This window comes from Notamacropus eugenii, chromosome 2 (assembly GCF_028372415.1).
Source record: "Notamacropus eugenii isolate mMacEug1 chromosome 2, mMacEug1.pri_v2, whole genome shotgun sequence".
NCBI classification, from domain to species: domain Eukaryota; kingdom Metazoa; phylum Chordata; class Mammalia; order Diprotodontia; family Macropodidae; genus Notamacropus; species Notamacropus eugenii.
Genome location: NC_092873.1, coordinates 436204420 through 436348598, shown reverse-complemented (window position 1 = coordinate 436348598; position 144179 = coordinate 436204420). Strand labels below are relative to the sequence as shown.

The following is a 144179-nucleotide window of genomic DNA, read 5'->3' as shown; positions in this document are numbered from 1 at the left end:
TAAATACCTAGGTCTTCCTGACTCCAAGTCCATTGCTCTAAACATTGCGCCATGCCTCCTCTGCCAACTCTCCTCTGCTGCTGTCCCTCAGGTGCCTTATTTCAGTCCTTCACACTCATGTTAGTTACGGCATCCCTTTCTCAGGTATATCCCTACTTTCTCCAGTTGAAATTTCAACCCTCTACCACCACCTTCTATTCTGAGGCTTGAAGTAAGGGTAAACTAGAAAAAGAATCTACTAAAGGATGGATCATGTCTAAAGGATTGTTAAGTTAAGTCTGACTCTTCATGGCCCCATTTGAAGTTTGCTTGGCAGATATACTGGAGTGGTTTACCATTTCTAGCTCGGATTACAGATAAGGAAACTGAGGCAAACAGGGTTAAGTGACTTGCCCAGGGTCAGCCGGTAAGTATCTGAGGCTAGATTTGAACTCATGAAGGTATTTCTGATTCCAAGCCCTGTATTCTATCCAATGCACCACCTAGCTGCTCTTAAGAAGGGCTTAAGTCTTGGTTAATTTTAGGACAATACTGGCCACATTTTCCACATTTTATAGAAGGGAAAATTGAGACTCAGGTTAAATGATTTGCTCAGGGACACAAATGCTAGCATCAGAAACTAGACTTCAACCACAGATTTCTGATATCTGGTCCTGGACTCTTTCTGCTACAGTCTGCATTCACAGACAAAGCAGAAGCATGCAGAAAATCTCTGCAGTGGTTTAATTTTTCTAGTCCATGATAAGGTCTCATACGATCACAAAATGTCAGAGTTGGCAGGGACCTCAGTGACTCTAACACAATCCATAGCTGAGAGAGAAACTCCTGGACATCTTGACAATATCCAAGGACCAGCAGCTCACTCTCTCCTGAGGCTGCCCATTCTACTTTGGGAGAGCTCTAATTGCTAAATTTTTCCTTCCATCAATTTTCTGCAACTTTTACCCAGTGCCCCTAATTCTGCCCTCTGGGCCCAAACAAAACAAATCTAATCTGTTTTTTAGGTGACAGGTTGTTGTGGTGGTTTGTCCTTCATTCTCAAAGAGGACTATGGCATCAGGAAAATGATGACATGATTTGTTGTTGACTTTGATTTGAATGAGGAAGGGCTGTGCAAGGTCACCAACCTCACTTTCTCCTCCAGAGCCATCTGGGTTCAGAGGCCAGATATTCATCAGGATGACTGGAGATGGCCCAGGATGCAATGGGAGACCCTGGCCATTTAAGGCTAAGATCTTTTCAGGTTCTCACTTTAAGTGTGAGATACACCTATTCAGTGAATAGGCCTCTTTAAGTGGACAGCTCTTTAATGAAAATTTAAAAAAAAATAAATAAAGCTGGGAGGGGAAGACCTTCAGGGCTCCTGGCTGAATGAGGAACAATTGTCATTTGGTATTTACATTCACTCTGTGCTAGGAGGGCAGGGACCTATAGCCCAATCTATGACCTCCAGAGTGAATTGGGCTTAAGGACTGGTCTTTGAGTAAGAAATCTAGCCAGTAAATCCAAAGGAAAAAAGGCAGCTTTGGGCCATAGGTAACAGGTAATATCCCTTCAAATCCTCAAAGACAGTTCTCAAGTCCTCTTCCTCCTTCCTTTCCCTCTACCCTTCCCCTGCCCTTGCCTCAGTCATCTTTTCTCTAAGTTAAAAATGCCTACTTCCTTCAACCCATCCTCACTTAAATCCGGTTCACATGCAAAACAAGACATCACCCTTGTAATGTAATTGATCTTCTTCAAGAAGGAAGAGCAAACAAATAGCCACAGCTACTGAAGACCCAGAAAAAAAAATTCTTGCCAACAAGAGTTCTTGTCAAATGATTTAACATCAAAATCTGACAGTATTTTAGCTGTGGCAATGACATGAGAGGAGAGGCAGTACCATTCCTTTGCTTCCATGCCCTACATACCAGAGGAATCTACCATCTGACTTGCAGCTGAACCCTTCTTCATGTGCTATCTCCCCCATCTGAATGTGAATTTCTTGAGAATTGTCTTCCTTTCGTATCCCCAGGCCTTACACAGTAAGTGTTTTACATGCAGTAAGTGCTTAATAAATGCTTTGTTTTCATTCATTCATATGACAGGGATTCAAGATGCTTATTTAGATACTCTCTGGCTTTTCAATGATCTCCTTAAAATGGGCCACCTAGAACTTCACACTCAGTGCTGAAGATGATTTTATATCTGACCAGGGCAGAGTAGGAGACCATTTCTTCCTTCCTTCTGGACATGATGCCTCTTTTATTGAAGCTTTCTTGGCTCCTAGATCATACTGTTGACACATTGAGTTTGTTGTCCACCGAAACCCTCAGTTTGATTTTTTTAGACACAAAACTGTCTAACCATGCCATTGCCCTCTTGAATTTGTGAAGCTGGTTTTTGTTTTTGTTTTTTTTAGCTCAAGTGTGATACTTTAGCTATACCTAAGACCAAGGTATAGATTGGGGCAGATGGGTGGTACAATGGACCAGCATCAGAAAGACGTGAGTTCAAATTCAGCTTTAGACACTTACTATCTGAGTGGCACTAGCAAATGAGTTAACCCTGTTTGCCTCAGTTTCTTCATCTATAAAATGAACTGGAGAAGGACATTTCCAGTGTCTTTGCCAAGAAAACCCCAGATGGGGTCATGAAGAATTGGACATGACTGAAAACAACTAAATGGTGACAACAAGGCTTAGGCTGAGACACACCTGGAGATTAGTCCTGAACAGCTGCCTGGAACAGCTGCCCATTCAGTGGGGCCCTATGGGACAGTTATTCCATAACCATTGTTCTACACATGAAATCTAGCAAGTTGGTTATTGCCTGGTTATTATCCTATGAAGATGATCTCATGTTGACTGAGCAAGGACAATTACTACCAGCAGTTAAAACCCCAACTGTGATTACAGGTGATTGCTGTTCGGGCATTTAAGTTGTGTCTGACTCTTTGTGATCCTATTTCAGGTTTTCCTGACAGAGATACTGAAGTGGTTTGCCATTTCTTTGAGTTAAGTGACTTGCCCAGCATCACACAGCTAGTAAGTGTCTGAGGCTGGATTTGAACTCAGAAAGATAAGTCTTCCTGACTCCAGGCCTAGCACTCTATGCACTGGACCACCTTGTTGCCTTTACAGGTGATTACAATGCAAACATTATGGCCTCCTTGAAGGGAATGATCCCCATTGTCCTGGAACCCAGTGGTCTAATGGGAATGAGAGGAAAGGGCTGTATTTTCCCATTCTGTATCCACTTAAAGAAATTCACTCTATGGGTATGGAGACTTGCCTTATCCACTAGAAAAACATAGGTTCAAGTGGGATAAAACTTTGGATCTGGAGTCAGAGAGGATCTAAATTTGAATCCCAGTTATACCTATGTGATTTTGATCTCTCTGGGCCTCAATTTCCTCATCTGTAAAATGAGAAGGTTGAAATAGTCTCTGTGGTCATCTTCTAGCTCTAAAATCCCACCACTGGAAAGATTGGAAGATTCAAGAAGTTCTGGAATTTCCTTTGAGGATTTCTAGATGAGAAGGACACTGACCTTATTCTCTAGGTTCCAGCAAGTTCATTGTCTTCTACAGCAGGGCAAAAGATAAGATAAGTATCTGGGAAAGGTGACTGACCTGGGAGGCAGGAGGCCTGGGAAAGAAGCTGTGTGGTGTGCTCCAAAGAGGGGTGGGTTTAGCATCAGAAGACCTGATTTTGATCCCAGATTTATCACCTACTGTGTGATCTTGCCTAAGACCTCCCTAAGCCTCCATTTGTTTCTTTCTCTGTAAAATGAAGTATTTGGCAAATGATGATCTATAGGGTTCCTTTTAATTTTGAATCTTTGGATCCCAGCACAGAGCCTTAAAGCAGGGAAGGAACTCTAAAGAACTAATTCCAACTTTCTCATTTTACATAAGAGGAAACGAGTCCCATAGAGGAAACAGAATTGGAATTCAAAGGGGGAGAAGATTTCTAATTCTTAGACTGGTGAACTTTCTCTGATACCAAGCTCTGGAGGTCCCTATCTGCCTGAGGCAGAATCTGGTCTGAAGTTTCCAGCGTATCACAAGGTTTGGGGAGAGCAGGGCTTGTGACCTGAGAAAGCCTGGGGCAGCTGCTCTTATCTGACATCAAAAGGGTCCATTGGTTTCTAGATCTGAGGTTTGGCTTTCTTCCACTTCAATTTAGTTTTTGCCTGGGGGGAGCCATATGTCCTAAGAAGTCAGAGAATCTTGCAGCCCCACCTCTTTGAGGAACTGGAGGAGAGGGGTTTCAGCCAACTGGATTTACAGTAGCATTGGGCGTGGAGCTTAGAGATGAGGAGACATTTCAACATTGCCCCATCAGTCTGGAAGTCCATGCTGGCTTTGAGAAAAAGAAGCTGTTACGTGAATAATTGGGACTGTTCAGATGGCAGCACTAGAGGTATATGAAATTTAGATCTGAAAGGAATTCTAAAAATTATATAATTCCGGAGTTAGATGTCAGGGGGTCCATGAATTTGCATAGGAAAAAAATTATGTATTTTCACTACATTCTTTTTTTATTATTTTCAGTTTCAAGTTCTCTAGCCTCTCCCTCACTCCAGGTAATAGGATATCCATTGTACATGTTTCACTAACTGCTAATTAACATCTAGTATTTCTTTCAATTAGGAATTTAAAAAATATTATTCTGAGACAGTCTCAAAGCTTCGGCAACCTGCCAAAGGAGTCATGATATGAAAGGCTAAGAATCTCTGGTTCAATCCATCTCCCTCATTTTATAAATAAGGACCAAAGGATCACAGATTTAGAGCTAAGAGAACTTAGAGGTTATCAGGTCCAAGAGATGATGATGATGATGGTGATGGTGATGGTGATGGTGATGGTGATGATAGCTAGCATTTATACAGCACTTTAACCATTTGCAAAGAACTTTACAAATGTTGTGAAGTGTCTTGAACAACAAACTGAGTCTGTTCATGAAAATCATAATACCTTGCACAAAGTAAAGTAGGAAACATGGGAAGACTAGTGTGGTGGAAAGAGCTTTAGACTTAAAAGGTCTTTGTGTAAGCACAAAACCAGTGGCTTCCCCACTTATCTTAACTGTGTGATCAACCCCTGAGCAAGTTAGTTCACCTTTCTCAGAGCTAAGCTTCCTCACCTATCAAATGAAAGACTTAGATCACATGATTTCTAAGTTTTCTTTTAGCTCTGACATTCTGCAATTCTAGTAAGAGTTTAATTCACATTTACTGAATTCAATAAAAATAATGGTTGTTCAAAGCAACCATTTGTAGGAGCAAAGAACTGGAAATGAGTGATTAGAAGAAATCTAAACAAGTTCTTGTGCTTGATTGTAATGGAACATTACCCAATGGGCTGAAAGAAACGATGAATATGAAAAATATAGAGAACTGTGGGAAGAGATAGGAACTGATGCAGGATGAAGTAAGTAGAACCAGGAAAAATGACAGACCCAGCAATGTAAATGAAAAGAACAATTTAAAAAACAGTTGCAATTGAATCCTGACATTATAATTACCAGGCTTGGACCTAGAGAAGAAACATGAAAAGGCATCTCATTTTTAGGGAGATTGGTAAAACCATAGGTGTGGAACACTATATGTAATGTTTGGCTTGATTGATGTGACAGGAAGCTAAGTGTTGGGCTAGGGTGCCTGACCTGGAGTCAGAAAGACCTAAGTTCAAATCCAGCCTCAGATACTTATTACCTGTGTGACCCTGGACAAGGCACTTAACCTTTCTTTGCCTCCGTTTCCTCATGTGTAGAATAGGGATCATTATAGCATCTACCTCCCAGGGTTGTTGTGAGAACACAATGAGATAGTTTTTGTAAGGTGATTAGCACAGTTGGCCCATACTAGGTGCTATGCAACTTTTAGGTATTATTATGTGTTAATAAGTTTTACTAAACTGTTTCCCCCCCCCCCCCACCTTTTTTCATTCTTTAGCATAAGAGGTAGAGGGGAAAAGGATATATTGAGAAAAATAGATGGGGTAAAATCAAGAGATCAATTTATATCAATTATATAAATATCATTTAAAAATCATTATTTGAATGCCTCTCCTTTCACTTTCACTATGCAGTAAAAAGAAGGTTACATTTGGAGGCAGGAGATCTGGGTTCAAATCCTCATTCTGCTACTAACTTTATGGATTTGGGCTAAGCCATTTAGCTTTTCTGGGCTCCCTATTTCTTATCAGTAAAATGGGCATCATAATACCTCAGACAGCTATCATGAGGAGTTATGTAAATGTAAATGCACTGCTCTGAGAAGATAGAAGATAGTCCATTGGTTTTTTCCTCTGTCCAATGTACCCACCATCATCATTTCTCCCACCATCCCTACTTCAAGCACAAAGCAATGGAAGGAACCAACGTCCAGTGCCTTCCGAAATAGCACAAGGCAAAGTCAAGGATAAAGCAATGACTGCAGTCTGAATCTGCAATAAGAGAATCTGGGTTTGGATTCCCACTGTGCTACTCACTCACCGTGGGACCAAAGGAAAATTCATTCCCAAGCTTTTAACTTCATCAGTTATAAAAGTAAAGGAGAACATGACATGCTGTCATATTTTTTTTAATACTTCATATCACTAATCCTTAAAGAAATATAAATTAAAGCATCTTTGGGGCTTCATCTCATCCCTATCAAAGCAGCAAAGATGATAAGAGATAGAAATAATCAATGTTGGAGGGCCTGTGGGAAGACAGGCACACTAAAATATGTGGTAGAATCGTAAATTGGTCCAAGCACTCTGGAAAACTCTGGAATTATATGAGGAAAATCACTAAACTGGTTGACCCAATAATTCTGTTACTGGGTATATACCACAAGTAAGTCAAAGACAGAAAGGAACCCTACATCTCACATGAATATGGCTGTATTTGTGGAAACATATATTTATAGCAGTGCTTTGTGTGGTAACCAAAAAATTGAAAAACTGGAAACAAAACAGGTGCTCATTGACTGGGGAACAGATTGTGGTGTATGAATGTAATGGGATATTACTGCTCTGTGAGAAACAACAAATGTGAGGAAGTCGGAAAAATATAGGAACACTTGTATAAACTGATACAGAGGAAGTACAACCAGATCAATCTAAAAAAATGACTTTGTTGTTCAATTGTGTCCAATTCTTCTTGACCCCATTTGGGGTTTTCTTGGCAAATACGCAGTCATGGTTTGCCATTTTCTTCTTCAGATCATTTTACAGATGAGGAAACTGAGACAAACAGCGTGAAGTGACTTGCCCAGGGTCACAGAGCTAGTAAGACCCCTCAGGAAGAGGGGTCTTCCTGACTCCAGGCCAGGTACCCTATCTATCATGCCACCTGGCTGCCCATTTAATGAAAAAAGGAAAGGAAAAAGGAAAGGAAAGGAAACCTTGAGTAATGCAAACTAAACAAATCAACTAACTGGCAGCTGAACTCAGATAAATGATAATGAACCATCCTCAGTCCCAGAGACCAGATGATGAAACACACCTTCCTCCAATTGGTGGAGAGATTTCCAGCTGGGAAATGTTACACATTCTGAGTCAGTGTGGTTTTGATTGCTCTGTGTAACTGTACTTTGTTTCAAGGGAAGATAGAATGGGGTTGGAGCAGATCAAAGCCAGCTGGGATCCATTGTTAAATTTTTAGTGTGAGCATTTTTACCTTGGAAATCTGTACATATTACAAACCAGGGCTTTATTAATTGTTTTGTTGATTTTCTAGACTTAAGAAAGTAATGGGAAAAATATTCATAATATAAAGTATACTTCAAAGTATATTATGAGAGCTGATTGCTAAATATTTACCAGCACAATCCTGAAAGAGGAGTATATTGGGGCAGCTAGGTGGCGCAGTGAATAGACTAGTGGCCCTGGAGTCAGAAGAACCTGAGTTCAAATCCAGCCTCAGATACTTGACACTTATTAGCTGTGCAACCTTGGGCAAGTTGCTTAACTCCAATTGCCTTGCCTTTCCCCCTCAAAAAAAAAAAAAAAGGTATATATATTGACAGATGGCTAATATCAAAGTATAGGCACCCATTTTTATTGTACTAGAATGGTTTGCTATATTTCCTTCTCTAGTTCATTTTATGGATGAGAACCCCAGGCAAACAGGGTGAAGTGAATTGGCCAGGGTCACACAGATAGTAAGTGTCTGAGACAGGATTTGAACTCAGGTCCTCCTGACTCCAGGACTAGCACTCTGTCCATTGCTCCACCTAGTTTCCCTGAAGTCAGGAAGACCAATCTGGCCTTAGACACTTAGTAACTGAGATCCTAAGCAAGTCATTTAGCTTCTGTTTGCCTCAGTTTTCTTATCTGTAAGATGGAGATGATAATAGCACCTGCCATAACAACAGGGTTGTTATGAAGACCAAATGAGATAATAATTATAAGTGGTTACCACATTACCTGAAACATAGTAAGCACTGTATAAATGTTAATTACTACTATTATTCCTTAAACAGAAGAAACAAGTCACTAAGCTAAGGAATCTAGGAAAAAAGGATGGAAGAAGGTTGGGGGAGGCAGCCTAGCAGGTTGCACTTGAAATTAAAAAGACCTGGGTGTAAAGCCTGCCTCTCACGCTTACTTGCCTTGTAATCATGAGCAAATCAGTTCATCTGTCTAAGCCTCAGTTTTCTCATCTGTAGAATGGAGATAATAGTACCTATGACACCTACCTATCTTGAAGATTGTTGTGAAGCTTTGCCAACTGTAAAGCCAAATGTGAATCTGAATTGTTGTCATTATGGAGATGGTCAACATTTTCTGACCAGTTACCTTCACCCATGTCATTTCCCTTCCTTCAGTGTCCCCTTTCCTCCACCTCTCTTTCACTTCACGTTCACTGGGAGCACAAAGGGTGGGGAGAAGCCAGCGAAGTTACTTAAGTTTAATTTTTGCTGTTAGCATTCAGACAAAAAGTGGGCAGAGCCAAGAAATGAGGGAAACACCTTTACTATAGGCCCTGTAACCAAGCTTTGGTCAGAAATTGTAGTGAGAGGTTTTATGCTTAGACAGGTTCCATTTCGAAGAGGCAAGAAAGACAGGAATATGTTCCTCAAAAATGCTACAGTCTCCTTTGGAGATATTCGAGAAAATGGCTCTTTGCACTGCTGCTTGGAAGTAGGTGGCTGGATGTTGAGAGAGACTATGACCCACTGACCTTGATTGCGTGGAGAGCAGATTGTTCATGAAGTTATAAATTCTCAGGGTTGGGTAAGATCTTAGAAACCTTCATTTTACAGATGAAGAAACCAGGTCCCAGAGAAGTTAAATGGTTTGCCTAGGGTCACACAGGTAGTTGACTAGAACCCTTACTTCCTAACTCCCAGTCCTTTATCTCAGGGATCTAAACTTGGCCTTGTGCTATTTAACATTTTTATCAATGGCTGTAAAAAAAAAATAAGTCAATGACGAGGGATGGTGATAACCTCCCTGAACTCACTTGACAATGATTAATACCCCATCATACTTTCCTCATGTTTTATTTCCCAGTTGCCATTCTTCAAACACCCTTCTCTGTTCTCTGTCCCCAGTGACGGATCTTTCATTCCCATCTTCCTCCACCACCTCCCACACCAGACCTACCCACCCTTCTAGTATGCTCTCTGGAACACCTGCTTTATGTCAACAGGATTGCTTTCATCTTAAACCTTTTCCTTTCCTGCTCCATCTTCTCATTCTCACAAAGACCTGAATCATTCCTGATGATACAATTTCCCCAGTCATCCTTTCCATTGGTAATCGAACTTTGACAAATATCCTCTCCCCTCCCCTAGTCTGAGAAGGAGAGTTGGAATACTGCATTCTGGACACATCCAGACTCTCCTTCTATCATGTGTACCCGGTAACCTCTCCTCTACTAAATCCATATTTATGAAGCAAGTTTCTGGTAGGTCTTAGATTGTCCTCACTTCCAAGACAACCTCCTTCCTCAGTGAGTTTAGTGCCTGGTTTGTAGTCTCCCTTCCTTCAACTCTTACTCTCATACTAGGGGACCTTAACATATATATATTGATATTGCCTGGAACATCACAACCTCCCAGACCGAGTTCCCCAACTTTCTTGTTTTCCATGACCTACTTCTCCACCCCACCACAGCTACACACAGAAATGTCCATACCCTGATCTTACTATCACCCACAAATGCTCAACTTTCATGTTTACAAACTGAAAATTCCATATCTGATAACGATCTGTTGTCATTCCACCTCTCCCTCTGCATTGCAACCCCAGAATCTGTTCTTTATCCTCACCATAACCACTAATCCTTAGACTCCTTACTTTTTTGGGTAGGGGTGAGCGTCATCACCTTTTCATGAGTACAAGACAGGCAAAGCATGGTTATATAAACATCTGGGGGTCAACATTGTAACATGGCAACTAAATTAGCTAAGGCAGCCTGGGCTACATTAAGAGGGGCTATCACTTCTGAGAATAAAACAATAGAGGTAATAGCCCCTCTATCCTCTGCTCAAGTTAGAACTCATCTGGAGTGTTGTGTTCAGTTCAAGTGGAAGAGTTTGGGAGGCAGGATGGCATAGTGGAAAAAGCATTCACCTAGGAGTCCAAATCCCACCTCTAATCCTTATTATCTATGTGACCTTGACTTTCCTGGGCCCCAGGTTTCTCATCTTTAAAATGGGACGATTGGACTAAGTGGTCTCTAAAGTCCCTTCCATCTCTAGGTCCTATGATCCTAGAGTAAGGAAATGATAAGGTATAAAGTGTCTGAAGGAAGGCAACCGAGATGGTAAAGAGTCCCAAATTCCTGCCATATATGAGTCCATGGAAGGAACTGGAAATGGTCAATCTGGAGATGAAAAGTCTCAGGAGGATGCAGGACAACTGTCTTTATGTATCTGAGGGTTGTCACATGAAATCTGGAATAGCCTTATTTTCCTTTATCCCAACCAATTGAACGCTGTGATGCTGTCCTTTGTCAATATCATACTGTTTCCCAATACATTGGCTTTGATCCAACTCAAACTGGTTCACTAGGAGGTTGAAACAACAACAGCGATTTTGTTTACAGTTCAGCTTTAAAAAATTATAACAGTATTTGGCTCCCATTCCAGTGAGCTCAGTTTCCTTCTGATCATGGTGCCCTTTGGTTGATGAGAGCTTGGGAACTAAAAAGAAAATGAAGTTGTCAGTCAATCAGCTAATCAATCAAATAATCAATGCATCCATTTATTTGGTACCTACCAAGTCTTAAGCACTGTGGGATAGTGCAACCTGGGGATACCAAGACTGAATTCAAATGATGTATCTGCCCTTAAGGAATTTATTGGGGGGATGTGGGGAGATGGATCCAGAAAAGCCTTATGTAGATCAAGTGATAATTTTTTAAAATTAGTTTTGTTCATATTCTACACATACTAATAGTTTGTCAAATGAAATGAAATGAAAAGGAAATCCAATATATGTAATCCTTTCATTTTCTGCTCCATTCTTCCATACATAAACACAAATACAGGATCACAGAGTTTAGGGCTAGGTGTATGGGTTCTTAATTGTAAAAGGACTGGGGACATCATCTGAGGCTAAGATTTGCTTAGTTTTTAGAGGTATTTTTTAATTTCAGTCCATCTTTAACCTGAAGTTTATGAATAGGTTTCAGTGAGTCTGTGAACTTAGAAAGAGAGAGAGGAATTACGTTTTCATTGTGACTAAACTCTAACTGAAATTTTGCATTTTCTTCAATAATTTAAGAACATGATTTGGGGAAGGGGTCTCTAGACTTCACTAGACTACCAGAAGAATCCAGGTCACAAAAAATAGTTAAAATCCCCTACTCTAGTAAAACTGTCTCATTTCACAAGTGAGAAAATTAAAGATCAGAAAGGCTTTGCTCCAGCATTAAGGAGGTGGGAAATAGAGCTGAACTCAAGCCACCTGACCAACTTTTGAAGATTGTGGAACCCCAGGAAGCTTAAAAAAAGAATGCCATGTCTAGAACAGGCCAATGTGGGTGGCAAAGCCTGACACTTTTCCAAGAAATAGATACCAGTTATTCCGGTTCTCAGGCTGTCTGACACCAGGGTCCAAATTCCTTAACTGCCCCATCTCCCCACCCTTCTAACTAGGGAAAATTCACAGGTAGGCCTTGTAAAAACCCTAGATGGCAGTAATGTGGAGTGCACTTGACTGGGGAGGACCCAAGTCATCTCTTCTCCAACCCAGCCCACCAAGCTGCCTCTCTCATTGCTTCAGTAGCTTCCCAAGTCCCATCTCTGTCATACAACGTACATAAATTTGTCATGTCCATGACAAAATCAGTTGGGTTTTAAGGGAAACTCAACTAGGCTACAGGACCCCATGTTGGCTGCTGGTACATGTCTGTCTGTCACTGCTTTCCCTGAGCATCCCCTTTAAAAGACTTAGTATGAATGCCTGGGCTTGGCAGGGGTATGACATGGTCAAGACACAGAGGACAGTTTGTCCCAGTTGGGTGCAGAAGTACCAGGAGAGAGAGCAGCCATGTCTCAGAGAATTTGACCCATGTATAGGTCAAGCAGCCTTATGGCCCCTGAACTTCAACTCTACCCTTGAGAGGAGGCAAAGGTAATAGAAAACAGCTGCCAGGAGGCACAGCAATGGAAGAAGGGAGACCCAAGGTGGGGGGCACAGATGTGCAATACCAGCAGGACCCCAGGCATGATAACCCTGGACCTAATGAGGGAGAAGATGTGGTCATACTGTGTCTTCCAGGCCACCAGAGACTTTGGAGTCATGAAGACAGTGGACTAAAAGGGCAGCTCCTCCCCTTCATCAATGTGGGAACCATGCCCTGGCCACCCCACTACCCTAGTAATGTCTTTGCTGAGGTCTTCCCCACTCTACTGCTCCTGACCTATGTGTGATAGAAATCAATTAGTATTTTACTCAATTTTAGTTTGGCATTTGGATAGCAGTTGGGGAACTGAAGTGTTCTTTCAATTATCCCAAGCTGTTCTCTGAAATAAAACCAATTTTCCATTTTTTCAACACCAATATTCTAGTGACATTGTATGGATTGATGGAGTCTTGCAATTTCCAAAAGATTGATGTTGAAGCCTACTCACAGGGCCCTGGAGAGACACAAAGAGGGCCTGAGCAGGTAAGGAATTATCAAGGAGGTAATCAGGGAGATGTATAACTAGGGGGGAAAATGACGAACTGTTCACATAGTGAGAGTGAGGGAATAACCAATGGACAGACCATGCATTCCATTGGTATACAAGCAATATCCAGAAGGCTTAAGAGAAAGGCCAAGAGCCTAGTAAATAGACTCTGGCTGGTGGATCTAAAGAAGGACAATGGCCATGAGTTACACAGAATGGACGAGTATGGATGAAGTGTGTGATCTGTATCATTGCAGGAAACGCCCACCTTAGTAAGATCACAGATACACTGGCTTATTGATTATTTGGGTAGCTGGATTCCAGATAGGCCTTCCTTACTTAAAAAAAAAAATTCTTCTATTAATAAAACACTAGATTTTAACAGAAAGGACACAGTAAGTAGAACCAATAGAATGATGGACCAAATTTAATAAGATGACATTAGATAGAGAGTAATGTAAAGCACTAAGATCCTATTCTTATGCACTGGGAGACTGGTACCTGTGCAGAACCCTTCTGATGCAAACTCTGCCTCTGGGATGGCCATGATACCATGGAACAAAAGTGCCTTGAAGAACCATTCATCTCTCTCTCTCTCTCTCTCTCTCTCTCTCTCTCTCTCTCTCTCTCTCTCTCTCTCTGTCTCTCCCTCTCTCACCTCGAATCTCTGATGGCTTCTAATGAGACATAATGCCATAAGCGGGGGAGGCCTTAGGCCTTCCACCCTCCAACAGAGATATGCAGCCCCTATTTGCTCACCTTCACTGTTTATTCTTTCAGTTTGGTCAAAGGAGATTAATCTGGAGGTTTTAACCTTGTGAACTTCAGAAGATCAGGAGAGCAAAAATATCATTTATTTACTGCTTTAAAGTTTACAAAATGCTTTTCAAATACCTCATTTGATCCTCAAAACAATCCTGGGAAGTAGGTATTATTATTATCCCCATTTTATGGATGAGGAAAGTGAGGTAAATAATGGTTAAGTGACTTGGTCCTGGGTTACCCAGCTAGTAAGTTTGTGAAGAAAGATTTGAGGTCAGGTTTTCCACTCTATCTATTCTATCCACTGTGCTACCTAGATGCCCAAACCTGGGTCCTTGCCTAGCATCAATACCCTGAGGACCAAGGAGTGACTGTGGGGTTCAGTCCAGAGGTAGCTAAGATAAAGATGGAAGGAGGCTAGAGTAAGCTAGATACACATCCCTGTCAGAGTGTTAGGGAGACCAGAGGGATTGGGGTAGTGCCAATGAGGCCAAAGCATACTTGATACACTTGAACTTAAAAAAAAAAAACAACTATGCAAGTATATGATGGGCGGGGGAGAGTAGACAACAGTTCACTTGAAAAAGATATAGGTTTTTTTGGTGGACTCAGGTCAATATGAGTCACCATGTGACACGGTAGCTAAAGCTAATATGATCTCAGGTTTGCTTTTAGCTAGAGTGAAGGAGGCCTTTGTGCTACATACTGGTCTGCCCACATTCAGAGTATCATGTTCAGTTCTGGGCCTGCATTTTAGGAAAGATATTGATAAGCTGGTGAGCATCCAGAAAAAAGCAATCAGGTTGGTGGAGAGCTTTGCATTCATGCCAAATGTGGATCTGTTGAAGAAACTGAGGGTGTTTGGCCTGGATAGGAAAAGGGTCAGGGTGGGGGAGGGGGCATAATAGGCACGTTCAAGTGTTTAAAGGACTGTCATAGGGAGGAGGCATTAGAAGGTTGGTCCCAGACGTAGGAACTAGGAGTAATGATGGAAATTTTGGTGCCAGATTTTGATTCAATGTACAGATAAACTACCTAAAAGAGGTTTCCACAAGTGGGATGGGCTTCCTAGGGACATAGTGGACTCCCCATCGTTGCAAGTGTTCAAGCAAGGAGTGAACATTTATCTGTCTACGTATTTATTCTTTCATTCATTCATTCTTTCATGATGTTGAAGACCCCTCTTCAGATGAATACTGGCCTACATGACTTGGGAAGTCTCCCTCTTCTGTGACTCGGTGACTTGCCTGCTACATTCAGTCTTTGCCTTTTTCCACTGCAAACTTTTAGAAGACAGAGAAGGAATCTGTAATTCTTTGTGTTAGGTACCCAGATCAGTTGTTTTTCAGTTGTGCCTGACTCTTTGCGACTCCATTCGGGGTTTTCTTGGCAGAGATACTGGAGCGGTTTGCCATTTTCTTCCCAAGTTTGTTTTACAGATGAGGAAACTGAGGCAAACAGGGTGAAGTGACTTGCCCAGGGTCATACAGCTAGAAAGTGTCTGAGGTCAGATTTGAACTCATGAAGATGATGAATCTTTCTGACTCCAGGCCTGGCACCACCTAGCTGCACCAAGATGCCCAGAACAAGAAAGGTAATAAAGGAAGAAGAAGGATGTCAAAGACTGTCTTCCTTTTAATGTGGAAAGTAGAAAAGCCCTCTAAAAGGAAATGGAAGGAAGTACTTGGAGGATGAGCAATTACCCTGAAAAGATTACAAGATTAGCAGCACTAGACTTGGGTTTAGTCCCATCTTGGCCAGCATAAGCTCATGGACAAATCACTTTACCACTTGACCTGTAAAATGGGGACAAAGATACCTGATTTGGCTATTTCATAGATGTTGTGGGGATAGGAATAAATGAAATAGTGAATGTGAAAGCACTTCAGACTGCAGAGTGCTCCACAAATGATTATTATGGTATCATGAAGGTGAATAGTGTGAGTCCTCCTAAGAGAAGATGTGTATTATCGTGACAGACTGTGGACTGACAGCCTCGAGACCTGGGCGTAGTAAATCCTGGCTCAGTCACAGGACATTGGTCTGATTTGGCTCAGGTCTCCGCATTTCTCTGAGCCTATTTCCTCCTCTATAAAATGAAGAGGTTAAAAGAAAAAAAGGAAAAAATAACAAAAAGACATCAATGAATCATTATAAAAATAAACCAATGAGAGCAGGAGGAAATCCAGAAGGGGGCACAGAAAAACAGGGAAGTTCTGGAGCTGTCATATCAAATGTGGATTATTTAAAAATAAAAAAACAGACACACAAGTTGTAAAGAAGGTAAACTGTTTATAACAGAAGTTTCTGACTGTTATTCTTTACATACTAAAATGTTCATGTTTTATAATATTTAAGTTCAAAAGGGAAATTTGTGTAACAAAATCAATCATCAATAAATATTTATTAACTGTCTACTTGGTGCCTGGCACTGTAGTAAGTACTAGGGATACAAATGTGAAAAGAGAAAGACAGTCCCTGCCTCTAAGGAACTTATAGTCTGAGGGGGGAAGAAAAACACAAAATGAAGCTGGAAAGTGGGTTAGGGGGCAGGGGAGAAGGCACCTAACTTGGGGCAGAGTGGAAAAGTTAGTAGAAATCCCATAGTACAGCCAGGTGAGAGATGAGTTGTCTGAGCAGAGTGCTCTCATTAAATGGAATACTGGATTCATGGCCAGAGTAGTGATAAGGCAGAGGTTCCCAGCAGATGAGAGCTTACAAGGTTTTCCCAATAATGATGGAGGGCATGATGGAGAAGTCTCAAACTAGTACAGCCTGGTAAGAAATGAGGAGTAAGAAGAACAATGGGTCTCTAAGCTCCCCTCCAACTCTAAAATTGGAGGACTTAAGTTTTCTCCTTCGCATTGCCTTCTGAGCCTCCCTTTTCATGGCCACTGTCCCTTCTTGGCTCTCTCTCATACGCGGTCAATAACTTGCTGTGTGAATAAGATGTCCACTAAAGTCCTTTCCCACTTCCTTGTGGTAAGGAGGTGACCCTGAATTCCAGAAGAGCTTCTAAATCAATTTGGAAGGGATGTAAGAACCTATCTAGTTCATGCCAATGGAGCACATTTGTGCACTAAGTGCAGTGCCCAGCACATAATAGGCATTAATAAATGTTTAATGACTGACAAGTTCCACTAAGATAAACTGGTTTTGAGTACTGCTCACTTCAGTCTCTAGTCTGTCCTCCAAGGACCAGCCTAGCCATGGTCCAGACTGTGGCTGGTCAACAGAAGTCTGTCTATTAGGTGTTGAGCTACTTTAGCCACAGCAACTCATGAAGACAGAGACACAGAAGAATTGGGATTGGCATCAATGGGAGAATAACCACACTGTGAGAATTACGGATCTTGGATGACTCCATTGAGGTTGTAGTAAATGGTGTTAAAGTCAAAAAGAAAGAGATCCTTGTGGGGGGTACCTTGATTTAGAACACCACAAATTAACATGATCTATTCTTAATTGTAATTTTTTATTTTATTAAACATTTTCCAATTATATTTTAATCTGGTTCATCTCAGGGCATTAGACTTGAGATATGAGTTCAGATTCTGACTCAGATCCTTATTAGTCATGTGACCTTGGGCAAATCACTGAAGCCTCAGTTTCTTCATCTATAAAATTGGTAAAATAACAGCACCAGCTTCTCAAGGCTGTTGTGGGGAATCAAGGGAGATAATATATGCAAAATGCTTTGCAAACCTTCCAGTTCTATGTAAATGTAAGCAATTATTATTATGTATGGAAATATTGAACCAGAACATCAAAACATTCCTTAGACTAAACTAGAATTTGGCAGGATCAGATATTTGAAACTGTAAGAGAGGGATCTCTGATCCAGCCACCTCATTTGCAGATAAGAAAACTGAAGCCCAAAGGGCAGAAATGATTTGCCTAAGATCACATAAATAATAACTGTCAGTCAGTCAACTAGCATTTATTGATGAGTGTCTACTAGGTGCCAGACACCACCCTAAATGATAGGAATAAAAAGTAAGGACCCCAAAAAAAGACAAAATCAGAACGTGAACCCTTGACTCTAAATCCAGCCTCCCTTCCCCTTTGAAGTCTCCTTCCTCTTTTCTCCACACTTTGTTTGGTTTCAGTCTATTGATCCAAATAATAATCAAAATAATAGCGAATATTTATAAAAATTATGTCATTTTATCCTTACAACAAACTTGGGAAGTAGATGCTATTATTATTCTCATTTTACAAATGAGGAAACAGAGGCAGAGAGAATTTAAGTGACTTGTTGAAAGCCTTATAGCTAATAAGGAAATAGGCCGGATTGGAACTCAGGTATTCCCAACTCCGGGCCCTGTGCCACCCAGCTGCTTCAATAGGAAAGAGCTGAGACTTAGAGAGATAAAGTGACTTAATTATGGTCACTCAGGGAATTGGAGGCAAAGCTAAGAATAGAATGCTAGTCTTTGAATTCCCTTTCACTATACTATGAAGACTGGTGCCCTGATGCTGATTCTGTATACAGTATTTGCAAACTATCTTCACATGACTTTCCCCTCCTCTCTCTACTCCTCCCTGTCCCCTCCTTCCCTGTGAAAGCCTGTCTTCCATAGGTAGAAATGAAGCTGTACTCTAGGCATCCCCAGGAAACGGACCTTCAAGCCAGGACCAGCCTACCAAGGCACCAGGGCAAAAAAATCAGCAGAGACCCAGCAAATGAGTCCATCTATGAAGGATGTAGTAAGCAACCTGTCTAGGCAGCTTTTAGAGGTCAGCTCTATGCCTGCAGAGAGAGTGTATCCTTTTAATTATTTAATTAATTAACTCTGAATTCCTGTAGTGAGGATTGAGACACAGCTCCTGACCACTTAGGCCATCCTCCTCCATTAAAACACCAGAAAATGGAATACATTAAATTATCACTTGTCCAGCACTCCGAAAGGAACGAACTCTGATGTAGACCTCCCCTGATGTCCATTGGATGCCCTGGCATGGGCCGTTAGGCACCAGAGAAATTGGCTTAACTTTTGCAGCTTCTGCAGTTGTTGTTCGTTCCAGTGCCAGTGGGGATTGGGTGTGGTATAATACGCTATTTGTCTATCCACAAAATAGAGTCAGTCACCATTCTTCTGAGAATTGGGAACCAAAGAGGGAGATAAGTTTGGGAGGGAATCCAAGCCCCGACCCATTTCACCTTCTTCACCATCTGCTCTAGCCCACCTTTCACTTCCCCTTCTCTGAACTGAAACACAGCTACCTATATTACCCATTTTACGGGGCTACTTAATATAGTCTACTTCATATTGTTTACCTATTTAATGTATACCATTTATGTCTCTATAACTAAAAACTAGGCAACTTGAGAACAGAGTCCATATCCTTCATTTCTCTTGAATGTCTCACAACTCTAGCACTGGGCTAGGCACTGTTTTGAGCACTGACTCAGTAACTGATAGGTGGAATGGATGAATGAATTTCAGTAGAATGGGTAGTAAAGCAATAGAAACAGAACCACTTACTGGTGCAGAGTCGGGGAAGGGCTGAGAGTAAGGCAACGGATGGAGTAGGAGGTACCTTCCATCTCTAAATTTCTATGAGCCTATGATGGTTTAGAGCAGGGGCAGGGAACCTGTGGCCTCAATGCTGCAGGTTCCCCACCAGTAGTTTAGAGAAAACAAGTTGGGGTAATGAGACATTAACCCCCAGGGTGCGGGTTGTAATAACAACATACATTTTAAATGATAAGATGACAAAAACATTTTATATAACTTGTCATAACTGATAGATCACTAGATTTGAAGTCAGGAAGACCTGAGATTTCAAACTCAGACACTTACTAGCTGTGTGACCTCAGGAAGTCACTTAACCTCTGTTCACCTCAGTTTTCTTAACCGTAAAAGGGGGATAATAATGGCACTTCACTTACCTCCCGGGGTTGTTGTGAGGATTGAATGAGATAACATGTGTAAAACATTGCAAGTTATTATTAGGAAGGAAAGAATAATGAGATAATTTTTATAAAGTGTTTCTGGTTATTATTAGGAAGGAAGGAATAAGAATTTATTAAATATCTATTTTATGCCAGGCCCTGTGCTAAGCACATTATAAATATCATTAAAAAAGTTATGACCTGACTATAAAAACCATACAGCTATCGAATAGCAGAGTCAAGATTCGAACTCACATCTTCTGATTCTAAGTCTAATCTATTCCATGCTGTGGACACTGCATTGTTCATACTTTTTCAGGAGAAAAGGAGATCAGTGGCCTGAGCCCCTGGACACTACCCAGTGCCCTGGTCTCCTGGGGATGGTCCCAACCCTCTTTACCTGATCTGTAAAATGAAGGGAATTGGCTGGGTGATGTCAAAGGTCCTATTCAACTCTAAGTCCTTAGATCATATTCTAGTCTTAGGATCCCTCACTTTGACAAGGGGGTAAATGAGAGAGGAAATCGGGTCACAAAGAAACTGGAATTCAAACTAGACCCTCTCATGCTATAATCCAATATCCAATCTGATGATCTACTTGGGGGAAATAAAATGAGAGAGAATTGTTTGGGGAGTAAGGAAAAAGGACAAGCAGCAGTGAGTGGGTATTCTGAGGATAAGACTGAGGGGAAAGTAGCCTGGTTAGCTTATGACCTTCCAGCTGCCTGAAGGCAGTGCCCCTCCCTGCTGCCACAGGGGGCAACTCGACTTTCCCACATTCAGCTGCTATTTTTATGGGTGAATTTATTTTTACCCATCCTTCCCCGCCAACACGTCAGCCCTCAGACCTGCGTGCGGAAACCAGGCATCCAGGCAGCTCGGGTCACTGAAGAGCATGGAATGCAGATACATGACCCTCAAGTCTGGAGGTGACAGGGTCCACCTGGCCCCTTTACACCCCTTGCCTGATGAGGCTTCTTGAATCCCCTACACTCATCCAGTCTAGAGCATATCAAATTGATAGAAGTCCTGGACACCAGGCAGTCAGGCCAACCTCAGCTATCACTGGTAGGTTCCTTCAAATCAGCAACATGTATTAAGTAGATAACCTGGGCAAGATCCCTTGATACCAAGGCAAAAAATGAAATAATTATGACCCTCAAGGAACTAATATTCTCCTAGGAGGACTGTTCCTATTTGTACACGTATAAGGACTTAAACGATAATTTGAGGAGAAGAATCCTATCAAGCATGGCAGACGGGAATAGGGAAAGGTGAATGAGTTAGGAAATGATAACTCAACTAAGCTGTGAAGGAAAGAAGGATTGTGATAGGCCTTCAAGAGTCATTCATTTAACAAGATTTAACAAGCACCTACTGTACACCATGCACTGGGAGATACAAAGACAAAACAGAGATATGGATGGAGTGCAGGGTATGACTTTTACAAATGGAGTCAAGAGAAGGAATGTTGAGTTCAGAGTCTAGTGAACATCCAGTTCAACTGGAAAGTAGCCTGTGAAAAGGAGTAAAATGAAATAAGATTGTAAAAGGCCCTAAATACCAGGCTGAAGAGTTTATGTTTTAGGATCAGAGCTCTAGAGTTAAAAGGCATTCCAGAAGCCATCTACTCCGACCATCTCATTTTATAGATGAAGAAACTGAGGCCTATAGAAGTTAAGTGACTTACCCAAGGTCACACAGCTGGTAAGTGATATCTGAGTCAGCTTCTCTGACTCCAGAACTAGTGCCTGTTCTACTATACCACTAATCTAATAATTATTAATAGGTACATTATTATCATAGATCTCATTTTATCTTCATAACAACCCTGGAAGGTAGATGCTTTATGTTCCCCACTTTATAATGAAGAAACTTGGGCACACAGCATTTAAATGACTTGCTCCACATAGCTAGTGAGTGTCTAAGGATTTGAACTCAGGTCTGGCGGACTCAGAGGAGAGCCATGTCCCTCCCTGAGACCTAAGGAGACCATCATGACAGCTATGTGGTGGATTGAATGGAGGTCAAATGAAAGCTATAGAAGTCCTGGTGAGGGGTGATGTGGAGAGACGGGGTTATTCAAGGGAGTTTGTGTAGAGGAACTCTGTCTGTAATAAAATAAATCTAAATATAAAAATCTAAATAACATATAAATACAATTAATGTCGATATTAAAAATAAAATAAAAGCAAGGCCAAGTATACATCAGCCAGTACATTGCCCTCCCCCATTCTTTCCCAAAATCCCACATCTCGGAGAGGGATGCAGCAGGTAGGCAAAGGAATGGGCTGAGTCTTTGGAAGGACCCCACACCTGGCTTCAGTCATGACACTGTGCCCTTCTAGCACCAGGGTATGGAAGACTCAGGCAATGACGCCATGACAAGTCACTATAGACAAGATTTGAAAACATTTGGATACATTTAAAGAGGACCTCATTGGGTATTTTAGGGTCTGTTTCCAATGACAACAAGACCACTGACACTCCCCGTGCAAAAAGAAAATTAAATTGTCATGATCTACCTGGGAATCTGAAAATAGGTAAAATACAGGATTCTCTTAAACAGTTCTTTTCGTTCAGATATTCTTCATGCCTTGGCCATCATCCTGATTCTCTTCTCTTCCCTCCCAGGGCTGACGATCATGCTCAGGCCCTGGTCATCACTCAGGTCATCACCTGGATTATGGTAATAAATTCCCGAAGCAACCTTCCCCTTGAGCTTGTGTTTGATTTGAAGGCCACTGGTCATCTCTGTTGTAATGGAAAGGATATTGGAGTTGTAGAAAGACAACAATTCTCAAGATTGGGGAGTTTGTATCACTGTTCTATCCCATTAATCTCCCACATCACTTCCTCCATCCTAGAGCTCCACTGGGGGAGGAGGGGAGGCTTGGCCTCAGGTACCCAAACATCAACTTCATCTCCACCCAGACTTGAGCTAGCCTTCAGTGGCGGAGGCTGATGTTTAAAACCTGGCCATTTAGGGCCTCATAGTGAGGCAAGACTAGAAGATTTGCAAAGAGATTTGGGGACTGATAAAAGAAACAATTTCCTAAAAATTAGAGCTATCCCAAAGCAGAATGGTCTGCTTGGGAAGTAGTCGGTTTCCATCATTGGAGGTATTCAAGAAAGCCACAGGAAATCATTTCTCAGAATTATTATAGAAGGAATTCCTGTGTAAGTATTGGTATGACTAGCATGATCTCTAAGCTCCATTTCTAGCTCTGATATTCTATGACTTGAGTTTTACAAAAGTACTTTCAATCATCACAACCCTGTGATGCATGTAGCTCAAGTGTTATTATCTTCATTTTATAGAAAGAGAAACTGAGGTTCAGAAGGGCTCAGTAAATAACCCAAGGTCACACAGCCAGTTAAGTGGTAGAGCCAAGAAGTAAAAGCAGATTTTTCTGTCTCCAAGTCTAGTGCTCTTTTCATTAAGCCACACTGTTTAGTTTGTGGTGGTGGTGATGGTGGTGGTGGTGGTGGGGGTGGGGGTGATGATGAGAAAAATGATCATTAATAACTGACAATTTGGGGAGATAAAATCTATAACGTTCATTTCAGAGTTCAGCTCTGAAGACTGAGCTTTCTCCTCTATCAGAACATACCCACCAATCAAGGTAGGGTGGAAATAGATCCTTTGTCTAGATTGCCCAAGGCTGGGGTGGTCTGGGTATAGGGATAGTTTGTGACCTGATGTCACTTTTAGCCCCTCATTGTAATATTCATTCTTTCATTAATTGTTAACCAATCAAAGTTGATTGCCACCCTGTGGAACACCCCTCTTCCAAGAGCATATAAGTCTTAAGCCTGTGGCATGAGGGTCTTTGGCATTAGGAAGTGCCACTGACCTCTTTTTATTAAAATTCTGGCATAATTAACAAAATGACTACCCAGAAATTATGTTTCTCAAACTGTTTAAATGTCACAATGGGCAAGTCATCTCACTTTTCTAAGCCTTGATTTCTCCATATGTAAAATAGGAATGACAGTTACTGTTGGGAGCTGTTGAGAGAGAGACAAAGAGAGAGAGTGAGACAGAGAAAGAGAGAAGATGGCTCAGATATATAAATAGATACATAGACACACACATAGCATTTATTAAGTGCTTATTATGTCCGAAACACTGTGTTAAATACTAGGGATACACACAAAGGTAAACAAGATGGTCCCTGCCCTTGAACCTTATATTCTAATAAAGGAAGACCACATAAGGAGATCAGAGTTCAAATGCTACAGGATAGATCCAGCTAAAACTAGTTGCTCCAACTCTGTTGAAATGAATATCTATATGGGCAAGAAACAGGGGTGCTTACTTAGGGGAAGCAGAAGTGATAGCGTAAGTAGCAAAAAGCCAGGTGGGAAGAAATAACAGTTTCTGCTTCCTCCGGGAGACTAAAGAGGATGAACATGAAAAAATCAGGAAGAAAAGATTTCTTAGAAGATAATACATGGATTGTGTCCATGGACACTGCACTAGCAAACTTTTAGGGATTCCCCTTCCCCCTTCTCTCTTCCATAAATTATACTGTATTTGGGATGGGAGAAATAAGCGCAGGGGACTATTTTGGATATTCCCAGGACAGATGAAGTCAAGAGTACTTGGGATCCAAAATGAGGGACTTCAAGTTCTAAGACTGACAACAACTAAAAACAAGTCCCTTCTATCTCTCTTGTTTCACTTTTCCCAGCTTCAAAATGGCACATGTATGACAAGAACTTAGAGCTAGAAGCGATGTTAAAGATGATCTAATCCAATCTCATTTTCATTTTTTACAGATGAGAAAACATATCCAGAGGTGAAGTGACTTGCCCAAAGTCGTGCATCAAATTGGTGGCAAAGCAGGAAATAAAACTTAAGTATCAATTCTTTCCATTGCTTATTCCATTAAAATGTTAACCAGGGCCCCTCAGCTATGGGGGCACACACACAAGAGAGAAGTCTAATTTAATTATACATAGACAGATGCTTAACTATACATTGCCTTTTAGAAATCATTGAGAAAAGCAGACTCAGCTTCCTTTTATTATCTCACAAAATATACCCCCTAGAAATAAAAGAAAATTGGAAAAGAAAGAAAACCCCAGTGGGTCATCATGGATCGATACTAATTGAGAACTCCCCTTTCCCAGATCTGCAGGTTGATAAGGCCAAATATCTCTGGACTTGGTCTTCTGTTTGTGAAGTTTGCTAGGTCCTTCTAGTATGGGCAAATTCCCTGATGTGGCAGGTGAGACCTTTGGGGATTGAATGAGTGGAAAGAAAGAGGACATGGAGATTAGGTGAGTAGAGGCCATTCTGATGGGCCACTTAGACTCAGTTTATGAGTAATACAGGCTTTTCTTGAAACTGGGTCATTGTCACATATTTTACTTTTCTTTCCTTCAACAAGAATATAGTAAGCAGGCCCTGCTTGATGATGATGATAACGATGATATTGATAAACATATGTGCTAGGCGCTTGGGATGTAGAGACAAAAATAAATGAAATAATTCATGCCCTCTGAGAACTTAAAATCTGTTAGGAACATGGTAGCCACTAGAAATGACAGCAGCTGTGTGGCAAAGTGAATAGAGATCCCTGCCTCAATCTGAGTTCCAATCCAGCCTCAGATATTTACTAGCTTTGTGACCCTGGGCAAGTCCCTTAAACCCTGCTTACCTCAGTTTCCTCATCAGTAAAATGGGCTGAAGAAGGAAATGGCAAACCACTCTAGTATCTTTGCCAAGAAAACCTCAAATGGGGTCACTAAGAGTGGGGGCCCAACACAACAAAAAAGAAATGAGAGGGTAGGATGGCAGAACTAACATTGGCTTTGTGACCACAGACAAGTCACTTTCGGGGGCACAGTTTCCCCTTCTATAAAATGAGAGGATTGAATTAGGTGATTATAAAGGGCCTTTTCAGCTCTATTATTCTAAGGTTCTATGGTTAGGAAGGGAAAGTGATGGGTCACTGTTTCCATGGCATAAATAGCCTGAGGGTCAAGGCTGTCTTTTGTCAGCATGTAAAGATGTATATGAATTAATGGAGAGTGTGTATGAATTTATCAGGGAGTGAATATGTGCAAGCAACTGTAAATAAATAGTGGGTGTCTCTGGGAAAGCATGTGGAGGAAACTAGTAAAATGATAAGAGCAATTGATCTGTGGGTGCAAATGTGTTGTGATCAAGTGTATATGAAGGTATCTGTGTGTGTGGTGGAAGGTAGTTTTGTGTGGTTGTGCATCTGCGTGTGTGTGTGTCGGTCCATACGTGGTGATGTGTGCAGTACTGTATGTACATGATGGTAGGGAGGAGGCTGTAGATGGGAGCCACATGTGTGTATGAAATCTCACTGAGGATGAACGTGCATGTGTGTACATCTGAGTAAACCCACAGGGCTAGCTACAAGCTGTTAGCATCATCAGGGAGTTTTTGAAGTCCACACTGAATGTTTCCAAGTCCAGAGAGTGAAAGAGCTGGGAAAGAAGGGACAGAAAGCTAGAAAGCTCACAACCTTTTGACACCCCCCCCTTTTTTCCCTCCTTTCCAAAGCTCCAACAGCTGGACCTCTCTTCACCCCCACCCCCTGCCATTTCTCTCGTCCCCACCATTTTTCTCCCTCCCCCACAAGGTTCTCCAGGCTGATCACGGTAAGGGCGGGGAGCACACCAGAAAGCCCAGAAAAGATTCCTCCTCTTTCTTTCCCCTCATTCCCCCTTAAAAAGATGCCAGCAGGCAGCCAAGGAATCAGACCACCTTAATAGGAGAGTAATCGCTGGGCTGGCAGCCTAGTCCCACCTCTCCTTCTCCCTGTGCTCCTCCTCCTCTCCCTGAGCTGGGAGACAGTGAGAAAGAGAGAGCCAGAGAGAGTCTGGCAGGGGTTGGCAGGAGCTGTTGCCATGACAAGCATTTTCTGAAGAGAGATCCTCCGTTAAGACCGTCCAGAGCTGGGAGGGGGGCGGGGGGGCACTAACTTCCCAGGACTAACCCTCTGGAAAAAGTAAGGGCCAACGAAACCCACCCATTCCAGCCTCTCCTCCAGACGTTTTCTCCCGGGGCTCCCGAGGATCTTCTCCCTTGGAGGGCGAGAGTAGGAGACCCAGCCCACTCTGAGACCCAAACGGGGAAGGCGAGTGAGCAAATAAGCATCTTTAGCAATTATTACTATATTAGGAGGGCCGGTGGGTGGTCCTCCCCACCCCACCCCTCCACTCTATGGAAGCCTGCAGGGAGATTCCCGCTTGGAGAAGTCTGGATTATTGCTAGGAGGAGAGGTAGGCTTGTGGAGAATGAATTGACTTGGGCTTTTCAAACTTTGCCAGCTTCTTTCTTCTTCCCATCCCTCCAGACACTCCCCGGACTCTCCCTTCTTATCATGCTTTGGGTGGGTCGGGGTTTGTGGGATTGTTTTGTTGGGGGTTGGGGGGGTAGCCGTTGGATTTGGGGTGCAAACATTTCTCCAGGCTTCTTTTCCCAGGCTCAGTTCGGAGGCACCAAATGATTGGTTTGTTTTTCTTCTTTCAGTTTTGGTCAGGGTTGGGCTAAAGGGAGAGGAGGAGGGTCGGGGTGAGATTGAGGGGCTGGGGTAAAAGTCTCAGTTCTTGCAGTCCCGAGCTGGTGGGGGGCAAGAGGGGGGGTAGGAAAGCTCTTTGGAAAATGCATATATTCCCCCCCCCCCCCTTTCCCCTTTGGCTCTGGAGTGAGACGCAGAATGGAAAACTGTTGCAAAAATATTTTCCGCGTCTGTTCCTTTTCTTGAAAGCCCCAAAGAGAGAGATGGAAAAAAATAACCCGGTGAGAAATCTTCAGCAGGGAGGAGGAGCCGCAGTGGGGACTGGAAAGGGGGTGCGGAGGGGGGTGGGGATGGGAAGAGCAACTGGGAGGGAGTTAGGGGGTCGGAGGGGGAATTGCAAATTGAATTTCTTTGGCTTTGCCTAGAAACCTCAGCAGTTTTCTCTCTGCTTCTTGCAAAACAGTGTCAGAGCGCTGCAGACTTTCAAGTCTATAATTAGCTGTGGAAAAAGCAGGGAGTTCCCTTGTACCGTTGTGTGTGCGTGTGTGTGTGCGTGTGTGTGTGTGTGTGCGTGCGAGACTGTATTGTGGAAAACCAACTGTAGGAGTGTATTCGAAGGGTGCAGCCCCGCAGTTCTGCTCCCGAATGGGAAGGTGAATTGTACGCGTATTCTGTGGAAGTTAGAAAGTTTGCGGTTTTTCAGGGCTAGACACCGAGGTGGACGCGGAGTGAATCTGAGCACTATTGTCCGTTCGGTTTTGCCTACCATGATTTCTGAGTAGAGCCCCCGAAGGGCGAGGACCAGCCTCGGGGGCTACCGTGTTTTCTAAGTCAGACTTTCTCAGGAGCTCAAATTTAAGACTTTTACATGCCCCCCACCTCCACCCCACCCTCAGACCCCCTTTTTCTCTCTGGAGGAGGAATCGTTTTGGTAGTCCCTCTGTAGAATTCCCCCAGCTCTTCCAGAGGTTCTGATAGGAAGTGAATAGGGCGGACGAGGGTGTAGACCACTGTCACGGAGAGTGAAAAGCGTACTGGGCAAGGTTGAAGTGTCTCCCTCCCGCCCATAAAGGCAGGATCTACCTTAACTTGCAGGCGTGATGCTGGTGGAGAGGGAGTGGGGGTGGGAAGGAGGGAAGAGGGGCCAGTTATCAGATGGTGGGATAGGCAGGCTTCCAAATAGACACAGGAAGGGAGTCCAAAGAGGGAATATAAAATCCCATTCAGTTACGCATCATCTAGTGGGTAGAAGAAGGGTCTGCAAGAAATACCGATCCTTAACCCCTCCCCAATACCCTTCTCTTGCGCCTCTTCTACGCCAGTCCGGGACCCCTCCCTCTCCCCCTCCTACTTCGCTTACCAGATTCTCCCATTTTTGTGTGGCGAGAGAGAAGCTAGTGGGTTGTCTAAGATGGGCTGAAGAGTCTGGTGTGGGGAGGGGCATTTGGACCTGAGATGTTGGTTAGGAAGGGCATTGAGCACTGGATGACAGAAGGGAGTCTGTGGTGGGAAAAGCGTGAGAGAATGTGCTTGCAGAGAAGGGATAATGCGATAGAGCTGATTGTGAGGTGCAGGGTGCCATGGCTGTGGGAAAGCTGAAGGGAAGGCTGGACATGCAGGTTTGCAGGGTGGAGTTCAGTTCTGATTGATGAGGGGAGGGCACTAGGCACGGATTGAATAAGGATGTCATAGGTGTGTGTGTGTGTGTGTGTGTGTGTGTGTGTGTGTGTGTGTGTGTGTGTGTGTGTGTGTGTGTGTGTGCATTCAAGAGAGATGAGCTACTGAATAAGGGACAGGTGAGTATGGGCAGAGGCGATCAGGTGCCTCTACCGACGAGGTTTCTGCCGCAAGCTTGGAGGAGGGCGACTGAAAAAGTTGCCCCTCCTACTTCTGGTGAAGCTTGGTTTATGAGAGGCACTCTGGTCCTAGCTGCTGTGAGGTAGCTGAGGACATGAGGGTGGGGGACACATTAATATGCCATTGAGGAGAATCCTCAGGATGGATAAAGGGAGCTGGAATGTGTATGGGAAGGCGCTTGAGGATCTGATTCCCTGGAAGGGCAGAGGGTGGAAAAGAACCTTCATGTTTCCTTATATATAGTGGAAAGAGTGTACCTCCTTGGGAGGTTTTAGGTTTGAATCCTACCTTTGCTATTCTGTGACCTTGGGCAAACCTATGTTTTCTTTCTCTAGCCTCAGTTTCCTCATCTGTAAAATTAGGACATTGGACTAGATGATGCTAAATAAAGACCCCTTCTGCTCCAGTGATACTTTACTTCAAGAAGGGGAGGGTAATTTCATTGTTAGATAACTCCCCTGCATTTGATCTCTGTAGGAAGGAGCTAAGGGTTAAGGGAGAGTGGGATGAAAGATAGCACACGTTTGGTATATTTTGTTATTCAGTCTTTCAGTCGTGTCTGACTCTTCATGACCCCATTTGGGGATTTCTTGGCAAAGATAGTGGAGTGGTTTGCCATTTCCTTCTCCAGCTCATTTTATAGATGAGGAAACTGAGGCAAAGTTGTCCTGGGTCCCACACAACTAATAAGTGTTTGAGGCAGAATTTGAACTCAGGTTTTCCTGACTCCTGGCCTACCCCTTCTTGGCTTAATAAATGCTCTGTCTCTCTCTCTGTCTCTGTCTCTCTCTCTCCCCCCCCCCCCCATCTCTCTCTATCTAAAGAAAAAATCATCTTCCTTCTGAGAGTAACTGGGGAAACACTGTGTTGAGGTTTTTATTTTTTGTTTTTCTCACGTGATCATCCAGTGGCCCCAGCTGAAGCATTAGGGCCATCCCTCAGGAGCTCTGTCATCACCTGGAAGAACTGAGGGGTAATAGCTAATCCTGGGAGGAAGACCAGTCTTTCATACTAGTAATGTGAGAGGTAACATGCAAGCTCTACCTAAATAAACAAAACAAAACACCTTTTCCTCCTTCTGTGATAGATGCCTAAAATTTCACCTTTAAAGCCTCAGAGGAATTTCTGTCTTCAGTACCTTAGGGGAGTTGTGACATCTGACTGGGAGTAAGACCCTCCCAGAATAGGAAAAAACATCTGAAGGAAGAGGCAGGGATGTAGGAGGGTAGACCTACAAGTCCCTGAGTTTGGATCCAGCTGACTGGCATCCAATCTTTGTCCTTGGCTTTAAGAGAAGAGAAAAAAGACAATCCCCCCTAGAGAGGTTTGAGGGGCAGGGGATAAATTCTTGGATAAGAGGAGTATCTTGAGGAATTTTTGAGTTCCTTGACAAGTGACTTCTTGGTTAGAGCTGAGCTGGGCTAAGCCAAGCTGACGAAAGGGTAGAGAGAAGCCTAGGGATAGTCCAAGTAAGAGGGATGGTAGTGGTACAGGCAGAGCCTTCATAATTAGTGTCATGGAAGGATCATAGGCATATCCACCATGTCCTGGGAGATAGGTTTGGGGCAGGGGCAGGGTGATCAGGAATCTTCCTAATGCCCATTCACTTCAGCCCACGTTCCCCTCATTCTGAGGCCTAAACTGGGAAAGTTGAGAGACAGCAGTCAAGCTGACTGACCTTTCTAGCCTAATAGCTTTTCCTTCCCCATTGTCTTTGCTCCTCCTGTACCTTTAATCTAAGTGCTGGCAAAGGAGATGTGGAAGTTGGAGGATAGATGCTCTGGCTACCTTCCGTTCCTCTATGCCATGAGCCCGGCTGGTTTCCTAAGTTCTTGGCAACTTGGACTGGTAGAGCTTCATGTATTTCCTTTGTGCTTTCCCATCCCTAATCTTGGTTAAATCGCAGGGTGCAAGATTCCGAGACCCTAATGAAATGTACTATAGTAAAAGCAGAGTTGGAAAGTAGAGCTTAATCATTTTTTAGTCTTGTCCATCTCTTCGGGACCCTATTTGGGGTTTTCTTAGCAAAGATACTAGAGTGGTTTGTCATTTACTTCTCCAGATCACTTTACAGATGAGGAAAGTGAGGCAAACAATGTTAAGGAACTTGCCCAGAGTTGCACAGCTAATAAGTGTCTAAGGCTGGATTTGAACTCAGGAAGGGGAGTCTTCCTGACTCCAGACCCAGAACTCTATCTACTGTGCCACATACTACTTAGGATCAAATCCTAATTTGGCTTTTTATTAACTGTGTGACCTTAAGCAAGTGACTTAGATTTTCTGGGCCTCAGCGTCCTCACCTGCAAAATGAGGGGGGTTGGATTGGATCACCTTTAAGACCTCTTCCAGCTAAACCAGCTAATCCAAAGATAAATTCAGTGGGTAAATATCCCTTACTTTTTGGAGGAAGACTAATTCTAGAATACTTCTGAGCCTCATCTTTCATCTTCTGCAAAATAGGAGTGTCAATGCCTTCCTAGCAACAATGGGAAGGGCTGGTTGAGTCAGACAGCAGTGATCTTTGATCTTAGGAAAAAATCATAAGGAAATCTGATGGGGACAGGGATTAAAAAGCTAGATTTTATTTGCCAAGGTGGAAGTTGAAAAAGTGAGGCACTAAGCTAGATCATACTAAATCTGGTAGGTGTGGGGAGGTGACTAGAATTAGAATTTTCTAGCTAGAAAGTCCATTAGAGATCACCTAAATTAAGCATCATCAGCCTCCATTTTCCAGACGAGGACCCTAAAATCCAGAGAGGGGAATCCATATGCAAAAAGTCAAACATGAACTTAATAACAGAACTGAATTAGAATGCGAGTCTCAACCCTCAATCCATTACTCTTTCCATTAAACCACATGATCTCCCTGAGATCCCTGAGAAAAGGAGGTTGAATTTCCTCCATCCCCCTCCCTGCTGTCTAGGGATGGGAGGAAGGAGGGGGAGGTTGTCTTTGTCCATTTGCTCAACTTGGCTCAGCTCAGGTCAGCTCAATTCTAAAAAGCTTCCTTGGATCTAAATAACACTGAGCTAGGTGGGCTGGACTGACCTGCCCATGGGAATTAGAGGGGAAGCTAGAGACTCAGGAGACAAGAACCTACCAGAGGAATGTGGGGGCAGGCTATAAATTCTGGGATAAGAGGAGTATCCTGTGGAATCCTTAAAGTTCCCTGACAGGTGGCTCCCTGGTGAGAACCTTAAAAATGGGTTCACAATGGCAGAATAGGGCCTTGGGGCTGATGGCCAAAAAAACCTGGACGAGGAGACCTCTGTTGTCCTTTCCAGCCCTGAGACTGGGATAGTCTATGAATGTTTCCCATTCAGTTTCCTCTCCCCTTTGTCTCCTCTTTCCTTTTTCCTTCCTGTGAACCATTCTTGTTCCACTGACTTATTTCCTCTGCATGTGTTGAAGCAGAAATCGCAGGGACTTCCTCCCCATCTGCCTCACTTCAGACCAGCCTAGAGAGCCCACTAGCTTGTATAAAGGCCCATTCAGAACAGGGCTGGGAATAAGAAGAAACAGGTGGGGAGAATGTCTGTTTGGGCCAGCACTGAATTGGCCCCGGGGAATCCTGAGGCTCCTCTTGGGTTCTGCCACAGTTTGGGGGAGGAACAATTGAGATGTCCCCTACACCTCTTTATTCCCTTTTTTCTCTCTGGCCCAGGTCCCCTGTCTCTCACCACTTCTTTACTCTAGTTTCCTGTGTTCAGGACACAACCCTGGGAGTGTTTGGAGAAGGCCGTCAGGGCTGGGCTCAAAAAGACCCCCAGCATCCTTTGCTCTCTCTCCCGGGTCACCATGGGAGCTCAGAGCGAGTGACAAAAAAGGGGGATTACATATGGGAAAGTTGGACCCTCCAGAGGGAGACCCCCAAACAGAAGGAAGGTGACTTTCAGCTAAACTGAGACACAATAATATTTGCTTTATTTTAATATAGCACGGTGCCTGCCACTTAATAGATGCTTAATAATGTTCCCTTCTTGTCCCTTCCCTTCTACCCCAGTCTTCAGAGAAATGCCAAGTAGGGAATTTTTAATCTTCTGGGTAGTAGTGGTATTGGAAAGACCAATAAAGATCAGTCCTCTAGCCCATTCCTCTTTGTCTGAGTGGTATTCTTCCTAAGGCAGAACAGGCAGATTCTGAAACCTTACTGGGAGAAAAGTTCCACCACTTCCCTTGGCCATTCTCCCACTCTCTCCAAAAGTCTTAGAGCTCAGCTCCCAAATGTTTGATGGGGGAGGGGGAAAACAAACCTTCCTATCCTACTGACTTTCTTCCAGAGAGCCCTTCCTCCCCACCCCCATTGCCATTCATTCTTTGAGAGCAGTGAACAGCAAGAGTTGTTCATGGGCATCACACTGTGGGGTGGAGGACAGCTGATGAGATGGGGGCACTGGCAGAGGAGTAGGAAGAGACTGGCTCTGCCTAAGGGTGTTCAAAACCACTAAACCCTAGGATTCTTCTTAAGGTAGAAATGCAGTCTGTTGGAGAGAAGCCAGGCAGCCAGACAGATTCCTGGTCTCAGAGATGAGGATGAGTGCCCACAATGCTGTCTTGACCAACCCTGTGCTGGAAGCTAAAAATGGTATCCCAGATACTTTCTTGGCAGTGCCAGCATACATACATTGCCTGCCTGTGACTCAAATCAAATTGCCAACTTGTTCTCCCTCCCTCCCAGGGAGTTTCCCTGGTGCAAGCCTTCCTGAGATTGTTCACTTCAGATTAAGTTCCTAGGTTGCTTTCTTTAATCTCTTTTATTTTCGGTCTCAGAAAATACACTAGACCCAACTTGATGCAAGGTTCTTTTTGTTATGAACATTGCTGTTGATCGCTTAGTCAATGCCCCAAATGTTTTCTTGGGGAGGCTAAACAGAGAGGGAGCCGTGAGAGAGGGAACTGAGTCCCTCTAATTTGGGAGGAGGTAGAGGGGATTTTAGAGGTGGGGGTCAAATGAAGTCTGACCAGAGAAACATTGGAACAGAAATGCTGGGAATGCACCCTTGACTTGCTGTATGATTTTAGACAAGAGACAATCTCCTTAGACCTCTATCCTACTATAAAACAGATTGGGTAGATTCTACTCTGTGCCCCACTTCCTTCCCTTTCTTTCCTACCCCACTAGACCCCCTCCCACCCTCAACACAGAGGGTTTATAATTTATACAAAGCTCTAAGTATCACAAAGCTAGGTCTTCACAGCAACCCTCTGAGATAGACTTTGATAGTAAATTATGGCCATTTTACTGATGAGGAAAGTGAGGCTCAGAGAAATTACAAGACTTGCTCAGGGTAAAGCCTGATTTTGGGTCCTGTTCTCCTAACTCCAAACCCAGTCTCTTCTCTGCCTCTCAAACCTCAATTTCCTCCTCAAGCCAGAACTATTTTCATCTCACAGGGAGCTAGGAGCACTCATTGCACAGACCCAAGTATTCAGTCAAGGGTAGATTTGGCTGTGATAGTTAGATTATCAAGCTGGCATCAGTCACTACCCATCAGCGGTGCCACCCCTGACTATGATACCAGTCAGGGGTGAGATTGCATCAGGTTGACTTGACAGCTGGCAAGAAAGGAAAAGGTAGGTACTGGAAAGTTGGTTTGGACTCTGAATTTTGAGTATGCCTGTCCCAACTTGTCAGGGACAATTGTTTTAAAATAATAAGATCATAGAATTTAGAGCTAAAGGGACATTTGAAATCACTAGTCTGTCCCCTTCATTTTTCAGATGGGGAAGATAAGGCTCAAAGAGACCAAGACTTGTTCGAGGTCACAGAGGCAATAAGTAACAGGTTTTTGAACCCATTTCTTCTGACCCTAAAATCATCAGTCTTGTTTCCACAAGACTATTTTGTACCTATTACTGCAACACCCTCTACTAGGCACAGTGTGGGAGTGGGGGGGCGGAGGAAAGGAAGGTGTAGAGGTGAGGGGAACAAAGAGATAAGATCCAATATTGGGTCACTAATCTTAGAGACCTTACAACTTAAGTAAGCAGAGAAGATAGGTCCATGTTGAGGTAACAAACAATATAAGGCGTGTATGATGAATGCCTAATGAAGTGAGCAGCCCAGGTGGTAGAGGTCTCCCTCTGAGGAGGGAGGCATTTGATTTCACTTCCAGTTTGAGATGGCTCACTTATATGGCTCACCCTTGTACACATTCATAGTCGGGTCCCTCTCCTTTCCCATGGCATTTTTCTCAGGTAGTAAGCCCACTGGATGGACTCCCTCCTCCTCAAGTTATTTTTGCTTATATTTTTATATGGTAATATACGTGTTGTTTCTCCTGATAGAATGAATATTTCATTTTTGTCTTCCTTGTGTTCCTAGCACCTAGCACAATGGCTGGAATTGAGTCAGTGTTTAATAAATGCTGGTTGATGGACTGGCCCATGTCATTGTCCTGGTTAGGGATCCATCCCAAACCTCCTTAGGACGAGTCAAAATAACTCATTATTGGCTCTACTATTTTATGATTCTAACTCAGTCTGGGCTTCACTTTTTCCATCTGCACCATGGGGGTAATCCTTTCTTCTTTCAGGAGTGGAAAAAATTTCAAATGGGATCTAGTTCCCAAGAGTACTTATGTCACCTTGCTGTCCTCAAGTACTGAGGGTATCCTGTGTACAGAGCCTCATGGCAGCTGAGAGTGGGAGACATTGATGAAGAAATAGATAGAGATCCTGCTCTCAAGGAACTTCAGATCTATTGGGATGAAAAGGCATTCATGAAAATACACCAACATCTAGCAACACTGAGGAGCAGAAGGGACCAGACAGGAGGTGGACTTCGATTTGTGTCCCAATCTGGTCACTCACTTTGGGACACTCAGTTATCTCTTAACCTCAGTATGTTAGATCATTTTATTTGTGCCTCCCTGCCCCCACTGGAGGGGGGTGGAGGGGTGTGAGGATCAAATGAGATCACAGAGCTAGAAGAGAGTCAGTCCAGCCTGTATCTGAGCTAGGATTTCCTCTACAGGAATCCCCTCTCTCCTCCCCTCCCCACCATGTAAGCTTCTTAGGGGCAGTGACTGTTCTGTCTTTTATCTTTGCCTTCCCAATAAATCTTTGTTAAACTTAATTGAATTGGCATCCACCACAGTGGTCAGCTTCCTCCTGAAGACTTCCAGTCATGAGGGGAAAGACACTGGACAGTTAGCTCCATTTGGTAGGGAATCTTCCCTTATATCCAGTCTAAATATATCTCTCTACAATGTCTCTTGCTCCTAATTCTGCCCTCAAGAGGCAAGTAGAACAAACGTAATCCATGAGTGTTGAGCAGGGAAGGAAGGGACAGGGTTCAGCTGGAAAGAATGTAGAGCCCTACCCAGATAAAGGGATTTGGAACAGGTAGAGATGCTCTCTATTCACACTCACTGGAAAGTCTCCAGCTTTTGCCTGAGTTGGTGTCTTGGGATTGAGCTCATGATAGCATCTCCTCCTGGCCGTACCCCTTCCTTTCACCCCCGCGGCCCATTCCTTGTCCATCAGCCCTAGTGACTGCCCTGTGTCTGCTCCCTGGCATTCACAGATCTTTCAGTGATCTTTTGGTGTTTGTCTTCTGTTGTCTGGACTGTCAAGGCTGTCTGCTCTTTGAGGATATTAACAGAGCACCCATTAAGATGCCAGCCCAGGTCCAGCTGTCACCAAAGCATCAATAAATTTTCTAACTTTAGCCCAGGGGAGACCACATTAGTTTGGTGGAAGTAGGGAATGAGGGGGGCCCCAACCACGTGTAAGATGAGTTTGGACATTTTGGGAATCATAGTTCATCATAATGCAAAGACCAAGGAGGGATTTTTAACATAGTCAATCAGGTGCACTGGCAATTGGAAATAACCTAAGAGATCATTTAGTTCATGCCTTAATTTTACAGATGAGGCAACTGAGACCAGGGAGGACAAGTGATTGGCACCAAATCACCCAGCTAGATTGTGGAAGCATCAGTATCAAAGTCTGGGTCTTCTGACTTTCCAACCTCCACTCCTTCCATCACGTCATACTGCATCATGTCTGAGGCTCAGTCTGGTACCTGAGGAATGGGATTAAATGACCTCCAAAGGGCCAGCTGAGTAATTCCCCCAGATGCTAAGTCACTGGACAGTGTCTGATTTCTCATTCTGTGGCTGAATCTATTCTTTTTCTCTAAAAGAACATGTTACTCTCACAGGCCACCAGGTTGGATAATTATAATCATAATTGTTAACTACTTACCTTGCCCAATCTTTAAGGTTTATAAAATGTTTTCCCTACTACAAGGAGATGGGTGAAGGTCACATGATTTGGGGTCAGAGGACCTAGGTTTGCATGCTTGCCTTGCTTTCTATACTTAACTTCTCCGAGACTCAATTTTCCCACCCGTGAAATAGGGTGAAATAATGCTTGCATTCCCTACCTCACAAGGCAATTGTGAGGAAAATGCTTCAGAAACCCTGAATCCTTGAAGAAATAGGAACTAGTTAATAAGACCCTGAAGCAAGGACAGGCTTGAGGAAACCCACCTCAGAGGACTCTGAGCCTGAGAAAGCCATGTAGTGCCAGGCAAAGAACAATACACATGGAGTCAGAACTTGTGATAAAGTTTCAGCCTAGCTCTGCTGTCTGCTTGATGGGAGACCAAGTCAATCTTCCCTGTGCCTCAGTTTCCTCATCTATAAAGTGGAAGGAGTGATACTTCAAAAATCTTTATTGATACTTTTTGGTTTTACATTGCCCTTCCTCCTCCCCAACATAGAGAGTTATTCCTTATAACGGATAGCTAAATGGTAGGGCCATAAAGGACATTGGAGTCAGGAAGACATGAGTTCAAATTCCACTTCAGACCCTTATTAACAGTGTGATTTTGGCCAACTCAATTAATTTCTCTGCTACAGTTCCCTCATCTGAAAAACAAGGATAGTAACAGTACTGACCTCTCAGGACTGTTGTAAGGATAAAGTAGTGTAATATTTCTAAAGTGCTTTGTACTATATAAATACTAGCTATCAGGTTATATCATATTATATCTTACGTTATATTTTATGTGTTATATAATATTCCAAGAATATTCAACTCATATTATGTATGGTTGAGGTTGCCCTCATTCCCTACTTTTACCAAATGGATTATATTATTGTTATTAGCTTAAATTTTTTTTCTTTTACAAATAATGGAAAAAGAGGAAGAAGGTTCATCAAAACTAACACATACTCCCCCGCCACCTCCAAGTCTTTCTTTGAGGCCAAGCTCTGTCGTAATTGGATTGCATTTGATTCAGTTGTTTTTCACTTATGCAGTCATAGGAGAGTTTATTGTTTTTCTGGTTCTACTTACTTTACTTTGCATCAGTTCATTCAGGTCTTCCTGGATTTCTCTATATTCTTCATATCCATCATTTCTTATGGCATAATAATATGCAATAATGACCCTTCTACACCCTGTCACCTCAAGCTTGTTGTAAAAAGACACATTTTGTAAAGTGCTCTGTAAACCTTAAAGAACTATACAGGTATGCAAGGAGAAGAGGTATCAGCTTATTAATCTCTTAACCACAGCTGCCCCACGGCAGCCTGAAGTCCCAGTTTTTGAGTTTGGGTTGGTCTCATTTGCCATCCCAGACTACTTGGTCAATGGTGCTAACCAATCTTGAGCATATTCTGTCTGACATTCCAGCTTTCTAAAACACCAGCTTCCCATCTCCTGATTGCTATATATTCCCAAATCCAAGTATATTTTTATGTATAGATTTGTTTACAAGAAAAAAAAAGATCCGTATAATACAAATGGGTACAAGGAACCACAGTGCAGAAAAAATGTCTGACCGCTGCTCCAGCTCATGAGATATGCCCTGATTATAATAGCTATATAGTCTTTTAACATTTGCAAAGCATTTACATTATCTTATTTGATCATCATGGTAATCCAGCCTCAGATATTTACTAGTTGTATGACCCTAGACAAGTCACTTAACCCTATTACCTAGTTTCTTCATCTGTAAAATGAGCTGGAGGAGGAAATGGCAAATCACTCCACTATTTCTTCCAAGAAAAGTCCAATTGGGGTCAAAGTTGGACGACTAAACAACAACACATTGTAAGTGTTCTTCCTAGCTGGACCAGGCCTTCTTAGACCCAGCTCTGATACCTAGAGGTAAGAGCCCAGTTGGAGCTGGCACAATAGACCAGAGGAAGGGTTCTTTTCCTTCTTAAGCAAGTGGGTGTTCAGCAGACTGGATCTGTGCCAAGTTGGGAATTTGAATCACACTTGCCTCTTAACATTTCCTAGCTGTGTGACTATGGACACAGCATTTAATTTCTCTGAGCCTCAGTTTATTTATTTGTAGAATAGGGATAAGATGCCTATAGTACCCGCTTTGTAGGGTTGAGGCATAAATCTCAAAGAAGATAATGTTTGAAAAGCACTCAACGAAAGCATTATGTAATTGTCACTTAGTATTTTGGGGGGGACCTGGTAAATAAGGGCCAGGGAGAACTGGGTGCCCACGACTGCCATCACCGCCATCCTCCTACCTCCTCCTTGGGCAAGGAGTGGCTAAGTAAATCAGACTCCTTGTGGGTACCTCACATGTAGTAGCTGTTGAATAAATGCTTGTTGAATAGACTTGGGCAATGGTGCCTATGGTGCCCTAAGCCTGGCAGAAGATGGGACTCGTAGAATCTAAGAGCTGGAAGGAGACCTTGGCATTTTGAATGGGAAGGGATCTTCCAGAGCATTCAGTCTATTCCCCCCCCACCTCGTCATTATTGCAGGGGAAACTGAGGCCCAGAGAGGGGAAATCAAGCCTTTCTTAAATGACTACCACAGGTCCAGGCGCAGCACTAGATGATGAGGATACAAAGACAAAAATGAAACAATTCCTGCCTTCAAGGAGCTCCTCACTCAGAGGAAAAAAAAATGTGCACAAAATGACTTGTCTGAACTCATTTTGCAGGGTCAGGGTTCACACCCAGATCTCTTGACTCCCAGTTTGGTGCTTTTATTCATTGTACTTCGCTATGCATGGCATGAGTACTTTGGCACCAAATAATTGGAACCTCAAATATTGGTCCTAGTAGCACAAGCAAACTAGAAAATAAGCATTTATATATACTATGCTGAGCACTTTACAAATACTTATAAACATTACCAATATTTATCTCATTTGAGTCCTACTGGGAAGTAGGTGCTATTATTATCCTCATTTTACAGATGAGGAAACTGAGGCAGGCAGACGTTGTGAGTTGCCCAGCTAATGAGAATTCAAACCCAATTCTTCACTCTATCCACTGAGCCACCTAACTACCTCCTATTTGTGGGGTGCTCCTGGCTTTCATTTTTTTTTTTTTTTGTGGAGTAGGCAGGGTTCCTACTGGCTCATTGTCTGAAGTATTCAAGATAGGTCTTAAAACTAATAAAGAATTCCTTCCCCATGTCAGTCAGCCAATAAAAGCACCTACTACATACCAGAAGTTGTGCTAAGCAATGGGGTTACAAGTAAAGGCAAATGACAATCCCTGTTCTCCAGAAACTCACAATCCAGTGTAGGAGACAATATGCAAATGATTGATCAATATTTGTTAAGTGCCTACTATGTGCTAGGCACTGTGCTAAACTCTGGGGATACAAAAAGAGGCAAAAGATAATCCCTACTCTCAAGATGTTTACAATCTAATGTGGGAGTGTCTATGCAAATAACAACATAGAAGAAAGCTATATATAGGCTAAACTGGAAATAATCAACAGAGGGAAGGCACCAGAATTAAGGAGGACTGGGAGAGAATTCTTGCAGAAGGTGGGATTTGAATGAATCCAGGGAAGCCAGGAGGAGTCCAAGATTAGGCTTTTCTTGCCTAAGGGACAGTCAGTAAAAACATCTTACTCTGTACTGGCTAGTTATTACTTCCTGTTCTGGTTCTTAGTCCCCATTTTAATCTCTCTCTCACACTCCCCATTCCTTTTCATTGGTCTTTTTGCTTCCAGTCTCTCAGATCTTTTAATGCATCTGAAACATCCACTGAAATTATATTTCTAATGATGCACAGAACCGACCACATCACTCTTCTGCTCAAATATGCTCACTGGCTCCTTCTTGCCTAGAGGACAAAATACAAAGTATGGCCCTCCACGGTCTGACTCTAACATGACTTTCAAGCCCTATTTCATGTTATTCCTCTTCATACACTCTTGTGTGCCATCCCAAGTAGGCTACTCTGCGCCTTTCTCTTGTTCTGGATGGTCTCAAAGGCACCAAATTTATGTACACTGGAATTTGTCCCTCTTTTCAAGTCCCTCCCCCCACCCTTTCAGGTGCTGCCTCCTCCATGAAGCCTTCCCTATTCCCTTGAAAATAAAATGGATTTCTCCCTCAAATTTTCCTAGAGCACTGTGTCTAAATCTCTCCCTTGCCCGTACCATGTTCTACTTCTATAATACCTATTTCTGTATGTATCTGTGCCCTATTAGATTTGTATCGGTTTTGACGACAAAGGCCTAGTCTTTTTTCCATCTAGTCTCCATCTTGTCCCCACCTGGACAAGTGTTTAGCCTTCCTCTGTGTGATTCCCCCTTGAAGGTGGGGGACAAAGGGGAGGATGGGCAGTAGGGGAGACAAAGGCTTGGAGAGGAGTAAGTCCAGTAGAAGAATAGGTCCCTGGTTTGCTAAGATCCATGCTCCCTTTTAAAGATGCTTCACTTCAGTGGTCCTAGTGATGGGTTCTTCACACTCAGGGCAGGAGTTTGGGGGGAAGATGGTGAGGCAGGCCCCTCCCCAGTCCCTGGCTCAAAGCCCTCTCTGCTTAAGGACTTTTGGGATTTTGGTGGAGAAAGGAAGGAATTTAGTTCGAGTGAACAAACATTTATTAAGCATGTGTGCTGAATGCTGGGGAGATACAGAAAATTCAGGTAAAATTGCTTCTTGGTCTTCTTGAAGCTTACTTATCTAACAGGAGGTGTGTGAAAATAGATACATAATTAAAATACTCAATAAGTGCATTTGAGAGGTGCAAAACATTGAATACATAATAATACACTATGAATACTTTGGCCCAGGAGCATCAGGCTTCCTAAGAAGGTGGGCGCTGTTACAATGGACTTTGAGTTGGATGGGGTAGGCTTTCTACAGAAGGGACTCCAGAAGGTCATCCCGGGTGTGGAGAACCGGGTGGACAAATTCAATTCCATTCTATAAGCATTTATTATCCATCTATTTTGAGTCTGTTACTGTGTCTGATATGGAGGATACAAATGAACCACCCTGGCCTCAAAGAGTTTCCATTCTCCCAAAAGGTAAGGAGTGTGGGAAATCACAGGGAGTTTTCCTGGCCCTGGGAATAAGTGCTAGGAAGACAAGGGACATCTCTTCCTAATGAACAAGGATCCATTGAGCCTGGGACGTAGAACCCCTGAGGGTGGTGTTGCAAAGCAAACTGGGATAGACTTCATTGAGTCCCTGAGGGCTGAGGGCCCCCACTGCCCTAGTAGCCACCCCACTAAATGGAGCCTGTCTCCTCAAGAGCAGGTGCCGGGGTGCTAGCCAGCTGATTGGCTTGCCTTTGGGGCACAGAGCCTTTCCTCATCCCATTCCACAGCCCCCTAAAAGACCAGTGGCCCGGCTGCCAGCCTCCTCCTCTTCTCCTCCCCTACCCTCCCCCTCTTCCCCTCCCCCACCCTTTCTTTCCTGCTATTTTTCTCACCACATCAGCCCGCAGGGGCCCAGCAGTCCAGGATCTATCTTTTCCAGAGGCTGTTACTCCCTCAGTGCCCCCCCCCCCACCCCCAAAATCCTGTTGTTTGCTGATTTGCTGCTGGAGGCTCAGATTTAGCCACAGGGAGAGAGGTTGGGGGGAGGGGGGAGGAAGGGTTAGCAGTTGTGGGGAGGTGGGGAGGATGGGGAAAGGGAGGAAGGAAAGAGGCTTTCTTACCACCTTGTTTGCTTTTGCCCTGAGCTCCCTCCCTCGAGTCCTGATGCTGAGAACACTGCCGGGAAATCTCCTGTTGATGAGATGAGCTGGGCAGGGCGGTGATATATCATTTCCTTGTAGAAACTGTTGCCCAAGGGTGCCATTCTGACATTATGCCCCTAGACCTAGCTGCTAGCTGCCATTGGAATAAGTCAGGCTGACTGCTATTGAGTTAGAGAGCAATGGCTCTAGGGTGGTACCCTGTCATAGATATTAGGATGTGACATGCTGGCTACTTTGTGTCTGTGTGCACCCGCACATGTGTATATACATATATAATATATACACATGTGTACATATATATGTATATATTTTTGGTATATACTTATGTATGCATGTCCCTTCCCTGAATAAAATTTAAGCTCCTTCTTGACAAGAGCTGATTTCTTGAATATTGGGCAGCTAGATGGTGTGGTGGATAGAATAATTCACCAGGAAGACCCAGTTCAAATGTGACCTCAGATACCTAGTAGCTATGTGACCCCAGGCAAGCCATTTTTGCCTGTCCCTTCTGTAAAATGGGGATAATAATAGCACCTCCATCCTAGGGTTGTTGGGAGGATAAAATGACATGATATATGAGAAGCTCTTTGCCAACCTTAAGGTGCCATAGAAATACCAGTTGTTATTATTAATACGATTATTCTTTGTCATTTTACATTTGGGTTGAGGCCCGGAGGACACGGGTGAATAGTACGAGATAAGACTAGAAACATTAGGTGGTGCCAAATTGTAAAGGGATTTGAAATGGTGGAGGGAGGGGAGTTTCCTGTAATACTAATTGTGCATTTCTAGATTGCTCATTTATTCATGCAAAACGTAATAACTGAGCACCACTAAGCACAGGCAAGATTCATTGCTAAGGAGGAAATAGAAGACAAACACAAAGGTTTTTATACTCTAGTTTTGATAATAGAATAGGATAGGAACTGGTTCTGTGATTTCAATGGTATTGGGGAACTTTTAGGCATCTAGGTGCTGAAGTGGATGAAGTACTGGCCCTGGAGTCAGGAAGACCCAAGTTCAAATCCACCTTTAGACATTTACTAGCTTTTGTAACCATGGGCAAGTCACTTTGCCCTGTTATCCTTAGTTTCCTAATCTGCAAAATGAATTAGAGAAGGAAATGGAATACTACTCCAGTATCCTTGCCAAGGATACCACAAATGGGATCATGAAGAGTCAGACATGACTGAAAATGACTGAACAAAACAACTAGACAACAGCAAATCCATGATAGATAGAGAGGGATCACCCCCCAAAAGCAAAGGCCTGTGTTCATCCCTAGGTGAAGGGAAGGGAACTGTAATGGCCTTGAGTCCTTATATACTCTCCAGTGGCCTGGTTTCCAGGAATTGGTAGGGATATGCGTTTAAATGGAACCCAGGTCAGACCTCCAAGTAGCGGGTCCAATGCCCACTTTTACAATTTTCTACTGCCTTTATCCAATAGGGAAAAAAGGAGGGTTCTTTTGGTTTGTTTTTGTTTTTGTTTTGCAAGGACAATATCCTACCTAGGGGCCTGTTCCCCCTTTTGCTTTTTTCTGGGACTTACTCTTCCTCCGATAGTGTCTCTTCAGCATAGTACATAGTCAGTCCCATGATCACAGATTTAGAGCTAGGATAGCCCTCAGAGGTTATCTAGTCCAATCCCCTCATTTTACAGATGGGGAAACTGAGGCCTATAAGTGACTTGTCCAAGGTAGTAAAGAGTGAAGCCATGACTTGAACCCATAATCTCAGATGGACTCTAGATCTGGTGTGCTTATTTTTTTTTTTTTTACTGCATCCTGCTGCCCCTCAAGAATGAATTTTCAACTAGTGTAGACAAATGTGTGACTAATATACAGATGGGTAATTAGTGGGCATGAATTCTGAAGCTAACCTCATTTGGCTTAATTTATTCATTAAGTTCTTTATCTTTCCAGTCTGGATGTCCCATAAAATTGAGAGTTCCCTCAATCTTTCACGTCTGGTAAGGCCCTTGTTGTCACGTGTCAGGGCCCCTTCATAGGTCTTTCCTTCTCCATTCTCTTTCCCCTCCAATCTGCTCTTTATGCCTCCTCCCCACCCCCAATGGAGTGATGAGCAGAGCTTTGGACTTGGAGTCAGAAGACAAGGGAATGAGTCCCAGCTCTGCCTGAGACTGGCTGAGTAACGTGTACCCTGAGCAAGTAACTTCAGGGATCCGGGCTTCAGTCTTAATGAAAGAAAATTTCTACTCCACAGCATGGAGCTGCTTATTTTTGGGTAAGTCAAGTGGAATGTCCCCCAAAGGCTTGTTTTGAAAGTAATACACTACCTAAGGGGCACACTGCTTCATACCAAGTCTGCCTTAAGCCCCCCAGTGCTTCTCTGAGCAAAACTTATCATCATCCCAGATGAAAGTAATCAGTTAACAAAAGCTTTTTAGGATCCTTGTCCCCTCTACTGCTTACACACTATCCCTTTTACCTTCTTCTGGCAGGTTTGATGATGATGATGGTGATGATGATGATGATAATGATAATGGCTGACATTTGAATTGTGCTTCAAAGTCTTAAAAACAATTTAGATTTATCTTATTGGAGCTTCCCAATAAGTCTTTTGAGAGTAGGGACTAGAAATGTTGTTATCCCCATTTTACAGATGACAAAACTGAGACTGAGAGATTAGATGACTTGCCTATTTGTCTGATAGCTATTAAATATATCAGAGGTAGGATGTGGTGGCAGGTTTCTCTGACTCCATGCTGTTCATCAAATAATTCTACCTTGTTAAAAGTGTTTGTCCTTTTTCAGTTGTGTCTGACTCCCATTTGGAGTTTACTTGGCATAGATACTGGACTGACTTACCATTTCTTCCTCCAGCTCATTTTACAGAGGAGGAAACTGAAGTAAACTGGGTTAAGTGCCTTGTCCAGAGTCACACATCTAGTGTGTGTTTGAGTGGATTTGAACTCAGCAAGATGAGTCTTCCCAACTCCAGGCCTGGCACTCTAATCTACTTTGCCACCTGGCTGCCCTTCAAGCATTAGATTTTCAAACATTTCCTAGATACAGTCTACTCATCCAGATTTGCCACAGTGACCTTTACCCCACAGGGATGACCACTGGCATGGAGTGGTAGTGAGACTTGATCCTGGCACCCCTTCTCCCCATTTCAATCCCGGCCATCTGTGTCCAGCAAGGATGAGCCAAGGGAGGAAGTGGGAGTGAGGCAGGGGAAGTAGGTATGATTCTATCAGAGAAATGGAGATGCCATTGTTTTTCAGCTTGTGGTCTGGAGTCAGGATGTAAGAAGGGCATTTAAAGAGTCTTACTCAAAGATAAATGGAAACTGGTGGAGACCAATCAATAAAGCATTTATAAGCATCTTACCTTGTGGTCTAAAAGGCTGCCAGTTATGATCTGAAAAGCAAATCCAATGACTTTTTCTTTCCAGTGCCCACCCTCCTCAAACTCTTTGCAGTCTTTAGCCCTGCTGAACACCCTTTCATTCTGAGTTTTTTCTCCTTCCTTGGATTCTGAGGCACACTATGTTCTCCTGTAACAGAGAGAGCCCGGGACTTGAAATCATGAGACATATTTCTTTGAATATGATACATAATGACTGGGAAGTCACTCACTGAGCCTTAGTCTCCACATCTATAGAATGGGGATAATAATAAATTACTTCAGAGTATTTAGGTAACAGAACATAATTCATAGAAACACAATTGAGGTAAGACATGGCTCTTGTCTTCATACAGTTCTCACAAGGTTGTTGCCAGAAGAGCATTCCATTTAGCACTGTGTGCTATGGTAGAAAGACTGGATTTTGGAGTCAGAGGACCTGTGCCTGGAATCCTAGCTCTGTACTGTTGCCCAAGGTCACACACGTAGTAACCAACACACCTCGGGCAAGTCACTTATTATATCTGGGCTTTATGTTATACCTTTGCAAAATAAGCAGGTTGGACCTGGTGACCTCCAGAGAGATCAAGGAACTTTTGTGAGTTACTTTTACTATGACTCATCTTTTCCCTATTTCTTCCTCTTCTTCCCAAATCATTAAGGTAACTATTCCTCCCATGTTCTGTCTCATTTCAGTTCTGTGTACTGTCAACAGTCTCATCCACTTCCCCAGTTTCAACCACGACCACCAAATCTGCATCGCCAATGTTGACCTTTCCTGTGATCTATACACTTTGTCTCCAAAGCACAGACCTGTCTACAGGATACCTCCTCTAGGCACTGGAGTGCAGCAACATCCTTGTAACTGTGAACATGATCTTTCTCCCAAATACAGCTCTTCCTTCTGACTCTTCTGTTTTAGAGCAACTACCATTCTCACATGTTCAAAACTTTGGTGGTGTCTTGGAGTCTGTCTTCTTCCTCCCTCCTTTTATTCAGTCCAGCACAGTATTTTCCCCCATCCTTCTCTCAATTTTCATAATCACCCCTCTAATACAGACCCTAACTGAATATTAACTGTTCTTCTCCTTTAATCTCTCTTCCTCCAAACCTCCTTCTATATCACTGATAGGAATCTTCCTTGTGAAATAATCATTTACTCCTCTGCTTAATTCCCATGATGGTTCCCATGATGTCTGTCCATTGGATAAATTTCAAACTAATGACACAATTTTACATTTTTAATAGTACTCTTCTCCATGTAGTCTGTGTTCCAATCAAACTGAACTGTTTACCCTGGCCTCCTACATATGCCTAACTTTTCCGTCCTCCATGCCTTTGTCCATGCTGTTTCCTATGCCTAGGCTGCCTTTCTCCCTTCACTTACTGAATTCTTAGCCATCCTTTAAATCCAACTCAAATGTCTCTTCCTTCAGGAAACTGTCCCCATCCCCTTAGTCAGGAATGGTTTCCTCTCACATTCCACATACAGCTTTGCAGTTCTTTGGGCACATATATTATTCAGTGTGAATTATGGTTATCCATACCAGAAAACAATGATGAAAACCAGAACCGTGTCTTACCTACCTATCATATTGTCCTGAACTTAGTAGATGCTGTGGAGCAAACGTTGAATTGAATTGAAAATCTTTGGACAAATCCCTTCTCTCCCCTGTACCTCTGTTTTTCTTTCTGAAACATAAAACTAATTGGTAGTGGGAAGGGAAGAGGTTAAGCAAGTTAACTTTTGTTTGAAGAAGACTTTAAAAATACAAAGTGACTTTTTTTAGAGGTTCCATTGACTGACATAGAGCCTTTCTTCAGGGCTCTGGAAGCGAGGAACACCCCATGTAAAGCTCTCCATATAAATCTGTGAGTGGGATTATTCATTGATGACAAGAGACTCATCATTGTTTTCCTCTCTAGAGCTTCTCTTTGGTTGCAGAGAGCTTTGTGAAGTTCTCATGTCTTTGTTCTCCTGAGTATGTGTATGTGTCTGTGTCTGTGTCTGAAAGACTGCTTTACATGTGTGTGATTAAAAAGAATTTCTTTTCAAAAAGCATCTAGGAATTGTGCAAAGTTGTTGGGGTGGACAGGGCAGGCAGGAGCAGAAAGAAAGATGAGAGTTGGGGAGGCCAAATAACTACCATCAGCTGTTTGGTAATGAGCATGGTTGAAGTTAGAGATGAGAAAACAATTCCTAGGATGATGGAAGGCTACACTGTCTCTGGAATGTACAGCCCCAGCTCAATGCGTTCTGGTTGTTTCAGAGCAGTGGTACACCTTGGGGATGTGGAAGATCCCCAAGAATGTCAACTAAGTCTTTCAGAGGCAAAAAAAGGTCATCATCTAGAGGACAGCAGAATGCCAGGAGACAGATACAGACTTGTCTTAGGAATGCTAATAGATACTCTGTTATAATATGAAAGGCTAGGGCATGTCCTTAGCTTTATCCTGTTACTGACATAATCATGCTGTGTGACCCTGGGGAGGTCCCTTGGCTATTCTGTGCACATGCTTTCCCTACTGTCACATGGGAATAATATTAATTTTAAAAACAGTGAAGGTTTGTGAATTCTTTGTAGAAAGCTCTCATTTTACTATATGATCTCACTAATGGGGACACTTTCCATAGAAGTCCATATAAGCCATCGAATCATGTTCTGCTCTTGTCTCCATAAAGCCTTTATAAAGATTTCACTCAGTTTACTAGAGATCTCCCCTAGGTCTTTTCACATTAAAGGTACTGGTGTGGCATTCAATCTGTCCATCTGTTATCTTTGGCTTTCACTACATGACTAATAACATCACCTGGGGACCAGTGTAGCCCTCAGTCTGTCCATCTGTTATCTTTTGCTTTCGCTACATGACTGATAATATTACATGGGTACCAATGGGACTCTGTCCATCTCTTCTCTGCTTTTACTACATGACCAATCTACGTCCTTTTTTGGGCACAATGTTTTTTTGGTTGGTGTCTTCCATGCTACTTATCACACAAAAGTCATCTTTGGTAATAAACTGGAGTCAGCTTCCATCCTCTATCTCCCCATTGCCCTTTGTGCCATGCACAACTGTGACTCTCCTGAGACTGTAGAGTATATGATTCACAATCATATAGCACCCCAACTCCATCTCAGCATGGTTGACCTTTAAGCCCTTTGTGGAAGAAAGAGAGTTGGAAGGATAGTAATGTGGTTTTTTTTTTAATGAGCTTACACATAAGGATATAATTTGGGTTCATCAAAACTGATTTCCCCAATGCTGTTGGCCATTTCCCTCCCACATGTTCGATTTGGACCCTGGCTCATTGTCCACTTGCAGAACCTGTCCAGAATATGTGTAGTGATAGTTTAAATCAGTGAACTTCCCAGCAGTGTGTCATAATCAGGACAATTTCCTTACTGTTCCTCTCACAAGACACTCCATCTCTCAAGTCTGGGCATTTTCATGGACTGTGTCCCATACACATGATGCTCTCCCTTCTCACCTCTGCCTTCTGGCTTCCCTGGTTTCCTTCAAGTCTCAGCAAAAAATCCCACCATCTACAGGAAGATTTTCCTGATCTATCTTAATGTTAAGGCTTTCCTTCTGAGAGTATCTCTAATTTATCCTATAGATGGATAGATGGATGGATGGATGGATGGATGGATGGATGGATGGATGGATGGATGGATAGATAAATAGACAGATAGATAGATAGGTAGATAGATAGATAGATAGATAGATAGATAGATAGATAGATAGATAGATAGATAGATAGGTAGGTAGATAGGTAGGTAGGTAGGCAGATAAATAGATATGGATAGCTATATATTTATATCTATACAGAAGAAATTGGAAATAATCTCAGAGGGAAGGCATATATATGTATCTATCAAGATATAGGTATGTGGATATCTAAATCTATCTATACATACATATCTGTATATCTTACTTGAATGTAGCTGTTTGAATGTTGTCTCTTCTATTAAGACTGTGAGCTCCTTGAGGCCAGCGATCATTTTTTTGGTCTTTCTTTATATCTCCAGTGCTTAACATAGTGCCTGGCATACTGTAGGTGCTCAATAAATACTTGCTGACTTGACAATAGACACTCTTCATCTAAATGTTTTTTTCCTTATAGATTGTTAGACTTTAGTGGTTATGGATCTCATGGAAGAAGCCTTGCCCTATTCTGGAACTTGAGGTTCTCAGTACATTGTCTTCCAATAATGCCAGGAAGAACTCACCATCTTTTTTGTTGTTCAGTCATGCAGTTGTGTCTTACTCCTCAGTCACCCCATGGACCATAGCATACCAAGTTGTTCTCTCCTCTGCTATCTCTTGAAGTCTGTCCAAGTTCACGTTTGTTGTTTCCGTGACACTATCCATCCATCTTATCTTCTGCCATCCCCTTTTCCTTTTGCTTTCATTCTTTCCCAACACCAGGGTGTTTTCCAATGGGTTCCATCTTCTCATTATATGGCCAAATTTACCATCTTTAGAGAATTATTTTTTCATTTGGATTCTACCCAGGACCTCCTATCCTTGTCTTCCATGAAAGTGACAAATACCTCAGTGAGCAATCACCTCCCTGTTGTGTCCCTGGCTCCCTATGGATACTCAGATGACTGTTGAATAAAACTATCTCTGTGGTTACATCTACTAAGGAGTCTTACGTGAGCTTAACATAAAGATGGGAGACCCTTTTAGTAGTCAGCCTTTTTAAGGGGACATTTTGTTCTACCAATCAAATTTTTTAAAAAATAACGAATGTTTTTAAAAACCATTGGGAGCTTATATTCTTTATGTTTGTCAGTAATTGTGTTTATGATCTCATTTTACAGATTATAATTCATAGCTTGTGTTATGTTTTTTTACAAAATGATTTCCTGTCAACAACTTTGTAAGGAGATTACAGAGTAAGAAGTATAATTCCCATTCTCCAGTTAGGAAAGGTAGTGAGATTTGAAATTTACTTTCCCAAGATCACACTTGAAAAGTGACAGTGGTAGTATTAGAATAAAGACCTTCTGCCTTCAATCTCAATATTCTTTCTACATCCTCTACCTCCATTTTCCTTGAGAATCTCGAGAGGACAAATGTGATTGAGGCAAATACTTTAAAAGTTTCCTTTTTAGAGTAAAATGTTCATTATTCATATATGAACCCAAACATTTCCAACTATGGCATCCCTTCCTGAAATACTCATCCTCACTTCTACCTCTTAGAATCTCTTGTATCTTTCAAGACTTAGCTCCAAGACAGTCTTCTGCAGGAGGTCTTATTCATTCTACCAGCTTCCAGAACCTTCCTCTTTGAGATGAACTTCCACCAGCTCTGTTATATATCTTGTATGTTCTGGATTATTTACATATCCTCTCTCCCATTAGAAGGTCAGCTTCTTCTAAGCAGGGCTTGTTTTTTCCTCTCTTTGGGTCCCGCAGTGATTGAAATTACCTGGCACATAGTAAGCACTTAATAAATGCTTGTTGATTGGTTGATTCACTGATTAAGAGAGAAGAAGCACTAGACTAAGGGTCAAAAAACCTGGGTTCTAGTTCATGTTTAATCCTTACCATATATCAGACCTTGAGTGAAACATTTCAACTCTCTGGGCCTCATCTGTAAAATGAGGATAATAATACCTGTGACCACCTCCTTCCAAAGGTTGTGGTGAGGATCACATGAGATAAAGGTTGTGAAAAGGCTTTGTAGATTGTAATGAGCTCAATGGAGGTTTTAAAAAGTGCTGGTTAAATGGAATCTTTACCCCTGCAAACCTTGACTCATTCTCTAGAGTGTTAGTGTCCATCAGCTCAGCTGGAGTTTACATGACATTTTCCCATCTCCATTTTATTATCTTCAAGAAAGACCTGAGTTCAAACCTGCCTCTTATACTTCCTAGTTGGGTGAACTTGGCTAAGTCTTTTAACCAGCCTCAGGTTATGTGCCTCAGTTTCCTTATCTATAAAGCCAAGATAATACTACTACCTCCCTCCCAGCATAAAATGAGTTAGTATATGCAAAGTGCTTTGTGTTCCTTAAAAGCACTAAATAGTTTGTACTATTAGTGGCAGCACTGGGCATAGAGCGCCAGACCTGGAGTCAGGAAGACCCATCTTTCTGAGTTCAAATCTGGTCTCAGACACTTACTAGCTGTGTCACCCTGGGTAAGTCACTTAACTCTATTTGTCTCAGTTTTCTCTTCTATCAATTGAACTGGAGAAGGAAATGCAAACCACTCCAGTATCTCTGCCACAAAAACCACAAAATGGTGTCATGAAGAGTCGGACACAACTGAAAACAACTGGACAACAACAGAAAAACAAAAAAAAAATTGTTATTAATACATCCTTGTGGAGGAAAGAAGAATGCTTATGATAAAAAAAAAGTTAGAGCTGGAAGTAACTTTAGAGATCACCTAGTGTTCTTTAACCCCCTGGTTTTTCCAGAGGAAAAAATTGAAGCCCAGAGAAATGAAATGACTAACCTAGGGATCACACTGGTAGGTAGTAAGTAATAGAAGGTCTGAGTTCAAATTCTACCTCATAGTTGCTGAACCAGAGGTTCCAACCCAGGTCCTTCACTCTGAATTCAGCATGCTAAGCTGGGCCATCTCAGGTCATCCTGATTGGATATCTGGCCACTGGACCCAGATGGCTCTGGAGAAGAAAGTAAGGCTGGTGACTTTGCCCAGCCTGCCCTCCCTCAAATCCAATTCAATGCAAGTCATGTTATCATCTCCCTGATGTCATGGTCCTCTTTGAGAATGAAGGACAAACCACAACAGTATGCTATGAAGGTTTCTCCCCCATATCGTAACTGAGAAAACTGATGCCCACAAATATAAGACAATTTTCCCATGACTAATGAAAGATCTTAGATAAAAGGACTAGAGCAGGCCAATGGCTAGTCACTCAGTCCAGCTCCCTCATTTTACAGGTGAAGAATCTGAGACCCACAGAGTTGTCACAAAGGAAGAATTCTCATTCAGTTCCAAACCCAGTGTTTTTTCCCATTCTACCCTTTCTGGAAGTCAGAATGCCCTGGAAAAAAAAGCCAAAGGACTTCAGCTGTATTGCTCATTCTGCTTTGTGACCTTGGGCAATTTACTTCATTTCTGAATCTCAGTTTCTTAATTTGTCAAATAAGGATACTATCTGCCCAGCCTACCTCACAAATTCATTGTGAGGCTCAAATCAGATCATCTGTAAGAAAGTGCTTTGAAAATGATAAATCCACTGTAAGTATGTAAGGTATTCTTATTCATTATTATACCTTCAATTCAAAGCTGTTGAAATGTCTTAAGCAGGAGAGGATGCAGTTGAAGAATTGGGGCAGGGTGGGGAGGAGTCGGATTGAGACTGGGCATCTCAGAACCTCAACCATCATCCCCACCTGTGAACTGTAGTTCTCAGCTTCAGTGTCCCCATCGGTTTAACTCTTGATAATCAGAGATAGAACTGGAAGAGACCTTCAGAGTCATTTATTCCAAACCCTTCCTTTCCCAAATGAGGAAACTGAGACCTTGAGAGGGGAAGGGGCAGCATTATGTTATTAAACACTTTTCATCATATTTTAGATAAGACTCTCTCCCCAACCCATAGTGATATATGTTGTTTTTCTTTGTTGGTTAGTTGTTTTCAGTCATTTCTGACTCTTTGTGACCCTATTTGGGTGTGTGTGTGTGTGTGTGTGTGTGTGTGTGTGTGTGTGTGTGTGTGTGTGTGTGTGTGTGTGTAACAGAGCAGAATGTCCATTACCACAATGCCTTGAAATACCCAGACTGCCCTGCCTTCTCACATCAGCACTGGATCTAATAAGTGACTAAGGCTGGATGTAAGTGTTAGAGAAGGGGCAGCTACATGGTGCAGTGGATAGAGCAGTGCAGGAGTCAGGAGGACCTGAGTTCATATCTCACCTCAGACACTTCACACTCACTAGCTGTGTGACCTTGGGCAAGTCACTTAACCCCAATTGCCTCATCCTAGGTCATCTCCAGTCATCTGGTCGCTGGATTCAGATGGCTCTGGAGGAGAAGTGAGGCAGGTGACCTGCACAGCCCTCTCTCACTCAAAACAAAGTCAAGTGCACGTCATGTCATCATTTCTCTGATGATATGATCTTCTTCAGCAAAGAATGACAAACACACACACAAGTGTTAGAGATGGAATCTGAATCCACACATGGCTCCCAAGCCAGAGAGGAAGGGGCGAAAGCACTAGGTTTGGGGAATCTTGCCTCTGGTGATGACAGGCTTAGAGAGGATTAAATAGGGGCCCTCCTGGGGCAGAGGTCAGGAGTTCTCCAGGTGTGATTCTGTGAGGCACAGGGGAAGGAGAAAAATGACTTGGTTGGGTGTCAGTGTCGCTAGCCTCAGCTGAGCCCGGGGCAGTGGTTATCTCCTATTCCTATGGGACAGCCAGGCCAGATCTAGCTGATTTGGGTCTACTGTACAGCTGTGGCAGGCCTCCGTGGGATGAAGTCTCTTCCCTCCCTCTGGCTCCTCCTTGGGCTGGAGGCTGTGGGTGGGGATTTGCAGGTCAGAACTCAGCTCTTTCTCCACTCCCACCACCCCCACCCCCACCCTGGGGCTTAGGGTGTGGTTAGAGGAGTGGAGAAGGGGATTGAGCTGGTGGAGGGACTAGATAGTAGAGGAGGGGCCTGGCCTGGGCTTGCTACCAGCTGAGTCCCTCCTGGAGTGGCCAGGAGCCCTGCTTATGCAAGGGCTGACCTATCTGGCCCACTGAGGCAAAGGCACTGGGTGTGGCTGGGGTGACTGGAGAGACAAGCCAAGTTAAGTGATAGCATGTGGAACACAGTTGCAAGAACAGGCTGTAGGCCAGCCGCATGGCGCGGATCTCCCTAGGGGCAGCCAAGTTTTCTGTTTGCACAACAGTGATGGAGGCAATGTGGCACTGCGTTTGGGGACTAAAGGCTGTGGAGCACAAGAGGGGTTTTCCTAGGGCATTTCTCTAGGCCAGAACATTATACATAGTCCGGAGCTTCTTAAACTTTTTTCACTCATGACCCCTTCAGTGCTTCTTAAACTGTGGGTTATGTCTGCCACAGAGCTCTGTAACCCAGGTCTGAAACCTGGATCCACCATCTCCTTGGGCCCTAAACTCCTCGGGCTCACTGTCCTCATCCCTACAAAGTGAGGTGGTAGCCTGGCTAATCCCTAAGGTTCCAACCTTTTACAGATGAGGGAACTGAGGGGAAGGAAATGAAGTGGTTTGACTACCCTCTCCTGCAGCCCTTGCTGGTTCCTTCCCAATAGAATTCTCCCTCCACTCTAGACTGTGCTAATAGGGCTTTGAGCATCTCTTTATGTCCTCAGCACACATCACATTCTGTAATGATATATCCATCTATGTTGTTTGCTCATTTTTGTGGACTCATTACTCCATCTTAAATTATACCAGTTAGATGCCAGAGAAAACAATAATGGAGATCTGGGTTTTTTCATTGAAAATACATTCATTTAGGGCCTCCTGTGTATAGGTTCTGTATTCTGTTTCCCTCTCTTGAACTTATGCCCCAAACCATTTTCCTTCCTGCCCTTCATTCTAAGATTCTAAGGAAGGGAAAGATGATGTCTGATTAGAGTCTTCCTTTATTTGAGAAATACTCACCGGGCAACTTATTTGCCCAAGTTGTGCCAGTGCCCTTTTATTCATTTTCAAGACAAAAAGAAAGGACTTCCCCAGGATCCTCTGTCACACCTGGAGGAGGCTCTCAGACCTCTGCCTTATCACTCCTGCCCCACTCTGTGTGTGTGTGTGTGTGTATGTATGTATGTATTTATATATGTGTGCATATATACACATAGAACTATGATGCTGCAGAGAACAATATGAAAGGTGTCTGTAAGATGCACCCTTCAAATGCTTTGGGTGCTCTGAGGAGAGAGGGATACTTTAGGGGGAGAGGGGCAGGAAATGCTTCATATGCTGAACCCTGAAAGATTTCTGAGATAGGGGATGAGGGAAAAGTCAAGCCGGCCACTTGAAGATCAATGTTGTTTGAGACAATAAACATTGGAGAATGCATTTCTTAAAGAGATGTAAAAACATTAAGATAAAATGTGATAAACATTTTTTTAAAAAATGAGTAATCACTTATTGCCTATGAAGATTTACCTCCCCAAAGGAGGCTAACCCAACTAACCTCTGTTTGTTTTTGGAATAAAGTTACTAATATGGCTGAGACAAGTGTACTTTGATTTTAAGCAAACAGACTCTTAGAATTTTGTGGATTAGGTGGTGAGAAGGGACTTGAATAATAATGGGGTCAGTAAAACTGGTACAAAATGATGAGCAAGGATCTATTTAGTCACTTGACCACTGCCTGCCTCAGTTTCCCCATCTGCAAAATGGGATAATAGCAGCTACCTTCCAGGGATGTTGTAGGGATCAAGTGGATTAATATTTGTTGAGTGCTTTTGAAACCATAAAACACCAAGGATGGGGATGCAATGAGAAAACTGCATAGGCTGCTAGAATTCTAATGCTTAACAAATGATTCAGCCTAGAGAGAAATATTCCTGTTTTATATTATTTCATTTCCCCTACCTACTATTCTATTCAAATGTACCCCTTCTTTGAGTCCTGGACTTTTACTTAGTTCCCAGCTCCAGCAGCCATCCCCTTTCTCTGAAGTATTATTTCATTCCATTTTTTTTTTTTTTTGTTCCTTCTGGTCTTACTACAAATGAGTTCCACTTAGACACTCCACTTTGGCTTCCTTATTGGCTTCACATTATCCTTCATCCTAACTCTGCAAAGGCCTCTTACCCATCAGTATCTCTGGCCCTGACCTTTCTCCTGACCTCTGGACCCTCTGCTATTCTGCTTATACAAAATAACCATCTGACAATCCTTCTGGTACCTCAGCCTCAACATAGAAGATTCACAGAGGGATTTCTGCCAGTCTGCCTGCCTCATATTGCCTTAGAAAACCACAAATTGACATTATCTATGCTTTGTTGTATTTTTGTTTTGTGAGGTATTTTCTAGCTTCATTTTAATCTGGTTTGCTACTGCCACAGGTCTTGACACTTCTGAGGTCAGTGTTTTACTTTGACTCAAGAAGACTTGAGTTCAGATCCTGCCTCAGACACTTACTAAAAGGTGGGGTTAGTTTCCTAAAAATAAGGACCGATGGGATCATAGATTAGACCTGCAGAGGAGACTGTAAAGGTGATATAGACTTGTCCTCTAAAGTCCCTTCCAGTTCTAAATCTATGCTGTGTGCAAACAAAACTTACCTTTTCTCCCTTAGTATGTTCCTCCTACATTTTCAAAATTTCTTTCAATTGTGTCATTCATCCAGGCTTCCCCCCACTTCTAGGAAGTCTTCCTTAATATCTGTCCTCAGTAATGAAACTTTTCCCCATTCAAGTTTTATATACGGTGTTTTGGTATAGTTTTAAGGTACACTTCTGTACTTTGTACCTCTCATATAAAACATTTTTGATATATGTGATAAATAGGTTACTATTTGCTCCCTATCAAACAATAAGTCCCATGAGATTAGAAACTAGGCCTTATTTAACCTAGCATCTTGCTAAGCACCTAGTTATCACTGGAATTTTAACCTAAATTTAAAGTTAACAAATATCTGTTGGTTGATTGAATCTGGGAGGTGGTCTCTAGTGCTGTGTTTTTGGCCACTTTTATTTTTCTTTTTAAATCAATGACTTGCCTCAGACATGGAAATCATCTTATCAAATCCACAGCTGAAACAAAAGTGGGAGGGACAGTAAATATGATTAGCAACAAGACTTAAAGCTATCTGGACAGGCTAGAATTCTGGGCTAAAATCCAGATTATATTTATCCCTAATGAAATTTCAAGCCCTGAATTTAGATTGGAAAAAACCAATTGTACAGGCTACTGTGGAAGGTACCTGCCTTGGCAGCATCTCATGTGGGAAAAGAATCTGGGGGCTTTGACTGACCAAAAATTCAATGTGAGCCAAGAGTGTATATAATGTGGCTGCTAAGAAGTTCGTGTAATCTTAGCCTGCGTTAACAGAAGTCCTGTCCAGTGTCCAAATCAAGGCAGATAATAGAACCACTGTGTTCTGCAGGGAGGGATTTATTCAGTAGAACATTTTAATGACTTAAAATTGACCCTCAATAGAGTTGTTGGTTGCCTCCCCAAAGAGTGCACTGTCATTGGAGGAATCCAAGGAAAGATGGATCATCAAGGGTGCTGGAGAAGGGATTGCTACATTTGATTATAGGATGCATTAGGAAACTGCCAGTATCTATTCCAACATTAAGACTTATTATTTTAATTCTTTCCGTATGTAGTTCTCAAAGGAAATGATTGAAATATCCCTTCCTTCTATGTCCCCCACTATCCCCATCCCCATGGGTGAGCAAATCCTTGGGGAGTCTGATCCATCAGATGAGGTTGGGTGGATGTGATATTAGCTCTGTCCTTCTGAATCTGAGTTGTTGTCCTGGTCTATTTACAGAAAAAAATAGTACTATTCCATCCATCCCTCTGAGGCGTCACAGAACTAGGCAAAAAGCCTAGAAAAAACTGTATCTTCTTTCTCTTTCTTCTCCCTTTGTATTTGGTTTCCATGGGATTCTGGTATAAGCAGGTGTTTGTGCACTCTGGGCTGAGAATGTTGGGGGTAGAAGAAGATCAGGGGAAACTAACTCTTAAATTATTTCCATGGCTAACCCTGTCAAAGCCCTAGGCTGATCCGGATCCAGAGAGAGATAATTTGCTCCCATCATTTTATCCTTTACCACCTGGCTTTCCATTGTTGCCTAGTCAACCATTAGATGCTCTGCTAGACTTTGTCCTGGCCCTGTTCCCTCCTAGCTCTGGGTATGCTGGGAGCTACTTGCTGGGGTGACTGACTCTTGTGAGTTGGACCGTGACTCCCCCATTCTCTGTGAACTGTCACCCTTGCAGGGTCAAGGCTCTTAGTGATATCACTTAGTCCAGTCGACAAGGTTTAATTTGGAACGTAGCAAGCCAGGTTTCTCTCTCCTCTCCACCTCACCCCCATAAATAATACTTCTTCTGTGTACTCCCCTTCCTTTAATTAAACTCCTTATGGCATGCAGCAATTTGTGGTTGTAAATGAAAAGCCTTGTAGGAGATAGGACAAGCTGAGGAGGGGACAGCTGACCCACACAGTGGGTGAGGGCTCAATGGGTGCCTGTGGCCTGGCTCTGGGAAATCCTCTGGGTGCTGCCTTCCTTGGCACTGACTGCCCGTTAGTCAACAGACATTTGTTAAACACCTACTATGTGCCAGGAACTTATCTAAGCACTAGAGATACAAAGAAAACCAAAAGATAGGCCTTGTTCTCAAAGTCTAAAGGGGGAGATAACTTGATAACAAGTATTTACAAATAAGATATATACAAACAAGGTAAATTGGAATAATCAATAGAGGGAAGGCACTAGAATTAAGAGGGATCAGAAAGGCTTCTTGTAGAAGGTAGGAATTTTATCTGGGACTTGAAGAAAGACAGGAGACAGAGATGGTGATGAGGAGAGGAAAAAGCCATGCATGGGGCACAGCCAATGAAATGCCTAGAGTCAGGGTGTCTTATTCTGGTTCCTACCCAGTCCTTCCACAGCCCTGTCCCAGGCCTCAAGAGAAAGAGTATTTGGGTGACATCTTTGGCTTGTGCTAGCCTTCTCCAGGGACAGAGATTTATATTGCCTGGGTCCAAGACAAGTGGACAAGAAGATTATAGGAGCTGAAGGGACTTGGACCGTCTAGACCAGTTCTTTCCAACAGCAGCTAATATTTTATAAAAACATTGATATATAATGCTTCATTTACGTTAACTCATTTAATCTCGTAACAACTGGAATTCAAATACAGCCTTGGACACTTCCTAGCTTTGAGTGACCTTGCAAAAAGTCACTTAACCTCTGTCTACCTCAGTTTCCTCAACTGTAAAATGGGAGTAATAATAGCACCTACATCCCAGGGGTTGTGAAGATCAAATAAGATAATATTTGTAGTGCCCAGTATTTAGTAGGTGCTTAATAAATAAAGCTTGTCCCTTTCTCTTCCCCTGCAGAAGCAGATATTTTACAGATGCAGAAGATGTAAAGGACCACTTGTCCAAGGTCACAATAGTTAAATAATGGAGCCTAAATTCAAACCTAGTTCTTCTGCTTCTGAATCTCTGTACTTCAGTGATGACTTTTTTAATTTTAATTTTTTTGCAGGGAGGTTGATGAATCTCCCTCCCTCCCGCAATCCCCTCTCTTCAGTCTCTCCCTTGGGCTGCTAGCTCCCTAGCTTTATCCTCTCCCTTTTCTTGTCCAGTTTACATGGGTGTCCCCTGTGTCTTTTACTTTTTAGACTGGGAGCTCCCCCAGGGCAAGGACCTTCCTTTCCAGCTCCTTTGGCTGCTCCTTCAGCCCGGTCCCACACTTGGCTTTGACTTCCCCGGGGCGGGATCTTCCATCCAGAGGGATGAGAGCATGAAACACACACCTCACATACACACTTGGAAAGCTAGTGAGAGACTTTATTTACCTCTAATTGGATGAGTCAAAGTTAGGAATCCCCCAGCTGGGGCCTGGGGCCTAAAGAGGGCTACTTGATGACCTCATTGTAAGGGAGTCCTCTCCTTTGTCTTCTACTCTATCCTGCCCTGGTATCCCTACCCCCAGTCCCCACCTTTTCTCCTTTTGCTAATTTCCCTTCCTCTTCTTAACTACATCCTCCCGTGACTCCCTCTTCCTCTCCCTCCCTCTCACACCATCTCCCCCCTTCTACCTCCCCCTCTCTGTCTCTCTGCCTCTGCCTCTGCCTCTCTCTTCCTCTCCTTTCTGTCTCTCTCTCTGTGTGTCTCTATCTCTGTCTTTCTGTCTCTGCCTGGCTGCCCAGGGGTCTTTAATCAGACCACTCTAGTGGGAGGGAAGGTGGCAGATTGACATCTCTTTTTTTCTTGCTGGTTCTGGGACCAGGGCCCGAGCGGTCCTAAAGGGCAATAAGGTTTTAGTGAGCCAGCACCAAAGGGTCTCAGAAACATGGAAAATATGGATAAAGGGGGCAGAAGTCTCTCACATCTGCACCTGACTGACCTGCCTTTGTAAAGGAGTGTTATATGAAGAGGAGAGGCCTTTTTCTGAAACTGTATGATAGAAAGTTTGGCAAGAGGAGAGTAATGACCATGACAGAGCCAAGACAAGGAGGGTCAGATGCCATTCAGAGTAAATCTCAGTGACCATCTAAAGCTAGGGAGGCAGTGGGAAGTAGGAGACCAGATCTGGAGACAGAGGTTCAAGTTCTGCTTCTGTAACCTTGCTACCTGTCTTATTTTGGGCAACCTCTTTGGTCTTCCTATGCCTCAGTCTTCATACCTGTAAAATGAGGGAGTTGGCTTCTTTCTTCGAAGAGCCCTTCCATTTTAGACCTCTGACACTATGACCTTTCTAATAAACAATGAGATGGCTGTATCATATTCTCAGGGCCGTGAGAACCCAGAGCAGGATAGGTCCATAGAGTTATTTCCCCTCTCATCTCTTAAGTCCTAGAAAAACTCACTTGTCTGGGTCCTCAAGGCTGTTTTGGCATCTTCAGCTTTGTTTCTGGGTGTGTCCCTTCTGGTCACACTAGTGCATGTCTGGATTTTCTTCCCTTGGATACTTTCTAGGCCCTTTGTACCAAAAGTGGCAGGGTCTTAGAAGGCTTGGCTGACATCTAGGAAGTCTGGGAAGTCTGGCGGTTGCAGAAGGCCCAGTGGCTATTCCCCTTTCTCCTCTCCTGGTGAGGTATGCTGAGCTAAGAGAAAAGTTATCACAGACTTAGAGGTGGAAGAGACAGCAGAGATCTTGTCAAAGAGCATCATTTTAAAGTTGAAGTAACTAAAGCCCAGAGAAAAGTGACTTTCCCAAGGTCACACAGGTAGCTTCTATGCTAACTTGTATCCTCTGACTTCATCCAAATTCTTCTTTCTACTGCACCCTGTTCTTGGAATGAGAAGGAAAATCAAGAGGTTTAGAGCTGGGAATGACCTTTGGGTGATACAGTTCTGATTCCCAACCCTTTCTCAGGTGAGAACCCCTTTCTAATATTAATTTCTCAGTCCCCCACCCCCACCCCAGGCAAATTAGACTTCTGGTCAGAGAGTTTCCAGAGGCACAGAGAGGCTAAGTAGTTTGCCCTTGGTCACTGAAGCAGGATTGAACCCAGGCCTTCCTGACACTAACTTGGATGCTTCTCATCCATCCAGAGTCAATAAATTAGTAGTAATTGGTTAGGAAAATAATTTTTTGGCTAGACTTGATACATGCATATGGATCTTTGGGATCCCTCCTCAACTTTATGGAAGGGTTGGCCCACCAGGTGGAAAGTGTTGCTCTGATCCAAACTCTACCCCTTACATTTTACAAATAAAGAAGATGAGGATTGCAGAAAGAAAGTAACTATAAGAAAGGAAACAAACATTTATTAAATGCCTTCTATGTGCCAGATGGGCAACTAGGTGGTGCAGTGGATAGAGGGCCAGGCCTGCAGGCAGGAAAACTCATCTTCCTGAATTTCAAATGGATTGTAAACTTTTACTAGCCAGGTAATCCTAGACAAGGCACTTAACTCTGTTTGCTTCAATTTCTTCATCTGTAAAAGGAACTGGAAAAGGAAATAGTGAAGTACTCCAGTGTCTTTGCCAAGAAAACCCCCAATGGGGTCATGAAGAGTCAGATACGACTCAACAACAATAAAAACAACATGTGCCAGGCACTATATTAAGCATTTTACAAGTACAGGTACTATTATTATCCTTATTAGACAGTTGAGGAAACTGAGGCAGAGAGAGATTAAATGACTTGCCCAGGGTCACATAGCTAGTAAGCACCTGACACTGGATTTGAACTCAGGTTTTCCCAATTCCAAGTCTGGCATTATTTCCTCTGCACCACCTAGCAGCTTCTCTGTACAAGTAGAAATGGCAACACTGGAATTCGAACTTGTCTTCTGACTACACTATTTTTTCCTATCTAGAGCAGAGCAGAATGCCTTACTGGAGAGCAGCATCGGTCTTTGGTGGAGGGGACAGAGAGATTTAGCTCAGAGAAGGAAGCATGCAGATCTGATATAAACGGAAAGAGATCAGTTAACAAACACTTAGTAAGCATGAGAATAACATGCGATGGTTATCTTCAAACATCTGAAGAGACTTGACTTGCTCTGTTTGACAAAGGTCAAAAACCTTTGTAGCAGCAATGGGTAGAATTTGCAAGGAGACCAATTTAGACTTGATGGTGGGGAGGGAGGTTTGAGAACTTGGGGAGGGGCACTACGATGAGAGGTGTCCAAAAGTGGAACAGGCCTCCTAGAGTTGGGGTGGGCTTCCCTCTAGCAGAAGCTGGATCATGTGATAGTGAGAATTTCTGTCCTATGAGGGTAGGACTAGATAGCTGCTGAGGTCCTTTACAACTCTCAGATTCTGTGATTCTGTGTTTCCCTTCAAGATTCCCCAGAGTCAGTTGCCCATGTGTCTAAGGAGGAGGAAAATCTTCACTGCTTGGCTGTATTCAGCTGCCAGCTCCTGTGGGAAGGACACTGGAGCATTTGGGTCCTTAACACCATTCCATCTCAGCTGTATGTGTGTCTGTCTGTCAGTCCCTCTTTGAACCCGAGCCAGAAAGAGCCAACCCAGGGTCTTCCTGCTGGCTATGCCTTTATGTCTGTGGGAAGGAGATAAGGCTGGACTGGCCCTCTGGAGATGGCTTCCTCAACCAAGAACTGTTTGGGGACCACAACCTCTTTACTGCCTCCCAGGAGCTACAGATGTTGAGACCACCTCATTCTTTGTAGGTTTTCCCCACCCACCATCTTGCTCTCTTTCAGGCCGCTCTGCCCTCCTGGAGTGGAGGTCACTGCTTCTTGGGCTTCAACTGTGCTGGGGCTAAGGTAGTAGGAAGCAGCTGTGCTGAAGGTACCATTAAATTCACCATTATCTATCTCCATGCGTTTAGCTCTTTTCTGTGCTTATCACATTACTTGAACGCAGACAGCTGGCATTTACATCCTGCTTCAAGATTGCCAAGCACTTTCCATCCATCATCCCAGATATGATTCTTAGGAAGCATCCAGAAGGGAGGCATGACCAAGAAGTCCTAGATTTTTATTTTAATGTACATTGGGAGATGGAGGACTTGATTTAGGGTATTTCTCTTGTTTGTTTATCCCTTTTGCCATTCTCTAATCTCTCTTGCCGCTCTTTCCTCCTTTCAGTGGGCCAAGCTTCTATTACAGTTTCTTGGTCACCATGGAAACCTGGCCTAGGCAGGATACCTACACCATCTTGGAAGTGCACATTCTGAGACCTTGCTGAAAGTTATGAGCTCAGTATCCACTGGTTTTTTGTTTTTGTTTCTTTCTCCTTGATGGTTAGGCCTGAAATTCTTTGAGTATGCTGAGAGGAAAACATTCCAAACACCCTTTCGGTCCTGTCCCCTTCTCCTCTCTGCCCCCATCCCTCCTCATATATTTGGGAGGCATTTAACCTTCCTGGGCCTCAGTTTCCTCATCTGTAAAATGAGGTGGGCTTATTCAGTGACAAATATTCAAACTAGGACTCAAATTCCAGTTTGGGAAATAAGAGCAAAACAAAATATTTTTTAAAAGATACTATATTTAATGAATGAATATTGCTTCCTCACAAGTGGACCACTTTCCCTCATGATGGAACTAAACTTAGATTGTGAATAATTACTGCAGCAGTTTTCAAATTAAACTTTGGAAATGCATTGGGCTCATACAGTGAGTACAGGGAGAGTTTGGGACGTTTTCATCGCTAGTGCTATCATTCTACTTTGAGATGTTTTTTTAATTAAAAAACCTCATAGAATATTAGAATTAGAATATTTTTACCATTAACAAACACAATTTGTCAAAATTAAAGGTTTCCTAAGAAATAGTAGAACTTTCAAGAAAGTAAGTGTTCTAAAAGATGTCCTTAATAACCTTATTTTTCAAAATCACTTGAGAAGACTATTTTGAATTAATCACTATGGTAAAATTTCTGATAAAGAATAAAGGCGCTGACCGAAGGTAGACCTGTAGAAATAAAAGAATTGTCTAATGAGTCAAACCTCAGACTTCAGGAGAAAACCATGGCTTTGAAGTTGCTTACTTTTATTGATATCTTTCGATTTTACACTGCCTAAATTTGCCTCTATAGCCTTTTCTACCTAGAGCAATGTAACAAAGACTTTTTTTAAAAAAAGAAAAGAATGAGGAACTATCAATATTTTGAAGAAAAAAAATCTGGCAATAGAGGCAAACACTTATGTAAAGGTGAGGGGCCAGGTGTTTTTGAGGCCATTCTGGTCATTTGTAATTTTGCAACATTTTGCACCTTTGGGATCGTTCTTTGCATTTGAATTTTTGTAATCTGTATGTTTTCTTCCTCTGCTTGCTTCACTTTGTATCAGTTCATGTAAATCTATATTTGTTGTATTTGTCATTTTTACAGTGCAGTAATGCCTTACATTCAGATACCACAGTTTGTTAACTGTTAAAAAAAAATAAAGAATAATTTTAAAAAATCAAAAGATACTGTATGTAAAGGCTCAGTAGCCAAAGGCTGGGGATGGGCTCAACAGCTTTTATTCCTCAGTTAGTCTTTTTTCTTTCTTTCTTTCTTCCCTTCTTCTACTTTCCCAGAAACAGAAATTGGGGTGGTAGTTTTCAGCTGCTGTCCCCAACCTCCCCCCACTTCCCCAGCCCCTCCCATTCTTCTGTGATTGTTTGTCCTTCCTATTCTAGAGCCACCTTTTAAAGGCCCAAGCTGGAAATCCAGGAAGCCAGGATGATTAACTAACTGCGGGAGAGAGGGAAAAGAATTCCACAGCCTTAGACGGCAAAGTTTCCATGGCCTCACTGCCCTGGGACTTCCCCCTCCTAGAGGAGACTCCTCTGTTCTTGGGTTTCTTCTCATGCTTAGCTGGAAGCAGGAAAGAGGAGGAGGAGACACTTGTTAGAGTTCTGGTGAGGGAAGGCTATGCTTCCTTGGTACCCAGGGGCACTGTAGCAGCAGCTCCAGTATAAGGGACTGAGACACCCAACAGACAGGGACAGGGACACATGCTTTCTTTTTGACCTGAGGCAGTGAACCTGGGTGAGTCAGGGTGCAGCATGTTCACTTATGGGACGATCCTTTAAAGTTCACCTGTCTAAGCTGTTTTGTCCCCATTTCAAAACAAAAATTAAAGTCTTCCCGCTATGTTGGGGATGCCCTTCCCTAGTTCATTACTCAGCTCTGTTGAGAATTGATGTCCTTCCCATCCCTCCTGGACACTCACATGATGATATCCAGATACTAATGCTCTTCTTCCACACATACATGATGATACTGATGGTGCTAATGCCCGCTCTTCCACATAAACATGGGGCAGCTAGGTGGGGCAATGGATAGAGCACTAGGCCTGGAGTCAGGAAGACCTGAATTCAAATCAGACCTCAGATGTTTACTAGCTCGGTGATCTTGGGCAAACCACTTAAGTCTGTTTGCCTCAGTTTCCTCATCTGTAAAATAAGCTGGAGAAGGAGATGGCAAACCACTCCAGTATGTTTGCCAAGAAAACCCCAAATGGGATCACGAAGAGTTGGACATGACTGGAAATGACAATAACAACAATCACGCATAATGATATTGGGATGCTAAGAGATCAGGAAATAGGTACGAGGTCTCTACAATCTACAAGTCCTCCATCCTCTCATCCTCATAGCCTAATCTCCTCAGGGACAGAAATTGGCAGAGATGGGATGTTGGAGCCCTGGGCCAGGCTGGTGTTTAGTATAAGTAGTTGGTTGGGTTTCATCTGTCTTTAGAGGCTTAGTGAGTGCTAGTCAGCCTTCCATATTTACAACTGTGCTAGCCTGAGAATGGCAAACTCCTTCTACTTATGGCATAAAAGTTACAACTTTTGGGCTTGGGCTTTTGTTTGTTTTTGTTCCTTTAAACCAGAATAATACTATCCCATTGACTCAGGAAGATACAGCTGGGTTACATGCAGCTATGGAGCCTCTGATACATTCTTGGCACCTCCTGGGTAACAGTAGGGCGGGGTCCATAGTCACTGTGGAACTCCCTCTGATAGGCCCAGGGTGACTCATGGATGGGGCCACCTGGCCTGGGGCTGTTTCCAATCTTGACATATATCCTACTGCATCTCCGGGGCCTGGGAAGCTCCCCCTGAGACGCTTAGATGGATGACACAGAGGCGGGAAGGACTTATGGAACTGAAGTTCAGAAGGATTAGTGGGAAAATGGATTTTAGAGCTGGAAGGAATCTTCAAGATTATCTCATCCAGCTTCCCCATTTTATGGATGACACTGAAACCTAGAGAGATTGAGTGACTCCCCCAAGGTCACAGAGTCAGCAAGATGAGGAGCCAGGATCTGAATGCAAGCCTCTTTCCACTTCTCCATGTTGTCCCTCCTATTCATGCTATCTACCCCTTCATTGACACATTTTAATACATGTTTATTAATCACCTTTTGTATGCACAGTATCATTGCCTTATGAACTCAATTCACTGAACTTTTGTTAAGTGCCTCCTATGTGCCAGGTACTGTCCTGAGTTTGAGGGATATAAAAAGAGGCCATGACAGTCCCTGCCCTCAAGGATCTCACCATCTAATGGGGGAGACAACATGCAAACAAATATAAGTTGACTCTCGTTCAGTCAAGTCCAACTCTTCACAAACCCATTTGGGGTTTTTGTTGTTGTTGGTAAAGGTACTGGAGTGGCTGGCCATTTCCTTCTCCAGCTCATTTGACAGATGAAGAAACTGAGGCAAATAGGGCTAAGTGACTCTCCCAGGGTCACACAGCTAGTAAATGTCTAAGGCTGGACTTGAACTCAGGCCTTCTTGACTCTAGGCTCAGCTCTCTATCCACTGTGCTACCTAACCACAATCTTAGTTTAGCAAGGAGTAAAATACAAAGAGAAGTAGAATGCAAAATATTTCATACCTAAGCACTTTAGAGTGTTGTGTGAGGTTGGACTTGGAAGAAAATTGTTGGTGGATCAGGGGAGTCTTCATGTAGCAAGTGGCATTTGAAGAGGACTTTAAAGGTGGCTCAGGTTCACCCCGGCCTGGAAGGGCAGGGCCAGAAGGCTTAAGCATGAAGTTGAGTCTGATGATGCTAGGAATTATTACTAAGACTTCTGATATTCATCATTTGCATTTTTCTTTTTAAATAAAACAAAACACTTTTTGTCCTTCTCCTCCTCTTATCTTCTGTTTCCCCCCCTCCCCAAATTTCCTTCTCCCTTGGAAATGCAATAGTAATTGATCAGTATGTGGGAGTCTGGAGCCACATGGGTGTTAAATTTCATTTCCATGTGAGTCACTTCACCTTCCCTGAGAGTAGGTGAATTCTAGCAATAATTGGTTCTTCCTCTGACCATCAATCTGAAGCTGCTTCCTTCTACCCTAACCAGAAAAACCCTCTAACTGTCCTGCTGACTTTAGGCCATGGGGCCTAGTAAGAGAAAATAGGGTAAAATGCTTGGGGAGAAAGATCCTTCAGAACTGAAAAATAGGAGCAAATTATAAAGACTAGATACTCTCCGAGGAGGTGGTGAGCACGTGCCTCTGGAGGCATTCAGGCAGCGGAGTGGATCCTTCATCAAGGATTTCATGTATCCTGCAGAGGGGCGAACTAGATTATCTCTTGTGTCCTTTTTGCTTTCTCTAGAATTTCATTATTTTTCCCTTTGGCATTTTTATAGAAATCCTTTATTTTTACAGTACTTTTATTTCCAAATAGATTCTTCCCCCTCCCTTATCCCAAGAGCCATTCTTTTTTGAATAGAAAAGAAAGTTCAGCAGAACCAAGCATGCACGATGCTTGTCTTCTCATCTTCTATTTCTTTTTTCTCTTTTTTTAATTAATGACTTCTGTGTTCTATAGTGCAGCCAGATACTACCACCTTTGCTTGCCACAAAGAAAACCTGTTAAGCAAAACTATACAGAGATAGTATTCAGCATCATATGTGGCTTTCTGTACCCAGGGGCCCCCTCACCTCCCTCCCAAGAGAAGGGAATTGTTTTTTACTGATTTTTGTATTGGCTTTTAGATTTGACAGCCCTTATCGTTCTATTACCAGTGGGAGCAGTCTAGAATATAGCAGTCAGGTTGTCATTTAGGTAGGGGAAGGATGTGTACATCTTCACTCATACTATTAAGAGATGCCATGATGTAACTCCATAGCTCTGCTAGTTCCAAGATGATGCATTAGTAAGGGACTCTCCACCCGGCCAAGGCTGGCCCAAGTCTGAGTCACCTCTGTGCTTTCCCATCGTCTGCCTCAACAATGAGCACTGTGTCAGATACCAGGCCACAGTGCTTTTATGAATAGATGTTCCTTTTTGCAGTGCTTGAGGGAGTGGGAGAGAGACATAGAGTAGAGGTAGGGGGAAGGGAGGGGTGAATAAATGTGCCCTGTAATTTGGAAATATAAATGAGTTCTTCTGCTTTTTGGAATCCATTCTGAAGTCCAGAATATTCTGCCTTGGTTTGCTACCCCTAGACCCTGGAGCCATAAACCATGGATGGGTGGTACCCAGTAGCACAATCCTCTCAGTAGCTTTGGACCTGCTATTATTATCTCGCCAGGGATATATGTGACTGTCCCTACCCTAAGGAGCCACGTAATGGTAGTGATGGTTAGTTGCAAAGACTTGGAGGGTTGAATATCTCTGTTCTTTTGACTTTTTAAGTCCTGCCAAGATTGATTTCTTTCTGAAGATCTGATCACTTCTACCAATCCTTCATTAAGTAACTTGGACTGTTGACTTTTTCCCCAGGCATTGTAGAATCTGAAGTCAGAGGACCTAGGTTTGAGTCCTGACTGCCATCCTGGTAACCATTTATATCTCTTGGTCATCCTGAGCCTCAGCTACTGTATCTGCAAAATAACAACTGATGCAGCATTTTGTTGTTCACTTGTTTCAGTCATGCCTGACTCTTCATGACCCTATTTTGGTGCAACAGATAGAGTGCCAGGCCACTAGAATAAGGAAGACTCATCTTCCTGAGTTCAGAAGTGACCTTACACACTTACTAGCTGTGTAACCCATCTGTAAAATGATCTGGAGAAGGAAATGGCAAACCACTCTAGTATCTCTGTCAAGAAAACTCCAAATGGAGTCACAAAGAGTCAGACACAATTGAAACAACTGAACAACCACAGTGGCAAAGATACTGGAGTACCCTCCCCCTCCCCGCTGATGGGCAGATGAGAAAGGAGTCAGATCCTCTGGTTTATGCCATTCTTTATCCACTTGTCCCAGTTTTCTTCTCAGTTTGAGGAGGTAGGAAAGGGGGTATTTCATTCTGTTAATGAGAATGTGAGTAGACTAAAGGAAATTGAGTTGTTAATGTTCCCAATACCTGTATTAAGCGCTTCAGTATTCTACCCAGCTAGTTTCAGAAGACTGGAGAACAGGGGCCCTTTTACCTCCCCTAGGTACAATGTAGTGTTTGCCAACCAATGGCTATATGTGCCAAGGATGGCATACTGTCTTTCCTTAAATTGACATTTGAACCAATGGCTACTCTCTTGTTTACAACTGGTGACAGGAAGCTACTTCCCCTATTTCCTTGAGTCAGTGACTGGCAATTGTAATCCCTTAACTTTGTCTAAGATTGGTCAGCTATCAACATCAGGAGGAGTTATCTTTTTAGGCCCACTAGAGCATCAGAAAAGTTGCTAATTTTATGACCTTCCTAGGGTTTGACCTTCCTAGTGGGGCTCAAAGCTCTTACTTTGAGATAGGACCATCTCCCACCTCCAGAGTTCCCTGAGCAATGAGACTTGGATGACAGGACAGATGTTTCGCTGGCATGAAAAAGGGATTTAATAAATGTTTGAATATGCCACTTCCTGCATTCCCACAGGATGGTGCCCATGATCTTGCAAGCAAAAAAGGAGCCAGTCTCCGTGCTTGGGTGGAAAGTGTTGGATAGGTCAGTGTATCTTTGGGCAACCTCTGGGATCCTTACCTTCTCTATGGCGGGAGAGAAGAAGGCACAGGAATGGGGCTGCCTGCTCTTGAAGGCTACTTTTCACCTGAGGAGACAAAGCCACTTGAATTAGTACAGAGGTGATTTCTAACCACTTGGCTCCCTCCTTAATGTACAAAGGATGAGGCAGGGTTTGGATTGCTCATTAAGCTATTTGAGTTTGGTGAATGTGTGTGTGTTAGTCCTTGGTTGCCGAAGAAGACCATGCCATCAGTGAAATAATGACATCACTTGCACTTGACTTTGTTTTGAGTGAGGGAGGGCTGTGCAGGTCAGCAGCCTCACTTCTTCTCCAGAGCCATCTGAACCCAGTGACCAGATATTCATCAGGATGACTGGAGATGACTCAGGATGAGGCAATTGGGGTTAAGTGACTTGCCCAAGGTCACACAGCTAGTGAGTGTCAAGTGTCTGAGGTGATATTTGAACTCAGGTCCTCCTGACTCCTGCACTGGTGCGCCATCTACTGTACCACCGAGCTGCCCTGTTTGGTAAATGGGTGAAGGGAAAAAGAAGGGCTCCTTTTCTCAGACCTCTGACAACAGGACTCTTCTATATAACTGACTTTCTTTTCCCTCTCAAGTTTAAATTATGATTTTTGTTCACTGGCTTATTCTCTTGGTTCTTGAGAAGATAGCATTTTTGTTAAAGAACCTTTAGGGGATGGGGGTGGGTAAGGGAAAACTTTGAAAATAAAATAATAAAAACAGACCACTTTGCTGCTACAAGCACATAAATAGCATCCCTGTAGCCAGGCTGTACACTCTCTTTGCCATAGCAACCTAAAGAGAGTGTTTATAACAGCCTGTCACCCGTACTGGAAAAACAGCAGCTGCTTCTCTTGCTGTAGCACACTGGCTCTGGCTAGCCAGGCCTCTCCAGACCCCCCCCTCCCCCTCCCCGGGATCGCTCCTGGGGAGGTGTTGCAGTCACAGTGGGCTTGGCCCTTTTGCTGGGACCATTAGTTAGCAAGGGTGGGGGTTTTGGTGGGTGGGGAAGGAAGGAAAAAGGAACCTGGGTCCCAGATGTGAACAGGAATTGTGGCATCTCAGAAGCCAGATGTGATCAGAAAAGTATTCTTTATTTATTTTGTTTCTGGTCTTTGTCTCTCTCTTCTGGAATCTCCTGAGGAGAAAGGGAACAGGGATGGGGGAAATAGTTTCTGCTGACTCTGGGCCCTCAGGCCCTGGCATCTTGACCTGATCAAGTAGCTTTTGTTTGCTTTCTGGGACTCCACTTTGCCCTCTGTGGTAGGCTGCTATGTTTTCAATCCTTCCAGGTCTGTTTACTTCAGGCCTGGAGAAAAGGGTTTCAGGATGGGGAAAAGGTAATTCAATCCAGAAAGTTGACCTCCACCTCCTTTTATTGTGAGACTGAAGGTGACAAGAGGGAATTCCACCTTTCCCAGAGGTAGATCTGAAGCTTCTGGTCTGGAGGATCTCAAAGAACTGCTATGCAATAAAGAACTGTAGAGAACACTGGAAAAACTGACATACAAAAAGATTCAGGGTGATATTACGTGGGGAGCAGATGTTCTTACTCAGCCTGCTTAGCACATGACTAGGAGGCCCCTCCTGTCTTTCTCCCATTTGCCTAGGATGTCCAAGAACTAGGTCTGAGAATAGGAAAAATCTGGAGAGAGTCACAAGATCATAGATATAGAGCCATAAGGACCCTCAGAAGCTATCTGTCCCAACCCACTCATTTGACACTTCCCAGGAAGTTGAGGTACCCCCAGAGTGGTCATGGGACTTGCCTGAAGTCATACAAGTAGTAAGAGCTGTTATTTGAATGCAGGCCTTTTTGACTCAAATCCAATCTTTTTTCCATTATACTTGATGCATCTCAAGGAGCAACAGTCTGGCCCTGGGGAAAGCTAGAGATTTATTTAGCAAAATGGCTCTCCTTTGCTCCACATGCCCAATTTTTTTGCATACAGGTGCCATTTTGTTTCCTTCATAGTGGAGATGATCTATATTTGATCTATAGGATCAAATCACAGCCAATTTCTTTAAACAAGGGAGAGGTGCATACCATGGGGGAGGGGGGGTGGAATGAACTAACTCAGTTAAATCAACCAATCAGCTAACTTTTACTAAAAGCCTACTATGCTCCAGGTACTCAGCTAGGTGCTGGAGATAAAAAGACAATAACAGAAAGACAGATCTTGTTTTCTTCTTCTTTTTTTTTTTAGATTTATTTATTTATTTAAGTTTTCAACATTCATTTCCACAAAATTTTGGGTTCCAAATTTTCTCTCCATTTCTCCCCTCCTCCTACCCCAAAATGCCAAGCATTCTAATTACCCCTATCACCAATCTGTCCTCCCTTGTAACATCCCTCCCTTCCCTTATCCCCATCTTCTCTTTTGTCCTGTAGGGCAAGATAACTTTCTATACTCCATTACCTGTATTTCCTATTTCCTAGTTGCAAGAACAATACTCAACAGTTGTTCCTAAAACTTTTGAGTTCCAACATCTCTTCATCCCTCCCTCCCCACCCATTCCCTTTGGGAAGGCAAGCAATTCAATATAGGCCATATCTGTGTAGTTTTGCAAATGACTTCCATAAAAGTCATGTTGTGTAAGACTAACTATATTTCCCTCCATCCTATCCTGCCCCCCATTGCTTCTATTCTCTCTTTTGATCCTATCCCTCCCCAAGAGTGCTCCCTCCTCCCACTGCTCTCCCTTCCATTATCCCCCCCCACTCTGCTTATCCCTTTCTCCCCCATTATCCTGTATTGTAAGATAGGTTTTCATACCAAAATGAGTGTGCATTTTATTCCTTCCTTTAGTCGAATTGATGAGAGTAAGCTTCATGTTTTTTCTCTCACCTCCCCCCTTTTTCCCTCCACTGAAAAGCCTTCTACTTGCCTCTTTTATGAGAGATAATTTTCCCCATTCCATTTCTCCCTTTCTCCTCCCAATATATTTCTCTCTCACTGCTTAATTTCATTATTTAAAGATATGATCCTATCCTATTCAATTCACCCTGTGCTCTATGTGTGTGTGTGTGTGTGTGTGTGTGTGTGTGTGTGTGTGTAATCCAACCAACTACCCAGATACTGAAAAAAGTTTCAAGAGTTACAAATATTGTCTTTCCACGTAGGAATGTAAACAGTTCAACTTCAGTCAGTCCCTTATGACTTCTCTTTGCTGTTTACCTTTTCATGCTTCTCTTGATTTTTGTGTTTGAAAGTCAAATTTTCTTTTCAGCTCTGGTCTTTTCATCAAGAATGCTTGAAAGTCCTCTATTTCATTGAAAGACCATTTTTTCCCCTGAAATATTATACTCAATTTTGCTGGGTAGGTGATTCTTGGTTTTAGTCCTAGTTCCTTATATTCCATGCCCTTTGATCCCTTAATGTAGAAGCTGCTAGATCTTGCGTTATCTTGATTGTATTTCCACAATACTTGAATTGATTCTTTCTAGCTTCTTGCAATATTTTCTCCTTGACCAAGGAACTCTGGAATTTGGCCACAATGTTCCTAGGAGTTTCTCTTTTTGGATCTCTTTCAGGAGGTGATCAGTGGATTCTTTCAATATTTATTTTGCCCTCTGGTTCTAGAATATCAGGTCAGTTTTCCTTGATAATTTCATGAAAGATGTCTAGGCTCCTTTTTTGATCAAGGCTTTCAGGTAGTCCCATAATTTTTAAATTGTCTCTCCTGGATCTATTTTCCAGGTCAGTTGTTTTTCCAATGAGATATTTCACATTATCTTCCATTTTTTCATTCTTTTGGTTTGGTTTTGTGATTTCTTGGTTTCTCATAAAGTCATTAGCCTCCATCTGTTCCATTCTAATTTTGAAAGAACTATTTTCTTCAGTGAGCTTTTGGACCTCCTTTTCCATTTGGCTAATTCTGCTTTTGAAAGCATTCTTCTCCTCATTGGCTTTTGGAACCTCTTTTGCCAATTGAGTTGCCTATTTTTCAAGGTGTTATTTTCTTCAGCATTTTCTTGGGTCTCCTTTAGCAAGGTGTTGACCTGCTTTTCATGCTTTTCTTGCATCTCTCTCATTTCTCTTCCCAGTTTTTCCTCCACCTCTCTAACTTGATTTTCAAAATCCTTTTTGAGCTCTTCCATGGCCTGAGCCCATTGAATATTTCTTTTGAATGTTTGGGATACAGAAGCCTTGACTTCTATGTCTTTCCCTGATGGTAAGCATTGTTCTTCCTCATCAGAAAGGATGGGAGGAGATATCTGTTCACCAAGAAAGTAACCTTCTATAGTCTTATTTTTTTACCCTCTTTTGGGCATTTTCCCAACCAGTTACTTGACTTTTGGGTCCTTTGTCAAGAGTAGGGTATACTGTGGGAATCTGTAAGATCTCAGTTCCTCCAAGGTGGCACAATCAAGTGTGTACTGGTCTGGGTGCAGAGAGGAATTTTTGTGCCCAGAATCTTAGCAGAGGTTCCTCTCCATAGCTACCTGTCCTCCAGTTTCACCAAGTCAGCACTGGGGGCTGATTTTCAGGTGAGCTGGATGGGCAGACTGCCATTCAGTGTGAGACAAAGACCAGCTCCCTCAGGGTCTCCACACAGGGCAGAGGCAAGAATCAGCTTCTCAGTGCCCCCAGGGGTTTTTACACTCCAACAATGGAGTTTCCTTTTGGGCTGCTGTGCAGGCTCTGTGGCTGCTGCCTGCTGCTGGAGCTATGGAAGGCCCTACTCCCTTCCTGGCCAGCTGGAAAACCCCCATCACTGACCTTAGGCACCTGTGGGTTGAGGGATCTGGGAACCACTGCTCCTGGAACTGGGGTTTCTGTGACTGGAGATTCTGCCCCTGAGAGCTGTTCGTGAGCCACACCACAGCCAAGGCTGGGCTGGGCTCTGCACTCTGCTCCACCTCCAGTGCAACGCACATTTCCCATGGGCCTTTCAGGTAACCCTGGGCTGGAAATCTCCTTCACTCTGTTGCTCTCCACTTCTGCTGCTCCAAAATTTGTTGAGAGTCCCTCTCTACAGGTATTTTATGGGCTATGGGGGGAGACCCTGCTTATATGTGTCTTTCTACTCCACCATCTTGACTCCACCCCTAGATCTTGCTTTCTTGAAGAGTAGATCCTTCTGGATCCTTCACAGTGGCCAGGAACTAGTTGCAGCAATGGTGACTCCAAGCAGTCCAGGGAGACTCAGACTCCAGTGGCGAACCCCAATCCCTCCCTTGTTTCCCTAGAATGGCAGGTCTCAGCTGAAGTTTGCTTGTACACATAATTCTGGAACCAATCTGGCTGCTAAAAACCCCCTTTGTTACCTTGCAGCCACAACCTAGAAGAAACACAATGGCCCCAAGAAAGGCAGTTTCTATGTGAACACAAAAATATAGAGACTGAGTACTTAATATCTGTTTCTTGCACTAGGTCTGGAAAGGTGAGTTGTCCTTGGTGGAAACACAGGGCCTCATGTGAAGTGGGAGCAGGGGGTAGGCTACCAATACCACTCTGACCTTGCAACTTACCCAGGGGACCAGAAGTGTCTCTCCTTCCCCCCTGATCTCTACACCTAGAATGTTAAAGGGAATGTAGACTGGGTAGACTGGGGGTAGTCTGGAAGAAGAGAAAAGATGGAGAGAAATATATTCATTACCATTGGCAGAGGGATACTCCACCATGTTCTTTTTGGTCACCTTGGTATTAATATATTATAAGACTGGAATGATGGGTTCTAGAGGTGTAATGTAATAGAAAAATGGATTGGATCAGAGGACCTGGGTTGAAATCCTGTACCTATTGCTTACTTCCATGTGGTCTTTGAAAATCACTTTTTTAGAGCCTTGGGTCTCAGTTTTCCTTCATTTATAATAGGATACCATTGGACTGGCACCTGTGATTGTTAACCTATTGTCAGTTATAGTTGAGAGATAGGAGAAGGACCCCAAAACTGAAGAAGAATAGATGTTTCAGAAAATGTAAGAATACAAAGTTGGAAAACTATAGGCCAGTGAGTTTAACTTAGATTTCTGAAAAAAAAATTCTTCAGTGGATTATTAAAGAGATGATTGACAAGCATTTAGGAAGGAAACAGTCATGACAAAGAGCCAGCATGTCTCCATCAGTAATAGGTCATGCCATCTAATTTCCTTTATTCCTAAATGTCTTTCTCTCTCCTCTCCATACCCCTCCCACACTGAAAAAGAAATATTTGTAATAGAGACTGTCTAACCATCCTCTGAGCCAAAGGGGCTACAACATGGACTTTGGAAATCAGACTTGTAAGGGGAGTGGGCTGCTTCCAGTCGATGCCTTTTCTTTTCCTCAGTTCCTTTGGTAACAGGGGCTGGGGCAAGTGTAAGGATCCAGGGAATAGGGTGAGGGGCCAGCACACATATTCAGGGATTGTGGCAGGCTCAGTCAGGCAATAAATGTATATTGAGCACCTACTATGTTCCAGACACTGTGCTAAGTGCTGGTGATACGTAGAAAGATGGTCCTTCCTCTCAGGAAGCTCACAGTCTTACCAGGGGGAAAGCATGCCAACAACTATGCACAAACAAGGTCTCTACAGGATAAATAGAGATAACATCAACTGAGGGGAGGCACTAGAATCAAGGGGGATTAGGAAAGGCTTCCTATGGAAAAATAGAGTTTTAGCTAAGACTCGAAGAAAACCATAGAATCCAAATGAAGCAAGAGGGCATTCCAGGCATTGGGGTGAAAATGCACAGCATCAGAAGATGGGGAACAGCAAGGAGGCCTTGCTCTTCACAAGACTGCAAAGTACATGGAGGGGGTGGTGGGAGAGGCTCTGTAAGATGAAAAAGGACTGGAAAGATTGGTGGTTGAGGTGGGGGTGGGACATGTTATAAATGATTTGAATGCCAAATAAAGGATGTTATGTTTGGTTCTGGAGGTTATAGGGAGCCACTGGAGTTCATTGGGAGAGGGAGAGAGTGTAACATGATCAGATTTGTACTTTGAGATCTTTGCTCTATCTTCAAAGCAGGATTGAAGGAGTTCAAAAGAAACGCAAGATGTGCAAATTTAGAGAACCCATTCTAAATGTTCCCATGGACAATTTGTGCTTGACCTGTGATAGTGCACTCCAAGCTCGTATCAGGCTGATCAGCCACAGTCAGACCCATTATATGTTGACTCTAACATAGTGGTGTCATTTTGGTCCTCTTCTAGAACAAAGGACAGCAACCACCAACTTCAAGTTCACTCTGACAGATGAGTGGAGAATGGACTGGTGTGGGGAGAGATTTGAGGCAGGGAAACTTTTGAAATAGTCCAGCCATTAGGTGATTAGGGCTTGCACCAGGGAGGTGGCAGTGTCAGAGGAAAGGAGGAGGAGACATATGCTAGACATGCTATGAAAGTAAAATCAACAGAACAGAACAATAGATTGGATGGGATGGGGGGGTCAGAGAGAGTGAAGAGTTAAAGATAATACCCAGGTTTCAAGCCTAGGTGACTGGAAGGATGATAGTACCCTAATAATAACAGGGAAGTTAAGTCTGGAGGATTTGGGGGGAAAGCTTCTGAGTTCAATTTTGGACATAGTTCAAGATGTCTATAGACATCCATTTTGAGATGTCCAATAAGTAAGTGGAGATGTGAGCCTGGAGGTCAGCAGAGAGGTTAGGACTGGATGGTAGATTTAAGAATCATCAGAATAGATAGAGATGATCATTGGACCCATGGTTTAGGGAATGTCTAGGACTTGACACATATTCTCCAGAAATAGGAAAAAAAATCTATCACTATTTGGTCTGGGAAAAGCCAGTTCTCCACCATTGTAGTCAATTTTAATAACCCATTCATGGCTGAACTCTAGCTTTTACTTTTAAGGGGTGTTACCTGACGACAAAATGCTCCCATTGACCTTCCCATATACCTCCATGGCTTGAAAGTAGCCTAGAAAGAGTATGGACTGCTTTGTACAAGCAGTCTAAATAGGATTTTAGATTAGGAAGAGCCTACCTCTACCTTCCTCCCTTCTCGCCCCCCCATCCTGTCCTTCAGGGGAAGTTTTATAAATTATAAGAAAATGAACCCAAGAGATAAAATGACAGACATTATCTTCCCAAGGTCCTATGTGTATACACACACACACACATACATACACACACACAGAGGTAGAAAGCAGAACCAGGATTTGAACCCTAGGCTTATACCAAAGCAGAGCAGGCATAGGAAGAGAAGAATTAGTCTTTTCAGAGCTAAGGTAACAATTTAGATTGGAGTAAAGAGACAGGACCAGGATTCTCTGAGACAAGTGTACCTATCTCTAGGTTATAAGCTTCCTGTCCTCAGGAAGGCCTTTTTAGAAGTGAAAGAATGTTCAGAAGAATGAACCTCTGGAAACCCCAAGTAACAGCTTAGGAAATACATGGTGGAGATGATCTAGGCTATGATTTCCCAAACTATCTTGTTGAATGTCAAGGGAAAGAGGCCTTCTTCTCTATGTCTCTAAGACTCTGTGGGGTCTTCCAGGTTCAGATAAATGATGGCTGGCTCATTGGAGAATGAGCAAAATGGAAAGCATCCAAGCCAATCACTCCTAGGCGCCCTGCGTAGGTTGTGGAGGGAGGACTAGGTGCCTTCTGTGTAGGAAGAAGTTACATTTTCTGGAATTGCAGAAAGAGCAAGGAGAGGTTTAGCTAGGACCACCACCTCTAGAATTCTCTGGGAGAACTATGCGATCTCCACAAGACAGTTTTTCTTTAAACCTTCCCAATAAGTTGTAGGAACTCGATCTCTGGAACCTCCTCTTTTCTCCCCTTCTCCCTGCCCAAACCAGTTGGTAAAAGTGTCTAGGGATTAGCATGAGCGATCACACCTGACAGAGGGCAGGGCTACATTTATGGGCACAAATGAGACAAAGGGATGGGGATAAAGAAGAATACAGATGCCAGATTTCATCCCTCTGGCTTGGACTTGTTACCCTTCCTGCCTTTTCTTCCTTCCTTCTTAGTGTTCAGCATGGCAGAAACACTGATATCCAGACAGGTACCTGACGACACGGAGCTTTTCAGGGAGATGTCCAACTTGCCTCTAATGAGGTTCCAGGTTGAAGGAAGGGGGCACTGAGTAGGGAAGCCTGCAGTTGCCATGGCCCTCTCCTCTACCAAACCCCGTAATGCCTGCTGCTGGGAGGCCAGAGGTGGAATGTCGCCATCTTTATTCCAGGCAGGTTTGTCTGCAGCACTGCATCAGCCTGGAGCCCTAGCTCTCTGGGTCCTGCTGCTCCTTCTTCCCACATCCATTCACATTCCCACCTCTAAACTTCACCAGATTCAATAACCTTCTGGTAGGGGAAGTGGGGTGTATGTATGGGCTGGGGAATCAGGGGGAAGGGGGAATATCATCAAGAGATGAGAACTTTTCCTGATTCCTGATGGACAAGGGAAGGGGGCTGAGGGAGGAAAACAGGCCTGTGCACCAACCTGAGAGGTTATCTTTGTCCTAGTCTGGGAGAATCCTTTCAATGAGGAAAAAGGTGATAGCCCCTAAAATAATAAACTCAGCTGATCCAGGTCAGAATTCTGAACTTATATTTTGATTGCTTCAAATAGCAGTGAGGCCTAGTGGTAAAACCACTGGAGTTGGACTGCTAAGACCAGAGTTCAAATCCTAACTTTTTTATTTATTAGCTGTTTAACCTTGAATAGTTCCCTCCCTGCTCTGGATTTGTTTCCTCATCTGTAAATTGAGAGCGTTGGGCAAGATGACCCCTAAGGTCTTATCTAACTCCAAGCCCTATGAAACTGAGTGGTCTCTGGTTGTCCCTTCTTTCTGACATAGGGTAAGAGACCTAACACTGGAAATTTGAGGAAGGAGAGAGTTATCCTGGAGAAAGAGCTACATTCTAATCTTCTTTCTCACTCCTACTGACCCAAATTACCTTGGACTTATCACTTAACCTGGGGAAGCCCTACTTTCCTATGGGAAAAGAAGAGTGTCACTAAAGGGCCTCTGAAGACCCTTTTAATTTTAGATAATCCTAGGCTCTGTATGTGTGTGTGTGTGTGTGTGTGTGTGTGTGTGTGTGTGTGTGTGTGTGTGTGTGTGTGTGTGTAAGGGTGGGTCTTGCCCTTATTGGCCAGTGATAGCAGAAAAGCTTTAATATCTTAAGGAAGGCTATAAGATCCTTGAGGGCGGATACTGTGTCATATTTTGTTTTTGTATCCATAGCACCTAGCTCACTGTCTTTTTTTTAAAATTTGCTCAAAATGTAATACATTGAACATCTTTCCTAAAAGGGAAAAAATGGTCCCTATTTCCAGGAGGTGTCTGCATTTTTTGGGGGGGAGGGAAGATTCCTAGATGTTTTGTCAGACTGAGAGAGGAAACCAGCGCAGTAGGAGGAACGTTAGACTGAGGAAAAAGGAGTCAAGATACCTGAATTCTTAGGCCAGCTTTGCCCTTAATGCAGGCAACCTTGGTCAAAGTCTCCTAATCTCTTAGGTCTTCAGTGTCTTCTCTGTAAAATAGGGATCACAGTATCTTACTTTCTTTATAGGGATGTTGTGTGAGAGCAGAGATGTGAAAAACGCTTTGCATTTGTAGAAATATACGTTTAATGGTTTTCAGTCTATTATTGTTTAAAGGAAAGAGATAAGGTATTTCTCAAACTGGTGGGAGGGGTGGCAGAAATAGAGGTAGAGAATTCTACCTCCCAGAATGCTGTGCTTGAAGATGATTAAGGGAAGCCTTGCCTGGTGAGAGATGGCATCCTCCTCCCCTGCTCCCCAGGGGCCAGCAGATAACAATGCTTGTTTGGGACTTCCTTTGAGGTTAGGGCAGTGTACATTTGAAAATGCGTGCTCTTTTAGTAGTTGCCTAATTAGGGTAGAGGTCAAGCCAGCTAGGTAGCTGTATAGAGCTCTGAGACTGGGTGAGCTGAGACAGTGGTGGCTCCCTGCTGCCCAGTAGGGCTACAGAGAAGCTTCTGCAGCTGAATAGTTGGCCTGAAAATCCTTCTGATCTTGGGGTTCCATTAGGTACCCAAATAACAGGGTACAAGTCTGCCATGGTCTCTTGGTCAGACTGGGACACAAACAACTTTCGTACCCCTTTTTCCTTCTCTATTCCACTCTCTTCTCCCCCATTCCCCAACCCTTCTTGGGGAGCTCTAATAGAACTTGGGGATGGCATCCTCCTGGAAGTATGGAGTGAGCTGTTTCCTAGAATTTCCAAGATAGATGCAATAGAGAAAAACAAAGTATAGACTGAAGTTTTCATTCTTGAGTGTTTATATATTCATTTTTGTTTTGGAGAAAGAGAGGAATATAATCCCTGATCTTTACCACGTGTAAAGATAGAAGGTAGATTAAGGAACTAGTGCCAGTGGGACTAAGCATGACTAGAGTGTGAACCCAGTGGGGAGGGAAAAGTTTCAAGTAATACAGTCTGAAATTTACACTGATTTTTCTCTCCTCTCCTGACTCAGTTTCTTTTTTTTATGGGTCACATTTCCCTTGTGATTATCAATTATAATGGAGATTGTCTGGGAATTTCTCCTAACTTTAGCCCTGGGTGAGGGTGGGTGGATGGGTGGTGGGCAAGGGTGGGACTGGAAGAAGAGGAATCCTCCTGGCAGTGAAAGATGGAATGTATCTGATGATGGCCAGATAACAGCCCTAAATACAAAATGAACTGCTTTCTCCCTGTCACCCTATTAGATAAGTTGGTTTAATTTAGCACCTTCTGAGTTTTCTCCAAAGTGCTCAAAGCCTTTTGCCCATCTAAAGGTCTCACCCGTCTCTATCTTTCTCCTTTCCCAGAAGGTTGGAAGAAGGCAAGGCTGGCTCTTTCCTATTTGATGGATGGGGAAATGCAATCCAAAAAACAAGCTTTGCTGAAATGTAACCCGAGGACCAAAGATAATATAGATATGGTTATCCCCAGAGCCGGGCCTAGGACCACTTGTCTTCTAAAGCCAGAGTCTAGTCCTCTGTCCACTAGGGTAAACACTGATGTTAATACCCCCTCTGACAGGTTCAAGAGCTCCATTTGAGTGTTAGCATAATGTTTATTTCTGCCCCAACTCTGTGCCTCCAGCTTTGGAAGAGAAGCTAAATTGAACCTGATTCCATGGCACAGTGTGTCTGTGTGAAGGATGTAAGCTGCATAGGCTCAGTCTCTGTTCAGGCATTCCAATCCCCCAAGCATTTATTAAACACTGAGATCCCCTGAAGGCTCTTTCAAAATCAAAGATCTGAAGCTAACATAATCCTAGCACCTAAACAGGTTCAAAGGCCTTTAGTAGGAGAGGCAACACAGAACAGTAGAAAAAGCCAGATCTGCATGGCTCTGATCCTAGATTAGACACTGACCATGGGTCATCCCTCAGAACCTCAGTTCCCATAACTGTAAAATGGGGATAATATTTATATAACTTACATCCATTGGATGCAAAGAAAGCCTGAAGCTACCCTATAAAATGTGACTGTTATCTATGCTCAAGGAAATGATCTGGACTCTTTTCTTACTTATACCCCAACTGTACAGATGTGGAGGATCCCAATCCCAGAAAAGAAACAGTTTGGCTAGGAAGGGAAGAAAAAAATAAACCCCTCTGCAACCCCAGGACCCTTGGGTAGGGTTAATTTCCCTCAAGAGGCTTACTGTTTGGAGACAGAAAAAGGCAAAGGGTGTCTGTTGTTGAGAGGTGAGGTTGCCTGCTGGTGCCTAAGGACCAACAGGAACTGGGCTGACTGAAAGTAGTGAGGATGAATGTTTTTTGTCTCCAGTGATTCTTGGAAGGCTAATTAAGGACTCTGCCATCTTGATCTCCATTAGCTGCTAGTTCCTATGGCTCTTTGTTCTTCTTCTGAAGGTGTAATTTCCTTATTAGAGAAAGGACTAAGCAAGGCTTCCTTCCCCAGTGTCTGAACCCTAATTAGCAGGAATCACTTAATTAGGGCCGAGATCCCCTTCTGCTGGACTGCATTTTCACCTTTCAATGACTGATGGGTGGCAACATCTCCAGCAGAAAAATACAGCTGCCTGCCTTCAAGGATGGGGCTGAGGAGATTTGGCTTCCACCCTACAGTCGACTTTTAACTTATATGTTTTGGGAAGTCTGCTACTCTGCCTCTCTCTGGGAGGAAAAATATTATCTGTTATTATCATAGGTTATATTTATATAGGCCTCTCCAATTTACAGAGTACTTTCTTCACAGCAACCTTAACAGTAGAAGGGTATGTATAAATCTCCTTTAGCAGAGCAATAAACTGGCCCAGAGGTGAAATGACTTACCTTGGGGGGGACATGGGATTAGCAGGTGACAGAGCTGGAGCTCCTAGCCTAGGTCTCCTGACTTGCAGTGCCCTCTTTCCTTCCACATACTACAGTGTTTCCTATCATTGAATTACTGAGCTAACTTCTTGAGAATTCCCAGGTGAGCTCATTCTAAAGCAGTTGAGACTAAACCATCCCCCACCCCCTGCTGATGTTAGTTTGGCCCTTTGCACATGCATATTGAAATTGATAAACATTTTATCCATATTGCCCCAGGGCATCTCTCTCTGACTCATGAGGATCTAAATTCGCTGTCTCTGTTTCTCAGTGATTCTTTTATCACCTATCAAGAAAGACCCACCCTATATCTTTAACTGCCAGAATCTTCAACCAACCAACCAAATGGAGAGAGCTGTGACTAGACCCCAGAGTCCTATGCTTAGCTCCTAACAAGTCAATAGCTGTGGGGGGGCTGAACAGCCGTCACATAGCTGGGGGGCCCAGGCATGCCGGTGCCCACAGAGGATTTGAGCATGATCTGCTAGACTCTCTCTCATCCCTGTTGTAGGGGGGTAAAGGGAAATCGAGGCACACAGGTGAGTTTCATATTCAAGGACTCCTATGAACCTGGACACCTTTACTAAGCCCTCCAACCTCTGGAAGGCAGACCCCCAGTAGGATCCTATTTGTAGCATGTAAAACTACACAGGTCACCCCAATAGGCAGGGAGAGCAACAGATCCTGAACATTCCAAGTCTTTAAAAAAGGTCTGTAGCACTCCAGGGGAGGTAACTTGGTGGTGGTGGTGGTTTTTAATTTTGGAAATGTTTTAAAACCATAAGAGTTACTTTTGTTTTTTCCCATTTTTCTTGCTTTCTGGAGTTGTCTGTGTATACGTCTCAGTGCCTATATGTTGAGAGCTGTAGAGGACCCTTCTTACCGTGTTATACCCCTTTCACCTCTTAGAAATCAGAGGAAGGGGCAGTTGGAATGCCCAGGGGATAGTAGGGAGGGAAGAGGGTAGGAAAAGGAAGAAGAGCTGGGTCACTACCTTTCTTTTCCCCACATGCCTAAGAGCCACCAGGGCCTGGAGTCAGGAAGACCTGAGTTGAATTGTGGCCCCTTGAACCTGAGGCGAGTCACTGTAAGCTCTCTGTGTCTCAGCTTCCTCAATTGTAAAAACTTCCCCAGTTCGTTGTGAGGCCCAGATGAGATTATATTTGTAAGGTGGCTGGCATTAGACGGTAGGGACTTAATGGGTGCTTTCTCCCCCAGGACACGAGGTATTGAGAGGTCATTGAAGCCCCTTGTGGGGCCTGGCTTTACCCACAGCCCCCTGAACTGATTGCTGTGTTTCTCTCCAGGTGCCTCTGGTGTCCAGGAAACCTTCCTGCTCGTCTCCATCTTGACCTGTCTCTCCTACCTATGCCCCCCACCTCCCCACCCCAGGCCGGGTTCTGATGTTGCCAAGGATGCCTCCACGGTGACACACACATCCTGTTTGTACCTGGCTCCCAGGAAGTCGAGTCTGCCAACTCCGGGCCTAGGGGTGCCAATCCCTGTCGAGCACTGCTCCCTTCCTCCCTCCCTGCTGGGCACCCCCAGCCCCCAAAGCCAGGAAGGGGGCCAGGGAATCCCAGGTCTGAGTCCTGCCCCTGCCACCACCAGCCACCCCAAGTGGAACCATGTCTTCCTTAATTATGAAGAGGAGCACGCAGACCCACCTCAGCCATTCGGGGGCCTCCCTGGCCAACACCTTTGGCTGCAGTGTGATGGAGCTGAGGCGCCTCATGGAGCTGCGCAGAAGCGAGGCCGTGGTCCAGCTCGAGGAGCATTTTGGGGGTGTGCTGGGCCTCTGTGAGAAGCTGCAGACCTCGCACATCGATGGTGAGGCACTGCCCCCTGCCTTGGTCTCCCCAGCTGCCTGCCCGGCTTATGGCGCCAGCAGGGTGCCTGGCACATGGGATAAGCTGTCTAAATGCTACCTGTTGTTGTCATTATTACTTCACAAGGTTGTGGGGAGCATAGAATGAGATAATCCTTGTAAAATGCTGATTTAGCGTAGTGCTTGAAGACCCATAGTAGGAGCTTAATAAATGCTCATTCCTTTCCCTCCTCCTAGTTCTGAGCCCCTCCCCCAAATGTGCAAGCACCTGTTGTATGCTTGGCTTGGCCTTAAGCCACAAAAGAACCCCATGACAAACAGCTTAGAGACCTGCTTGGGGGAAATTGAGGAGAGACACAGAACAGTTAACAAGGAAGGAGCTCTAGGTAAAGGATCAGGTAAAGACAATTGGAAAATTTTTATTGTTTGGTTATTTCTGTGGTGTCTAACTCTTGATGAACCCATTTGGGGTTTTCTTGTCAAAGATACTGGAGTGGTTTGCCATTTCCTTCTCCAGCTCATTTTACAGGTGAGGAAACTGAGGCAAACAGGCTTAAATGACTGTCTGAGGACCATATAGCTTAGTAAGTGTCTATGGCCACATTTGAACTCAGGTCTTCTTGACTCCATCCATTGTGCCTCCTAAATTGAAGAATAACCTTCCATATAATGTGTATTAGGGCTGTTCCCTCCCACCTTTGATCACTGGAAAGATTTTCTTGATACTGGTGTCTTTTTACTGTCTACTTTTTAAATCTTTTCTCTTATTAAACAGACCTGGTGGGGCTGCGAACCATTTTCCTTCAGCACTGTTCTTTGTCTTCCCCTTCACTGTCTAGCAGAAATGCACTTTGGGGAATTACCACCTTCCTTCTCCCCTTCTCCAATCATCCTTAACCTGTGTTGTTTTGAAAGCTGCAAAGTTTTGCTTCTGTTTTTTTCTCCTCACTCCCTACTACACTACCCCTGTCTTTTGTCAAGAAGATGGAGCTACTCTGCAAAACTCTCTAGGGTTTGGGATTCTGTTTGTGCTTTATCTTGCCTACTCACTCTTGAACCCTTCAACCAGGAACATCCAGTGCAAAGAAGAGTCTTGATAATTTCATTCAGCAAATATTTGACTTCCTATTCTTCACAAGATATTATGGGAACATATAAACACCATAGAGTTAGAACAGAAAAGAAACTTAAAGGTCCTGTGGTCCAACCCCCTCATTTAACAGATGAAGAGGTTAAATGTCTTGCCCAAACTGACTCCAATCCAGGCTTTTTTCTCTTCTATCATAGTAGGTTAGTCCTTGCTCACAAGGGATTTAGTCTAGTAGGGGAAAATCAATGCCCATAAATTCATTATAATGCAATGTGCTAATAGTCCATATTTCAATTTACAAATTACTTTTCAGATATAAACAAAGTGTCCTAAGAGGCGGAAGGAGAAGGACAGAGTGACTTTCTGCAGCTAAGGGAGTAGAAAATCCTTCCTAGAGTAGAGGGCATTTGAATTGGTCTTTGACGGATGAATAGGGTTATTCAAGTTGATTTGGGGAAGCCATTAAGAGGCAAGATAGCCCAGAAATCAATTGGAAAACAGAGTAGTACAGTTTGACTGATGCATAAGCTATATAGAATCATCTAGATTCTCCTGAGCTCCCAATAGCATCAAGATGCCCATCTCCAACTTTCTACGGAGCCTCGCTCACTGCTAGTACTTCCTGTTATCTGATTCCCAAAGAGTTTCTGTTCCAAAAGCCATTGAATGTTGGATGAAGACATTGGATGTTAAGGGCCAAGTTATAGCCAATGGATGACTTGCCTTCATTTTGGCTTCACCCTCATTGTTGAAAGTTACCATTTCCATCAGGCATTACCCTCAGTGCAACAGAACATGGGCATATAGAGAGCCTCCACCCCAAAAGAGCTAACTCTGGCCTGTTTTACTACCAGTCTTCAGCCTACCTAGGTTCAGAAGAGTTCACTTTGCTTTAATGCTGAGCCTACAGTAGAAAGCTGATGCCCAAAATAGAAAGACACCATGAATAAGGTGTCTTTAGAAGATCCCCAAGCCCTCTTATTAGTAAGGGTGGGGAGTGAGAATAGAAAACAAAGACAGGACAGCAGAGACCTCTTCTCACTAGGAATAAAAAAAGCAGTGTCGCGCTGGTTTATTGGGCTGACAGAGTTGAGAACATTAGTATCCATGAGCCCTAAGGAGATGAGGATATAAAAACCCTGTCTTATTCACAGAAGATGGAGCTGAGGTGTCCAATGGTTTAGCACAGCTCTTTGTCACTTCTGAGAGGCCATTGCAAACAAATAACAATAGAGAAATCTGCCTGATGTTTGAAGCCTGCTTTTTGGGAGCTAGGGTATCATAACGCAGAAGAGGTGAATCTCAGGGAGTCTTGAAAAATCTGAAATTCCTCCCTGTCCCAACTCTGCACCTTTCCCTATATCTCTATTGTCACCAAACTTATCATGGATTTATGAGTATTGTTCAAACCCCTCTAGGGTACAACTTAACAGATACATAATCATTGTAAGAGGGTCTTAGGAGAACCACAAAAATATTATAACACTCCAAGCAACTTTTATTTTTGTTTTCAAATTTATTTATTTATTTGTTTTCAATTTTCAGCAATCACTTCCATAAGTTTTAAATTTCCTTCTCTTCTCTCCCCAAGACAGCATGCAATCTTTTATGGGTTTTACACATACATTCTTGTTAAACACATTTTCACATTAGTCACGTTGCATAGAAGAATTAAAACAAATCGGAGAAAGCATGAGTAAAACAAAACCAAACTAAACATAACAAAAGAGAAAATAGTGTGCATAATTCTGCATTCCGACTGCATCGTTCTTTCTCTGGATGTGGATGGCATTTTGCATCAAGAGTCCTTTGGAAATGTTTTAGGTCCTTGTGTTACTGTGAAGGGCTAAGTCTATGAAAAACAGTCCTCACACACTGTGGCTGTTGCTATGTATAATGTTCTCCTGGTTCTGCTCACTTCACTCAGCATCAGTTCATATAAGTCTATCCAGGTATTTCTGAAGTCCACCTGTTCGTAATTTCTTATAGCACAACTTGTTCAGTCATTTCCCAAATGATGAGCATTCCCTCAATTCCCAGTTCTTGCCCACCAGAAAGAGAGCTGCTATAAATGTTTTTGTACATGGGGGTCCTTTTCCCATTTTTATGATCTCTTTGGGATACAATCCTAGAAACATTATTGCTGGGTCAAAGGGTATGCACATTTTTATAACCCTTTGGGCATAGTTCCAAATTGCTCTCCAGAATGGTTGGATCAGCTTCACCAACAATGAATTAGTGTTCCAACCCTCCCACATCTTCTCCAACATTGATCATTTTCCTGTTTTGTCATGTTTGCCAATCTGATAGGTGTGATAGTTGTTTTGATTTGCATCTCTCTAATCAATAGTGATTTAGAGCATTTTTTTATATGATTATAGATAGCCAATCAACTTTTATTAAAAGTCATAGGCCATCAGAGTTGAAGAGGATCTTAGAGATCATCTAGTTCAGTCCCTTTGTTTTACAGAAAAAAGAAGCCGCAACAGAGAAGGGGAGTTGTCCAGGATATGATAAGTGTTCTGAGTCTCAGCTACACCCAGGAATCCAAGATTCTAGCTGCCAAAGTTCCATACTACAACATTGTCATATGCAGTGACACTGATAATCCCCCAAACCCATTTTTATTTTTTATTCAGTTAATAAACATCTATTAAACTCCTACTGTATGCCAGACATTGGGCCAAGCACCGGGGATACAAAAAGAGACAAAAGAGAGTCCCTACCCTCAAAGGAGCTCCCGATCTAATAGGAGAGACAAAGCAAACAAAGATACACAAAGCAAGCTTTATACAGGATAAAAAGAAAATAATTAACAGAGGGAAGGCACTGGAATTAAGACAGGTTAGGGAAAGCTTCCTGTAAAAGATGGAATTTTGGAATGAAAAGCATAGACTTACTTCTGACTGCCCTTCCCTTTCCCACACCTACTTTAACCAAAAGTAAAGTAGGGGGCTAGATGGATTAAAATGTGTTTTTTTCCCTTATTCTTCCAAATTCAAAGGCTTTCCAGAGCATCCCAAGACTTCAATTCAATCCTCCTTTTTGGATTTTGATGCTGCTTTGAGTAGAAATAGAGGCCAAGTCCAGGATGTCTAGAATGGGAAGTAGTTTGCCTCTAACATCAGGCCTGTTGTTCCCTCTGTCCCTCTTTTCTTCCCTCTCCTTCAACCCCCCAATTTCCTGCGTCTGTTGTGAGCCATCTCTGTACTGCCTATGGTCTCTTTAGAAGTTAAAGATGGTATTTTGGAGTGGGAGTTGGGCCAGGCCCTCAGGGTACATCCTGGACTTGGACCAGAAAGAGTAGAGAGGGGGCATCGTTAATAAACAGAGTAATCCAGTAGCACTGGGGCTTCTCTTAGAAGACCGAAGAATGTTTCCATTTTATTTAGAGTTGACTGTTTGTGGGATGAGATTCCTCTTTGTGTTCCCCATTACTCCCTCCCCTCTTCATTGCTTGCCTCCAGCAGCCCTGAGGGCATGAGATTGTAGTAAAGAAAATCCCGTACTCAGAGTCTGAAGACCTAGCTTTAAGACCTGGCTCTGATACTTACTCACTGCATAACTCTAGGCAAGCCACCTAACAACTGAGTCTCTGCTTCTCCCTCCATTAACTAGGGATGCTTCTACATCTATTCCTTACTCCCACAGAGTTGTGGGGAAAGCACTTTGTAAAGCTGTGGCATGTTACATCAATGTAAGAGTTATTATCCAATGAGGCAAAGATCCAGAGGGATCAGGAATGAGTCTGGTATCCTGCCTCCCAAGGGCATCTGACATTTCTGGGCACCAACCTTAGAAGAATCTCTGAAGGTTTAGGGACTTTGCCTTTGGAAATAGAACATAAGAAGTAAGAAAGATTACTCAAGCCCATATCTTGAGATCTGGAGCATTCTTTTCTTTCTCGGGTGTTCTTATCTATGTCCTTGATGCTAAATCTGCCAATCCTGCTCTCTAGCCTTATTTCCCTTCTCCTGCCCCTTGTTCTTGGTTCCACAGTGAGAGTGAATGCTGACCTGGGCACATAACATGGTTCTAATCGTTGTGTGAAATTGGAGTTTCTGCTCTGGCTAGTCCCCAGGGGAAAGAATATTTGGTGGAGAGCATACTAGATGAGAAACACCTAGTCTTCTAGGCAAGTGAAAATAGACTGGATATGACCCAGGCTGGGAGACATATTTGTTATCTTTAGGGATGACTCATTCTCTCTGAAAGCCTTTGAGTTCTTGAGAACCCTACCCATTTTTCGATTTGCCAGACACTGAGCCTTGCTGGCCATTTGTTCCTCATGCCCTCTCCCTTCATGCGCTTTTTCCCTCAGGTTCCTCTAAGGACCTCAGATGAGGATTTGCTACAGGAATTTTCAGGGAGAAAAGTGTCCTGCCTCTGCCATCCTCCACCTAATACTCCAAGAAGAAAGAGAACTCATGGCAGGAGAAAAGAGAAAGGAACTCTGGTGTCTTGGGCAGCTGGGCCAACAAGACATTTATTAGACATAGTGGAAGTTGTAAAAGAGATTCAGGCCAAAAGAATGGGTTGGGGGAGGGGGCTGGGCGGGTAGTGGTGAGAACTGAAGAGACAGATCGGTTCCAACAGCATGAGGAGCTAGACTGTTTTATGAATGAGGCAGGGATAACTTGAACAGGTTTAGAATTGGTAAGGGAAATGTAAGTGGGAAGTTGGTGTGGATAATGCAGTGGTGATTGGAGAAGAAATGGAGAAGAGTAGGAAGGGTCAGTTAAGTCCCAGATGAAAGCCAAACAACCCTTTCCTTCTTTCTTTTTTACCCCAAACCTCCCTTTCCTTTGAAAGAGACTCCACACCATGTCTTGGAAACGCCAAAGATCCTATGTGATTAACTTTGGAGCTAAAGTGTCGGTTTTGAGCAGTTTCTCCCTGCCTGGCCTGGGGTACTGAGTAATCTATTCCTGTATTCTCCTTCCTATTCCTTCCTTTCTGCCTTCACTTCCCCTGGCCTGCCCCTCCGAAAGTCCTCATACTGTTAAGTATTAGGACTCTTGAGTTACAGGAGTTCTGTTGCCTTGAGAAATAGGAGTGAGATGCTTAGGCCTTCCTAAGCCTACCATGAATTCCTGTCTACCTACCTGAATTACTACCATAATTCTCAATCTCTAGCCCCAGAGTTACACGTATTTTAAACTACCTGCCTTTGAAGTCCAGCAAGAATCTCTGCAGACTTTTTAAACCCTCTTGCTGCTTTGTTGCATTTGGGTTGTAGCTTCGGGCCACATCTCTGGACTACCAAATCTTGCATCATGACTAAGGGAACACTTCCTTTTTGCTTTCTTGGAAATGGGGCTTTTATTTTTTTAAACAAAGTCATTGGCCCAAGTGCTAGGGAAAGTTATAATAAAATAAGTCTGTGGATACATGAGCACAAGAGAGAGCATGCATATACATACACACATACATATACAACTTTACAACACGTGACTGGTCTCAGTATCCATGAATACACAGGAAGCTTCCGCACACATTCCCAGCATGTCACATCTGGAAGGCACTCCAGAGGTCCAGTTAATCCAACCCTCCCACCCACCACCTGACCAAGATCCTCTGCACAGTTTCCCCTACAGCTTGTTCTATCCATCCAGCTTCTATGTGAAGACCTCTAGTGAGGGGAAACCCTTTGCTCCCTGAGGCACTATTTGGGATCTTAGGAAATAGTGGTAGAAAGAAGGCAGGTTCAAGGTAAGCTGCCCTGTAGAACTCCCCTGGCTTGGTTTCTGGGCACTGTGAAAAGAAAGATTACTAAACTGTGCCTCCTCCCCAGTCATTTTTTTGCTATGTGACCTCCTTACCACATCTTAACTGGCAAAGGCAGATGCTGAGCCCAGAACTGCTTACTATCAGTATTAAAATGGAGGGACCAACACGTGGATGACAGCTGGCTGTTATCTACTTCCTGGTTTGGAGCAGACTTTGCTGATGGGCAGCTAGGTGGTACAGTAGATAGAGCCCTGGCCCTGGATGCAGGAGGACCTGAGTTCAAATCCAACCTCAGACATTTAGCTGCGTGACCCTGGGCAAGTTGCTTCACTCTGATTGCTTCCTAAAAAAACAGAATAAACGCTTCTGTGATAGATCTTGGGATCTGATCTCCTCTACCTTTCCAAATAAGACTGAATTGAAAGCGTCTCAGGGACATTTCTTAAATCCCCAAGGGAAAAGATCCCATTGCCTCCCTTGCTAAAGTAATTTAATAGGCCCTATCTCAGACAGCTGGAAGTGCCTCATGATATCTGTGCTAACACCACTTCTTCTGGGGGCCTAGCCTGTGTGAGCTGATTATCTCTGCAGCTTGTTCTTGGGAGGCATAAGGAGGGAGGGAGAGTAGCCTTTCCTTGATAGGGATAGGTCACTTAGGGCTGGACTACAGTTTTTCCTTCCAGTCTTTGAGTCCCAACCAGGCAGACGCAGATTTTCCATCCATGCTTTAGTCTTCTCCCAATTCATTAGGAACCTGGGCAAGGGCTGTGGGCTCCCCAGCATGGGGTGGGAGAGATGACTTCACAGACTGACACATTCTTTTTGTCTCTCCCAGCCCATGTGTTCAGCCTGACTCTCAGAGCCAGTGGTATTTCCAATCCAGATCTAGGGCTCTTTCTCCAAATGTTCTTGACAGTGAGATTTTCCTTCTCCTTTCTTCTGGATTCCTCCAGGGCAAACATTTTCCCTATGGAGAAGACACTGGAAAACTCTCTTTCTTTACTCTCTAGGAGTATGTATGGTGTGTGTGTGTGTGTGTGTGTGTGTGTGTGTGTGTGTGTGTGTGTGTGTGTGTGTGTGTGTGTGTGTGTATACATATGCACACATTTATTTTGCAGCTGCTGCAATCAGAAGCTAAAGTCTACTCCTGGTTAGAGTGTGTGTGAAACTATAGTTGTTGAGATCAGGGATTAAAAACCTTCTCTGGGACAGGAAGAATTAAAATGGAAAGTCCAAAGTCAGAGACTAGCCAAGCTCCTAGTCCCGCATGGCTCCCCTTTCTCTCTCACAAGTCAGAGAGAGAGGATTCCCAGGCCAACAGTGGGCTTCAGCTTCCTCTTCCCATGATGGGAAATGGAAAATCCACTCAGGTTCTTTGAGGTAGAAAGCCCTAGGTGACTTATGATGGGGATGGTAGAGTGAGGACATCTACACCGACGGGGAGTGCCAGAGAGATCTGGTCTCGGGTTTTTCATGGAGATTTTTGTCCTATTGCTCCTCCTAAAATATGCCACAGGAATCTTGGGGGCCTTAGTTTTTTCCATTTTTACAATGCTATAATTGGATCAGATGACCTCGTCTCTTATAAAACTCTGTGTTCTAGAGCCCTATATTTTTTTTCCTGATCCTTCCTTTTCTGGTCTCCTAAAGAAACAGGATAGCTGATTGACTTTTGTTTTGAAGTGAGGGCATCCCAGAGACAGGTAGTGATATGCTTATAGGAAATTTTGGTACATTAGCATTCTATGAGGGGAATTCAGATGGGTTCCTTTCCTTTAAGTTTCTTCTGGGGCCACTTGACAGCTAACTGGGTTCTCTTTGCTGTCTTATGGTTTCACCTTCACAACGAAGACCAGCTCAGGTCTCTTCAGGACAGTGGGTGACTCTAGACTTCCTCCTTCCAGGGGCAGTGGGGATGCCCCTAGAGTACCTCCCAGTGCCTGACATTCTGGTTATCCTTGGTGGTCTGCTAAAACATATCTGCAAGTGTCACTCACTTCCCTTTATCTGTGGGGCCTCTACATCAAGGAGCATCTCAGCTCATCAGAAGGGTTCCAAATCCCTGAATCCACTGGGCAGGGTCCTATCATCTCAGGGCCTTCAGAGATCCAAGTGGGCTCTGCCCCTGGCTTTGCTATCTGTGCCTTGAGCATTATTCTCCTAAGGTCCTGTCCTCTTTTCTTACTGGGAAATGAATCCCCTCAGGTCGAGGGAGCCAAGAAGCCTTCTGGGAAACACCCAAGTTCTCCTTTTACCCAGTGAGTCAAATCTCACTCCGTCCATGCTTCTAGATCTGAGACAATAAAGAATTTATAATAATAGCTAGTACTTCTGTTGAGTTGTTGTGAGAATAAAATGTGATTATATCTGCAAACCTTAAAGATATAGATATGCTAGCAACTTTTCCCACTACTGCTTGGCAGTAGCTTCTCAATGTCATAGAAACAAATTGGATTTAATCTAGTTTGTGATGGTAATGACAGCAATAACAATGATAGCCAGTATTTCCACAGTACTTCATCTTTATTATTTCATTGGATCCTCACAACTCTGTGAGGTAAGTTCTATTATCATCCCCATTTTACAGATGAAGAAACTGAGATAGAGTTTAAGTGACTTGCCCAGGCTCACACAGCTAGAAGTAGCCTGCCTTTATGGAAAGGTTTAGGGTTTTTCTTCCCTGATGTATGCGTTGTTTGTCTGTTCCACACCCTGAAGACCAAGCATGGCCTACTAAAAAGTACTCTCAAATCCTAAATTTCTCATATCTGCTATCACAGCCTTGCCTCCAATCAGACTCCCACCTCTAGTCTAGTTATATATCTGTCCTAGTTTGGTTGGGTTTTGTTTTGTTTGTTTGGTTGGTTTGGGGGTTGGGGAGTTTTTTTGTTCAGTTGACGTCAATGCCCTATCTCAAAGTTCTTCCTCAAGCTGTAGCCTGAGGTATTTAGGTCAAATTTAAGATCATTTCCTTTGATTCTCCTCTCAGTAGAAGTGATTAGCTCCTCTTCCACCTCCATCTTTGTAGAACAGCCCTTAGTGGAGCTAGTCAAGTGTAGACTTTCATCATTGCTCCTTACCTCCCTTCAGAGACCTTTACCAATGCCTTCCTGCTGGCCTTAGCTCACACTGGTGTGCTCTCCTCTGCTCCAGTGTTTTCTTAGAGACCTGTGCGGCCCCCACCCTCAGCTTCAGGGAAATATCTAGCAGTTTGAAGGACCAAATTTGGATAGACACCGACTGGCATTCATTGCCATGTTAAAATCCTGACACCCCCTCCCCTCTTGGTACTGAGACTGCTGATACTGGGAAGAATGACTGAGAATTTCTGGTTTTGGCTACCTGGCCTCAGGAAATTGCCTGGATGCTTCCAGCTCTTAACTACCCCTTTTTCCTTCCTTTGCTCCTTTTTTTTTTCCCTTCTGACTGAATAATCTTCTTCGAGGCAGAGGTGGGAGGAGGTTGGAGGGGTGGGCACTTTGAGGAAAGAAAAGACCAGAATTAGAGCCTGAGGTGCCAGAAGATCTAATATCCTCCTGTGCCTTGTACCCCCTGCTTCTTGTGACTTTTGGGTGGCTGTTAAGAGTTGTTAGTCAGGGAGGACATGTGAGAAGATGAAGCCAAATGATCATTTGTTTTTGAACTGTGACTTCATTGATTAAGTAAGCACCTTCTACCAATACAGATCAGCCCTTGCTCAGCAACTTGGTCCAAAAGAGTTGTCTGGAAGCACTGAAGGTAAATATTTTGTTTAGGGTCACATGGCCAGAATGGGACAGACTTGGGACTGAACCCAAAGACTTTTGACTCTGAGGCAAGTTTTTCATGATGCTGCCGTGCCTCTCAGTTTGGAACTATAACTTTGGAAAGTGCTAATAAAACTCATAAGACATTATTAGTTTTAAGTTTATGCTATCCAAGCCAAGAAGAATAGGCCTTGTCTATTCTTGGCACCTTTGCCTGGGTGAAAATAGGGTATAAATGAGCTGACTTCTTGAAGAATCTTTTAACCCAGAGGATTTGTAACTTGTATAGGTCATGGAAGAGAAGTAGTTTGGGGTTATTTGGAGAAGGGTAGAGCCTTTTGTTTTCTTAAAGTTCCTTCTAACATCTTTATTTCTTCTTTCACTACCTCCTTTCCTCTCTCTCAGGACTGTCTGGGAACCCTGCAGATCTGGAGAGACGTAAGCATGTGTTTGGAGTAAACTTCATCCCCCCTAAAAAGGCCAAGACCTTTTTGGAGTTAGTGTGGGAGGCCCTACAAGATGTCACACTCATCATCCTGGAGGTTGCAGCAATCATCTCCCTGGGTCTGTCCTTCTACCGACCTCCTGGGGACAACAGTGACAGTGAGTGTCTTAGAACTGGGCAAGATCCTAGTTGAGTTCTAGCAGTAGGCATTTAATATTGGTTATTGATAAACTGCCTCAACTTAGATGTTTTTTCCCCATCTACCCAGAATGATTAGTTGAAGAACAGGGCTAATTAATTCAGACTGCATTTGGACATTTTGTCCAGTACTTAGTGAGGTCCATTTCTACCATAGCATTCTTCCCTCTGTCTCATCCTTCACGCCTAGTGACAAATAGAATATTGCCAGTCCCTCCAAGCCCTGCTCCTCAAAGTGCAAGCCCAAGTGCTTGGCATTATGGGAAGTTGCTCAATCTGTTGGACAGAAGTAGTCTTACCCCTTTGGACTCAGGTGGTTATTTACATGTTACTTGCCTGTCATATTTATAGGCACACAGTCTGCACTATTGAATCTCTGGCTCCTTTCAGGTTAATACTGTGGTGGTGCAGGTGATAAGAGGATACCTAAACCAACCTTCTTCCAGCCTGTCCTACCCCACCTCTTTCAGAGAGGGATAATGAAAGCATTAACTCCACTTACCTTCCCAACAAAGTGACACCCTTTTCTTTTTCTTTCTCCTTATGAAGTGGAGTGTGGGCAATCCAAAATTGGTGCAACGGATGAAGGGGAGGCAGAAACTGGCTGGATCGAAGGGGCAGCTATCCTATTTTCGGTCATCGTTGTGGTGTTGGTGACGGCCTTCAATGACTGGAGCAAAGAGAAGCAGTTCCGGGGCCTACAGACCCGAATTGAGCAGGAACAGAAGTTCACTGTTATCCGCCAGGGCCAGATTATCCAATTGCCTGTGTTTGAGATTGTGGTGGGAGATGTAGCCCAGATCAAATATGGTGAGGATCCCATGCTGTAGGTACCCCTCCCAGTCTATCTACTTTGTGAATAGGTTTTTATTCTCCCTAGCCAACACTAGTAATTTTTGTACCCCATTTCAATTGGGAAAACAGGTAGAAATCCTGGGATACTGCAAGGATACTGTCTGAGGAGGTTGCCACAATTGGAGAGTTTGGAGCGGGGGGAAAGAAGCAGGATGGAATAGGGTGAATCCAAACCTTACTTGGAGTGAAACACCAAGGTTGATGAAGCCAGCATGTGGCAGCTTTCTATTTTAATTAGTAAAATTATCTTAATCACTAAAATTTTATTTTTGTAATCTAGGTCCTAGGTTCAATTGTTTGAGTGACACACTGACAGTATTGTCAGTACCGTTTTAATGTCTTCACCCTAGTTATATAGGTCACCTCACCCTGGTCATGCTACTGCTCTTCTCCATCCCGCATTCCTGTTGTGCCTTTTCTGTTTCATTGCTTGGTGGGCAAAATAATTCCATCCTTGGTTTTCTAGTATGAGGAGGGGTCTAAGAACTATTGAAGGGAGCTGGTAGATTATATTCTTCATTATCAGCTTCTGGGTTCCAGTTTAGGTAAGTTGTAAGTCCTTAAGGAAAAGAATAGTCTGAGACCCTACAATGGTGCAACTTAATACAACCTTTCTGCTCTATGGAATAAGCAGCATGTTTTTCTGGGTCCTAGTTGCGGAGTCATCAGGAATAGTAATACCCTCAGACTTTGGAGGTTGTCCCATATTTTGCAAGGACTTCATCAATCCACATGGTACCTGTTTCTCTGTGGTACCTGTTTGTCTAATGCCCTTTGGGGAACCTCCATGGGAGGAGCACTAGAGTAGAATAAGATCATGGTGTCCCACATTCTCTTTTTACAATTGTCCTCCGTTTTCTTCTCCTCCCTCTTTTTCTCCAGGTGACCTGTTGCCTGCAGATGGAATTCTGATCCAAGGGAATGATCTGAAAATCGATGAGAGTACCCTAACGGGAGAGTCTGACCATGTCAAGAAGAATGTAGACAGAGACCCCATGCTACTTTCAGGTGAATCTTTGGCTTTTCCACCCATCCTCCTCATTCTTCCTTATTCCAGATGATGTCCCCCTTAGCCTAATTCTACCTTTTCTTTGGATTGCTATAATATTGCCACACAAATGGCTTTATAATAATAGCTATTAGCTAATATTTACATAGCACTGTCTGTGTGTCATTTTATCCTGACAACAACAACTCTGGGAGATAGGCTCTATTATTATCCCCATTTTGCAGATGAGGAAACTGAGGCAGACAGTGGTTAAAGGACTTGCCCAGGGTCACACAGCTAGTAAGTGTCTGACGCTGGATTTGAACTTAGGTCTTCCTGACCTCAGGCCCAGTGCTCTATCCATTGCTCTGCTTTTGATCTCAGTAAATCCAGCAGCTTAGATAGGGTTTCTTTGATTCAGTTACAAAGGGTATGCAGAGGGTATCTAGTCATCTCTCCTACCTGCTGCCCTGTAGACTGCTCCCTTCTACAATATCCTTACCAAGTAGTCTCCTGAAGAATCAATGGAAAAAACGCTCCCTCTGAAGGCAGACTGCTTGGGTTCAGAACCCACTTCTGCTGCTTACTGCCCATGTAAAGATTGGCAAGTCACATGATTTCGCTGCACTCCAGATCCCTCCTTCATAAGATGAAGGGACTGAGCTGGCTCTCCTCTTCTCTTAGCTAGTCCTAAGATGGACTTGAGTACTTTCTAAAAAGATTCTTGTGGAGCCCAAAGATGGACCCTGGGATTAGCTTATTTTTGTCCTCTAAGGGAACTGGGTCCTGTGAAATCTCAATGTTAGATTGCTACCCAGAGCAAGGCTGGGGGTACAGAAATAGCACCTTTTCCTACTCTTTCCAGGGACCCATGTAATGGAAGGGTCTGGTCGGATGCTAGTGACTGCAGTGGGTGTGCATTCCCAAACTGGAATCATTTTCACCCTTTTGGGGGCATCAGAGAGCGATGAGTTGAAGAAGGAAAAAACCGGTAAGCCCCACTCAGGTCCCCCAATCCCCTTGTTACCTCTTCCCTAGATGGACTGGGGAATTCTGGTGAGATGAGTCAAGCAACTTGAAGACTGTCCTCCTGTAAGACAGCTGGAGTCCAAGGGGCATCCCCTGGACAAGGATTTATTGAAATAAGGTTGACAGATCATCTAAACCCTTTGGAAAAGCAGAGAAGAAACTGTTTTGGTACAGCCATCTCTCACTCCCTAGGGAACAGTCATGAAAACTAGATCATGCCCACAGGTTTTCTTCCAAAGGGGTTGCTCGGTGGCCTTGGTTTCCCATACAGGTGGGTAGAGATGATAGGTTCTTAAAGTTACCAGGCTCGAAGTTGGTTGGGGGCTCTGGCCTCAGCTGCCTGCTTTCTTTTCCCCTTTGCCTTTGTCCCTTTTCCCTGTCCAGGCCTCAGCATAAACTGTCCAGGCCTAGGGAAAACTTGGGAAAAAGGAACTGCCTGCACCGAAGTGTGCTAGGCTCTCGGGACAGATCAGAAGCAGGGAACCAAAGCAACATAGTCTTTATCCATAGAGCAAGAGCCACTTCTCTCTCTGGCATTCACTGAACTCCAAAGGGGAAAAAGTCAGGGAGGGGAAGGGGATTTCAAAATGCACTGAAACCAAATTTCACATGCCTCTTTTAGAAATCTCATTCATACTGAATGTATTGCCTAGAGACCAGGGGGAGAGAGAGAGAGAGAGAGAGAGAGAGACAGAGAGACAGAGACAGAGAGACAGAGAGACAGAGAGACAGAGAGACAGAGAGAGACAGAGAGAGGTTTCAGGTTGGTATGGTATTAGAGGGTCTGGAGTTCCAGGGCCATTTCTGGTTGTTTTTGGACAGGAAATTTTAGAGTCTGGATGTGAAGGGGAAACAGCCTAACACTGTGGTAGCCATTTTCATACTGTCTGGGATGTGTCTCAAAATTCAATGGGTTTTCTTCTGATGGCACCTACAGTTGAGCAAGGAAACAGGAATTCATGGGCCTGAGCAAAGATTCCTGTCATAACAATCAAGCCAAATCATAGAATAAAACCTGAGTTAGAAAGGCCTCCAAGGTCATTTGGTCCAACTCAGAAATATTTTATCCCTTTGGAGATGTGAGGGGATGGTGCCTGCTTGCCAGTTCTGCCCTTCTACTTGAATGTCAGGAATCCCTTATTGCCAATAGCCGTATTAATGAAGAGGGATTGGCTGAGGGTGTGTGTGTGTGCATGCGTGCATGCACGAGCACATGCAAGGTCACACATGCCTGCTCAGTATCCCAGGGATCCCACTAAAGATAAGTGTGGGTAGTGTGTTTCTTTTCCTGCAGCCTCCCTGCTCCCTTCCCCAACACTGATAATCCGGAGAAGGATATTCTGTCCAGCCCCTTGCTGTGCTCCTGGGCCTGGGCAGAGCCTTCCCCATATTAAGGACACTTTTGGTCCCTCAATGACACATCAAAGAGTCTCCACCTCCCCCTTTTTTTCTTTCTTATTTAAACAGGTAAAAAACAAGGAGCCCCTGAAAATCGCAACAAAGGTAACCTTCTCCCCCCTCACCTTTCACCCACTTCCCCCTAAACCAGACCTCCCAGGCTATCCATCATTCTTCCTCCTTCCTTCCCATGAGTCTGTTCTTTACTGAGCTGGTAGAGGTATCTGGAGGGTGCAGCGACTAAGACCTTTTGGTCCCCCTTCCCCTTCCCAATCTGGGCTGAGGCCATAGCACCCTCTGCTGTCCATTTAGGGAGGCTCAGACCTAAGTTGTTTCTGGAATACTGTGGGAGACTGATCTGTTTTAGTCCAAGAAACTGATCTCTTTGACTACCCTGGCAGAAATGGCCTTTTCCCGAGTTTGATACTGGGCGTTTTGTGCTCTACAGCCTGATTTGCTCCATTCCCAGGAGAGGACAGTGTATTCACTACACCCTCCTCCTCTTCTCCTGGCCTGGATTTGTCCATATTCTCGCCTGATCTGGGCTGCCCTCCCCACTGTTCTTCCCAGGTGTCGGTATATGGAGAGCCACGTCTTTGCACATCTCTCCCCCATCTCTCGTTCTCTCCTTCTTTCCCCAGTTTGTTTGTCTCCTCTCGATCTGATGTTTTCTTTCTTGTGGCTGTGTTTTCGTTCTTTCTCTGTCCTGTCTACATCTGATGGCAGAATCAGCCTCTTCCAAGGGACACCATGTACATAGGCATGGGAGCAGAAGAGAGGGAGGGATCCAAGGATGGTTCCACTGGAAGACAAGACAGTTCACAAAGATCCCTTCTTTTCCAGCCCAGATGACATTGTTCTCTAAAAGTAAAGCTGTCATTTTGTTAGAGAACCAGGGCTGCTCAAAGGAAATGATTATCTTTATTTTTAGACTTATTTTAAAATATGAATAAAACAGATAGTCTGCATGTATTTTTCTCTCTCTTTCTCCCCCTTATACACTTTTCCAGTGGAACCCTCATACCAACTACCTTGTAAGGGACTTGGCTCCAGTGGTCCTTCCATGTCTCCCTTCCCTCCTCTTTCCTTGGCTGCTAACCAAGCCCTCCCAGCCCCAACTTATATTAGAAGGGGCTGGAGATGCCCAATTTTATGATTTTTCTTGGTTTTTTTTTTTTAATGATATCATGTATTTGGAGAGGGAGGGAGGCATTTCAAAACAGAATCCAAATTCCAATGTCCTTGGCATGTTTGCCTGCTGCCTACTATCTCAGCCATATTCTGTATTTCCAGAGTTTATCCATCCCAAACACTGACTTCTTGGAAGGATGATTTGGAATTTTATGTTACATTAGTGTGTGTAAAATATATGTATATATATATCCAAATTTAATAGAGTAACATGCTCCAATAAATCCAGTTCTGGATGTTGAGCTAGTGATGAGAGGCAGACAGCAGGGGAAACTTAGATCCTGCCCTGTGTCTTGCTTCAAAGGATCCAATCAAAAATCCCTGTGGGCTGAATTCAAACTCCCAGCCTTCAGATGGGATGGGACAGGCTGGGCTTAGAGTATTAATGAAAGTCACAGAAATGGTGCTGGCTGTCCAACACCAAGCTGTGCTTCAAATAAACAGGCAGAAGGGCATCTTGATTTCCTAGTTTTAACCTGTTTAGTCATCTGCACTCCTGAGCCTCTGGTTCACCTGCTATTTATGTGTGCTCCAGCTAAGACCAAAGATGGGGTGCCTATAGAGATCCAGCCCCTCAAGAGCCAAGATGGGGCAGAGGAGGAGGAAAAGAAGAAGAAGAAAGGACCTAAAGAAAAGTCAGTGCTACAGGGCAAGCTGACACGCTTGGCTGTGCAGATTGGGAAAGCCGGTGAGTAGGTAGAGCTGGCTAGGTGCCAACTGGGGCGGAAAGGTGAGAAAAGGAAAAATAGTAGGGAATCCCATGAGGCTCTCTTCTACCACTCTCCCCACTCACGTACCACAGACAGGCCAATGCAAACCAGAAGCCTGAATGTCTAGTGTGAACAAGGCCATGAGCTCCTTTACCACCAGTTCCCTTTTGAACTGACATCACTTCCTCTGAGGTGGAATTGTCACCACTAAGGAAGACTCTGGAGTGCATCTGAGTCCTTAGAGCCAAACTTGAGAGCTAAAGAATGTGACCTGTGAAGAAAAGTTAAAGTTCACAGTTTACAGAACTGCAGCCCGAAGAAGGTTAATGGAACCACCAGTAATTATCCAGCCTTGACTTGACATTCCAATGTGATAGAGAAGTCACTATGTCCCAAAGCAGCCCATTCTGCATGTGTTAGGAAATATCTATGTGTTATGTACTGAGTGTATATATCTATATTACATATGTGTTAATACTATGTGTTAGGAAATGTCTCCCCCATTGTGAGCTGAAGCCAGAGGAATTTAGGTTAACAGGAAGTTTTTACAATACTGCTTCTATCTTGTCAGTATCATTGGATCAAGCTTGTAAAATCCCTGAAAATAAGGTTCACTCTTCACTTAGCAAATACTGTGAAGAATCAGCAGATTTGACCCTTTTGATTATTACATGAACATGAAGGAAGGAAGATAACAGAGTACTTGGAAAGAGATTTCTTTTTTTGAACATAAAGCATATTTATTTCAAAATCTATAATGAATAAAATACAATAAATAATGAATAAAAATGAGAGTTTCCACTCAACAAGGAAAAAAAAATACCTCCTTTCCCAGAATATCAGTCCTCATGCTCACACAGATAGATGCAATGGGTAAAGTCCCAGGAACATGAGCGGAACTGAGAATTTGGGGAAAGGTAACGTCCACCTCTTGGAGAGAGATTTCTAGGAGATATTTTTTACCAAATAAATTGTCTGCAATAGAATTTGGGATGGTACTCAAGCAGAAGGTTTCTCCAGCTGACTGTCCATTACCTTGGTTGACTTTCTGCTGTGGCCTCCCTGTATATCAGAAGGAAGGACATTTCTCCTTCAAAGTCCTGACCCTAGATTTCTGACTTTTCCTCTCACTTTTCTCTCTGCCTAAGGGGAGCTTAGGTAGTGCAGTGGGCAGAGCACTGGGAACACTGAAGTTCAAATCTAGCCTCAGATACTTCCCAGCTGAGTGACGCTACACAAATGATTTAACCTCTGTCTGCCCCACCTTCCTCACCTGTCAAATGTGCATAATAATTGTACCTACCTCTCAGGGTTGTTGTGAGGATCAAATGAGATAGGATTTGTAAAGCTCTTAGCACAATGCACATAGTAGGCATTTAATAAGTACTTCCTTCTGTCCTCAGACTATACACCATACTTATCCTTTTTTTTTACAAGGCAATTGGAGTTGGGTGACTTGCTCAGGGTCTCATAGCTAATAAGTGTTGTGTCTGAGGCTGGATTTGAACACAGGTCCTCCTGACTCCAGGCTTGGTGCTCTATCCACTGCGCTACCTAGCTACCCCCATATTCCTTTCTCTACCTCATCCAGTGCAGTCAGAGACAACAAAACTGAAGAGATAGAAGGACTCTATTTCTAAGCCTTGGCACTGGCTTGGAAAGCACTCCCTCCTCACCTCTACCTCTTAGAATTCCTAGTTTCTACAGAGCCTTAGTTCAGGGACCCCTTTCCACACGACTGACATCTTTCCTGTTCTCCCAGCTACTAATGCCTCCTCTGAAAATTATCTTTTTATTATTGTTCTTATTAATAGTAATAAAAGTTAGTCTTAAATAACATTGGAAGGCTTGCAAAGTGCTTTTAAAATGCTTCACTCAGTCCTCACAATGACTGTGGGAAGCAGATGCTGTTATTATCCCCATGTTTACAGATGAGGCAACTGAGAGACTGAGAGATGTAGTGACTTGCCCAGGGTCACACAGGTAGGTTGGACTTGAACTCAGGTCTTCCTGACGCCATGTTAACAAATGTTTGGTGACTGATTGACCTTAAACATCTAGTCCAGTCTCTACTTCAACAGAATCACATCTATGACATCCTCAACAAGTGATCATGCAGGTGGCAATTGAGAATCTTATTGTAATATGGAACTCATCACCTCCCAACGTGACCCATTTCACTTTTATAGAGCTCTAGTCTATTGAGTCAAAATCTGCTCGCCTCTAGCTTCTACCCAAAGTTGCAAGTTCCACATTCTAGGGTGAGGTCTATGCTTCTCCCTGCCAGTCTTTTTTTCTGCATGTTAGACAGAGTTATTCCTGCAGCTGATCATTATATATGGCATGGTTTTAGATAACCTCACCAAGCTGGATTTGTTTTTCTTAAACTCAGATGTAAGACTTTTTGTGTTTATCCTGATTACATTCCAGCTTCTTAAATCCATACTGTGGTCACTCTAACATTTATACCCTTTGGGGTCTTGATCATGACTATGTCATCAACATAATAGCTATCCATACCTCCCTGTTTTGGGGTGGGGACAACTAGATGACTCAGTGGATAGAAGTGCTGGGCCTGAAGTCAGGAAGACATCTTCCTAAGTTCAAATCCAGCCTCAAACACTTACTAGCTGTGTGACCCTGGGCAAGTCACTTACCCTCTGTTTGCCTCAGTTTCCTTATGTGTAAAATGATCTGGAAAATGAAATGCAAACCACTCCAGTATCTTTTCCAAGAAAACCCCAAATGGGTTCAAGAAGAGTTGGTTATGACTGAATAACAACAATGCCCCCATCTTTACAGTAGAATGAGGGAAACTGCATCTCACTTTTATTTTTGTATCCTCAATACCTAATAGTGCAGAGTAGGTATCTATTTAATAAATGCTTGTTGAACAAAAATTGTTGGTATGAATTTAACATCTGTATATAATTCATAGTCAGTTTCCCATCCCAGCTTTTATCAAAGTCCTCCTCTGTGCAGGGCACTATGCTAGGTGCTAGGGATACAGATTTCATTGTTCCTTTTGAGTTAACCTAAGTATAAAACATTAAATCGATACTTTTAAGGGCTTTTTACCAGCCCATATCCCTTCCTACTGCACTCTGAAGCTGGGACACCAATGGGGTCCTGCCTAAGGTCTCCTCTGGACCCTCCTGGCTTTAGAGTGATTATCAATAGTAACTGTTGCTGTTTCCTACCCAGCCTGATGTCTTTCTTTTTCTTGGCCTCGTTAAAGGGGCCATGCCCTGGCTACTTCTTAAACAAGCCTATTCAACGAATGGGCGTTGCCTCACCCTAAGTGAGTCCCTGCAAAGACCTTGGCCTAAAGAGCCCAAGGTCTCCCCGTGCATCCTGGTCATCTCCAGTCATCCTGATACATATCTGGTCACTGGATTCAGATGGCTCTGGAGCAGAAGTGAGGCTGGTGACCTGCACAGCCCTCCTTCACTCAAAACAAAGTCAAGTGCACATCATGTCATCATTTCTCTCATGGCATGGTCTTCTTTGGCATCAAAGGACAAACACAAAATCCCTTTCCTCTATACCTGAGCTTTAGAATTCATTCTGCCTTACTGATACCATATACAACTTCCCATAGAATCACTTAAAGGACCAATTATCATATAAAAAATAGCTACCTTTTTTTTTCTAAGCTCCTCCTGGCCTGCTTAAGACACCTGCTTAAAATTTCTTCGGTAATTCCATCTTGGATTTTACTCTTCCATCCATAATCCCTGTTGGAGGAAAGCTAGGGCTAAGTAAGCCATAGTTAGCTATTGTCCTGTCTAGAGACATAGAACTAGATTAGCTCTATCTAAGCAAGTTAGGTTTATGATGAGTACCCATAAACAAATCATAAATTAAGGGGCATACTATGGGTAAGGAATTAGGTTCTTCTCCTTATTCAGCAACCGTTAATACAAAGCCTACAGTATTCAGAGCACTGTACTAGCTACTAGTCTTTGCTTTCTAGGGACTAATTCTAATGGATGAGCCACCTATAACACGCAGAAATAGGGAAAACAGCCTCCATAGAGTGATATGTCCAAGGGAGGGGCTAGAGAGATTACTGCATTACAAAGTGAATGAAAGGAGTTTTAGGCAGTTTTCAAAAGAAGAAAATTTTGAATCTCCCAGTTCAGGGTCCCTCAGTTCCCCAGTACAGCTCTCTGATTACAGCCTAACGTTGCTTGTATTCCCTGGACAGGTCTTTTCATGTCTGCTCTCACAGTTCTCGTCTTGATACTGTCCTTTGTGATCAACACATTTGGAGTGCAAGGTCAGAGTTTGAAAATGGAGTGCATCCCCATCTACATACAGTACTTTGTCAAGTTCTTCATCATCGGCATCACTGTACTTGTAGTGGCTGTACCAGAAGGGTTGCCCTTGGCTGTTACCATCTCACTGGCCTACTCTGTCAAGGTGAAGTCGGGTCTTCATACTTCCTTCCTGAGGGGAAGGAAAGGTTCTAACAGCATGAATCAGCTCAAGGGATGGCTTGTGTTCCCTCAGGCTGAGAACATGCCTACCTCACTTTCCCTCAGAGTATTAGATGAAATACAGCATCCATGATAGAGAGGACTCCTATCCTATTTGGTCATCATTTCAATGTCCCAAAAGTCTTTCATTTTTAATAGAACTTACAAAATTCCTCTTGGATTTTTTTTTATTCAGAGGAAGAGGTTAGAGAATAGGAGAGGGATAAGGTTTGAAAGGGAAGGCATGTCTCCCAATTTCTTTACTTAGAGAAGTCCTATCAATTCTCACAATTCTCTTCTTCTGGCAGAAAATGATGAAGGATAATAACCTTGTGCGTCATCTGGATGCCTGTGAGACTATGGGGAATGCGACAGCCATCTGCTCAGACAAAACAGGCACGCTGACTTTGAACCGCATGACAGTGGTGCAGGCCTTCATAGGAAACACTCACTTCAAGGAAGTCCCCAGCCCAGATGCCATTGCACCCAATACCCTTGACCTCATTGTCAATGACATCTCCATCAACAGTGCCTACACATCCAAGATCTTGGTATGCTCTCCCCTGACTCTAGGTCTTGAGTGTATAAGAGAAGGGAATCTGTAAATCCCTGGGCAAACAAGGAAGAAATTAAATGACATGCCTGAGGTCACCTTTCTAGTAAGTAGCAGAATCAGAATTCAAACACAGGTCCTCTGATTCCAAATCCAACATTCTTTCCCCTTGCAGTACAATATATCAGCCCTTATAGAAATCTTTATTGCCCTACAAGAAAGTAAGGGAGAAGGGGTTGGGGTGGTGATAAAAGGGAGGACAGACTGGGGGAACGGGTAAATAGAATACATGCCATATGGGGGGAGTGGAGAGATGAGGAAAAAATTTGGAACTCAAAATCTTGTGGAAATGAATGTTGAAAACTAAAAATTAATTAATTAATTAAAAAACTCCAATGTATCACTCCTGTGCATACCATGTGAAGACTTATAGAATGAGATTAGGAAATAGGTTGTATGAGGGGAGTCATGGGCCCTTTAGGCACCTATCAGTTCCCAAACGGAAGAAACCTTTTAGGCAAGAGATGCTTGCACTTCTAGCAGAGAAAGTCTCACTAGCAGACAATAGATACTCACCTTTACCCAAAGAAAAGGGAGGGTGTGACCTTTTCCAGAGGAAGCCAGGCAATCTATTGGCACTTCTTGCTCCCCATCTCTCACTACTTTCAAAACAGGATGTGACCAGCCAACTGGTCTGCTAGGAAAGTCACAATCATTCCAGGGACCTTTGGCTGCCTTTTCCCCACTCCCTCTTTGGCCCCCTTGGTTTGGGGTTTCTTGTTCAGCCTCCATGTTATCTTTTTCAGCCTCCAGAGAAGGAAGGAGGGCTTCCTCGGCAGGTGGGCAACAAGACAGAGTGTGGTTTACTGGGCTTTGTCACAGATTTGAACCACGACTACCAGGCAATAAGGAATGAGGTGCCAGAGGAGAAATTCTACAAAGTCTACACCTTCAATTCTTCACGCAAATCAATGAGCACGGTTATCCAGAACCCAAATGGGACTTTTCGAATGTACAGCAAGGGGGCCGCAGAGATGCTCCTGAATAAGTGAGCCATCCCATAGCCCACTTCAAAAGGCCCTACCTCCAGCAAACCTTCCACAGAGCTTTGTCCCAGCCTTTGGGCATCTGCAGTCCCTGCCCTGACTCTCTCCATGCCAAAGGAGCGTGTGGTCACGTTCAAGTCACTCTACCTCTCTAGATTTATCTGTTCAATGAACAGAGTCCTCTCTACTGTTCCCCCCTCCTCTCACAACCCAACCCTCCACCCCCATCAGGACATAGAAAAAGAAAGCAAGATAATATGCAAGAGTTTGAAAAACAGGAACTCCTCTAGCCAAATTCCCACATGCTGGCTCCAGCCGCCATGTTCCTCCTCTTGCTCTTTTTTCTCTGTCCCAGGTCTCCTCATGTCCTTGACTTGTGTCTAGGCCACTTGCCTCCATGGGCTTCAAGTCTCCTTCTTGCCTTCTTCCCTCCCTTTGCCACATCCTCCAACAAATTCACTGTACATAAAAGATCTCTTTGCTTAGAGGTCTGTGCAATGATTTATTACATAAAGCAGGAACTGTCTCGTGTCCCAGTGTTCAACAGGTCCAAAGACTTCAACAGCTGGAACTGGATTTACTAATCACTACAAAATGGTGGGAAAACTGACCAGCAGTTGGTGGAACCTGAGTGTAAACCAACATCATGTGTGTAGGTGTGCACGTGTGTATGTACACACACACACACACACACACACACACACACACACCTTTTATTTCATGGTTGTGAATTTTATAATTTAAAAATCAAGTATTAAAAAGAAGAAAGATAGGAATTAAACCAGGGGTTCTTGACGCTTTTGGGTGTCAATATCCCTTTGGCAGTCTGATGAAGCCTGTGAACTTCTTGTTATAATTATGTTCTTGAATCATAAAATACAGAGAATTCCAAAGGAAATCAATTCTATTTTCCCCCATCCAAGTTTATGGACCAACAGTTTAAAGGAATTCTCTTCCCTTTCATTGTTAAGAAAAGCTTAATCACTGAGGGAAATTCTCCTTGGTCCCACTCCCACAAAATAGATAGGAATCTATCCTAATGACCATTGTTATTAAAAATACTATCTACTTGAGTGAATATCAGGAATGTTCTTTTCTGTCCTAGCCTATCTCAGTCCTTCTGCTCCAGTTTAGAGCATGGACTACAGAAGGATAGCAAAGATGACCACAAGAAAGCACCCCATAATAATGACTCTTTAAAACTTTATAGAAAACGGGTTGCTAGTCTGTATTGGGGAGGGAATATCTAGATCCCGAAGTGTCCTATGACAACAAAATCACAAGTCTGGATCCTCTTCTTATCCCACTCCCCCCAAAAAAGAGAAAGACCTCACTTTTATATATTGCTTAAAGACTCACAAAGGAGTTTCTATAGAATAACCCTGTTAGGTAAGTAGATAACAGTATTATTCTATTTTACATATTTAGAAACTGAGACCCAGAGGTTGGTGTCAAGCTAATCAATGTCAAAGTCTGGCATTTAGATCTGAGTTCAAGACCAGAGTTCTTTCCAGAACACCAACATAGCTCTCTTCTTTGATACAAAAAGAGAAGAAAAAGAGTAGACATCAGCCCAAACCTCTAAGAAGCATTTTCTGGAACTCATTGTAACTTCTTTTTTTCTCCTGGGTGACATGTTTCTCTTCCTAACTACATAGCTCAGGCTAGAAAAACATTCTGAGCCACTCCAGAGTCCTGTGGAGAAGGGGGAGAGATGGAGTGGGGGAGCCTAGAGGCATTCAAAATATTGAGGAAAGTCATCTTAGAAAGCTTAAAGAATCCAGGATTGGGGGTCTGAATACTAGAGTTTAGCTCCTAGGTGTTCAGAGCCAAGCTCTGCGACCTATACCTGTGGAACATTGGGCAAGTCACTTGTCTCTCCAGACCTCAGTCTCCTCATCTATAAAATGGGGTATTGCACTCTGTGGTCGCTTCCAGCCCTGATACTTCATGATTCTGTGAACATTTGTTGCACCCATTTCATAAAGCAACCAACCCAAAAGGAGATCTTTAAAGACTAATTGTGTAACTGTAGCACCAGCAGCAAATTAGTTAGTATAGCCAACTTCCTGGGGATTTATCTAATCAGAAATGGAACCAAGGCTTCAAAACAACAAATGAATTCAAAGAAATTGTCTTTAATAGAGACAGACATGGAAGAACACACACACACACAGAGAAGGATATTCACCTCTGTGACTCACACAACCATAGGTTTATGGTTTATTACCCAGACAGCTTCTATCTGATTAGAGGCTGTAGAGTAGGGAAACTCTTGACTTGGGGTCCACAGAGCCCCCGCAAGGGGATCCACGGATAAATTTCAGGGGATCCATGAGATCCATGAACTTGGATGAGAAAAAAATCACGTCTTTATTCTCATGATACTCTAACTAAAATTGATCATTTTTTCAATGATTTAGAAACTCCATTCCAAGAAAGGGTCCATAGGCTTCCCCAGACTGCCACAGGTGTCTAGGTGAGGAAGCCCTGCTATAGAATTGACATAGGGAGTGAAACTTACTCGTAAAGTTGGTCGTAATTGAATAGCAGTGTTGTTAGCTGCTCCCTCCTCCAGGGCATACTGTGAACTGGCCATTGGGGGGTCACCTCTTAGCCAAATTGCTGATGATAAGGAGCTCTAAGTTTTACTAAACTGGCCAGCAGACAATAAGCACAATCTCAGACCTGATAAGAATCTCCACAAGAAATTGCCCACTGTCTCATGGCCAGGTTAGTAAAACTTAGAGCTCTTGTCCTGGCAATGGCTTTGAGAACCTAGGATTACTTCCATGTCCCAATAAGAAAACTGGAATAAGATGTTTTGTAGAGGATAAATAGCCATATAGCCAGACTTGATGGGATGCTACCCCCCAACTCCCCCTTTTCCCCAGGTGCCTCTGGATCCTGGACAAGAATGGGGAACCACAGACGTTCAGGCCCAAGGAACGTGATAGTATGGCACGCAAAGTGATCGAAAAGATGGCCTGTGAGGGACTTCGGACCATTTGTCTTGCTTACCGGGACTTTAAAGAGGAGCCTGCCTGGGAAAATGAGCAGGAGGTCCTCTCTAAGCTGATCTGCATCGCTGTGGTTGGCATTGAAGACCCTGTGCGCCCAGAGGTAAGACCTGTGAACTTGCTGAGGAACAAGGAGTCTTGCAAATAGCTACTGATCTTTTTATTTAGCATGATCTAGTGATGAAGGTTCCAGGTGTCACAACCTTGATTCTAGCTTTCTTTTTCATCTTAATCAGCTCTTTATGGACCTATTTTTTCCCCATTCTTTAGGAGGAGGTAATCTTATATTCACTTTCACCACGGAAGGTACTAATAAATATTGAAAATGACAGAGTTTGTGTTGCTGAGTAGTAAACAAGGATAGGTTTATATTGGTTTTGCTATCTGAGTAATGGGGAATGAGAAGCTAAGCTGAGTTCTGCTAGTGGGACTGGGTATCAGCTCCACTCCTGCCTTGTCCACCTGAATTCATCAGTCTTCCACTTAGGCAGCTGAATAGAAGAGTCAGAAAAATCTGAGTTCAAATTTGACCTCTGACACCTTCTAGCTATGTGACCCTGGGCAAACCACTTAATCTTTGTCAATCTCAGTTTCCTTATCTGTAAAGGGCATGATGATACCACTCAGTGGTCCAGGGTTGTTGTGAGGATCAAATTAAATAATATATGTAGAGTGCTTTGAAAACCTTAAGTCACTACATAAATGCTAGCCATTGTTTTTGTTGTGGTTACTTATCACAAGCCAGATTAAATACAGGTCTGTTCTGTGACATTGGGTACACGGAGGAAAGCTGGTACCAAGGAGTAGTGAGAAGAATATGCTGGTGCTGCTAGAGGGGGTGGTGAAGAAATGACTTCCAGGAAAGAAAGGGAACAGTGGGTTAGGTCCAGGGCATGGTCTTTCTTCCTACAGTCATCTTTGCAGGGACCTCTTCCCCCATGATGACCCTGAGCAGAAATGATCTCCTTCACTGGTGTAACCATGACCTCTTTATCTTCTCTCCCTCTCCTTCACATATTTCCGTAGGTGCCTGCAGCCATCCACAGGTGCAAAGGGGCTGGAATCACTGTCCGAATGGTGACGGGAGACAACATCAACACAGCTCGAGCTATTGCCACCAAGTGTGGCATCCTGACTCCTGGTGAAAACTTCCTGTGCTTAGAGGGCAAAGAGTTCAACCAACTTATCCGAAATGCGAAGGGCGAGGTGGGTGCTGGGACCCCAGGGCATCTAGGGCTTGCAGCTGGGTGCCAGAGTAAAGACGAAAATTAATGAGCATCTGTCTAACTGAGGCACAGATTGAGGAGGAATTGGTTGAGTGTACTATTGCTTTTGAAAGCCAGAGTACCCTGGATCTAAGGACCGTGGGTTCCCAAGGTGTACTAGAAGTCTTGGGCTCTAGTCAGGGATAGACTGAGTGCTCTGCACTTAAGGGATTTGGGGAGGGGGAGTCTCCTTCATCCTTGACTGACTTATGGGGGTTGGGGTTGCTCACTGTTGACAGGTGGAGCAGGATGAGTTAGACAAGATATGGCCCAGACTTCGAGTGCTGGCCCGATCGTCCCCTACTGACAAGCACACGCTCGTGAAAGGTGAGATCTATTGATACAGGTTTATGTAAATCAAAGAGCAGTGGGTACGAGCTGCAGCAGGAAGTCAGACCTCTGTCCCAAGCATCATTTGGTGGCTAAGGAGAGAGTCAGCAAGAAAAAGACATATTCTCTCCCTTTGGGAAGCTCTTAGTCTCCTGGGGAATATATGGTATATATGTAGGCTTCAGAGAAGGGAAGATTAATACAGAATGTCATGCTCCAGGATCCCAATGGTTTTTTGGTCCTGAAGGCTACTGTAGCTATGCTGATCAGGGTATGGTCACAGAAAGCCCAAGGCACATAGGGAAGAGAAGGGGAAGAAAGGGACATGAAGACAAAAAAGGGGGAGCTGGGGTGAGATACCAAAAAAGGAGGTGGATGGGGGGAGGTAGAATGCTTGTGACTTTTGCACTTAGCACATGTGTGTTACAGGTATCATTGACAGCACTGTGGGGGAACATCGGCAGGTGGTGGCTGTTACTGGGGATGGCACCAATGATGGGCCGGCCTTGAAGAAAGCAGATGTTGGCTTTGCCATGGTAACCAGTTCTCTCTTTGTCTCAAAGTACATTCTCCAAACTAGAAGCCAACACAGGTTTCTGGAGTCCTTGCCACTTCGTGTCTCCTCACCCCCTTCCCTTTCTGATCCTTCCCTAGCTCCCAGCAAAGCAAAAACAATCCTTTCAACTTGTAATTCACCTAGAAGCAAGCCCTGTCGCACACTCTTGATGACTGTTCATTCACCCCACAAGCATTTAGGAAATATTGAATGCCCAGCTCTAGCTAGTCATTATGGTAAATACCAAGTATAAGAGAATCTCTGTTTTTAGGAACTTGTATTCTAGTTGGGAAAATAAAAGCAGGTTAGTAAGAAGAAGGCTAATAGTATAAGGGATTAATTCCCAAATGAGTAGAGGCAAGAACTGGATTCTACTGTGGGTCAAATAAGTGGGAAAGTGACTTACTGGATCAGGGCCTTCAGAATCAGTGGAGATGTGGTGGGAAGGCAGAGGAATAAATGATGAGATAAAAAGCATGGACAGGCAAGCATGGTTGGAAGATTAGTCTGCCTGAGTGGGAAGGGCAACAGGAATAATGAGAGGTTAGGCTACCAGCTGAGGTCAAGGTATCTAGAGGATTTTGAATGTTAGACCTTTGGGCTTCAAGTTTCATGAGACATTTACTTACCACATATCACTCCCCTGTTCATAACTTTCTATTGGTTCTCTTCTTCTTGTGGAATAGTCTGGCATTGATGTCAAACTCAAACAGAAGTGGGGGGTGGGGGAGACCATACATAAACTTCTCTGTGGGCCATTTATTGACTTAGGAAATCAAAAATGAACATTACCTATTGTACTTTTGCTTATTTTGTTACATTTCTCCCAGTTATATTTTGATAGCTCATGTGGGCTATCTGTTTGATACTTCTGGAGTGCTGAATGGATTGGAGGGAAAAGACTATAAGCAGGCTTGTGATGGGTTAAGTGAGGAGAGTCCAGACTAGAGTGGAGGTGGAGGGGATGGGAAAGAATGGATAAGTAGCCATGCATGACACATATAACGAAGGACTTCCTTTACTCTTTTATATTCCTGAATGTAGCCCTCAAGCAAAAAGCCCCAAGGAGACCAATGGACTGAAGATCCAGTCTGATTAGCAAGCAAAAAAAAAGGAGGGGAGGGGGCAGAGTTTATTCCTGAATTGATCAACAGCTTTCTCCTTTGACTATTCCCTCTCTTTTCTTCATTTTGTGTCATTGCCCAGATAGAATCAGTTGCCACGGCCTACCAGGTCTAGCTCCTCGCCATCTGGCCACACTCTTAGCATCCCTAGTCCAGGCTCTCCTTATTTGTGCCTGGATTACTGACTGCCATCTACCTGGTCTTCCTGGCTTTGCCCTCTCTAATCTACCTTGATATAGCTCCTGATATACCTTCTAGAGGCATGAGTCTGAGAGGCATGTCACTCCCCTCCTCAAAAATTTTCAGTGACTCCCAATTGCCTAGAGAATAAAACACAAATTCCTTGTTTTAGGACTGTGCATTTAAGGGTCTGCATATTAACTCTTACCTACCTTCCATGCTTATTTCCTGTTACTTTATATTGTGGCTAACCTGACATACTATCTTCTGACTGAGAGTGTACACAGGCTTTTCCCTCTCCCTGGAAGGCACTCCCTTTCGGAATCTTGCTGGTCTTTCCAAGGCTCAGCCAAAGGTTCTATTCCCTGCTTTATTAACACTTGCCCTGATTCTCCCCTCCTCCTCCCAGATCCTCCACCCCAGCCGAATGTTCTCTCCCTCTTCCTATTTGGCCCTATTGCTCCCTATGTTCTGCAGAATGTGAACTTGAGGGGAACAGCTTCCATTTCACTTTCATATCCCTAGCACCTATCACATGCCGGTATTGGGTAAAATCCACTAATTTTGTCCATTCTCCAGGCCTCGAGCTTCCCCTTTGGAGAATGGACAGCATTTCTTTCCCTTTTTCCATTATAATGGAAGCTCATCTTCAGTAAGGATCATTTCATTCTCTGTATTTGTACTCCCAGTACTGGGGATTAACAAATGATCACTGATCTATCTGCTGATGACCACCGCAATGGAAGAACTCACCAGCTTTTTGGAGAGACTGTGTCCTCCTTGTCCTAGCTCAGTCACTGGTATGTGTGTGCCCAGAGCGCCCTCTGGTGTCAGTACCTGCTTCTGTAGCCTCTTAAAGGTCAGGTTCCATGGGATCATAGATTTAGGGTGAAAAAGGAACTTAGAGGCCATAAAGTACAACCCCCTCATTTTACAGATGAGGAAACTGAGGCCCAGAGAGATGAAATGACAAAGTCACACAGCTAATAAGTTGGAATTTGAACCCCAAGGTCCTTCAAATCTAGTGGTTTTTGTACTGTCACGTTGCCTCAGATGCACTGAACTATGAGTTTATAGATGCACAAAACTATAGTATGTTAGAGCTTGGAAGAGAATGAAGGACTCCCTGGTCCAACACCAACATTTTATGTATGAGGAAAGTAGGATCTAGAATTAAGATGAAGTGCCTAAAGCCAGGTCCCCTGACCTCTAGTCTGGTGTGCTTTCTATACCACCTCCAGAGTCCTGACTGCCGTACGCTGGGATGTCCTGTTCCAGTCCCTCACGGCCCCCTTTTTCTTCTGCCTCTCCTCTCCCCCACAGGGCATTGCCGGCACAGATGTGGCAAAGGAGGCGTCAGACATCATTCTAACTGATGACAACTTTACCAGCATTGTCAAGGCAGTGATGTGGGGGCGAAACGTCTACGATAGCATTTCCAAGTTTCTGCAGTTCCAGCTCACTGTCAATGTGGTGGCTGTGGTTGTGGCCTTCACTGGGGCTTGTTTCACCCAGGTGCAGTGAAAGAGCCCAGTCTGGGGGACGGGTCCAAAGGTGGTTGGGAAGTGGGCGGTGTGGCATCTGAGAAGGATAAAGAAGAGAGCAGGGTGCTAACAGGGCAGATGGGAAACCCAGGCTGCTTCTGTGACATCTGCTCTCCTTCAGGTGTCTTTGTGAAGGGCTCTGGTAACTATAAACATGAGTTACTATGACTGAACACTTTATGGCTTACAAAGTACTTTACTTCTAGCAATGTAGTGAAAGCATGGGATGAAGACAGTCAGACTATCAACCCCATCTTACCCATAGAAGGCAAATGGAGATTCTGTAAAACTACAAATGCCTTGTCCATGCTTGCTGCCTGGGAAGTGTGGGGACTAGAGCTTGCTTCTAGTCTCCTACCCCCAAAGTCTAGTACTTCTGTTTCAGGGAGTAGGGATAGAAGAAAGAATGGGGCTAAAGAAAGGGAAGGGTTTATGAGGCGAAAATGAAAAGAGAAAATCCTCTTCTTCCTGCTAGGATTCCCCACTGAAAGCTGTGCAGATGTTGTGGGTGAACCTGATCATGGATACATTTGCCTCCCTTGCCCTGGCTACCGAACCACCCACCGAGTCATTGCTGTTGAGACAACCCTATGGCCGTGATAAGCCACTGATCTCCAGGACCATGATGAAAAATATCCTGGGACATGCAATCTTCCAACTTACCGTCGTCTTTACCCTTCTCTTTGTTGGTGAGCCAGGGCAGGGGTGAGCAAAGGAGACCCCAGAGAAAGAGACTTTGGGGGAGTGGGTCAGGCATTTTGTTTCTTGAGCACTGGGGTCCTTCGATCCCATGGTTTCCCTAACCCCGCTCCTGACCTTGTCCTGTCTACCCTACCTAGGTGAAAAGTTCTTTGACATCGACAGTGGGAGGAAAGCCCCCTTAAATGCCCCACCCTCCCAACACTATACCATTGTATTCAATACCTTCGTGCTAATGCAGCTCTGCAATGAGATCAATGCCCGAAAAATACATGGTGAGAGGAATGTCTTTGAAGGCATGTACCATAACCCCATCTTCTGTTCCGTGCTGCTGGGCACATTTATCACGCAGGTAAGAGAAAGTCTGGACGGTCAGAGTTCCAGGAAGAGAGCAGGAAGGGCAAGAGACCAGCCAGGGTGGTGTGGGGTTGCAGTTGGGAGTTTAGATATCTTTCCTGTGGGACTCCCTATCCTCTCTAAACCTAATACAGGATGTGATCAGTGAAGGGGGCTTGGGCTGTGGGTTAAAAACGTTGTGGCTTTCCTTGATATTGATGTTAGTGCATCATTATGGAAATGGAAAATTATCTTGCCAAGTAAGTACAGAACCCAACGATGCAATGAGATTTAACAGTGACATGAAGTTCCTGCCATTGCCATTGTGCTAACTGAGGGAAGGAATATGAGTCGCTAGGAGTTAGAATGATAGGTAAGAGGGCTGTGCTTGATTTGGATAACACGCAAGCCCTTCCTTTCTCTGAGATCCCATCTTTAACAGTGTTCTCTCGGGAAATAAAAAGGCAGGCTTCTTCCCTCTCCATTTTGCCTGTGTGAGTGACATGGATTTCTAGGGCCCTGATTCTCATATTGTCTGTGGCCTTAAACTGGTTGGGGAGAAGTGGGGGATGGAGGGGACATCTTTGCAGAGTACTCAAAGCCAGATGAAGTTATCCTATTTATTGACTCTGGCACAGGTCTGGCCACTGCTAGAACTGACCTCATTCCTCTCTATCATATGTGTGTGTGCATGCACATGCTTGCATATCTGTGTGTGGTGTCTATGTATCCTGCCTTTCCCCCAATAAATCTGAAATTCCCAGAAGGCAAAGCTCTCCTTTTTCTGGATCTCCACTTGCCCTACTGCTCTCCTCTTTTCTTTCCCCTCTGGTCATAGGTGTTTAACTGATGTGTTTGTGGTAAACCTGGAGAAGCCAGACAGTGCTAACTGCAACAAGTGGGCTTTAGAGGATCATAAGTTAAAGGAACCTTAAAGGTTACCTCATCCAGCCCCTTTATTTGGCAGATGCAGAAGCATCTGTACAGAATGCTTCTATACAGAAGCAGAAGCAGAAGCAGAAGCAGAGACAGGGTGGTGTAGTAGGTAGAATGCACTGAAATCTTTGCCCGCCTACTATGTAACCCTATGCTTCAGTTCCTTCATCCACAAGGACTCAGTGGTGTTCTCTGCTTCTCTCCAGGGCTAAAGCTATGATCCGGTTGGTCCCTATGACACCCAGAATGGTAAGTGATTTGCCTAAGGTCACGCAGGCAGTGAGCAGCAGAGCTGGGATTTAAAGTCAAGTCTTCTAACCCTAAGCCCCAGGGCTCACTTTAGGGCAAAAGAACTATGCTCAGACTCTGCCTGTGTGACCTTAGTTAGGCAAGTCACTCTCTGAGCCTCAATTGACTCATCTGTAAAATGAAGGCATTGGAGTAGTTGACTTCACTTCTCAATCTTTTAGAGTCTTAGTTTTGTCACTTATTGACTCTGTGATTATAAGCAAATCACGTCCCCTCTCGTAAGGCTCAGCTTGCTCGTGTCTGAAATGATGAAAATGCTTCCATGGCCTACCTTCCTTTCTTACAAGGCTGTGGTAAGGAAAGCACCTTGTAAACTGAAGGTCCTGCGTAAGCAGGAGCCACCATTATTTGGCTACTCACCTCTACTCTGGCGATTTCTCTTTTTTCTCACAGGTCCTGATAGTGGAGATTGGAGGCAAACCCTTTAGCTGCACAAGCCTTTCCTTGAGCCAGTGGCTTTGGTGTCTTTTCATTGGGATAGGAGAACTGGTCTGGGGCCAGGTGAGTCACTTTTTCACACACATTCACACACATGCACACACACTCACACCCATACTCACACACACACACTCACACCCATATTCACACACATACACACACACACTCACACCCATACTCACACACACTCAAACCCATACACACATATTCACACACACACTCACACCCATACTCACACACACACTCACACCCATACTCACACACACACCCCCATACTCACACGCACACTCACACACATACACACACACACTCACACCCATACTCACACACATACTCACATCCATACTCACACCCACACACACACTCACACTCACACCCATACTCACACACACTCACACCCATACTCACACACACACACACACACACACACACACACACACACACACACACACACACATACACACTTATCCTAACTATCTGCTCCTCTAGTTTGAGGGCACTGACCTCCACTGGAAGGTGTCATCTCCTGCAGTGCAATCACCAGGTGTTAAGTGGTTTATTAAGCACTCTCTGTGTGCCAGGGATAGTGACAAGTGCTAAGAAACATGGCCACCTTCCTTGAGATCACATTTGGATGATCTCCATCATCTCTCTCTGGTTCTATTAGTTTTGCCTGAGATTCTAAGTTTACCACTGCCATGCCTTGGCCTCCCCTAAAACCTGTGAAGGAAAGAGTAATTTTATTATATTCTCATAATACAATTATTTTTTTAAGAAAGAGAGAGAGAGAGAGAGAGAGAGAGAGAGAGAGTGTGTGTGTGTGTGTGTGTGTGTGTGTGTGTGTGTGTGTGTGTGTGTGTGTGTAGGGAGGAGAGGAGGAAGAGAGAAGAGAGAGAAGAGAAAAAAAGAAATTATTCAACCTTATCTGTGCTCTTTTTTTGTATTTATTCAAAATGAAGCCCAGTGCTTCAGTGTAAAAAACACTGAATCTGGAGTCAGAAGACTTGCTTTTACATCTTACCTCTGACATTAGTTGTGTGACCTCGGACCAGTCACTTGCCTAGATCTAGTTTCCCCATCTGAAAAGTGAGGGAATTGGACTAGGTGACCTCTGAGGTTCATTCCAGCTTTAGATCTATCCTCCTGTAAGTATATATATATTGCAGCAGAAAGACTAAATAGTTTTGTGTCCAGAAGGTTCTTCATTAGAATGCTCATATATGAACAAGGAAATGGAGACTGGGCCCTCAGGTACCGGTTAATATCTCCTCCTACTTAACATATTAATTCAGTGCATTTACTTCATTAGCTACCTCATTATTCTCTTGGAAGGCAGGAGAAGCCAGGCTGGAGAAGGAGTGAGGTTTGCGGGCTTGGAGGGAAGAAAGTTTGGAGTGAGGTATGGATACAGAAAGTTCTTTTAGACGGGGGCACCAAAAGGTAATATCAAAGGGTGAGCACCCCTATATTTTGAAGCGTATCAAGAGCATGAAACTTTGAGGCCTGTAAGGCCAGCAATTTATTCTTCCCAGAACAAATTCTGTACAAACTCATGGCATATCCATTCATACTTTCATTTTTTACACACTCATATGTGTAGGAGCCCCCCATTCTGGTAGCACTTCTAACTTCTACTTTTTCCTGCCCTTTCACCATACTAGAATTTGAGCCAATAAGGACCTTAGATCGTCTAGTCCAGCCTTCCATTCTTTTGATGGGAAAACTGAGTTGCAGAGTACTTGTGATTTGCCCAAGCTTACATAGTTACTATATAATAGAGCCAGTTCCTCTGACTCCAAAGCTAATATTGGGTGTACTCCCTAGGAATAAATGAATTCTTTTTCCTACAACTTGGAGGGAAGATTGGACTTCTTCAAAAAGAACTTTTTCTGAAACCCTTAATAAAACTATACAAAAAATATGGAAACGGATAACTGTTCAGAGCCATGGAAATCCTATACTAACTTTACTAAAATTGGCATTCAGATTGTCGTTAGCTAGCAAATCTAGTTTTTTTTTTGTCCTTTTCTCTGGGTTGTACAGCTTTACTGGAAGAGCACTGGATTTGGAGTTTTAAAAAAATTACATAACATGTGTTAGGTACTATGATAAGTGCCAGGGTTACAAAGAAAAAACAAAAACAGGCAGCTTATTTCAAGCAGCTTATATCCTAATAGAGGGGGGAAAATGTACATACAAAATTAATAACACATAGTAGATTTAAGGTTTATCCTCACAACAAGCCTAGGAAGTAGGTAGTTATTATCCCCACTTTACAGAGGAGGAAATTGAGGTGGACAGACGTTAAATGACTTGCCCAGAGCCACACAGTAAGCATCTGAGTCTGGATTTGAACTCAGGTCTTCCTGACTCCAGGTCCAGTGCTATATGCATTACGGTGTCACCTTCCCTGAGTATTTGGACAGTACCCCTAGAGGTGAAAAGTCCTCACAGCTGAAGGAGGTGGCACTTCAGCTGAGGTTAGAAGGGAGAGCATGCCAGGCACAGAGGACAGCCAGTGCGAAGGCCTGACCAAGATGGCGCATGGAGTATTGTGGAAAGGTTGAGCTGGAAGGACTGGAGAGTGCATGGAAGAGAGGAGATATGTGAAGGCTGGAAACATAGGAAGAAGGCAGGCTGTGAAGAGCTTGTAAATACCAAACTGAGGAGCTAAGAGTTGATCCTAGAGGTCTGGGGGGCCGCTGGGATTGATCAAGGAGGTGCAGTGACATGGTCCAACCTGAGCTCAAGGAGGATCCCTTTGGTAGAAGAGAGTGGAAGATGCTTTGCAAAGGGGAGTGACCTGATGCAGGGAGAATGGTGAGAAGGCTGTTCGAACCTCCGTCCAGGTGGGAGGGATGAGGACCTGAGCTAGGGCAATGGCTGTGTGAATGGAGAGGATGTGCTGCATGTGGAGAACAATAACACTATAGAAGATACTGACTGGAGTGGTGGAGGGAGGATGAGAGAAGTCCTCAGTCTTCTGCTTAGATCCAGCATGAACTTAGGTGACCTCGCTTCTTTCCTCTGTTTCCTTACATGCAAAATGAAGGAATTAAGCTAGATGATCTCTATGGTTCCTTTTAGCTCTAGATTCTGTGACCAAACCCATCATACCTAAGCCCAACATATAGTCAAATTGGCCTTGCCACTAAGTACGATAAGATTCTTAGTTCCTTCCCTATATCTCAGTCTTCTTACCAGGTATGGACCTTGGGTCATGACCTCTGGTTTGAGCCAAACTACACTTCCACCTTTGTCCTTAAGGTCCTTGCTAGTCCCTAGCTGAGGGAGGTGTTTCTTTACTTGGTACCAAAGATTCTTCCACTAGACTGTTGACTTTTTTCCACGAACTTATCACTTGCCTCCTTTCCCACTCTCCTGGAGGTCCCTTGTTCTGTGTCATGGACATCGTGCCCTCACCCCTGAACCCCTGACCCATTTCTCTATTCAGTTTGTCTGAAACACATTCTCTAGCCAGTCATTAAACTCAGGTCTGTATTTTGAGACTGCCACTATCTGCCACAGTCATCTCCATGCAGGTGAGTTTGAGCTCAGTATAGCAGCATCAGCTACCTGTTCCCTATCCCAAAGGCTCCTCAAATTCAATATGTCCAAAACAGAAAATGTTCACTTTCCTCTCCCTTCTTTCTCATTTCCCTGTTTTCAGTCACCCAAATCCACAACCTTAAAGTCAGCCTTGACCTCCACTCGCCCTCACTTTTCATCCAGTCAGCTGTCAGGTATTATCATCTCTGTCTTCACAACATCTCTTGGATTCATCCCCTTCTCCATTCATCACTTCTCTCCTGAATTATTGTCATGGCCTCCTAATTGGTCTCCTTACCTCCACATAGCTGTCAGTGTGATTTTCCTAAATTTTAGGTTTGAATCCAAGATTGATACTGTCATTGGAATGGGGTTTGGAGTGGGGTCTTGGAAACTAGCTGTAGCAAGTAGCAGAAAAAGAAAGATTAAGCTGAGGTAGGCAAAGAAAGAGTAAGCCCACTCACTAGAGCAAGCTTTGGGAAAGAAGACAGAAGAGGAACCCCAGGAATCATTGGTGCTGTAGATGGACCCAGGAAAGAATTCAGAGGTACTTTAGATGGAATCAGTTAGTAAATTTTATAGCCAGATCTATACAAGGCTGAAGTTTAGAATGAAGTCAATTAGAAATTAGATAAATCCAGGTGTGTATCTTTGTACCAGTCGCTATTTTCAATGTTAGTACAGATTAGACGGTTTTATAAGCTTAAAGAACCACATGAGAGAAGAACGCTTATTTACCTTTCCACAGGAAGCTAATGAGTGATGAACTGTAGCCATAAATATTCCGTTTTCTACAAAGTACCTTATTCCAGGAACATCTCTGTGCAACACCAGCTACAGGAGCTACATAAGGGAGGGAATCTTGATCTGCCATCATGGCAATGAAAAGTCTCCTTTCTTGGTGATGGAACTCCAGGAACATATCCGAACCTACTTACACAAAATGATAGACAATTAAACCTTATGCCTTGTTTCCCTGCCTGCCCACGCCCAGTTCTCAGATTTATCTGTAACCTGAGCTTTTGCCTAACTTAAGAGATTTCACCTCTCTCACTGTCCCCATCCCTACAGCTAATCAACACAGTGCCTACGTCAAGACTGCCTTTCTTGAAGGAAGCTGGGCATGCCACCACCAAAGAAGAAATCTCCCAGAAAAGCCTGGCTGAGGGACTGGAAGAAATTGACCATGGAGAAATGGAGCTGCGTCGTGGCCAGATTCTCTGGTTCCGGGGCCTGAATCGCATCCAGACCCAGGTACCTTTCATCACCGACTTGGAAGGAATTCTTTTCAAACTAAGAATGGTAGTGAAGGAAGGTAGCATTTAAGCTGAAACCTCTACATTCCCTGTCCATACCCACCCCTATCCATATGTCTAATAAAAAGGCTCACTGTTAATGACAAGAAAGCCCTCCATTCCTGTGCTCAGGACTGAGTATCTAGGATATAAGTTCACTTTCTACTGAACAGGTAAGGTAGCCCAGGGTTGGGACACTCAAGTATTGCTAGATATATTTTGTTAGCAGGATAGCCCTAGGAAGGGCGGTGTTTATCTCCCTCCAGAAACAGACTTTAAATAGTGTCTCCATGATGACAGGATTCCTATCAGATCTTTTCTGGGTCTCCTTTTCTAAGCCACTGCTGCTCTTTTACCAGCCATGACAGTAAGGTGAAGAAAAGAACAGGTATGGGAAAATTTGGTCAGAGCCTAGCCCCATCCCCTGTCTTTCCCCTACTAATTTTAATGCTGTAATGAGAGATGTGCTAGGTGCAGCTGAGTAAAGAGAACTGCCTCTTCATAACTAAGTTTCTTTTGCAGGATCCAAACTTGCTACCGGGAAGAGGAGAAGCCAGCTTCCTTCCACCCTCTGTCCATCTCCCTGCCCTTATTACAACTCAGCTCCTCCCCTCAGCCTAGCAAGGACATCATCTAGTAGTCACCTAGTGGTTTCCCTGTCTTTATTCAGCCAGTTTTAGGAGTTGGCAATGCCCATCAAAGGCACTGAGGTAGCCTTTCTAGAGGGATCCTATTCAGACTGTTTTTCACATCATCTCATGAGACCTAAGGAGTTAAACAAACTTTCAATTAGTCTCATAGTTTAGAAACGCCCCGGTCTGCCTTACCCACAGAACACAAAATTGGTGATATTGGCATTTTTAACTATGCCTGGCAAAAGACCACTTTTGCCCATGGGCAAAGAACTGCTCTCCAGGCTGGTGACACAGATGACTTTTATGAAACCCAGAGATCCCATCCCTTCCTTGAGTATTCAGAGTCTCTAGAGCCAAAACCCTGGTGCCTGGGTCTTTTAGGTACCCCTTCCCCTGAGGCATTCATTACTTTCCTTTGAGTCTTCTCTTTTCAAAATAACCTATATTTTTGCTTTTCCTCCTTTCAGGATCTCCTGTCTCCCCTTCTCCTAGCTGGATTCCCTTGTTGCAGTATCTCTGGGTTTCCACCAACCCTTCTCTTGGGGCTTGGGGTTTCCAGGTTTTCCTCTCTACCCTTATTCTCTACCCTACTTCCCTCCAAGCCACAATATGTACATGTTTATATTTGGTGTGACCTACCCACCTGACTCTGGTTATCCTGCCATCTTTGGAGGGGTAAGAGTAACAAGGGAGTATAAATCTACATAAATATACATATACCTCACTTGAGTGTATGCTCACTTGAGCACTGAGGGACAGAACCTCACAGGAGAGTGTTTAAGAGTAGGGGACACAGCTGCACTCCAGCTACATTGGGAGACTTTGAGCCTCTACCCCATGTGTGCGATAGTGAGTAATGCCTGGTAATCATCCTAGTCTGGACATGCTGTCACAGAAGGGAACTGGTTTTAGCTTTGGGGAGGCATCTCAAGTCACCCTACTCCCATGTGATAGGGAAGGACTGTCTGTGCTTGCCCTAAACTCATTCAGGTCGATGGGGAATTAGGTCCCTGATGTGCTGCAAAAGAAGATGTGTAAGCTAGTTAGAGTAGTGGAAAGGTGATGTTTCAACCTATGCTATGTTCAGAATTCAGAAATCTATCTGGAGCACTCTTAAGTCTTCTCCAACAACCTTCTGAACAAGAATGACTAACTGACCGAAAGCAATCAGTTTCTTTGCTTTCCCAGCTTCCTCATCCTCTGGGATGTAAAATTTTATGGGGAGTAGAATGAAACCAGACCCTCTTCTTTGAGGGAAGGAAGTAACGTGAGTGTTTTCAAGGCAGTCCTACAGAGTATAAACTTGGTGTAGTATATAGACTTGCATACACATTTTGGGGGTTGGAGAGTGGTGCTTTTCTACAACTCTGGTTTTTGGTACTCAACAACAGAATGGTTTTGGGGGCGAGGATGATGGAACCAAATAGGAAGGGAAAGAGTCCTGCCTATCATTGGGCTGGCAATGTGTGGTACTAGAAGGACAGAAGAACTGATGATGATAATGCCCTCTGCCTCTAAGGGGCAAAGCAATTTAAAAACCAAATATTTGCCTTCCATAGGGCTGGAGTAGCAGCTGTTCACCTCCTCTACCACCTCCTTTCTTTCCCCTTTCTCAGTCTAATCTCCAAGTTATTCTGGCACCTGTTAGCCATGGGGATCCTTGGAGCACTAGCCTGGCTGCGGCCAACTCTACAGAATGGTCTGACTCCTGTTTCTTGGGTCTCCCTTCAAGTTCAGTTTCAAAAAGGCTGACCTGGAGAAGAAAACACCGTGCCAGGAGATGGGCCCCACAATGGAAAGGCAGTATAATATTACATTCTGCACTGATTTTGAATCCTAGCCCTCTGTACTTTTTTGGCCCTCAGTTTCCTCATCTGTAAAATTGGGGGATGAGAAGACTCCCTAGTCAACACTCCTAAGATCAACCTGTTGATAAGGGGTATTTGTATGCCTATTGGCAACAAAATTCCATTTGTTTTTCCCTGGTTTTGTGGATCTCTCACTGGTAAATCTGTGAAAATAAGCATTGTTTTGTTTCTGTTTGACTGTCGAAAGCATCAGAATTCGGCTGAACCTATCCTTGTATCTGAAGTTGTGCCTTAATTTTGAGCATCTGGGTCACTGAGATCTCTCTCACCATTCTACACAGGCTTTCCCTGCCCCACCCCCAACTTCTTGCGGGGTAACTCTTTGTGTCTGGGATCTTTTTCAACTAAAGAGAAAAGTAAACAAAGGAAACCTGCTGTGTCCTTACCTCAGCTTAAAGAGGGGGGAAGGTGGGACTTTGGTTTGGTTTTTGGACATCCTAGCAAACCAGATTCTAAATGAAGTATAAAATGAGTTTTCCCCTCTCTTCCTTGTAACAGTTCTGTGTCTGGGGGTGGGGGCGGACCTCACTTTCTGTCTCCTGCTTCCCTCTCTTTTTTCCCCTTGTTCCCTTCCTGACCTCTCCAACTCCCCAGAACCTTCTTCTCCCTCTCCCCAGTCTCTGACTGGAGCAAAGCTATCTCACTCTCTGATTCTTTACAGATCGAGGTAATTAACAGATTCCAGATGGCCGGCTCTTATCATGGAGCCCTGAGGAGACAGAACGCCATGAATCTGCAAGATATAAAACCTGTTCCTACCCCAAATCTTGTAAATTTTTCTCCAGACAGTTCTGCTCCCAACACTTCTTGCAGTGAGTTCTAGTCTATTATAATGCATGATTTGCTAAAATGACCACCAGAGACCTGGTAGCATCCATTTTAACCAACTTCAGTTTTCTCTTCCTTTTGGTTTTTTCCTTGATCTTTTGACTTGAGAGAGGGAAGGAAAAAAAATCCCACCTACCCCCAAACCAACCAGACTGTTTGAATTTGTTTTTTACTTTTAAAAAGTCATTGTTTCTTAACCATTTACAAAATAATAACAATAATAATCCTGTTTTCTGGTTGTTCTCCTGCATTGTCTATTCCTTCCTTTTCTTGGGTTTTTATTCCTTTTCCCTCCCCACCTCCCTCCATTCCACCCCACTCCTCTGACAGGAATAGTACGATTCTCACTCTGAGAAACAGGCCCAAGATTAAGACAGTTGAGGACCTTACTTGATTGTGTCCACTGGTAAAGTGTTTTGAGACACTTGGGGGATGAGGCAAGGTAGAGAGAGAGCTATTGTAGTTCTTATATTTGGTACTAAACTTTGATGACGGAATTGAGATTGGCTATCAGTAAGAAACGAGTCCTCTTAGCACCACTGTCTCCTAGGTGGAAACATCAGTTTAAAAGGTGCAGCTGATGTGGGAAAATAGTGAGTGATGCCAAAGGGTATTGTAGCCCCAACCGGCTATTTGTAATTTACTTTTCTGAAGCCTAATTAGGCTCAATCCTGGTAGAAATATCTGGCAATTTATCTTCTGCCAGATAGAGTGGGGTAGAGGCGTTGATTGTCTTAGGGCCTTTGCATGATTGGTAGATTTCCTCTGTGAGTTACCTGTGCTTTTTTTCCTGTTTTGTCCATCACTACCATTCTCAGCACAGGTAACTGGATTGTCTGGAGTTCTTTTTGGGGAGCCAACAGGGGCTGATCCTGTGTGTTCTTCATTTCTTCATGGCCCACTAAAATGGGGCAGCAGAACCAAACAGAACATTCAGGTCAAAATACAAGTCAGACTCTGTTAACATCCAAAGGATGCCAACCTTCCCTCCCTCCTATACTCTCCTCCACTATTACCCTCCTCAGGTCTGACTCCTAGGTCTCTCTCCTCCTTCTCTGCCTCTTGGTGGGAAGGTCTGTATAGCTGACCATAGTTTTGGCAGAGACCTTATAGGATCTAATGGGAAGGATAGACCTGGGGGTCTGAGAACCAATTAAGGGAAATAGGAGGGATGGGTTGGGACTAGCTGAGTTTGTCCAATAGTTGTTCTCACTTTGGGTTCCGATGACCTGTATTTTAGCCACCCTTCTCTTTTTTTATAGTAGTAGTACCCTTCATGGGAGCCTCCATTTTTTCCCACAGCCCCAGACTTCCAGGGCCTCCCCCCATGGGCCTGGGGAAGATGAAGGCGGCTTTAGTCTTCTCTCTTTTCCATCACTCTTTGCCATCCCATTTCAGTTTCTTGAAGGAAATAAAGCAGCGAAACAGCAGCTGAGGAAATAGTGATGGTCATCTATTCCCTAAGCTTCTGGACAAGTAGGCCATCAGATTTGGGGAATGATATCCTTCCCTTCACAATGATCTATAATAAGGCCTTGCTTACTTGCTAGTCAACAGAGGCCTATCTTGGTTGGGGGTTATGGAAAAAGACTTTTCCTACAGTCAACTTGTCCCTCCTTCTCCCAAGGGATAGTCTAAAGATGAGATTGGGGCAAGAGAAGCAAACCCTACTTCTCTTTAACTCCCATGGATATAGGCTATGAACAGGAAGGGAGGGAGGGAAGACTGTTTAGGTGGAAAGTGCCAATAACTGTCACAGCATCTGCTTCACTGTCTGTGTCTTGCATCCTACATACACACACACACACACACACACACACACACACACACACACACACACACAAACAACGCTGCTCAAACACAAGGGCACTATGCCTTAGGTGGTGAGAACTGGAAGGGCAGCAGTGCTTGGGGATGGTTTGGGTTGGGATTGGCAGTCCTTGTATGTGTTGTGGTTGTAAGGTGTGTTGTGCTAGGATATAGGATGAGTTTTGGGAATGGGCCTTCTCCACCAGGCACTCAGTAGCATTCTTCATGGGTCTACTCCTTTCCTAAGCTTCCCTTGCAGGTGGTTGGGATCCCCCTGGATTTCAGGAGACCTGCAGTCTGACTGAGTGATTGCTTCTTATTCCCCAAAGAAATTCCTTTTCTATTTTAGACATTCTCTTCCCCTCACTCTCCATTTCTTGTCATCCATCACAGAGAGGCTGCTGGACTTGTGGCTATGACATAAGTAAATGCATCCTACACTACTATTGACTCCTTTGGGAGTGTAGAGCTGTCTGGAGGACAAGTGGGTTATATCCACATCTCCTACAGGGAGCTGAGGCTTTTATTTGACCCATGTGTGTCAGCAGCAGAGAAGGAAGCCTTGGGGTTGGGTCCTATCTAATCCACTGGGCCTTACTCTATAAGCTTTGGTACAAGTAATCCATCCCCCAGGAACCTCTCGAGTACCAGGAGGTGCCAGGGGCACAAAGTTAGGAAGAGAGGGCACTTATAATCTACCATAAACTCTCAGGTCTGAGGCAAAGGGAACAGAATCATTCCTTTAGAGGTTCAATGGGTGGAGCTGGGGAGGTTGAGATGTCTTCCACACTATGTGTTCCTTTGACTCTTCTGGGCCAAGGTGTTAAGTTGGTTTTATTGTATAACAAGGAACCCCTTAGTCTTCAGAGCCATGAAAATCCCTATTCCCTGGCTGACCTACATGGTTGTTTGAAGAAGGGGAAGGGAAAGCTTGATCACCAGCCTTGTGCCCTATCTTCTGAGGCCCACTAGAACAGGTGATATCTCTTGCCTCTTGCCAATTTCTATTTGAGGGCAGATGTGTACATGTAGGGAAGAGCAAAGAGACAGGTAATCTATTAACAAATTAATTTACCCAACTGGGTGTCATCTAGTCTCCCAAATCACTTTCTGTTGCCTTCTCTTGAGGATGTCAGCTTTGCCTAGGGTGGCAGGAGAGAATAAAGTTTCCTCCACATCTGTACTTCTCTGTCCCCCACCCCCTGCCCATCACCATTTGTCTTACCTTTATAAGGAGAAGAGAATTGCAGATATCCAGAACAGACTCAGCAGGACCCCAACATCTGGAATTTCCTGCCCTTTGGAGTAAGACTAATGAAGGTTTTAGCTCACCTTCTTCTTCATATCCACTGAGCGGGCCTGACAATAGAGGTGGCTTCAATCATGCCAGGTAGCTACTTAGGTAATGAAAAACCAGCTATGCAGCTGGCCAGGAGAGCAGTGCCTCTGTTCTAACCCAGATCTAGCCTCTGTGACAATTTTGGAGATTCTCCAGCCCTGCCCTAGCCCACCGCACCCCCCAACTTCTCCCATTGTGCTCCACCATCCTCCCAGATGGCCATGAAGGCAGGGATGGTGGGGGAGGGGGAGAGGGCTGGCAGACAAGTAGGGCCAAGGCTCCCCACACCCCATGACACTCATGAAGGGCCTTGCTCACCTCTTCTGCTCAGACCCCAGGAAACACTATCCACTACTCAATGCATGACCCCCTCTCCTTGAGGGCCTGCTACCTCAAAAGGATATCCACCAGTTGGCTTTGAATGGGGAAGGTCACTCCAGGGTCCTCTGCTGGTGGGCAAGGCTGCTCAAATCAACTCTTTCCTTCCCATCCCTCCCTCCTTTCCTCTCTCCCTCAGGCCAGGGCTGGACCTAGCTAGGAGCTCACACCCACACCCAGAGCCTTCTTCCTCCTCCTCTTCCTCCTTTCTTCTCCTCCTCTACCTCCCTCTCTAGTCTTTCCCCCCTCCATAGTGTCACTTTCTTTTCCCTCCCTTTTCCCTACAGGCAACAGCTCTTCCTGAAGACTAGTTTCCCACATATCAGCCCCACTCTTCCCTGAGCTGGGGAAGAGAGGGTCCTCCCTCTTCTTCTTGGAGCAAGGCTTGGGGGCAGGGCTAGACTAGTGTGAGAGCGTGTGTGGTTTCGTGTGCGCTCAATGTGCCCAAATCCTGAGCTGCCGGAGTTCTTATTGCCTGCATGCCACTGCGAGCCACAGTTTGTCCAGCTTGTCCTTGCTGCACAGTTCACTGAGTTCACTGCTGTCACCCCGAAATGTGTGTACTTAGATCTAGACAGAGACGTGTCTTGTTTAAACCACAGTGGGACATTTCCTATTCTCCCCCACCAGATATTTGCCCATAGCACCAATGCACATATCAAAATCATTTCTCAAGTATTTGATTTCTACTTCCTTCCCATGTATACTAAAAAATTAACGCTTTTTATAAAAACTTGTTTCGATCTGAGTGGTTTGTTTGGGAATGTCACGTTTGTGCTGAAGCTTTTGAAATGTCATAGTCGGGGTGCCATCACTCTCCCCCCCTCCACCCGTGCTTGAATTTTGAACCATGTGATATTTATTTCTAGTGTTCCATGATGTCTTTGTGTATTTTTATTTTTTTCATTTTTGCTCAGTGGTGTTTTGTGGTTTTCATTTTGTTTCTCCCTTCAAGCATCCAGTTCCTCTACAGGTTTTATCTCACTTCCCTGTTTTCTCCTCCTTCCTTCTTTCCTTCCTTCCTGGTATAGATCAAAGTCGTGAAAGCATTCCGTAGCTCCCTCTTTGAAGGCCTTGAGAAACCCGAAACCAGAAGCTCTATCCATAACTTCATGACTCATCCCGAGTTCACCCTGGAAGAAGATGAGCCAAGAACGCCACTCCTGGCTGCCAGTGAGGAGGACGCAGACAGCAATGAGCCTGGGACAGACAGATTCCCCAAGGCCACTGGGAACAAAGAACCCCCATCCTTTCTCCCCAGCAATGAAAACTACCACGCTTTGGACTCTAGCCCAGTACCTATCACAATATCCAACTCAGACAGTACCTTACACAGCCTGGAGACATCCGTTTGACCCTTAGAACTCTGGCTTCCATCCCTGATTTCTCCCATTTCCTCCCTCCTCTGCCCCTTTCGTGTGATATCCATGTGGTAATGGGACTTCCTATTGTCATGTCAACTGCTCCTATGTGTGCACCATGCATGGATTCCCACCCAGCCATTAGAGGCAAAAGCAGACATGTTCAGGGACCCCCAATTTGACTTTGAATTGGTGTTTGGGGTCAGAGGCTTCATAGCTGATGCAAGCAGTGCTGGGGTCTCCTCATGTTGTTCTCTGTAACTCAGTAGTGTTTTTGGTTAGCATTTTTTAAAGAAAGGCATCAGCTCCCAAAATGATTTCCTGTATTTGTGGCATAGAACACAGGAAAACCTCTTGGCTTCTATGAGCCAGTGAGAGCTGTTAGCTGAACAAGGATGCAAAGGGAGAAAAATATCTCTAAAAAAGGAATAATATAGGATTGGAGTGGGAAGGGAAGGGGGGAATGGAAATTGCAGAATCAGCCTATAGACAATTATTGCTTTTAAACAAGTCTTCCATTTTGCAAATTTCTACTTAAGCTCCTTAGCTCTTTCAGGCCTTCCTTACCTATCTCTCCTGGGTTCCTTTTATCCCTTTCCTCCCCTCGTCCCTCTTTTTTCAGTGGTAATAATTAAGAGAATGGGGAAACACTGAGTGAGTTGGGTGACCAAGTCTTAGCTTGGTTTGCCAAGCCTCAGTTTGACTGAACTCCCTTCTGCGTCTGGAGCCAAGGGAGGCTTCAGTTATGGTTTGTGGAACCAGTTGGTTTGTGGAACCAGTTTTGGTCCTGAAAGGATTCCATTTGAATAGTAAAGTAAACCAAGCAGTTTGGGTGTGTTGTGTGTATGTGTTTTCCCTGTAGGTGTAATGTGCCTTCTCCTCCAAACTGCCATGTGGTCAGAAAGAGGAGAGGCCAGCTTTTAAATGTCATGGAAAAAAAGCCTTGACTTTGAAGGGTTGCACTGAGTGGTAGGTAGTGTTTCCTGGGGTCTGAGCAGAAGAGGTGAGCTGGATCTGACTTTTCCTCTAGCTGGACACATATTAGGGACCAGAAACTGACAGATGTTGGGCAAGACAAGTCATTAGACTAGAGACAATAACATTGGATTTTCTACCTAGCATAACCCTTGGTACTTGCAAAACAATCTGCCAAGGCTCTGCCAACTCCAGGTGTCAGGATGGGTAAGGAAGTGAATGTTTAAGGAACTCTCAGGAGAGGCTGAGGAAAGTTATTCAAGTCAGAGCCTGGACAAGCCTTGCTTCACACGATTTACAAGATCGGGGCCAAACTGCCCAATTATGAGCTTTGAATACCCTGTGATTTACTAAGTCTGTTTCCTTGAAGTCCTATACCCTCTGAAGGGTCTCCAGCACACCCCAAAACTTAGCTTAAGAACTATTATCAACCAGGTGCTCCAGTAGTATTTGGTTAATTAAGGCAGCAAGAGGACCTTTGGTTCTCCAACTTCACCACCCATGACCTTTTCCAGTAATGAGCTCTAACTACTGCCTGGTAAAGCCCTGTGCCTTTCCCCATCACCACCACCCAACATTGCCCAAAGCCTTCCCTTCCAGCCTGGCACTTGGGAGTTGGGGACTTTGCTGAGATTTTTTAAGTGTTCTTAACAAGGATGAAATGGTGCTTTCTGGGAGCTCGATTTTTGTCCCTGCTGACGTTGACTCATGCTTTTCTGCATGTGGGGTCTGGCCTATCACTCCTGTCTGTCATTTTGCATCTCCCTTGGATGATGGAAGCCCCACCAAGAAAGAGGGAGACCTCAAAACTCTAATAAACTGCCAAATTGCCAAGAATCCAGATCACCAAATGCTTTTCTGATTGTGAGGAGGATCTTCCTGCTCTAACCTGTCCTCTAGAGCACCTCTCTGCCAGTTTCCACTTGAGCTATCTAACTTGGGAGAAATAAGGAAATAATGCATTGTTTACTCATGGCCACATCCCCCAACACTACATAATCCATCAGCATAGGAAATAAAAGGAATTTTGGTTTGCTTTTCAAAGGTTATGTGGTTCACTGATTATTTTTCCTATATTAAATACTTGTGGGGGGGTAGAGATGGAAAAAAGCTCAGTTCACCTAAGGTGATGTTGGGAGTTAAAATATGTGTGTATATACATATATGTATGTATACATATGTATTAAAAATGCATTGGGAGATGCTGATTTAGTTCTATCAAGTTTTTATTACCTCAGACATGTTTAAAAACAACTTTGGAGGCTATTTTACCATGTTCACTCTCTAAAGACTCTCTTAAATACTTGATAGGGTTACCCTTGAGGGTCTTGTCTACTTTTTAAAGTCAAAGATTTTTTTTGTGTTCGTTTCCATAGGAGGAGAGAGAGAATATATAAATACTTTTCTTTAGATCAGAAACTGGTATTTTTGAATTGGCCATATGTATTTTGTTTAAAAGGATTAAAAATAAAGAACTATCACATGGTCCAGCTGAAGGGCTCATGCAAACCAGCTGTTTGATGTGACAGGTGACTTAGTATATCTTTGATGGGTTCTAAAGGCCAATAAATGACTTCCTTTCTCCATCTTTGTACTTAAGAAAAAAAAGAAAATAATTAGTTGGGTTCTAGAAATGTGTTTTATATGAATTATATTGATAGTGGCTGGCTGAGTAAGCTTAAGCATTTATGTGCATACTTTTTTATGTAAAATTGTTTCTTATTCAGTTTCAGTGATACAACTGCCAACAGGTAAATGTGGCTTAAGTTATTCAAGCAAATTCCCTCCCTCCCTTCCCCCCAAAAATAAAATGGTGCTTTAGATTTGAAATGGGTAGTGTAGTGTGGAAGGAGGTGGGGGAGAGTGAGGTTTCTAGATGAGTCATGAAGGATAAGGAGAAGGGGTTAGTCTGCTAATGGAAAGGGAAAACATTCAGCAAGAAACACTGTGCCAGACCAGAGATGGACTTCTACCCCCAGGGAGTCAATCGGGTTGCCCTTCCTCTCACATCAGGGTTTTCATGAATTAGAGGCCTCTTGATGGATTTGGTTTTCTTTGAAACAATTGGCAGATTGGTACCAAAGACATTCACACCTCTTCTAGTCTGCTAGAGTGATCTCTTTTAGAGTTTACAATTTCTGTAGTCTTTTTCACTTCTTGTGTTAACATGTTAACATGAGGATGTGAAAGTTTTCCCCCAGAAAGGTTTTGGGCTCAATAAGGAAGGAAATAAATACCCCAAATGGAAAAAACAAAAGCTGGTTCTAGTCATGATTAGCAGTCTTAGGGAACTGTCTGGATAGGATTCTCCTCTGTTCTCTATGCTCCTCTTCCTCCCTAAAGAATGAACCCTTGGGGGAGGCTGGTGGACTCATTTTAGCTTCAACCTTTTTCAGTTTCTTTCCCTATACTCTCCACCCACACCCCAACCCCAAGCCTCAGTAGGGAAAGTTTGTACAGTAGAATTTAAAACCACTAAAACCTAGAAAAGGCCTGGAGGAGTGGAGCTCACATGTACTATGAGACCTCCTAGATGGTCTCCTTTCCTCTTCCTCCACCTTATAGTTAAAGCAGTTAGTGGCACCATTCCCCATAATCCTTGTTCCAACCTCTAGCCCCTACTGGGCCATCCCACAACAGCCAGAGAGGTTAGCTATAAACCTTATCCTTCCATCATTCCAAGCTTCTTTCCCTTTCAGTAGAGCAAATCCCTTCACTTTTAGTTCAGTACCAACCCTGTTTTAATTTTGCCCTTTGTCAGCCCTACTACACCCCTTCCTATGCCAAGTTTCCTATAGGAAGATATATGAAGATGAGCTCAGGTCACCCTCCCATAACTAAATTGGCCTTGTTAAACATTTTCCATATCTATACATATATATGCATTATACATATATATGCTGTGTGTGTGTGTATGTGTGTGTGAATGTGAATGAATCCAACTCTTAGGTCTTTTGCAAACAGCACGGCAACAGGAGTTCTAAGTTTCTTTTTTTCCCCCAGTAACTCATAGCACTGGTATTTTTGTATAAAAAGCAAAAAAATAAAAATAAAACAAAAGAGACTAAGTATTTGTGGTATGCATGCCATAAAAAGTAAATGGTGATTTCAAAGCAATATGTACCCTGGTGTGTGTGGCCATATTCTGCAATCTGCTTAACAGTGCACCCAGTCTGTATCTGCATTCTGATATTACTTAAACTCTATGTACAATGTTTTGCATGTATTTATATGGTTGGGGGGGAATGAAATGAACTGTCAACACTTCTGGAAACAATGAAATTTGTCAGTTCACTGAGGTGAGAAGACTGAAAGAGGGTAGACATTTTAAAAAAGAAAAAAATAAAGAGACAATTTTATTTTATTTTGGGGGGAACCAATAATGCTTTTTGCTTTTGAGCAGAAACCAATGCCGCTGTACACTGAGAATAAAAACCCCATGCCCACTTGTAACTGTTATGTCCTCAATGTGTCTTCACTAATGTGGAATTGTCCCTGGTTGTCTCCTGAAGCTGAGCTAGGCATACTTACACAGCCTTTGGAACTATCCCTTCCCAGCAAATGAGTACTCTCAAATCTGCATGTCCCCAACCTAGACAAACTTTCCTCTCTTGGTTTTCACTACTGATTACTCAAATAACTTAATTTTCCTACATTGCTACCAGGGCTCAGCAACTTCTGATGTGTTGCTCTCCCTCGATTGGGCCTGGGAGAAGAGGGTTGGGAGAAAGACTGGGGACTGTCCCTGGGGGTTACTTAAAGTGGATGGATTTGCAGGGAGTAGGGAAAAACCAAGCTTACCAAGGACAAGCATTTTCTTAGATCTTTTTTAATGGGGAGTAATGTGGAAAAGAAGACTGCCCTCCAAGGACACCTGGCTGCTGCTGGCTGCAAGGATCCCTGCTATGGAGCCAGCTGGCCTGCAACTTTTCAAATCATAGCCCACTATTGTGCAGGTTTTGTTCACTGCTCCTTTTACTGGGATTTTATTTCTATTCCCCGGACTTTCCTAGGCAGCCCATCTTCACTATTCTCTTCAAGCAAGGCAACTCCCCAGCATCCCCTTCTCTTCTGTTGCATGTGTATCTCCTCTCTCACTGCCTTAGTTTTTTGTGGTTTTTTTTTTTTTTTTTGGCTATAACTCTGAGAGAAGTTCACATCTCCTAACTCTCCTAACAGGCTCCCTAGGCAAGGGGGATAATTTGTCTCCAACATTACAAATTGATCCAGGTAACACATCTAGAAATCCTAAACCTAGATCCTGGCTGTTAAGAAGGAATCAGTTTTAGAAGAGGCAGACTTGTCGAGGCCTCCTGTCTCTGCTTCTCTCTTTAGGGGGCTCTGTTTGCAATGACTCAATTTTATAGGCCATCAGCCTTGCCTGCTATGGTGGTAAGGCCTTTTGAGCTGCTCCAGAGCACCTTGGAGGAAGCAGGTAAAAACTTGGGTGGCTCTGACCACTCCTCTACCCAAATCTCACTTCCAAATCTGAAGGGGCTTCAGTGGAATTGAAAAACTGCTGCTCCCCAGCTGGGCCATGAATAATGAGGATTCTCCAAACTTCCCTTCTCCTGAACAATGTGGACCACAGCTCAAGACAACAGGCAGGCTTTGAACCATTGTTCTTTCTCCGCCTTAAATCTCATCCCTTTCACTTTCACTTCTTTACAATAGTTAGGGGTTCTCTCATGGCCTGGTACCCCATGTACACACCCTTCTTTATCATCTCCTAGCCTCTTTTAGTAAGCCTTGCTAAAGGGACAGAGACTCCACCCAGTCCCACGTCTATTTCTAAGATATCAAAGTGAAAAGCGAAACCAGGATCTTTGGATCTGTATTTCCTCAGCCAATATGGCAAAAGGTCCCCATAAAGCCTGGAGCTTTCAACCTTCAGTCCTGCGGATATCAGTCTGTCTTTTGGGAATTTATTTAGTTAAGTAAGAAAGCCAGCCTAAGTAAGAACTGTGGCCAGGAATTAAAGCTTCTGTCTCTCTGGTTTTCCCCTCCCATCCCAGAAGCAATTACAGTTAGCAGATATTTGTGAGCCTGGCTGAACTCTAGCTCTTAGCAGCCAAACTCCATGTGGTTTCCTCACCTGTCTTCTGTTGCCTTCTCTGTGCCCTCGCCCCCCAGATACCACTGCTTGAGGCTTTTAGAAGGGCCCTGCTTTGTTGTCATTTTTTTTTATCATGTATACCCCTTCCCAAGCCATCCACTGCCTTACTCTGTGGCAAAACCAGGGATATCCAAACTAGATATCATTGCTGAATATATACCTACCTTTGTCCTTATGTCTATGATGTTTCCACCCCCTGTTTCATTGCAAGAGGGAAGGCTACCATGTCCTTTTTGTGCAAAGCATTTTTTAAAAATCCAGTTACAAATAATGTCACCATCTCTTTCTGTGGTGTCTTTGGTATCCGGTTGTGTTAGGCATGAGCCTGTTTGTTTTCTGTGTCATGCTTGAGATGGCAGGTAGGTCATCTGCCAAGTTTGTAGAAGGGCAGGGTTTTGGACTGACCAAAGAGAATCTTCTGGGTCTTGCTCTTGACTTGACCCAATGTTCTGGTTCTTCTCTGAAATTGTCTCCATCCCTCATTTCTCAAGCTGAGAGGGCAGAATTAATGTGGGGGTACTATACATCCGGAGAGGGGTGGAGGCCTCTCCATCTTTCTTCTCTGAGAAGTCAAAAGGCCTGAGCCAGGGATGGGGAACCCCTGGGAGCCAAGCCTGTGAGCTCCTGACCTCTGGAGTCTGTGTCTGTGTCTGTGTCCCTTCTTTCTTTGAGAATTATCCATGTCACTCTCTTTCTTTTCTCCTAATACTGTTTCTCTCTTCCATGTTGTGTTCTCCATGTGTCCCCCATCCTATATCTTTTCACAACATTGTCTGGGAGTGGAGCGGGGGACATATCCTGTGTTTTCTGACTTCTTCAAAATACTCAGCTTGACTTATGCCCATTGGAACCCTGGTGGAAGGTGCTTGACTCAGGGCTGGGTTTTTTTGTTTGTTTGTTTTCACAGGTGCTTATAGCACAGATGGGTGGTAGTGTGGCAGTATGGGCTCTCCAGTTCCATTAGTGTCCTGGCCCATGACAGATGAAAATTGGGATGAAAGGGATTGTCTTCCAAACATGAAAGACAGTGTGAGAAAAGACACAGAGAGAGGCTAGGAGAAGATGAGAATAAAAAGACAGAACCATGCCATTTAACTGTAATGTAGAAGGGGAGTTGTTTATACCACTAGACAACTAAGTTGGAAGTATATTATATTGGTGATATTACATATATATATATATATATATAACCTTGAATTCCAGGGTGAGGAGTTTAAACTTTATTCAATAGGCAGGCAATGGGGAACTAATTAAGGTTGCTTAATTGAATGAATGAATGAATGAATGAATGAATGAATCAACTTCTTTAGCCCCTGGGGCGAGTGGGGCGAGAGGTGGGGGGCAGGAATTCAGTTAAGTCTCCATGAGTGAGTTTGAGAACCCAGAAATTCCCGTTTTCTGGTCTCTAGGTTTAGCTCCTCCATCAGCTTGCTGAAATTGGAGAAGAGCCAAAAACATTTACAATGCTGCCATGATTCCCCCTATGTAAACATGGGTCGTTATCCCAACCTTTCTGGAGTAGAGATAAAAAAGAATGTGATACTATTAAGGGGGGATATGTGTGTGTGTGTGTGTGTGTGTGTGTGTGTGTGTGTGTATGTGTGTATATATATATATATATATATATATATATATATATATATATATATATATATACACACATATATAATAGTATAATATATATAAAATAGTTTAAAAAACATTTCTTGGGGGCGGAGCCAAGATGGCGAAGTAGAAAGACGCACATACACATAGCTCCGAACCCACAAACCACAGAACGGCTAGAGGGGACCAACCCAGGGCGAATTCTGCACCCAGAGACCACGGAATATTGGAGCGAGGGAGATTTCTGTTCTGGAGAGACCTGCAAACCTCTCGCGGGGGGTCCTTTGCGCTGTGGACTGGGCGCCGGGTCGGGGAGCAGAGGGCAGCCCTGCAGCGGCTGCGACACCGTGAGGAAAAGATCCGAGCAGGCTACGGGGACGGGATCTCCAGCAGCCACGCGGGTCCCTCCACCCACAGAGGGACCTGCAAACCTCTCGCAAAAGGTCCGTCGCGGAGCCCAGCCCGGACCTGCGGCGGCGGCCGCGGCTCCGAGAGGTACAGATCCGAGAAGGCTCCAGAGACAGGATCTCCAGCGGTGACACTAGCCCCCCCCACCAACAGGTGACTGACGGGGATAGGTGAGAGAGTGTCTTTGGCGGGTCGAGAGGGGAGTGGGGTGCCCCCATGGCTCGGGCCCCCCCAGGAGATAGAAGCTGAGAGGCGGCTACAGACAGGGGCTCCCCAAATGGGCGGGAGCCTGGATCCATTGTGGATGGTCTGTGCATAAACCCCCTGAGGGAACTGAGCCAGAGAGGAGGCCCTGTCCCTGACCACCTGGACTTAATTCTCGCACTGAATAGCAGCCCTGCCCCCGCCAAAAACCCTAAGGCGGGAAGCAGCATTTGAATCTCAGTCCCCAAACGCTGGCTGGGAGGACCAGGAGGCGAGGTGGGTGTGAGGAGAACATTCAGAGGTCAGGTCACTGGTTGGGGAGAATGCCAAGAAAAGGGAAAAGAAATAAAACCATTGAAGGGTATTTTCTCGGAGAAAAGACACTTCCTCCCTTCCTTTCTGATGGGGAGGAACAATGCTTGCCATCAGGCAAAGACACAGAAATCGAGGATTCTGTGTCCCAGCCCACCCAATGGGCTTGGGCTATGGAAGAGCTCAAGAGGAATTTTGAAAATCAAGTTAGAGAGGTGGAGGAAAGACTGGGAAGGGAAATGAGAGGGATGAGGGAGAAGCATGAAAAGCAGATCAGCTCCCTGCTAAAGGAGAACCAAAAAAATCTTGAAGAAATTGGCACCCTGAGAACTAGCCTAACTCAGTTGGCAAGGGAGGTGCAAGGGGCCAATGAGGAGAAGAATGCTTTCAAAAGCAGAATTAACCAAATGGAAAAGGAGATTCAAAAGCTCACTGAAGAAAATAGATCTTTCAAAACTGGAATGGTACAGATGGACGCTAAGGACTTTATGAGAAAGACAGATATCTCAGAACATACCGCGCAGATTCGAAAAATGGAAGATAATGTGAAATATCTTATTGGAAAAACAACTGACCTGGAAAATAGAATCAGGAGAGACAATGTAAAAATTCTGGGACTACCTGAAAACCATGATCAAAAGAAGAGCCTAGACATCATCTTCCATGAAATTATCAAGGAAAACTGCCCTGAGATTCTAGAACCAGAAGGCAAAATAAATATTCAAGGAATCCGCAGAACAGCGCATGAAAGAGATCCAAAAAGAGAAACTCCCAGGAGCATTGTGGCCAAATTACAGAATTCCCAGGTGAAAGAGAAAATATTGCAAGCAGCTAGAAAGAAACAATTCAAGTATTGTGGAAATACAATCAGAATAGCACAAGATCTGGCACCCTCTACATTGAGAGATAGAAGGGAATGGAATAGGATATTCCAGAAGTCAAAGGAACTAGGACTGAAGCCAAGAATCACCTACACAGCAAAACTGAGTATAATACTTCAGGAGAAAAAATGGTCTTTCAATGAAATAGAGGACTTTCAAATTTTCCTGATGAAAAGACCAGAGCTGGAAATAAAATTTGACTTTCTAACACAAGAATGAAGAGAACCATGAAAAGGTGAACAGCAAAGAGAAGTCATAAGGGACTTACTAAAGTTGAACTGTTTACATTCCTACATGGAAAGACAATATTTGTAACTCTTGAAACATTTCAGTATCTGGGTACTGGGTGGGAGTACACATACACACACATGCACACACGCACACATACATAGAGACAGAGTGCACAGAGTGAATTGAAGAGGATGGGATCATATCTTAAAAAAAAAAATGAAATCAAGCAGTGAGAGAGAAATATTGGGAGGAGAAAGGCAGAAGTTATATGGGGCAAATTATCTCTCATAAAAGAGGCAAGCAAAAGACTTATTAGTGGTTGGATAAAGAGGGGAGGCAAGAGAAAAACATGAGGTCTACTCTCATCACAATCCACTAAAGGAAAGAATATAATGCACACTCATTTTGATAGGAAAACCTATCTCATAATACAGGAGAGTGGGAGACAGGGGCACAAGCAGGGTGGGGGGGGAGGATAGAGGGGAGGGCATGGGGAGGAGAATGCAATACGAGGTCGACACTCATGGGGAGGGAAAGGACCATAAGAAAATAGAAGTAATGGGGGACAGGATAGGATGGAGGGAAATATAGTTAGTCCTATACAACACAACTAGTATGGAAATCATTTGCAAAACTAAACAGATA

General features: G+C 43.7%; 1 protein-coding gene and 1 long non-coding RNA gene across 8 annotated transcripts; one reads left to right on the top strand and one right to left on the bottom strand.

Annotated features, from left to right (window-relative positions):
- Nucleotides 1-26588: 26588 nt before the first annotated feature.
- ATP2B4 (ATPase plasma membrane Ca2+ transporting 4) lies at nucleotides 26589-138230 on the top strand. 7 transcript variants are annotated; one of them, XM_072648145.1, is made up of 22 exons: nucleotides 26589-27028; nucleotides 86023-86545; nucleotides 97515-97712; nucleotides 98302-98562; nucleotides 99490-99615; nucleotides 100461-100586; nucleotides 102092-102127; nucleotides 103749-103901; nucleotides 108134-108348; nucleotides 108713-108955; nucleotides 109764-110005; nucleotides 112898-113126; nucleotides 114050-114229; nucleotides 114528-114615; nucleotides 115048-115154; nucleotides 117802-117993; nucleotides 118498-118711; nucleotides 118862-119073; nucleotides 120696-120803; nucleotides 125361-125543; nucleotides 128749-128899; nucleotides 133473-133706. In XM_072648145.1, the coding sequence occupies exons 2-22, from the start codon at nucleotides 86344-86346 to the stop codon at nucleotides 133496-133498; spliced, it is 3492 nt and encodes a 1163-aa protein (XP_072504246.1). In that variant the 5' UTR covers nucleotides 26589-27028; nucleotides 86023-86343; the 3' UTR covers nucleotides 133499-133706. The 7 variants fall into 7 exon arrangements, with proteins under 7 accessions (XP_072504246.1, XP_072504241.1, XP_072504245.1 ...); XM_072648146.1 differs by lacking the exon at nucleotides 26589-27028 and adding an exon at nucleotides 52995-53659 and having other exon boundaries at nucleotides 128749-128856; nucleotides 133473-138230; XM_072648140.1 differs by lacking the exon at nucleotides 128749-128899 and having other exon boundaries at nucleotides 133473-138230.
- On the bottom strand, nucleotides 43387-84805 carry LOC140529456 (uncharacterized). Its single transcript, XR_011975561.1, has 4 exons — nucleotides 84677-84805; nucleotides 71445-71511; nucleotides 61962-62198; nucleotides 43387-51873 (listed from the first exon to the last, which is right to left on the bottom strand). It is a non-coding gene; the product is annotated as an uncharacterized lncRNA (long non-coding RNA).
- Nucleotides 138231-144179: the final 5949 nt, after the last annotated feature.

Coding starts and splice junctions, on each gene's coding strand:
- ATP2B4 (XM_072648146.1), top strand. CDS start 86,344: ATGTCTTCCTTAATTATGAAGAGGAGCACGCAGACCCACCTCAGCCAT. Junction 97,713..98,301: donor TCCTGGGGACAACAGTGACA/GTGAGTGTCTTA, acceptor CTCCTTATGAAG/TGGAGTGTGGGCAATCCAAA. Junction 100,587..102,091: donor GTTGAAGAAGGAAAAAACCG/GTAAGCCCCACT, acceptor TTATTTAAACAG/GTAAAAAACAAGGAGCCCCT.